Source organism: Chinchilla lanigera, unplaced genomic scaffold (genome assembly GCF_000276665.1).
Source record: "Chinchilla lanigera isolate Chin_1 unplaced genomic scaffold, ChiLan1.0 scaffold00102, whole genome shotgun sequence".
NCBI classification, from domain to species: Eukaryota; Metazoa; Chordata; class Mammalia; order Rodentia; family Chinchillidae; genus Chinchilla; species Chinchilla lanigera.
In genome coordinates this window covers 6,905,946-7,047,146 of record NW_004955503.1, presented here as the reverse complement: position 1 = coordinate 7,047,146, position 141,201 = coordinate 6,905,946, and the positions used below count along the sequence as shown (strand labels likewise).

Here is a 141,201-nt window from a genome sequence, read left to right as displayed (position 1 = left end):
ATATATATATACAAGATAGCTAAAATAATTGTACTACTAATTTCTATTGGTTTATTGAAAGGAGTAGTTAATGTTTAATTGTTTGATTAGTTTTACATGCCTATATCTGGTTATCTGAGTAACCAATCTGAAGATAAGAATATGTGATACAACAACCATTGTTAATTTCCTATCACCTTCTTTGAAATTCTGTATCGCTTTTATTGTTTTGTGTTGTTTTATTTATGTCTTTGTGTTTGTTGATTTGTTTTTGCTCTTTTCTCTTTAAAATAAAAAAAGAAAAATTGCCTAATATCAAAACACAGCAAAAAAAAGATTTAAAAATAGGAAAAAGCCCAACCCCCAGAATAACCAATGTAGGGGGAGAAAAAAAGGAAATGAGACCAAATGAAAATTCCTGTGTATTTTTGTATGATGGATTTCTTTCTAGCATCTATGTTTTGGAATCCAATAAGTCAAGTTTTCTCCACCTAGCTTTATGACCTGTGGGTTTGTGAGGTGCTCATCCTGTTCCAGAGGCCCTTCAGTCTGTACACCTTAGGCTGTAATAAGCTGAGGCATATCCTCGATCTTATTGGTAGATGGGGAAAGCAATCAGACCACTGATCTCTATGATGGATGCAGACAGCAGGCCAGTGGTTCAAGCAGACCATTGGATTTAAAGCCAGCATTTTCATCCCCAGTTGCCACTTAAAGCCATACACACTTGGCTTGTCTTCTTCTTCTTCTTTTTTTTTTTTTTGGTACCGGGAACCAAACTTATGACCTCAGGCTTGCCAGGCAAGCACTTATGCCACTGAGCTACATCCCCAGCCCTGGGCTTGTCTTCTGACCTAGGGGATTGGGACCTTATGTCCTTTCCAGCCTGAGCTTAAACATCTCTATGTAATTATTTAGTTTGAAATTATTTAATATTTAATAATTATATGATAATATTTAATAATTATATGATTTATTATATAATAATAATTATTTAATATTTAATAATATGTAATTATTTAGTTTGAAATAAACTACCTAAATTATTTAGGGGTCTATGTAATTCACACCCTCTCTGTAATGGTCTTTTGTGCCTTTCTCCTACCCAGTCACTGTGGTAGGCTAACACTGGAAACCTAGAAGTGAAGTTGTTCTTTGGCTTAGTCTTGAACAATTAGCCCCTTCCCAAAATGGATCCAGATTAAACCTTCCCAAATATGGTTGGTGCTGCACTGATTCTGTTTTCCAACTCTAGCCTGCTGCGAGGAAGGAATTACTTTTTAAATAAAACCCTATGCACTTTTTATATCTAACAGTAATTGTGGGCTTTTCTTGGGGCTAGCACTGTTGGCCTGGTTGATTGGTTCTTCTTGAAGCTGCGAGGAAGGAATCACTTTTTAAATAAAACCCTATGCACTTTTTATATCTAACAGTAATTGTGGGCTTTTCTTGGGGCTAGCGCTGTTGGCCTGGTTGATTGGTTCTTCTTGGGCTTTTCTTGGGGCTAGTGCTGTTGGCCTGGTTGATTGGTTCTTCTTGACTGTCTGAGCTTACCTTGTATCAATGGAAACAGGTCCCCCGCCCCAGGAGCTGCAGTGAACTTTCCAGAGTGCTTTGTTTTTCCCTTTGCTGAGATGACTGCTGATGGAGTCAGGCCTTGTCCAAGATCTGAGCTTCTCTGTGATATTGAAGGAAGTACAAAGCAGTTACTGCCTTAATTTCCCACTTGTAAAAGACAAATCCTGAGATGAGTAAGATTTCCAGCAGTGGTTGAAATGTGAGTCAGTGTTTTCAAAGTCAAGATGAAAGTGATTTTAATGAGGGTTAACAGCCTGAAATGTACTTAATTTGCTTGGGCAGAAGCTGTTATGAATGTGAATACAGCTTTTGACCATTTCCTTATTACTGGGTGGTGACCCTTTTTGGAAAGTCCCATCCTAAATAAATGCATGTAGGAAATTTGTCTTCTTTTCTCTTTTTTGTCCACTAAGAATTGTTCACGGAGTGTAAATAGTCTTGCACTTTTTCACATACATGGAATTGATGGTAGTTTGAGGAGCAAATTTCTGGAAATGATGATCCTTTTGTTCCTGAAAAATTGGAGGGTCATTAAATCACCTAATTAAACATGCATACGTAAACTGGTTGACCTACCCATAATTGTATATGCAAAAAAAATTCAGGAAAGCTTTGAAATAAACTACCTTTGGGGAGTGGTATTGAGAAATCAGTAAACTATTACTTTAAATCTTTCTATATAGTTTAAAATTTTTATCATGATCATATGCTACTATTTTTAATCATTATTTTTAATTACAAAACTCAGAGATGAATATGAAATATAATTTCACACTGCAAAGGTAGTCTCTATAACCATTCTGTGTGCATCTTTCTAGACTTACTTTTTCTTTCTGTTTTACCTCTTTATAATTCACATATTACACAATTCAGCCATGTAAAGTACATAATTCAGTATGTTTGTAGTGTAGTTACAGAGGTATGGGAGCATCACCACAATGTTAGAACATTTTTATCACCTCAAAATAAGAGCCATATGTATTGGCAGTCACTACTCAACTCCCATCAGTCACCTGCCAGTACCTGGCAACCGCTCACCAATCTTCTTTTGTTTTTCATTTTTTTTTTTGAATTTTAAAATTTTATTAGTATATGTTTGCACACATTATTACACTCATTGTAGGGAATTGGTATATGTACGCAACATGTCACAAGTCCCTTTTTCCCTTTTCCCTCTACAGCCTCCCTTTTTTGTCCATATCAGATTCATTTATTCATCTAATAAGTCCTTATAAGGTTAAGTATCTTATGTATAGATTAACAGCAATACTAAAGGCCAAAAAACCTATAGAACACATAAAATGATTATGCTAAATCGAAGTATACTTTTAGATGCATTATCTATGCTGGATTACATCAACTTTTTTGTTTCTCTTTACTTATGCATGCTTTATTGGCTAGTATGTGGTCTATTTTAAAGAAAGTCCTGTGTGCTGCTGAGAAGAATGTGTATTGTTATTGGTTGGAACACCATTAAGTCCATTTGTTTGATGGTTTGGTTCAACTCTGATTTTTTAAAAATTTTTTGTCTAGTTGATCTTCCATTTGTGACTGTGGGGTATTGATGTTCTCCATTGCTATTATATTGGTTTTTATCTGACTTTTCATGTCCATTAATGTTTGTTGAACATTAATGAAGTTGGGTGCACCACTATTTGGAGCATATAGATTTACAGTTGTTAACTCTTCCTGTTGAATTGTTCCCTTAACCAATATGTAGTGACTTTCTTTGTCTCTTCTGATCTTGAAATCTACTTTCTCTGAAATTAGGGTAGCAACTCTTGCGTTTTTCTGGGTTCCTGTTATGTGGAATATTGTTTTTTATTCTTTACTTTTTAATCTGTGAGTATTTTTAAATTAAATGTATTTCTTGTGTGCTGCATATTGTTGGGGTTTCTTTTTTGATACATTTTGCCAATCTATGTCTTTCAAATGAGGAATTGAGACCACTCACATTGAGAGTTATTACTGAGAGATACTGACTTGTCCCTGTCATCTCATTATTTTTCAGTTGATGATTTTCTCATTTCCCCCTTTTTTATTAGCTACTTGTCTCACCAGGTACCCTCATTCTTTTTGACTTATTGACATTGTTGGCTTCATTGTCTTTTTCTAGGACATCATTGAGAATTTTTTGTAATGCTGATTTGGTGGCAATGAATATCTTGAAGTGCTCCTTTTCAGGGAAAGACCTTATTTCTCCATCAGTTTTAAAGGAATGTCTTGCAGGATATATAAGTCAGGATTGGAAATTGTTTTCTCTTAGAGCATGAGACTTCTTTTAACTATGTTACTATAAATATATATAATATATGTATATGGTTTGCCCAAAAACAGACTGCATGAAACATTCTGTTTAGGAACATTTTTTAAAAAGTAAATAAATATATAGTATTTATATATATGTATATAAAAGATATTTATCTTATATGAATTAGATCATTCTTTTTCCTTTCCTTAATTTTCTAATTGTTAGGATTAAAGTTTCTAATTTTTTACAAAAAAAGGAATTGTTCTCTAAATTCAAGCTATGCTATAGTTAGTATCTTTGTAAATGTCTGGGTAACAGATATTATATGATAAATATGTAGCAGCAGTGAAAAGAAATATTTAGAATATTATTGATACTACAGTAACCCCCCAAAAAAGTTGTATGAATTTATATTTCTACTCATAGTTCATGAATGAACCTATTATTTCACAAATCAAATTTAGTATTTATTTGTATAATTATAAAGTAACTGACTTTTAACATAATTTGCTTTATTTGTGATTGAAACTTAGTATTTTTTCATGTTTCATTAGTGTATATGTTCTGTAAATTGCCCATGTATATTTTTTACTTGTATTTCTACTAGGTTATTTATCTTTCATAATGATTTGTAGTAATTATTTGTTTATTCTATTAATCTTTTGTCTGTTGTGCAAGAGGAGCATGTATTTATACATTTGTATAATTTTTCATCTTTATGTGCACATTTTAAGTGTGCATATATATGAAATACATGTGCAACACACTTTTGTTGAATATATACAACAAACTTCATAGTATCTTCTGGCATTTTGAGATATGAAATTTTTATGTATTAAAATTCTATATTGATTTCAGATTTTGTGTCTTTTTTACAAAGGTCTTTCACAGCTCTTTATATGGTAGAGCAATTTATTCTGTTCTTCCAAATTAATTTCCGAGACAATTTGCCAATTCCTCTGCAAAAAAAAAAAAAAAAGGAAAGAGAAAATTTTCATTGAAATTCTGACTAGAATTGAATTAAGTTATTTTTTATGGGGGTATAAGATTAATCTATTTCATCTTAAAAGATGGATATACTTCCATTCCATTAAGGTTTTTGTTTTGTTCTGTTTTGTTTGCAGATTAGGGTTTGAACACAGGGTCTTTGTACTGAGCTACATCCCCAGCACATTTTTAATACTTGTTTTGAGATGAGATCTTGCTAAGTTGCCCAGGCTGGATTCAAAATCATAATCCTCCTATTTTCGCCTCCTAGAATCCTGGAAACACAGGCATGCATCACCTTCATTAAGTATTTTTAAATTTATATTAACAAAATTACATAGTTTTCTTGCTAAGGGTCTTGCTCCTTTTTGTAAGGCTTATTTCTAAGTGTTCTATCAGTTTTTAAGTAATTTGATCTTGTAAGTTCCAGAATATCCAGGTAAAATAAATGTACCTACTAAACTTTTTGAAATAGGAGGAAGTGGAGGATGAGGATCATGATGAGGAGGAAGAGGAAGCAGCTAGCATTTACTAGGTTCCAAGCATTTCTCTAAGCTCTTTACACATAATTATTTAATTTAATTTATAATAATGCTATGAGGTTATTATCTTTTTTTCCTGAGAAGGAAACAGGCACTGAGAAGTTAAGTAAATTCCACAAAGTCTCCTAATTAATAGATGCAAAGATTGAATACGAATTCAAAGTGTCTGCCTCCAGAGCCCATGATTTTAACCAGAGCAGCATTTTGACCTCTTATGACATGAGTCTATTTGTATGGAGATAGATAGGAAATGTTTTTACATTTATTAGAACCAGCAGGTTTTCTTCCTCCTATTACACTACACTACATCAACAAATGAGTTCTAATTTAAGGGGTAATTTCACTCACTTGGCTGGATACATGCTCTGATGTTTTAAGCTCCACAAAGAGCATCAACTCTTCAGGATAGGACTCAGCAGTTTAGAAAGTCAAGAATAGTCACTTTTGAGATTCTAGTCTTTGAAAGTCCTACACTCTACTTACAGCTGAAGAAGATCTTAGAAACAGAGCTATACTTCCTTTTTTAATTTTCATGGGGAAAGTTCCACTTTTTTGCAGATTAAATTAACATACATCTCTATGGCTCTGGTTTCTTTGGATTCAGTGTTTTTATAGGAACAGAGAGCTCCAGCTTTTCTTTTGGGTGAGTACTCCTTAAACTTTCCACTTTCTTTAAGAGCACTGAGAGCCAGGTGTGTTGGTACATGCCTGTAATCCTAGCACTTGGGAGGCTGAGCCAGGAGAATTTCTGCGAGTTCAAGGCCAGCCTAGGTTACATAGCATGTTCGAGGCCAGTCTGAACTCCATAATGAGACCCTGTGTATATAAAAAAAAAAGCTCTGAAATCTTTGTTAGTAATCACTATCATTTGACATATGTATCACTATAATTTGGAAGAAAATGGAAGGGTCACATGTGTAGTCTGTGGTTAAGGATGAGGTAAAGTAGGTTATGGAGCATTCTAGTCCTTCTGGGCTTCTACTCTAACATATAGTGTTATAGAGGCTATGAGATGACAGGGATTTAAAATTTTTGAACTACTCTGTTGGAAATTTGGAGAATCCTAAAGTATAGTAATGAATGGGGGTGATAATTTGGCATTGCTAATGGCAAATATAATCAAGCAACTCTAGACTATCTCAGTGAAGTAAGAAACTGAAGCACATAGATATTCAGTAACTTCCACAAGCTCCTACACAGCTCAGTGAAGGATTTTTTTTTTTAGATAGGGTCTTGCTATATTGTTCAGGCTGGCCTAAACTCACTCTGTAGTCCAGGCTGACCTCAAATTAGAAGCGATGCTCCTATCTCAGCCTCCTGAGGGCTAGGATTACCGGTGTATACCGCCACACCCAGCATGAACTAAGGGTTTCTAATCCTAGGTATTTTATGATGCTCTTGTAAAGTCAATTTTTCATTAGTTCTACATTTATTGAGCACCCACTCTGTTTTAGGAAGTGTGTAAAACTTTCAGGATACAGCAATAAACAATCCTTCATGGGATTTCTAGTATACTTTTTGACACATACTGCTAGAGTTAAATGTTCTGGAATCACAAACAGGATTAGTTCCTTGAAGAAGGTAAACATCAAAGAAAGGACTTCAATTAGAAAGGGCATTTTTTTCTGAGTCTCAAAGACTGGATATTTTAGGTAGTGTTTTTTTCTGGCTCATTCAGTGTTTTCTCAGAATCTTGCTTTATCAGGTAGGTCTGCACTATACCTTTATATGTGCTCTTTCCATGTTAGTGATTTTTCAATTTTTAAAAAAGTTTATTGTATATTTATACTATTATTAAAGTAGAAAATAGAGAAACATATCAATATATTTTTATTTATTTGGTAGTGCTGGAGATTGAACCTGAGGTCTCACATATCCTGGGCAATTACTGTACCACTGGTCTATATCTCTCCCCCAAAAGACTTTAAAAACTGATTTAAAACCTTGTAACATCAAATATTTGTATGTCTTTCTTTGCATTTTATTTCTGTACATGCTGTTTTGTTTTGTTGTATATCTTTTAGGTCTAGATTGGGGTGTTTTGATATATGTATACATTATGAAATGATTACCACAACCAAGCTAATTGGAATATTCATAACCTCACATAAATACCATTTGTATATTTCCTATAAAGACACTTAAGATCTACTCTTTTAGAAAATTACAGTTATTCAATATTTTGTCATCAGTACATTATTATCTTTATAGTCACTGTGCTGTATGTTAGATCTCTCAAACGTATTCATCTTATAACTAAAAGTTTGTACTCTTTGACCAAAAATCTCCCATTTTCTCCAACCCCCAGCCCCAGGAAACTATTGTTTTACTGTTTCTGTCTTTAAGATGTCACATATGAATAAGATAATACAGCATTTATCTCTCTGAGTCTGCCTCACTTCACTTAGTGTATGTCTCTAAATTCATCGATGTTATTACAAATGACAAAATTTATTTCATTTTGTGACTGAATAACTTTCAATTGCATGAGAGAGTGAGAGAGTGAGAGAGTGAGAGCAAGAGTGAGAGGGAGAGAGAGAGAGAGAGAGAGAGAGAGAGAGAGAGAGAGAGAGAATATATATCCCATGTTTTCTTTATCCATTCATCCATCAGCAGGTTGTTTCCATATATTGGCTGTTGTGAATAGTACTATAACGAACATGACAGTACAGATATCTCTTTGACATACTGATTTCATTTCCTTTGGATGTAACTCCAGAAGTGGATTGCTAGATCATGTGGTAGTTCTATTTTTAGTTTTTTGAGGAATCTCCGTACTATCTTCTATAATGACTGTATCAGTTTGCATTCCTAACAACAGTATACCAAAGATCCCTTTTCTCCACATCTTTTTCAAACTTATCTTTAAAAACAACTTATTATGGCCATCTTAACAGGTGTGAGGCAATATATTAAGTCCCTGACTTATGAACATTTGAGTTGCAGACCTTCACAAGTATGAAGGGACCTCTCATTAAAAATATTCATAGACATGAAGAAATCATGGAAGTGGCTCATGTGTCTGCCAGACATTATCACAGTTGTGCTGCTGTGTGCTTACTGTACAATGCGATAGTGTACAGTAGCACAGTGCTTAATCAGAGCACAGGATGTCTGAAAGCAAGAGGAAAAACAGTGGCAATACGGAAGGGACTGCTAGGACGTGCAAAGCAATATACTCCTGGAATAGAACTCATTTGCAAGTTAGAGACTTACTGTATCTCATTGTGATTATTTTTGGTAGTGCTAGGTATCAAACTTAGGGCCTCCCACATGGTAGGCAACACTCTACCACTGAGCTACATCTTTACCCCTCACTGTGATTTTGCTTTACATTTTCTTAATGATAATGATGTTGAATACACTTTTATATATCTGTTAGCCATTTATATGCTATATTTGGGGAAATGTCTATTCAAGTGCATTCTATTTGCTTATATAGCCATGATAATACATGAATTTACTCTTAAATGAAGCTCTCAAGTCCTACCTATCACCACTCTGGACCTCTGGGTCTGAATACAGGGTTCAGCACTCACATTGACTGATTGCCTGTTTTTTTCCTGTTCCTTGTTTTATTTTTCCAGGTGTGCTAATGATCTTTTCCTTGATATCTGTCACATATGGCGCTACCCTCTGCAATATGTTGGCTATCCAGATCAAGTATGATGACTACAAGATTCGCCTTGGTCCGCTAGAAGTCCTCTGCATCACCATCTGGAGGACATTGGAGATTACTTCTCGCCTTATGATTCTGGTGCTCTTCTCAGCCACCTTGAAGTTGAAAGCTGTGCCCTTCTTGGTACTCAACTTCTTGATCATCTTCTTTGAGCCCTGGGTTAACTTCTGGAGAAGTGGTGCCCAGATGCCCAATAATATTGAGAAAAACATCAGCCGGGTTGGCACTTTGGTGGTGCTAATCTCAGTCACCATCCTCTATGCTGGCATCAACTTCTCTTGCTGGTCAGCATTGCAGTTGAGGTTGGCAGACAGAGACCTTGTTGACAAAGGTCAGAACTGGGGACATATGGGCCTACACTACAGTGTGAGGTTGGTAGAAAATGTGATAATGGTCTTGGTTTTCAAGTTCTTTGGAGTTAAAGTATTACTGAATTACTGTCATTCCCTCATTGCCTTGCAACTCATTATTGCATATCTGATTTCCATTGTCTTCATGCTCCTTTTCTTCCAGTATTTGCATCCATTGCGCTCACTTTTTACTCGTAATGTAGTGGACTACCTGCACTGTGTCTGCTGCCACCAGCACCGTCAGAGAAGGGCTGGGAACTCAGAGCCACCCTTTGAAGCCGAAACAAGACAAAGCATTGTCTGATTCTGTCTTTTGGGTATCATGGGATGGGTTGCGGGTTGCCAAGAGGAGCTATGAAATTGAAGGCGAGGATGAGACTCATGGGTGAAAAATCAGCGTAACATTTTCTTGCCAGCCTATCAGAAGAAACAGTGACCCCCAAATAAGGTTTTATTTCTTTAAGATTTGTTGCTAGTCAGGCCTAGTGTTGCACACCTCTTATCCTAGCTACTCGGAGAGGCTGAGGCAAGAGGATCACAAGGTTGAGACCAGACTGGGCAATGTAATGAAACAATAAATAAATAAGTAAGTAAGTAAGTAAATAAAATAAGTTGTGATGTTGCTGTGTGGTATAGTGATTTCCCATCATGCACAATGCCCTGGGTTCAATAACTAATACCACACAAATGGAAAAAAAAGATTTACTGTTATGTTTAGATACCAGGTGTCTTGGTTACTCTTTTCATTGCTGAGACAAAATACCCAACACCCAAAGTTAAAGGCGGAAGGGTTTATTTGGCTCACAGTTTGTGGGGGTTTCAGTCCATAATTTGCTGGTTCCAAGGCAGAGTGACACACAGCAGAGGGGCAACAGTTCATGGCAGCAGAAGACAGCAAAATCAGTAAGACAGAAAGCAAGACAAGCCTCTTTCTGTCGCCTATATTGTGTCCACTTTACTGGGATTAGGGCAGTGCCAATCCAATCAGTGGACTGATGTGGAAACCACTCACCCTTAATCCCAGCACACTTAATCTCAGTGTTGCACTATGAATCAATCACATGCTTTTGATTCAGCTACCTCCAAAAAAACCCTGTAACTGCATGAGGCTCTGAGGGGACATCTAGAAACAAACCATAACACCTATGATATCCACTATATAGTTGAAAGGGTCTGAAATTCTGTTCATATCACTGTTACCCAAGTCAGCTGGGATTAATTACCTGCAAGCACATTAATCTCTGTGATTTTTCTCATCTGCCCATTTGCTTAAGGTATTACTGAGCTTTTCCTTGCTAAACTGGAGGCAGAGAATCTCCTGACTGATAAGTAGAGGCAACAGCTTGCTAACTATGGATACCTCCCAGGAAACAATCTGACTATTATGGAATCTGTGTGCCTGGGATATTAATTTGAATGAGAAGCTCTGCCTCAAAAGAAAACCCTCACTGTTGAAAGAGCTGTCCCCCAAATGAGTTAGCTCTCCATTCGAATTTTACTAATAGTCATTAAGCAAGGAGGGTGTACAGAGTAGAATTTCTTCAGCGTATAAGCCAGAATGACTCGTCTTAGGAACTTACATGAGCCACCAGCTTGTCAAGCGGAATTATTGAGTGGAATCTCTCACTGCTTCATTTATATGGATTCCCTTCGACCCAGCTTTTCTGTGCTCTTACTGTTTGACATTCACCTCTGGGAAGCTGAAATCTAATTGAAAATATTTCGGGTGTGTGAATGAAATGCAGACTGTTTTGTGTCTGCTAATGTCCTGAGTATTAACATTGCTTTTTTTAGGGAGGAGAGAAAATAATAATGGCTGGGATGTCACCTTCATGTTGCTGGGGGTTGGAATTGTTGGCTAACACTTCCGAGGTAGAGTGAAAGCGGTGAGAACCTAGACTGCATTAAATATCATCAGTACTGATTTCTGCCTGCAAGGTTTTACTTTCTAATATGTAGTATAGGTTCGTCAACTCTTTGATCATTCCCACAGCACCAGTGGATGAAAGCATGTCTCCCTTTCTCATGTATCTCTATGTTTATACCTTATGTCAGCTGGATATTTTGATGGACATGTTGGCTGAATGCCTCTAAAGTAATCCAGCAATTGAGGTTACTATGACTGCTGCTGATTGGGACCAAGTATCCCATCATTTACCTAATTAATGCTTATCCCTCACAGATCAAGAAAGTGAGGAGAACACCTAGTAGTGTGTGCCAGTTGTGGCACCACAGTGCTTCATGAAATTGTAAATAATATGACCTTGGGTTCTCCAGCCCCATCCAATTTTACTCGTGATCATGCTAGAGGTTTATGTTTAGTCATTCCCCGCTTCTTTCATACAGTATCAGGGCATTATATCAGAGGGAGCTTTTCCTTCTAAAGCAGCAGGGCTGCTAACCAGAATTATCTCATTTCTTGGCATGGCTAACGCGGTTTCCCCAACTTCCACTGAGGGTTTGGAGCTAAAAGGATTAGTTAATGAATTTAGGGGAGAATGTAGTGTCTTACTTTGTGCTGTGGTTTAGATCTAAAATACCCGTCCCCCAATCTCATGCATGGCGGTAGGGTCTGACTGGAAGGGTCAGGTCACGAGGGGTGTGCTGTGGGAGGGTATGTTCTCAGCCCTGGCTCCTCCCTTCTGTCTCTGCTTCCTGGCCAACATGAAGTGAACAGCTTTCCTCTGCCGTGTCCCTCCTTCATGCCATTTTTGCCTTAAAGCCTATAGGCTGTACACTGGAACTTCTCAAACTGTGAGGCAAAATCACAAAAGCTCTAAGGTCTTAAGTGTGTGACTGATTGGGCCATGTTGTTAGGACAGGCCCTCTGAGTTTTATACATTTTAAAGAATCTCCTTCTTTAAAATGTCGGTGTCAGGAATTTTTTTCTAGTGGTAGGAAAGTGACTAGTACATTTTAGAACAGTGGAGACTTTTTTCTCACAATCAAAATTTTCTTATTCCATTTTTCATAATGAAAAAATGATTTAGGTTTTGCTATATAAAGCTCACACCAACTCTGTTACTCAAGGTGAACTTGAAAGAAATAATCTATCAGACCTCAAAAAAAAATATTATCTCTGTGGAATTAAAGGAAAGAATTTCTTCCCAATGAAAAGCATGCCCTCGATTAAGAACAGGAGCACCACAGAACAGTAATTTGGTCTATAAAAGTCACATGAATCAGCTACTTAGGAGGATACCATAGAAACATGTACACACACATACACACTGAGTCAGGCAGGCTAATTAACCTAGAATGGAGATGTACGTGGAGGAAAGGTGTGATTCAGTACTGGACCAGGCAAAAATTACCCCTCATGTGTCTTCCCAGCCTTGATGACTTAATATTCTAGGAATGCGTAGAGTTTAGGACGAAGGGTGTGAGGTACGTTTCAACCTGAAAAACCTGCTTCCCCCACCCAAGGAGAGGAGATTCTACTGATACATTATGCAAATGAACTCCCAGAACCTCCTTTAGGTGGTTGTCTTTCTATTCCACAGAAATTTTGCTGATACACAGAAGGAATTGTGCAATCTGGGGTGATGGGTGACATAGGTACCTTCCATTGGTAAACACTAATTGATCATTCTCTTTTTACCTTTTCAAATCTTAAAGCAATACAGGGCACATGTGAGAGATAAGTCTTGTTGAGTGGAAAGGAGGTAAAGATGGGGCCAGTGGATGGTTTCTGGAAAAGGAAGGCAGAATCATCAATTTTGGGGAAAAGACGTTGGCTATTGTGACAGTAGCAATTCTCCTATTATTGGGAATTTGGTAGGCTAAGTACAGGCACATTAGCATATTGCAGAAATGGAATCACAGTAAATAAACTAATAGTTGTCAATTTCATTTACTTCTCAAATATTTTAGAGACTATAGGGTCATAACTGTGAGGCTCTGTGGGAGAATTAAATAATAGCTTATATTTACAAGCACTTACTCTATGCCTGCCATAGTGCTATGTGCTTCATGTATTTATTTCATTCCATTCTCACAGTCACTCTGATCAGGTAGATATTTTTATTTTTTTGTTTTCCTTTTTTTTTTGTTTTTCTTCCGGTACCAGGAATCAAACTCACGACCTTGTGCTTGCCAGGCAGGCGCTGTGCCGCTGATCTAAATCCCCAGCCCCCAGGTAGACATTTTTTTTATCCCCTACTCACATGTTTTAAGGTACAGAAAGGTTAAGTGACCTGCCCAAGGTTACAGTATCAGAGCCAGCATTAGGTCTTAGCCACACAGATCCTGCAGTTTATAGACACTTAATCATTACCCAAGCCTATAGATCCTCTTCGGTCTTTGTGAAATTATTTTACTGGTAGTAGTTTTAGAAATATTTTGTGAAATAGAGTTTGTGCTAAACATTATTTCCCATAAACACTTCTTTTTGGTACCGAACATTGAACCCAGGGCTGTAGTTAGCACTGAGCTACATCTCCAGTCCTTTAAAGTTTTTTTTTAAATTTTGAGACAGATTTTTTTTTGAGACATAGTCTCGCTATGCAGTTCAGGAGCTGGGCTTGAACTCACTATGTAGCCCACGCTGGCCTCAGACTAGTGGCTGTCTTCCTGCCTCAGCCTCCCAAGTACTGGAATTACAGGCCTACGCTAAGACAGGGTTTTACTCACTAAGTTACCCAGGCTGGATCTGAGCTTGCAATCATTCTGTCTCGGCCTTCCAGAGTGCTGGAATTACAGGTATGCTTCACCATTGCCAGTTTTACAACCACTTCTTACTAGAGGACACCACTCAATTCCCTCTAAAGAGGGAAGAGTCAAGTTCTTAAAAAAACTGGGATGAAAACCAAGTGAGTGTTTGCATACACTTGTAGATTAGTATTGAGGGAGTGAGAGGAAGGATGGCAAAAGGGTCCATTTTCCAGTTTCAGGACTATTCACATGTATGTTCTTAAATGTATACCTTCCAAACCCTGGTTGTGGGAAGAAAACTGGGGGAACAATAACCACTCAGGCTTGTATGAGCCCTCACCCCAGAGACAACCACCCAAGGAAGTTCTGAAGCCCATTCTTTTATACTTCCTTTGTCTGCAGTACCCTGACTGCTACTGAGAAGTTAACTCCTAATTCTAGCAGAAATGGATGGTGGAGATTAATGCCCATCCGTCTGCTGCCACAGTCCTGAGAGCCTAGGCAAGCTTTTAGTGCCCTTTTTGCTAGTACCTTCATACTTGTACCTTATAAGGTTTTGGTTCTTGGTATTACACAGTTTATTGCCACTTCTTGGGGTTGGGCAGGTACCTAGGGTTGGATGTTCACCAGGATGGTTCATGTGAGACCTTGGATCTACGTCTTTTAAAAATCTTTGAGTACAAAATCGGTTGACTCTGAACTCTCCAAAATATCTATCCAATAGTGAGAATCCCCATTCTCTGAAGCTTTTGCTATTGTGTTTTCCTACTGTCTTTAGAGAACACATATGTTCATAATCTGACTCCTTACGTACTGAAGGACTGACCCAATCAGTCACACACTTGAGACCTTAGAGCCTCTGTGATACACAGTGAAAATATGTTGTGGGCCTTGGGAACAAGCACAGGCCATGTGAAACAGAACTAGTGAGTCCAATCTGTGTGAGGTATGAAAACTAAGTATGAAAAGAACATATTCCATGCATGAAAATAAAATCTTAATCAGATTTTGTAATATACAGACACATTTACCTACAGTATGTGTTACGAATGCCATGTTAATAGGACAGGCCCTCTGAGTTTTATACATGGATTTGCATTGCTTTATCTTCAGTTACCTAAATATCATTAATCTCTTATTTTGTGCCAGGAAAACCTGTATGGATATTTCAAAGTGCTATGTAGATGTTGAAAGACTCAAGAATAAGTCCTAAATATCTGGTGTAATGCTGTGGACAAATGGTCACTCTGTTACTATGAGTATAAAATATTGTCATACATTTTTGGATGGTGATTTGTGATATTCTTTAAAATTAAATGGGCATACATTTTTTCTCGGAATTTTAACCACTAGGAATTTGTCCTGTGAAAGCAGAGGAAGCTGGGTATGATAGTGTATGCCTGTGATTCCAATGCTCTGAGAGGGTGAGGCAAGAGGATTGCAAGTTGGAGCCCGTTATGGGCAATTAATCAACTTAGTGAGACCCTGGTTAAAAATAAAAAGGAGCTGGGGGTGCAGCTCAGGGTGAAGGTTCTGTGTTTAATCCCTAGTACTGTAAAACAGAACAAAACATAGGCACAATTGTACAAAGGGATTTTTACAAGGAATGTTCTTTGTACCACTTTATAATGATGAAAAAGTAATTACAAATTTTCATCCATGGGGAAGTGATTGAACTCTAGAAATTCCATCATTGTGTTAAAATTCTGAGACAAAATGTGTGCTTATTTAATTTTGAAAAATATTGACAAATAACCTTCCAAAAATGTGATTCAAAATTTGGAAATAGGAGCATGATAGAATAATGACTCCTAACACATGCACACACCCCTAAAGACACCCACATTCTACTCCATGGAATCTGTGAATATGTTATATTACATGGCTGAAAGAATCGAGGTTGCTAAACAGCTGACCTTGAAATGGATTGCCCAGATAGACTTGATGCAGTCACAATGGTCCTTAGAAGAGAGGTAATATGCAGATGAAGGCAAAAAGATTTGAAGATGTTCTGCTGTTGGATTTAACCATGGAGGCAGAAGCTACAGGCCAAGAAATGCACAAATGCTTCTGTAGAAGCTGCAAAAAACAAGGACACATTTTTCTCATAGAACATCCGAAAGGAGTGTGATCCCACTGACACTTCAATTTAAGCCCACTGAAACAAACTTCTAACTTCTGACATCCAAAACTGTAAGAGAATAAATACATGTTGTTTGAAACTACTCAGTTTGTGGTAATTTGTTATAGCAGCACGAGAAGCTAATACACAAAGAAAGATGATAACTTGATACTTTAATCTCACATTAAAAACATATTCTAACAGGCCTGAGAGTGATCTGACTTTCTAAGTGTAGAGAATCATACTGCAGTGTAATTGTCTAGGGTTCTAGTCATTTTCCAATCCTGTAAAATTGATAAGATGCAGTGATATTGCTTTCTATCCTCCTAAAGAAGGTACCACAAGGGGTGGGGATGGGAGAGTAAATAATGAATAGGTGCATTGCAGAGGATTTTTTTTAGGACAGTGAATATACTCTATATGATATTTTTTTTTTTTTGGTTTTTCTCCGGTACCGGGAACCGAACTCACGACCTTGCGCTTGCCAGGCAGGCGCTTTTGCTGCTGAGCTAAATCCCCAGCCCTACTCTATATGATATTAGATACATGGATACATATTATGTATTTGTCCTCACCCATAGAATGTACAAGAGTGAATCCTAACGTAAACTATCGACTTTAGATGATAATGATGTGTTAATGTCGTTTCACTCCTAAGTTGTAAAAAATGCACCACTCTAGTGGGCCATCTTGCTAATAGGGGAGGCTGTGCATATGTGGGGCAAAAGCTACTGTATACTGGAAATCTTTGTGACCTCATCTCAATTTTTCTGTGAATCTAAAATTTATCTTAAAGGTACTCTTGTTTAAAAACTTGTACCCTTCTGAATATCTTCCCAAAAGAGTTAAAGACATCATACCACAGAGATGTAAGCATACTCATATTTATACCAGCACAATTCGTAATAGCTAAATCTTGGAAGCAGCCTATATGTCCATCAACTGATGAGTGGATAAAGAAAATGTGCTAATAATACACAAGGAAGAACTAGTGTGCCATAAAGAAGGTCAAACTTGAGATATTCATAAGAAAGTGGATGCACCTTGACATCATAATGTTAAGTGAGAGAAATCAGACACACAAGTTTAAATATCACATGGTTTCTGTCATGTGAAGAGCTCAGAACATAAGTAAAGTACAAAATAAAAAACAGATAATCAGAAAAAAGAAAGAAAAGTTATTGTAATCCATCATGGACACTGAATCTAAAAGTGTATTTTGATTTAGTGCAATTGTCTTATGTGTTTTATGTTTTATTAGCCTCTTAGTCTGGCTGTTAATTTGTATCTCTAATAATTATATGGGCTTATAAGATCAATACATGAATCTGATGCTGGCAAAAAAAGTGATGGAGAGTGTTTGGTGTGATCGTCATACTCCCCCTCCAGTCCCAGCTTCTCGAGTTCCTAGAATGGCTGATTCCCAGCTGCCTGAGCCCAGGGAACAATGTCTACTTTTCTAGGACATGGCACTCCCACCCAACCTGCTGGGTGACAGCACCAGTTGCTATAGCCACATACTCAGGCATTCTCGGTCCTCCAATCTCATGTTCCCCTTCATGTCACGCCACCTAAACCTGTCCTACTAACCCTGTACTATATGCATAAGATTCAGTTCAATAAATTGGACTGGACTCTCCTTTGCAGTTACTCCGAGAGGTCCTACCCAGAACCCCCAAATTCAGGCTGGCTGTGTTCTTTTACAGGGTCATCACTGTTTACCTAACATAAGGGTTGGGGGAAAAAAAAATTGAGATGTATTATGTGTATATATATATATATATATATATATATATCCCCACAATGAATGCAATCAGTATGTACTGCAAACATATACTTAATTAGTAATAATAAAATAAAAACCTGGAACATAACATTACTCAATGAAATAATTAATTGTGGTAGTATTGACAACTAACAATAGGGCTAACCAATTAATAGGACTGTCTCAGTTCTAAAAGTACAGTTTTAAATGTGTATTTATAGAAATAAAACCATATATTCAGGTATATGTGAAATAGTACCCCCACAAAGTACCAAGATTTGGTTCTTATTGCACTGTAGAACATTCACCAACTTTGGTTAAAATTTAACAATCTTATTTTAGAATTTTTTTGATTGACTATGTAAAATATCAGTGTACATATCCTCTTTGGAGTTGCATTTGCCATCTTGCTGGTTTCCTCCTCATAGAGTTAAATAAAACTTACACACATGCTCACTTCTTTGTTTGAAACTCTTTCTTCCTTAATCTCTCTCTCTCTCTTTTACATTTTGAGAATCATACTTTAACAATGGTTCCATTTTTGTATGAAACAAAATAATACCAAAAATGTGGTTGAGAGGAGCTGGAGAAATGTTCTAAATTTTTGCCAGCAGTTCTTGATTTGTGAAGATGAGAAAGATTATTGATTTCTTCTGTATTATTTTGCAATACTTAGATTTTGTGTAGTTTTGTATGACATTCATAATCATTAAAAATATTACTTTTTTGTGGTGCTAGGAATAAAATTTAGGGCCTTGTGCATGCTAGGCTTGTGATCTACCACTGAGCTATATCTTAAGCTTCAAATGCATTTCTTTGAAAAGTAAAAATACATGAAAGTAATTTATACATAGTGTATGTCCCCAAGAGGTTGAAGATCTAGCTATAGAGCAAGACATATATGCTCCATATAACTAACTAGAAATACAAGGCAAGTTATGATAGGTACTCTTAAAGGAAGATGTTTATCACCTTTTGAATTCCTACTAAATACTCAGGTCCATGTTGGATCATTCATAGAGTATCATTTTGTCATCACAATGACCTTGTGAGGTACATGCTGTCTATCTGTCTTTTAGATGAAGAAACTGAGGCTTAGAGTGATTTGCCCAACGTCACAAAACTACTAAGACAAAGTACCAGAGTTTAAACCCTGACCTTTCTGATCTTCCAAAGCTCATTTTCCCTTCCTACCCTACTCTCTCCCATAAATATTAGGTCTCATGGTCTAGACTGGCTAGAACCAAAGTCAGCATTTTATATTCATCTTTGACACTGTAAACAGGGGCAGGTCCATTCAGACATTACCTAGATGGGAAAGGCCCAAAAGTTTCATTTTTAGTATTTACCTGTAGATATCCTGATTCAGCTTGATATGACAATAGCCATTTTGGTTCTAACTGCCATCTTGCTCACCGGGGAATGCTAACATGAGTTCCAAATTCCATAGAATAAAAAAGTCATTAAAATAACTGAATGTTTCCAGTCTAGCACTGATTCCTGAACTGTTTCTTACTGATGCTTGACATGTTAAAAAATTCTGAGAAAGCTATCGCATATTCCAGTTGAATATAGCTCACTTTTGTATAGCTTAGTACATAAGCCCTTTCCTCCTATAAGGAAATGTAGAGAGCCTTCTGATTTGCTGCTTCTGTCTGCAAGTCCCTAATAAGTTGCATTTAGTGCATTTCTGGCTTTTTCTATCTCTTTTTTCAGTCTTTTGCATCTCTACCTTGCATAGCCAGTTTGTACACTAGGTTTTCCCAAAATATTACTTAAACAAGCCAATAGTTTGATGCGTTCTAGAGTTTCCCTGTCCTCCATGTGCGCATACTTAGTTTGGGCTCCAGTCATTCTGGCTTTCCTGACCTAATTATCCTCTGCTTTACCAACCTCGGCCGATCTCATACCTCAACTGGATCTTCCCCATTGGATTGCCTCACTCACTGATGAGACACTCCTCCCACCAGCTGCAACCCGAAAGTACCCGTACCTACTGGATGAGCTTCTCTGTTTTTCAAACAGAGGAGTTGATCGCATAGGCATAATCTGCCAGAAAAGTAAAACTTCCCTGGGAGTGGCAAGGAAAATTATGTGCTTAGGGGTTCAAGCCTGGAATTTAGCACCAAAGTAGAAAAGTTGGAATTTATTTCATTAAAAATGAAGTTGAAAGCTGAGGTTGGAAGGATGCAAAGGTGAATAGCAATGCATATCTAAAATCTATGGGTGTAGCATGACCTAGAAACCCAGTAAAGCATGGGGTACTAAGACAGGGATGGAAGGAATGCAAATGCTTAGCTGTAGTGGATACTACTGGGCAGGGTTTGCTGTTTTATTGCATAATCTCTAAAGCAGTGTCAGGAAATGAGAAATAAACAGAGTGTTGGCAGAGCACTGGGGAAAAGAGAGATTCAATTGTAACTGAGGAGATGAGGAGAGGTGCACAGGGGATATGAAATTTGAACTAAACCTTGGGGGAGAAGTAGGATTTCCACTGGTGGTAGTGAGCAGGGGGGTATTTGAGCAGAGAGAAAATTCAGGCAAAACACACAAGTGTAAAAGTTCATGATATATATATATATATATATATTCACTGAACAGCAAGTTGTGGCAGCATAACTGCATTATAGTATTTTAGGAATGAGGCCCAGTCAGAGATGAGATAGGAAAGATAGACTGGGAGTTGGGGAAAATGAAAAGGCCCTTATATGTATTGGCTAAGCATCCTAATTTTGAGTCTGTAGGAAATAGAAAATCTATTAGAGGCTTTTAAAAGTTATCATAAAGAAAAACTGTCATTTTGAGATAATGTACAGTTCTAGGAATTTTAACACACATATAGATTTATGCTATCTTCACTATATTCAAGTCATAGAATAATTCCAACACCCTGTAGAATTGCTTGTGCTAACTACTTAGAGTCAGATCCTCCCTATACCTCTAACGCCCAGCAGCCGCTGCTGCATTCTCCGTTTCTATAGTTTTGTTATTCTTAGAATGTCATATAAAGGGATCATACAATACATAACCTCTTTCTCCGAAGGTTTTTGGGAAGATGAATGACTTGGTTAGGAGTATTCACGAATATCACTTTGGTGTTTGTGTGAAGGGTGGGTGAGAGGAGGATAAAATGGGAAACCACACTACTTGCAAGAGTTCAAACCAGAGATGACTATTGCTTTGGCACATGTGGTACATATTCATTCCAAGGTTGGCTGTAGTTAATGAGACATCTGAAAGTGACACTAAAGTAGGTAATGTTGACATCTTTAATGCTTTTATATACTCGATATGATTACTCATGGAGTATAATAGTACACACAGATACACAATGGACTATGAAAGAATACATACAGATATAGTCTGAATTTTAATTTTAAAAGACATATACAGTATATATTATATCCGCAGAAAAATTTCTGGAAAGTGTGTAAATGTACAGCAACATCTTAATTTATTATTGCTGCAGAGGGGTGTTAAAGGTGATAATTTTCTTCTTCTATAATATTCTAAATTTCCAAAAGCCCTATTTTCTTTTGCTGCTTCTCCTATCTGCACCTTGATGCTCCAAGAATAGGTAGGAGCCTAGGTAAGATATGTATAGTTCTTTTATTTGTTTTGGACTATTTTGTATGATTCTGAGCATAGGGTAAATGCAATCAATTTCCACTGGTTGTTATTTCTGTGTTACCGAAGATAAAGTTGAGATACTGTAATGAAGTGACTTGGCCAGTTTATACCACTCATTAAGGATAAATGCCATACTGGAATCCAGGGCTCATATTCCTCATCCAAATTTCTTTTTCCAAGTTTTTATTATTAAAATGTTCAAACAATATGAGATAGTATAATGAACCCCCACATGCTGTCACCCAAATTCAACAATCATCACCTTGCCACGCTCATTTCATTCAGCTTCTAATCATTTGTTCTTTCCCCCAACTAGAGGATTTCAAAGGAAATTTTACAGAATTTACTTTGATGTAAGACATAACCATTATGCCATCATCAGGTCAACCAAATTAAAAATAATTTGTTAGTTCTCAGTCCATATTTCAACTTCCAAAATTGTTCTCAAGATGTCTTTTTACTGTTAGTTTATTCAAGTCAAGATCCAAAAAGGTCCACCTATTGCACTTAGTTGATACATTCTCTTAATTCTCTTTTATTTTCTAATAGTTCATCTTTCCTTCCTATTCAGTATTTGTTGAAGAAACTGCCTTTTTTTTTCTGCAGATGGACACTCTGGATTTGGCCAATTGCTTCCTTGTGGTATTTAACTTATGCTTTGTCTCCTGTATTTCCTAAGGGCCAATGGTTAGATGTAGAGGTTTGATTAGAGTCAGTGTCAAGTTTAGGGCAAGCACACCAGAGAGGTGACACTGTATATGACCTACTGCACCACATGATGAAGTGCACTATATTTATCGATCTCATTTTGATGGATGGTAAGATTCCTCAGTGGGCTCAGGTGATACCAGCTTATCCCCTCGTAATTATAAAGATCTCCATTAACTTTATACCAAATAATCATTGCCTAGATCCTTTATTTCATTAAAGAACTGCAAAATGGTGAATTTTCTAATGTAGACATTTCTTTTCATGTATTAACTAGAATTCTTCTACAAATAGGTACCTTTTCTCATCAGCTGTTTGATTACTCTGAGTCACAGTATATATAGGAAAGCCAGGATAAATGCTTCATTTTTTTCTCTTTGTCAGTTTTGTGAGTAATAAGTATATATTGCTTTTCTTTTTTTGGTTGGGGCTTAGTCCTCAAGTGCTTAGCAACCCATTTGCCTCAGGCTTCATTTTCTGCCTGTGCAAAGTCTGAAAGTAAGCCAGCAATGAAAGTTTAAGGTCTTTTCAGGCTTTTACACAGAATGTGTTCAGCCCAAAGTATGTGGATGGCCTTTTCATTTCCTTGGTTATATGGGGGCTTTTTTTCCTCTATCTTTTTTTTTCTTTTGTAGTGTTAAATAAGACCATATAAATCAGACTGTATCAGATAGAAGACACATAGCACCGAGGAATTTTGGGAGGCATTGAGCTTTATTTACACTAGTGGGCTGATGGGAACCAGTTCCAAATCATCAGCTCTGTCTTGGGGTTAAACAGTCACTCATACAGGTTGTCAGAAGGAAGCACAAAAGGCAGATAACAAGATATTCTACAATTGGTTATATATTGTTTTGTCATATTTTGCTAGGCAGAATTATTCTAAGGAAGTTAATTAGGGGTTACTATCATATAACTGGGAGGTCAGGGCTAGGGTGAACAGGGAGAATCAATCATTGTCTGAGCTTGGGTCTGACTCTAGGTGATAAGTCTTCAAAACAATCTAACAAGCTACATGTCCTGATGAGTTACATTTACCCTACAAGCTGCAGCTTGTGCTGATAACTGCAAGGCTAGCTGAGGTTTGTTACTTTCTAATTATGGGAACTGGCTCTTTTGTTTTGGTCCATCCTTGAATCCAATGTCTAGTTACAAGTTTTAAAACTGCCCTTACAGTAGTACTGGGGATTGAACCCAGGATGTTCACACTGAGCTCTATCCCCACTCCCTGTTGTATTTCTTTCTTTCTTTCTTCTTTTCTTTTCTTTCTTTTTTTGAGACTGGATATTGCCAAGTTTTCCAGGCTGGGCTTGAACTTGGGATCCTCCTATTTCAGCCTCCCAGATTGCTGGGACTCTATCTATTTCCTTTCCCGACTCCTTGCATCCCATGCTTCTCAGTCTTTCTTTTGCTTATACAAACTGCTACCTCTTGTCACAGGCTGCTGTAACCAATACCTTTGCCTTGAAAAGCTTTTGAAAAATGCCTCACAATGAGCTGCCCTTGGAACATTCAAAGTCAGTTGAAAAGAAGGCAAGTCCTTGTACTTTTCCATTTATACCTTTAGAGAACCATCAGAATGGTCAAAATGTACACACACACACACACATACATGCACACACACACAGTTCTTTGAGAATAGCATCTATATTGTTTCCTCCAGTACAAGCAGTCTTCACCAAGAGTGTAAGCTGCTGTTTTCACAGCTGCCACTGCTCTGATGGGGAGGGAGAATATGGTAAGCAGGCAATTTAATCTGTCACAGGACCTTGCTGTGATGCAACAACTTTTTTCTTCATTAAGTTCTCCTTTTCTTGCTGAAAAATTTTTACTAGATTCCAGAGTTCTGTGAAAGCTGCTTCTGACACTTTGCTAGCTTACTAGATGCCTTTGTGGAAGGATAGAATGCTGGAATTTCCTCTTCCATCATTTTTAGCAATTTCCAGCTTTCTATTTTTTTGTAAGGATGGCAATGCCATTCTTAACATTTGTGAGCTAAAACTGGATGTTCATTATTTTATATACAAATTATCACATCAGTGGCCAGGGGAATCCTCTTTTAAGTGGTTCCTTTTTGTCCTTTTGACAGAATCCCAGTTATCTTTGATAGCTTCTTGCTTTCTACTGCAAGATTTCCCTGGCTTATCCTGCATGCTTATTGCCCATATTTGCATAGCTGTTTTTCGAAAGCACTCTAGTTCCTTTCAGTGGGAAAAGGTATTTAAAGACCAAAGTCTGCATGCCAAAGACAGTTTGTTGCTGTTTGGGTTGGCACTGATTCTACGCTTTTTAATGGAAAGTACTAGGAAGAACATAATTTTGAAAAATAAAAACAGTTTTTCCTTCTGTAGCACTGCTAGGCCTGCAGGTCTGTCAAGCCACAAGGTCTCCATTCTGTAGGATGAGCTTTGTTGAAATTTTCAAGCATGAAGCCTACTTTAAGAGATACCAAGTCAAATTGAGAAGAAGAAAAGGATAAAACTGATTACTACACTTAGAATCCCTTTGTGATACAGGATAGAAATATTACAGCATACACAAATATACAATGATAGTTCGTGTGCGTTCTAACAATGGAAATATCATTTGTCAGGTTGTTTATGTCAACAGAGAGGGAAATGTGGTAGTCTGTGCCACTTATGTACACCAACTACTAAAATATGGTGTGAATTTTGGCTTGAAAGATTATACTGCAGCATTTTGTACTGGTATGATTCTGGCTCACAGGCTTTACAGTATGTTGGCATGGAGATCAGTGAAGGCGAGCTGGCAGTGACAGGCTATGAATACAATGTGGAAAGCGTTAATAGTCCACCTGATGCCTTCACTGCTATTTAGATGTAGGCCTTGCCGGATGTACCACTAGCAATAAAGTTTTTGGGCCCTTGAATGGAGCTGACGAGGGAGACTTATTTATCTCTCACAGTACCAGATGATTCCTTGGTTATGATTTTGAGAGCAAGGAGTTTAATTCAGAAGTACCTCAGAAACACATCATGGGCCAGAATATTGTAGGTTATGTTACCTAGTGGAAGAAGATGAAGATGTTTGTAAGGAACAATTCTCTCAATGATAAGGAACAACATAATGCTAGACATAATGGAGGAAATGATTACAAAACCTCATGCTGCTGTATGAAAGAATCCAGTCTAAGAGAAGAAGCCCAAGAATGAAGTCCAAAAGAAAAGGCTGAATCATACCCAGATGTTTCTCTCCCAGAAGAAAGATGGGATAGCTCAGAAGAAGGCAATCTTCCTTAGAGCTCAAGTGGGCTCCTGAGAGCTAAACTAAACAAAAACTTTATGAAGACTTTTCAGATAAAGACAATAAACTTTGTGAGAGAGAGAGAGAGAGAGAGAGAGAGAGAGAAGACAGAAAAGAAGAAGAAGAAGAATAAGAAGAAGAAAAGGAAGAAGGAGGAGGAGGAGGAGGAGGAAAAGGATAAGGGGAAAAAGAATAAAACTATCATGAGTTCATAAAGATGCTTCCAATTCAAATTTAATAGTATGGGATTTTAGCTAACTTTTTATTTCAAATTTATCTTTTTTCTCAACCTGACAATCTTAGTTTCTAACTATATTGACTTCACACTTATTTGGTTAATGCTAAGTAATCAATAAAACTTTCTAATAGTTATTCAATAATAATATCAATGTCAATATTATTATTAACATTAAGACTACAGAAAGAAATTTAGGATTTCTTTGTGATTCCTTTCCTCTTTAGACCATACATCATTAGGGAGATGCAGGAAAAATGCTGTTTCAGTTATTTGACAATATTCTCTTCTTTGTATGATTATGCCACCAATTTTATATATATTAAGGTTCATTTGTTTCAGTTTGTTTTCAGTTTTTAGAGATTATTTTTTCTTTTGATTTAATTTTATTTTTAATTGTACTTTTGAAGTAAAATCTAGACAACAAAATACATTCAGAGGGGCTGGGGATATAGCTCAGGGGTATAAGCGCCTGTCTGGCAAGCACAAGATCCTGAGTTGGATCCCCAGTACTGCAAAAAAAATGTATTCAGAGAAGTTTAGCATCCATTCCTGTCACTGCATCCCATTTGCTCTTTCCTTCAGTTTTGATAGATTTTGGTTTATAGTCTGATGTTTCTTATTTAAAAAAATATATGTGTGTGTGTGTTCATACATACCCATACATATATGTATATTTCTCCCATTTTCTACACAAAAGATGTATAAAAACATTTCTCTAACTTGCTTTTTTGCACTTAATGTGGTCTGGAAATTATTCCCATCAGTATACGAAGATTATCTTCGTTCTTTTTTATGATCTCATATTACTGCGTTATGTGGGTGTACTGAGTTTCTTTTCATCTACTAACCTTGTTGATAATGTCAACAAATAGTATTGCGCATATACCAGTTTGCACTTTCTCCAGTATGTCTTTGGAATAACTTTTGGGAAGTGAAGTGCGTGCATGTAATTTTACTAGATATTGACAAATCCCCCTTCATAGAAGGCTATACCATTTTGCATTCTGAGCAACAATATGAGAGTCCAGCCCTTTCAATATCTCTCGGCACACCCCGTGTGTATAATGTTGGTAATGCTGGCCTTTATGGCATGAGAGAGACATCATCTTCCTCACTACTCATCCGGCAGAAATGCACCAGAGTTTATGTCTTATTATTTTCCCTATTCCATACTTTGAAATAAAACCCTGGTGGGTTGCCCAGTAGTAATGAGGCGATATGTGGCAAGTCTCGCCTAATTATGAGCCACTTGTCAAACTGCATACCTGCCTGGGGCTGAGGAAAGATCTGAATGAAACATGCAAAACAGCCTTGATTGCCAGTGAGTCCACACTTTTGGCTTATTACGCCAACCGTGTGAGTCCACCTATGCATCTTGTCTGAAAGACAGAGCACAGTACACACAAGGCAGAATGAAACATTAAACGTGCACTTTCATACTCTGCTAAAGTAGTTGTTTCCTTTCATTATTATCAACTTTGAAGAAAACGCATTGGAGGATCCCAAAAGACAAACTCAGTTTTATTTTTGTGGTTGATCTTTCACCTGGATGCTTGCCTTTTACTTCTAGTCGCTGGTTCTCCCTGTGTTTCCTTGGAGCTCTCGCCATCTTGTGGCAGGTCAGCAGACTTGACAACTGAATTTATGATATCTTAAGTGAAGAAAAAGATTTATACTCCTTACCATGCTCTATTGCAATATGTGCAATGTTTTATATTGTCTATAACTTACTTCAAAGCACTTCAGTATCAGCTGTGTGATAGACCTTATCTTTTCTGAGACACATTTCTAAAACATTTTTATTTCCTCTGAAACTGGGGTGAATTTTACCAGTAATGATATGTTATAGTTTAATTGAGAGAAATTCTTTTTCGGAGTTTTGAATTATGGATTGTACAACCAATGACATTTTGTACTCAAACATCAATTATTTAATGAAATATTGTATCTGTCTACAGGAGATCTAAGTGAGGGTGGGGTTGTGTAGATAGGAAGAAGGGAGTTCTTTGCTAAACATTTATATTCAAAGGGATGAGAAGCCAGTTTTATTTATGTTAATAGACAATTGTTTTGATAGATTGTAAATTAGTTTTAATCCACACACTGGAGGTTGTTAGTTAGTATTTGAATTACCCTAATAAGAAAAAATACACAGGAGTCACTAGTAAGCGTTTGAAAATCCTACCCAGGTGTTCACACCCAAAGGCAGCTAGTCTCCTAAGAAGTTCACCTTTTCCTACTTGAACCTGAATTAAATCAGGAGTTTTGGATGGGTGTGGTGGTGCACCCCTGTAATCCCAGCACTTGGGAGGCTGAGGAAGGAGGATTACCGCAAATTTGAGGCCAGCCTGGGCGACATGGCAAGACCTTGTCTCAAAAAACAATATAATCAGGAGTTCGTAAACTTTATTCATGTCATAGTCACCTTTGGGCAACTAATGATATCTTTTCAGAGCTGCTGCATTTTTAATGCACAGAAAAAAGACAAATGTGATTACAATTAAAGTCAGTTATGTTGACATAGTCATCAAAACATTAAATATACAATTAATGACATATTAATGTACGTGCTTCTTTCCTCTCCACAACTTTATTAAGGTATACTTGACATAAAAATCACATATATATTTATATGTAGAATGTAATGGTTTGATATATGGATACATCGTAAAATGATTAAGGCAAGATAAATAACATATAAATTACCTTACTTTTCTCTGGTGAGAACATTTAAAATCGTTATTTTCTTAGCAATTTCAAGCATATAATACATTAACTATAGTCATCATACTGTTCAATAGGCCTCCAGACTTTATTCATCCTGTCAAACTAAAACTTTGTACATGTTCAAGAACAGCTTTCACAGCACCATATATTAAAGACTGTCTTTTGGGTGTTCTTGTCACCTATGTCAAAAATTAATCTGTTCCATTGGTCTATATGTTTGTTTTTATGTCAATGTCTTACTGTTTTAATTAATATACCTTGTACTAATTTACTCTTTTCTATAAAGGAGAATGTATAGAAGTCCTCTTAACATCCACATCAGCAGTTTGCATCTCTTGTCTTTTTTTGTAAGAGCCGTTCTAATTGGAGTAAATGATATCTCAGTGTGGTTCTGGTTTATTTTGGTCTGATGACTAACGTTGTTGAGCATTTCTCATATTCTTATTGGCCATTTGTATGTGTTGTTTTGAGAAATGTCTATTCAAGCCCATGTGCATTTTTTAGTTTGGTTTGTTTCTTATTATCTAGTTGAGTTCCTTATGTATTTTGCTTATTAACGCTTATCAGATGTACACTTTGGGGCTGGGGATTTAGCTCAGCGGCAAAAGCGCTTGCCTGGCAATCACGAGGTCGTGAGTTCGGTTCCCGGCACCGGAGAAAAACCAAAACCAAAAAAAAAAAAAAAAAAAGAAGGTAACAGATGTACACTTTGCACATATTTTCTTTCATTATGTAGGCTGTCCCTGCTCTGTTGTTTCCTTTGCCTTACAGAAGGTTTTTAGTTTGATATTATCCTATTTGTTGAGGTCACTTCCAAATATTCTTTTTCCAGACCAATATCAGAGAACTTTTGCTCTATGCTTTCTTCTCATGGTCATGCAGTTTCAGGTCTTACATTTAAGTCCTCAATCTGAGTTGATTTATTTATGTGGTTAAATGATAAGAGTCTAATTTTATTCTTCTGCTTAGGAATGTTCAGTTTTCCCAGTACCATTTATTAAAGACTGTCTTTTCCCTATTTGGTGTTCTTGGCACCTATGTCAAACACTGATCTGTTCCATTGGTCTATATGTCTGTTTTTATACAATGTCTTACTGTTTTAATTAATATATCTTTAAAGTATATTTTAAAAGCAGATAGTGTGATGCCATTAACTTTGTGCATATTGGTGAAGATTGATCTGTTTATTAAGTGTCTTTTGCAGTTCCATATGAATTCTAGGATTTTTTTATTTCTGTAAAACGTGTCATTGGAATTTTGATAGGGATTGCATTGAATCTGTAAACCTTGAGGGCAGTTTGAACAATTTTTTGGTGATGCTGAGAATTGAATCCAGGTCCTCACACATGCTGTGCAAGTGCTGTACCACTGAGCCTCACTCCAGCCCGTTATAGTCATTTTAAAAATATTATGGGCACTTCTTTACTTGCCCAGCAAATAACAACAGATAGATGCAGCTCTAATAATCACCACAATTTTGAAGTAGAGATGAGTGTAGTGATCTTTTTAGATATTGACAATAGTTATATTGTGATGTGAAAATATATTAGATATATGCTAGTGAGAAAGTCACAGATACTGCTAATAAGACAGACTTGCTGGCTATATTCAGTTAGAAACTGATACAGATAAAAAGGTAATTTTTCCCATCAAAGTCCATAGAACCTCTACAAATAGTATCCACTGAACCCAAGGTTAGGAAATGTTATACCAGAGTTCATAATTAATATAAGGAATGTACAAAATAATATTTTATTGGTGAAAAAATTGTGTTCCATGTATGTAGAATGAAGGATTGTAGCTCAATTATAGACCATGTGCTTATCATGCATGATCCTGGGTTCCATCCTGTTGTAGTCAGGGTTTACAAGAGAAAAATATAGGACACATAATTTATAGGATTAATTTATAATAGTCACCCAAAGAGTCATATACAAAAAGAGTGCAGAAAATCTGTCCACACATTAGAGACCAAAGAATCTAACTGAGGGCCTGGATCCCATGGCAATGTCCTGCATGAGTCCAGCTAAAGACCTAGAGCCCATAACAATACCCCCAACAAGTCTAACTGTAGGCCAAGAGCCCACGACAATGTCTCACGCAGTCCTGTTTCATGGATTTGCCCTGGGAAGGCCCAAAGGTCAGTGGTGGAATCTAGGAAGTTTTTGCCAGTGGGATGAAGGATCTGTGCTAGCAAGCTGAAGGATCTGCCCTGGATCCAGGAAGCAATGCTCAAAGTAAGGATCAGAGCTCCCCCCAAATGAACCATAACTATTCTCAGCAACAACAAGGTCCAGAGCTCCTTTGACAATAAGAACAGCTGCATTCATATCAGGAAAGTCAGCATGACAAGCTCCTCACGAGAACCAACAGCACCCAGTAAAACCAACAGCTCCCAACAGTTTTGAAACTTCTCCCTCTCCAGTTTTCATTTTTATGTTGTTGGGAACAATCCTCAGGTGGGTCCCCATTCCCAGCACCACATGGATTCAGTTCAGCTGGGTATTACAAGTTGACTAACAGTTAGTTGTCAATCCACCACACATCCCCAGTACCAAAAAAAAAAGTACAATGACTAAAAGTATTGTCCAGGTACCTGCACCTTTGCATAAGTAGAATATGAAAATCTGGTACACTAACCCCCCAGCTCAGCACCACTTGGAGTGGCACCAAGGCCTTAAACTCTGTGCAGTCCTATATCTCACCATTTGGTAGTTAGTCTGTCAGATAGGGCCTGGTGATAATAAATGTTTGTATTTTTTCTGTTAGCCAGAATGATTTGGGGTAATTTGCTTGTAACACAGCAAAATTGAAAAGTTTATAGATTTTTCTTGACCCAAGCAGAAGATAGGCTGATGTCTTAGTTACTTTTCTCTTGTTGCTGAGATGAAATACCAAATACATAAAATTAAAGGAAAGGATTATTTAGCTCACAGTTTTTAGAGGTTTCAGTTCATAATTGGCTGGCTCCAAGGCAGGGTGGCATGGCTGAGAGGTATCGCAAAGGAGAAATAGTTCTTGGAAGGTAAAAGGCAGCAAGCAAGTGATGAGTGAATGACAAGCCTCTTTCTATCCCTGTCTAGGGTACCCATCTTTAATGAGGGTAACACTCACACCTTTAATCCTGGCATCACATCCTTGATTCTGTCTTCATACACCCTAGATGCAACCACCTTTGTAAAGCACCACCTATGACTGCATGAGGCTTTGGGGGGACATCTAGATACAAGCTATAACATTTTGCCTCTGCCTCTCCCAAAGACTCATGTACATCCTTTCATGCAAAATGCATTTAGTTCATCTCTAAGATTTGCCAAAGTCCTAGCAGTTTCAGCATTGCTAAAAAGTCCAAGTACAAAGTGTCCTTTGAGATTTAAGGCAAACTCTTAGCTGTGAGACCCTGCACAAATGAAAAGAAAGTTAAGTACTTCTAAAATACAATGGTACAAGAGAAACATTACCATTCCAAAAGGTACAAATACAGGGATAGAAAGGAATAGGACCAAAGCAAGTCCAAAATCCAGCAGGGCAATCATTAAGTCCTGTATTTCCATATCCAGGGTCTAAGGCAAACTGTAGCAAGATGTAAACTTAAAATGGCTTGGGTGCCTGTGCCCCTATTGCTTTTCCAGCTGTTGTAGCTTCCATGGCTTTTCTGTTGGGTCTCCTTTGCTCATTCCTTACAACTTTCCTCAGAAGATACACATTCCTGGTTTCTATAAACTTCTGGGGTCTCTACTGCACCTCCAGCATCACACTCACAGCTTCACACACTGCCCTCTTAGGGGCACACTGCCTGGTCTATCAGGACTTCTTCTGAAGTCTGGGTGGAAGCCTTCCTGACCCCCACAACTCTTGCATCTGCATGCACCTAAAACCAGCTTCATGTGGATGATGCCAAGGCATGCTGCCAGCTGGAGTTGGAGCTGCGCTTTCCTTCTCTCTTGGCTGTAGGGTGTCTAGTGCCTATGAACCAAATCCCAAGGAACAACTTTCCCAGGCTGCTGCCATTCTGCAACATGATGCTCTGGGGCTCTTCACAAAGCAAAGTCTTTCACTTTTGCAATTTTGAAGTTGCAAAGGGTAGAGTCCTGCTGATTCTTGTGATGTTCTCAGCCCATTTTTTTGTTTGTTTTCTTCTGAAATATTTGACTTTTTCTTGCTAGTGTTTTCAGTGACCAATTTTGCCTCCATCTTTTCAGGCTTCAACTTTTCTGGAGCTTCCTTTCTGACCAAACTCAAAAGATTTTTAAATCATTCTGCTGAAATTAATTCTCATCATAAATCTGCCTAAAAGCCCCCAACAGTGGCCATGCCACTGCCTTGATATTAGATTGTCCTGAAATTTCTGCAAGATTAATTAGTTCCACCACCCTTAATCTCACCCTCAGACAAAGTCTCTGGACACAAGCAAAATGCAGTCAAACTTTCTACCAAGTCATAACACACATCATCTTGAGTTTAATAGCTAATGCAGTCCTTTTTTCCAGCAGAACCCTCCTGAGCCTGGTCTTTACTCATAGCATTTCTATCACCATTCTGGTCTTCTGAGCTCTAAACAAACTGTCCCATCAAGTACAGTCTCTGGCATATCAGGGCTGCTTTTTTCAGCCGGCATCTCCAAACCTTTCCAAACTCTTCCCACAAGCCAGTTCCAAAGGCTCCTGAACCACATGCTCAGGTATAGTCACAGCAAGACCCCACACCTATTCTCAAGGGTACATCACTTGGCCTCACAAGCCTTCCTTTGAAATCTGGGTGGATCCATCCATAATTCCACAGCTCCATCATTTTGCATGCCAGTAAAGCCTGCATCATATGGATGACACTAACATCTGTCACCAGAATAAGCAGTATACAGGCCTCCTTGGACCATTGATATAGCTGCCTATGAGTACCTAGACATCTGAGAATAGTGAAGTGAATACTGAAAAACAAATTCTCTAGGTGGCCCTTCTCCAGCAAAGAGCCTAGGTACTTTCTTCTCAAATTAAAGCTTTACACTTTTGTTTTTATACTTTTGCACCCTTAAGCCTCAAGTCTTGCTGATCCCTGAGATGCCCTCCAGACATTGTTATTCTTGTTCCCAGTTCAAAGTTATTATTTTCTTTTTAATGGAGCTAATTTATTCAGTAAAAACACCTCCTCTGGTTCCAACTCTACACATGGTTCTTTTTGGGTCAAATAGAGGTTTTTCAAATACTTCTGCTCTGCTTTTCACTCCTAATTCTCACTAGATATCTGTCTAAAAGTAGGCAGCAGCATCCAGGCCACAACATGAATGTTGGGCTGCCTTGTAATTTCCTTTGACTGACCAATTCGTCCCCAATCTTTAAATTCAGCCTCCTCAGTGTCTCAAAGCATGGGCAATATGTAGACATTTTTTGTGATGTTATAATACACATGACCACTACTCCAAATTCCAGTAAAGTTCTTGTGCCCAACTGAATCTTCATGACAATTGCTGTGGTGGATTGACAACTGGTGGTCAATTTGTAACACCTGGCTGAACCGAATCAGTGTGGTGCTGGGTGTGGAGGGCCCACCTGAGGATTGTTGCCAACAACATAAAAAGGAGAACTGGAGAGGAAGAAGGAGCTGTTTGTCCTCCTGTAGGTGCTGTTGATTCTCCTGGAGGAGCTTTTCATGCTGGCTTTCCTGATATGAATTCAGCTGTTCTCATCATCAGAGGAGCTTGGGACCTTTTTGTTGCTGACAACGGCTATGGTTCACTTTGGAGGCACTCTGGTTCTTATTTTGAGTGTTGCTTTCTGGCTTCAGTGCAAATCACTCAGCCTACTGGCACAGATCCTTCATCCTGCTAGCACAGACTTTCCAGCTGCCATCACTGACCTTTGGGCCTTCCCAGCACAGATTGGTGAAATAGACTTGTATGAGACATTGTTGTGGGCTCTAGGCCTCCAATTGGACTTGTCAGGGGCACTGTCATGGGCTCTAGGTCTTTAGCTGGACTCATGCAGGACATTGCCACAGGATCCAGGCACAATGATGAATTCTTTGGGTCTTTAGTGTGTGGACAGATTTCCTGCACTCTTTTGTACTTGACTCTTTGGGTGACTACAAAATAATTCTATAAATTATATGTCTTGTATTAAATTGTTCCCTTTGCAAACCCTGACTACAACTCTTGCCTTTACTTTCCACATTTTTATTGGCATTCTGGTCTTCTGAGCTCTGACCAGAATTATCCATCAAGCTCTACTTATAAACATCTAGGCTTTCTCCAGCCCAATTTTCTAAACTCCTCTCAAAAACCAGACCCAAAAAGTTATGAACCACATGATCAGATATAGCCACAGAAATGATCTCACTTCTGTGGTTCCAATTTTCTCTTTTACCAAATTTTCCCAATACTGAAACAAGCTACTTGACACCCACAACTGAAACGAAGAGAAGTTTACTTTGGTTCACAGATTCAAAGGTTTTAGTTCATGGTTTGGCTGGCTCCAAGGCAGAAACATCATGTTGAAAGCATGTGGTAAAAGAAAAAGCTACTTAGTACCTGGTGGCAGAGAAGAACAGCAGGAAAACAGTGCCAGAGAACAATGAGGCCAAGGCGCAGATGTAGTACTCAAGGTCTTGCCTTTATGACCCAGCTAGTCACACCCAGAAGTGTGCTTTACTAATCCTCTAGGTCGGCTGGGGATTCAGCTCAGTGGCACAGCGCTTGACTGGCAAGCGCAAGGTTGTGAGTTCGATTCCTGGTACAAGAAAAAAAAAAAACAAAAAACAAAAAAAAAAAACCCTAATCCTCTAGGTTAGTGATGGCAAACCTTTTAGAGCTTTCAATGATACAAACAGTCTGCTGCAGCATGCATGCCATAGTTTTGCCACTACTGCCCTAGGTGTCTCTGAAACTAATCAAGTTGAAAATCCTGCTTAACTGTCACACACTTCAACTTAAGTAATTACATCTACAATGTCCTTATTTTGAAATAAGATTACATTCTAGGATACTGGTGTTATGGTTTCAATCTGTGAATTTTAGGGTAAAATCAAACACGTAATGCTTTCTTTTTTTTGATGTTCCTGTGGCGTACAACATTGAGTTCTATTTCAGGTCCTTTACAAATACTAATCCTTCCATCTAGAACTGTAAAAAAAAGTATGTCAATTCCTTCCTTAGCATACAAATGTCATCTCATATGTCATCTCTTCAAAGAGGCCTTCCCTGATCACCCTATCTAAAATAGCCTTTCTTAAATACACATCACTCTATACCCCCTTTCCTATTTTAATTTTCTTCATAGTACTTATGACCCAAAATATATTTCTTTTTGTTTTATCTGTTCCTCTCAGAATAGAAATTCTATGATGACAGGAAGCATTCCCATTTTACATACTTCTATATCAATTCCTAACACAGTGCCTGTTTGAGGGTAAATATTTCATGTTTATTGTGTGTACAATTATATGTCAATGAAAAATAGACATAAATTAGATCATAGAAGCTTTATAAATGTTTTCATAACATACATGTGAGGTTTTCACACATAGATGATATATATGAATTTATTGATTATATAATATAACAAATGACTTCAAAAATATGTACTCTATTGAAGAAATCTTTTTAATGTTCATTGAATGAACACTGAATGAGTAAATGTACTTTCTGGAAAGTACAGCAGAATCAAGTTTTTCTCAAAAAGAATGAGCTGATCTCAAACTCCTGTGGATACTGATTTTCCCCCTTTAAAATAAACTGATCTTATCTAAGGGATTGATTATAAAACAATAAACTAATTTTACTCCTGTTTCCAAACATGTTTTTCTCTACTTGTACTATGAGAAAACCACCTGATGGCGGCAGAAATCAGAGTCCGCTGAGGAGAGTTCAGTTCCAAGATAGAGGCACATTTTCAAGTTGTCAGAGACTGGTGTCTCTCCAGCCTTATTAGTTCTTTTCAGTCCCATAGGCATATGTCAGTGGGCCTGACTGGACAACCTATAGGAAAAAAGATCCCTTCCATTATATCAACTGGCTCAGAAAAGACCAAGGATTTAAGCAGACTTCCAACTGAGATTTCTAAATGTAAGACTTTAAGTCAGAGAAATGGTTATGTTTTATCCCTTAGATGATTTTTAAAAAAGAATTGTCCACTTCAAATTCTGTTCTGCCTGAAAGTAGTGGTAAACCTCATGACCTCCCAGCTCTGGGCTGTAGGTCCTATGGCTGGTGCTAAGATAAACCGGTATCTTTACAAAGTCTCCCATGGGTTTCTGATTATTGCTTGTTTTCATATCTCTTTAACCATCAGAAGAGGAAACTAACTAGCTTCTTGGATGTTTATCTAACTGAAATTGGGCTTTTCTTGTAATAAAAAAGGGATTCTCTGTGGTTTATTACGGTTCAAGTCAGGCAAGGAGGAAAGTTGATTTTTAAAAACTATTTCTTAAAAGACTAATGTTTAAGTAAAGAGAGAAATGAATTTAAGCTATTTTGTGAGATCAATGCCCAATATTTTTTTCTATTTAATCTTTTCTCTGGCCTGTTTCAGGGAGTAGTTTTTAAATTTCTCTGCATTGCGGGTCCAGCAATGCATGTCAAACTTAATTGCGCAGATGAATCACTTGGGGATCCTGTTAAACTGAAAATTCTGTTTCAGTAGGTCTGAGGAAGGCATTGGGTCTTTAAGCCTCCCCATTTGGACACTAACTGTGGATTCAGCCAACTTTCAAATGCTTAAAACACTCCTGTTTTTATTTAATTTTTTATTAATTAAGTTTATTGGTACATCTTAGGGTATATGTAATGATCATATTCATCGTCGGGAGTTTGTACCTATATATGATATAACATGATTATTTTTTTCCCATTCCCCTCCCCTCCCTTCAACTTGTCTTTCCCTCCTTATTTACAAATCTTTGTTTCCATTTTTTCTTTCTTTTCTCATTTTTTTCTTTTCCCTTCCATCCTTTCCCTCTCCCCGCTCCCTAGTTCTCCTTTTGATTTGAATATTTTCATCCTATTTCACAACAGCTATTATATATCTTGGCCCTTATTTACACTTTTAGCTTCTCACACCAGAGAAACAATGTGGTATTTACACATATGTGTCTAATTTATTTCACTTAAGAGTGTGTTCTCAAGAGCACTCCTGTTTTTAAAATTCCTCTATTGCAGTACTCCATCTAACTTCTTTCCAGATGCCTCTGTTACTGATCTTTCCAATTTTACCTGACCTTCAAATTTGCTTTTTTAGGTCCTTTTCTCTCTGGACTTGCTCTGTGTGAAAATATAATAAATAACAGGTGATGTGAGTTGATGAGTTTCTTTTTCCCTTCCACAGATGAGTAATCCCTCAGTCCTGTACTACCACAATGTAACAATGAAATTTAACTACAGTCACTGGAGGCAAAAATTTTCCTCAAATGAGTAACTCAGACAGTAAGAATTTCCAGATTAATGAAAGGGCTATTTTAGTGGGGAGTGTACAAAACAAGGTCTTTTCTATCAAATGATAAACATTTATATCATTTTAAACTTCCTTTTAAACTTTAGTCTACCCCGGGTGGCCCCTCCCAAATTTCATTATGAGAAATGCCTAAATTCTGGGAACATAGCTGCAGACCAAAGATAGCTTATCAATAACTAAGGACTTTCCTGCACCCTCTCCCCTCCTGCTTCTCCATCTCAATAATCCTTCAGATCCTCCCCTTGCACTACTTAAACTGACCAATCTGGATAGATTGTGAACCTTCAACCCAGCCAATGGGGAAAATGCTTTCCCCATGGATCAGTTGCTGCTCCTGCATTAAAGATAAAAGGTCCAGCTCTCCTTTGTCCCATGTGCCTGCTACCTTGTGCTTGCACCCTTCTGCAGAAGCAAAATGGTTTGTTGAGATTTCTTGGTGTCTGTTTGCTTTATTATCGGCACCACCAAATTCAATCTGGGGGCTTTCCCAACAATATGGAAGAGAAATACTTGAACTCTTTAAAAAAAAAACATACAATTTAAGGGACAGCTAAACTGACCTTTGTTATACACTTTGCTGAACTTTTTATCTGCTCTGGGCTTACTGAAGTCAACATTGTTTTATTTTAGAAGTTGCACAATGGAACTGTCAAAACAGTTATTATATGGTTGTGTCCAAAGAAGCTACAATTCCAAAGTAATGGAAACAAAAGTGATCTGAATGGTTTTCTTCTAGAAAATAGTATTACACGGTATTCACAGACGCTTTAGGTATCCTGATACTACTTGACTAAGGATTCAGCTAATAATTTTCATATAATTTGTCCATGGTAGAAGAACAGAAAATAATTATCTAAAACTATTCATTTAGGCCTGAAATTCATACCACAAAATAGTTTACCATAAAATGGGCTCAAAAAATGAATTTGCCATTCTAAAGACATAAATGATTGCCTACTCTATGTTAATTCTATTCTCTAAAATCTTCATAACCTCTTCCTTCCTGAATGGCCAACTCCTGCACTAATAATCACACTCACTAATTGACCCAAGGAATGCAACTCTATCCAGTCAAGTCTATCCAAAGCCAGTAACCACATCTGGCTTACAGCATAAGAAAAGTTAAACCAATTAAACTCTATAGTCAGGAACAGGAATTGAAAAAACAGAAACAGAGCTAGTTAACATTAGAACTTAAAGTGAAAGAATGTCATGAAGTTTAGAAGGGGTCAGGTCAAAAAAAAATTGTCAAGAGAATTGAAAAGGTATAGAGATAAGAGGGAAGGTATTCCATAGAAAGGGTAGTGAAAATATGCCACCTTTTTTCTTGTAGTACATTGAGCTGGTTTCTGTTCTTTGAATCACACAGGTGAGAAAATAAACAATAATGAAAGAAAAAACATTAGTGCCTGGAGGGATAAATGAACAGTGGACATAAAATCAGTGCCATCTGTATAAATAGAACATTAAAGATTCACCTTTCATGCCTCCTGCTATTCTGGAAGCTCTTTGAAGGAAAAGACTATGCCTTATTTATCTTTGACTTCCTCACATCTTGCATAGAACAGGCAGGCATCCAATAAATATTGAATATAAAATTCAATTCTCTATGAAAAATGTAAGTTGTCAAAAGATAAGATAGCATAATTTGATAGATCTCAAACTTTTTATAACCTGGGACTTCTTACACTTTTACCCATAGACTATATATTTTGAAAAATATTGTCTAATGCCTATTAATAATGTTTCTAATACTACAACTATGAACTTTAACCTCCAAATTGTAGCATTTGAATGAATGTCCATACAAGTTATTAGAATTAAGAATTGAGATAGGTTCCTGGATACACAAATAAATGTAATCAACCAACTTTATATAGATGACAGATTAAAAGTAAAATTAAAGTATTATTCAAAATATCAAGCAATAATTAATGTGAACTATTAGGGGAAAATCTACTGAAAATAGACTATAGTTAGACTGTTAATAAAAAGATGTCTTGAAACACCAAATTGCTGTGTCCCAAACCTGAGATTTAAGCTTGCTCAGTTCACAAACCCTTCCAGAACAGAAGTAGAAGCTCATCACCACTATCCTGATGGATGTCTAGGGCTTTATATGTATCAAGATTTTGCCCTACTCATAAGCTAGTAAGTGAAACTACCTGTGTTATGGTTGCTTGCAAAGACGTGAGATTCTTGGGTCAAAGATGAAGAACTTTACTAACCACAGCAACATGAGTTTCAAGTTGGTTTGTACTGGTTCTTCAGACATTCCAAGTCCCATAGGAGACATGTAAGTGTGATAGCGGAGGGTAAGGTAGATTCTGTGCATAGAATGTGTTTGCTTGATGGCACAGAGACACATGGCTTGAAGTATTCACTTATTTATAGTAAGCAGAAGCAAGCCCACTCTTGGTTTACGGGGAGATATTACCTCATTTCAGAAGACTGCTTGCCTTAGAGAATTTGAGAAATGACTTGAAGAAAGAATGAGTCAGAACCTTGTATTCTTAGCATACCTGGTAAGATTTTTTGTAGCACAAGAGACCTGTAAAAGAGTGTTATCTCCAACAGTAAGTGTTTAGGATTTTGTATGGAGACATCTGTATTGGATACATTGTTGGTGACCAAGTAAAATCTTAAAAGTAAAATGATATAGTCACTGCAGAAAACCATTTCTCAGTTTCTCAAAAAATAAACAGAATTACCACATGACCTATCAATTTTACTCTAAGATACACACGTAAAAGAATTGAAAACAGAACCTCAAACAGAAACTTAAATATAAATGTTCATAGCAGTATTGTTCATAATAGGTAAAAGATGGAAGCAACCCAGATGTGTTATCAATAGATGAATAAACAAAATTTCATATATTCATATAGTGGGATATTATTTAGCAAAGCAAAGGAAGCAAGTCCTGATACACGTTATGACACAGACGAACAATGAAAATCTTATGCTAAGGGGAAGAAACCAGATACAAATGTCATATATCATCATATATTGTACTATTCCACTTATATTAAATGTTCAGAGTAGACAAATCCATGGAGGCCAAAAACAGACATCAGAGAGCCAAAAACAGTTGCTAGGAACTGGAGGAGGTGAGAATGTGGAGTAATGCTCAATGGATACAGGGTTTCTTTTCATAGTGATGAAAATGTCTTGGAATCAGATATAGGACAGTGGTTGCACAACAATTTGAATGTATTAAATGCCATGGAAATGTGTTCTCTTAAAGCATTAAAATGGCAAATTTTATATTATAGGTATTTTACAATACAGAATTTCATTGAAGTCGGACATTGCTCCCTCCTTGTGGTTTTTAAAGTATTGAGGCAGGATAGTTATGTTCTTGCCATGGGTACAGGTTCTGGCTACAGTGCTGCCTTTCCTCAGGGCTCTTTTCCTACTCCAGTTGGCTAGCTACAGGTGTGAGGACATTCTAGGCTTGCATCTGTGAGCACCCTGATCATCTCACCTAATCCATCCAGTATCCTCTTCTTTGCCCTAGCTCCAAATTTTCCTTGGGTTTCAGAATACAACCTCTTTATTCTAAGCCCAATTCAGTTTTTTTTTTTGTTTTGTTTTGTTTTGTTTTTTGTTGTTGTTTTTTTAAACTGAGAGATGTTAATGGCCTCTGGTTAAAAATTTCAAACCAGAGTCCAAATGCTAAACAACCTAAAGTTTTTTCTTGACAGGTAGGAGAACTCAGTCTTCAAAATTCAGGTAGCCTCATCTTATACTCTCTGGAAGGATAAATATTTGCTTTCTGTTCTGAAACAGAAGAGGTGCCTTCTCTTAAGGATGAGCAGAAGTATTCTAATACAACAGAGGGAATTATTTTTAAGCAGTTGCATTTACTTATTTAAAAGGCCCATCATTTACGTCCTGCTTTACATGCACAATAGTTCTAAATTATTTACCTCAGATCTCAAGTTATGTTAATGGTAGAGGCTGTGGATTGTTAACCTTTAGCTCTAAAAACTTGTGCCTTTACCTTCTGTTCCAGGTGGAGTGGGAAGTTTGAAGCTTGTAAATATGGTTGTAAGAAAGCCTTTTCTTACCACTTGTATTAGTTTCCTACTGCCGCTGTAACAAATCACTACAATGTTGATGGCTTAAAACAATATACATTTTTTACCTTAGACTTCTGGATGTCAGAGTCTGCAGTGAATCTCACGGGGCTTCAGTCAAGGTGTTGGCAGGCTACATTCCTTCTGGAGACTCCAGGGAAGAATTGGTTTCTTTGCCTGTTCCAGTCTTTAAAGGATGCCCACATTCCTTGGCCACTGGCTTCCTTTTTCTATCTTCACAGCAGGTTGTGTTCTCACATGTCCTCACTCTGACGTTCCCTGCCTCCCTCTTTCATTGTTCTGACTACATTACATCTATCCATTTAGTCCATAAGAATCTCCCTACTACTTTGATGTCAGTTGATAGCCACCTTAATTCTACCTGCAACCTTCATTCACTTTTGCCACATAAGGTCACATATTCACAAGATACAGTGCTTAAGATGTGGACATAGCTCTGTCTACTACACCGCTACTTGACAAATGCTTATTTAATGACTACTATGAATAGATAGCTTTGTGTCTTAATAAGCAATCTGAATAAAATCAGGCTTGTTCAGAAAAGAAATATTTACTTGTTCAGTAAATAATATTAGAAGGTTTTACAGGTTGCAGGAGAGATAAGATAATAGGAACTTTTGCTATGAAAATTAGAAGATGGTATGGTATAGTAACTAAGGTGGTCAGAGAAGGCTTCTTGGAACAGGTAGAACTTGCTTAGTCTTAAAAAGAGAACAAGGGGCTGGGGATTTAGCTCAGCGGCAAAAGCACCTGCCTGGCATGCGCAAGGTCGTGAGTCCGTTCCCGGTACCGGAGAAAAGCCAAAAAAAAAAAAAAGAGAACAAGACTTGAGTACTGTTTCTGAGCTGAGTAAGTCTTACATGCATACATTTCAGTGCAGGTTTCCAGTGTATCAGTTGGGACAAAGTACTCAGTAGTATTCAAGTGACGTGCCTATAATACTTAGCAATTGAAAAAGCACTGCTATATCAGCTCATTGGATGCTCACCACAGCCTTGCAAGTGAAGTGGGGTTGACAGCGAAACACATGAACCTTTCCAGATCTAGGACTCTTCCCCAGGTTCTTTATTTCTTGCAGCCACAGGGACACAATCTTTTTTCTCTCCTTTTCGTGAGTTTCTCTTCAACCCAGCTGCAGACTAAAACACAGTCTTTCTATCTACCCACTTTCTTGCTGCCTATGAAGCGAAGCACGGAGGCTCATTTAATTTTGAGGTTTATGTGCTAAACTCTGGAGAAAACAGGTTATAAAACTGACAGACGTAAGAGAATGACAAAGGTTTCATAATCTTACAAAGTTTATATAATAGTGGTGTCTGCTCCATAGACGCTGTTCCTTTTTTCAGTGATAAAACCATTGGGTTCAGGTACTCTGCTATATTTTCTTAGGGATTATAGTCATCACCATCAGCGTCAGAGCAAGCAATTATGGAATACTTCTTGTACATTGGTACTTCTCTGACTGTTACACATTAACTCACCTAGTAACCACAGAGACTCATTTTGTGAATAAGTGCAAAGAGGCAGGGAGAGTAGCTCTGGATTCTAAGTTTTTAACCTTCATTCTCCTTTGTCGTGTTTAAAAAAGGAAAAAAAGTAGTACTTTTTGTACTTATTGCACTTTAATGATTTAAATTTTAATCCACACAAACTAGATACGATCGCGATACTGTACCTCTGCTACTTCCTTACCACTCTACTTTTTTGCCTGCCAGAGAGGCTGCTGTTCCTACACTTTCTCCAGGAGGACTCGGTACACTAAGTTACACATGAAGGAACTGAGGCTTAGAAAAGTTAGACTTTTCCAAGGCAGCCTTAGAAGCGACTGGGGTGCTGGAGGCCAAACCAGTCCACCACGTGAATTGTCTTTAAGAGAGGCTACTTGGATGAGGTCTGGTTCTGTTCAATTTAGAGAAAAGAATTGATTGCAAACGACCTCACATTCATTAATTACTCTTATCATTATGCAATGTTTCATTTTTAGACACTATGATCAGGACCATATTACTTAAGGGTTACCAGATACTTAAAGATTCTAAGATCTAAAAAGAAAAGTGCCCACCTAACACCATCTTCTATGGATTTAAATTAAAGATAATTATAAATAATAATGCAAGTATGAAAAATCACCACTTTTTCTGATCATGACTACCTAAATTTTTAACTAAAGATACCACCATTGAATTATTTTTAAAATTATTAAAAGAATTATTATTAGTGTCCTAAGTACATGTTTAAGTTGGAAGCTATTCAACATTGTCTTTTACATATTAATTCCTGGAAGAGGTGTGCAGGAACTACAAACTGTAACTCCAAAGGTAAGTTTAGGACAAATAATGACCAAGAGGGCTCATCAGGAAGAAGACAGACCAGGTAAATAGGGAAAAGACTGCGTTTACAAAAGAACCATCTGGGCGTGGTGGTGCACACCTGTAATGCCAGCACTCAACAGGCTGAAGCAGGAGGATCATTGCAAGTTCGAGGCCAGCCTGGGCTACAAAGTGAGCTCAAGGCCAGACTGAACTGCATAGTGAGAGCCTGTCTCAAAAAGACAAAAACAAAACAAAACAAAAAACCAATTTACAAAAACCCACCCACCATGGGTAGGATCAACTATCTACAGGAAATCTTCTAGCCTATGTTATGACTGTGAATAATTTACTGATAATATTTAAGTACTCCCTAGAAATCTCCAGGAAGCAGTCAACCTCAAATTTAATCAATGTCAAATAATCTATAAACTTGGGAAATGCAAACATTAAGATAGGTGAGACAACACAGGGTGGAGGGAGATTATGATAAATGTCTGGAGTTGGCAGAAGGAGAGTAATTCTTAAAGAATTTATGGAAAAGGGAGATTGGTGATAAAATGTTTTTGATGTCCAGCATTACCCAAGGAGAGTGTTCCCAGATTTGAGGCATGAATATTTTAGTTAAATTAGCTGGTATGATCTTTTCAAAAGATACTGCAACTGATTTTGTTGCTGCATTTTAGTAATCATTTCCCATTAAGATCATCTGACTGTCTTACTTCAGATTCTGTGCTCATAGAATTATCAATTAACTTCCTAGTCCTCTAGGATTGGGAATGGAGACCCCCTACCACAGATACAAGGATTCATTCAGAGCATAGCATTTATAATCCTTTAGATAATACACAAAGCCACATCTGGACTGTAGATCATTATTATGAATCACAGAACCCAAAGAGTAGAAGATACCTAAAAGATATCTAATCTGTTATGTACCTTTACTAATTCTCCATGGTGAATGTAATCATTATGTACTGCAAACACGTACTAATAAAAATAAAAATTAAAAAAAATCTGTCAACCTTCTACCTGGTGCTGATATTTCTAGTATAAAATAGCTAGCAACAGGCTATGTTTCCTTGAATATGTCAAGAGGAAATTCATTATCTCTTTACTTCTTTGAACACCTGTGTTAGAAAATCTGCTTTATATTGAACAGAAATGATTCACTTTATATTCTCCTTATCTAGGTTGACTCCTTAGGCCACAATTAAAACAAACAATCTGAAAAATTATATATAGATTCGAGAAACCTTATTTCCAGGCCAAATACCCTAAATACTTTAACTCTTCCCAATATAAGATGTTTGTTCAAATAATTACATAATTCTGGTCAGCCTTCCACAGACAGGATTTTCTCTTTCTTTTCTGAGGTGTGCTTTGGACATGTCAAGTGTTTATGTACAATTTGCAAAAGTAAGATATTGTCATGGCTGTTGGCTAAAATTTCTTTCCTTTCCACTGCAACTTCCCTTTGTCACGCTTCCTTTCACATCAAGTGATCTTAAAGTGACCATGAGCATTTCTGAAGTATAGGTAAAGGGAAGTTGTGTTAGTGGTGTATTTAATTTGGGTGTAGGAGAATATAGATGCTGTTGTTCTCTGACACTTCCGTGTATAGTTAACTCATTTCTAGGTGCCTCAGTGTAGGAATAGTTTCCAGAAATACTCCTACCACCTGCTGCACCAATTTTGAACCATATTGAATGACATTAACTTGCAGGTATGTTAGGTACCTAAAAAAATATTATTTCTATAGGTTTTATGATTTATCAGCTTTTTTATTAGTACATGTTTCTAACACATAATGATGACATTCCTTGTGGGGGACTTATACATGTACATAGCACGTCTTAATCCTGTTTTCATCCCATTTCCCTGCCCTCCTTCCTTGTTCCTACCAACTCTTCCCCTCCCGATTTGCAAAAGCTAATACAGCTCAATGCAAAACACATTATATATATACATATATATAATAAATGTAAATAATATATTTTAAAAAGAATATATATAAATATAAAATATGCTTTGCATTGAGCTATATTCTTACAATGGAAACATTTTATGGTATTTAAATCATACCTTAATAAAATGGTTAAGATGTGCTGTGATTTCTTCTCAAATAAATATTCTCCTTTGTGCCTAACACAAAGTAAAATAAGAATATGTAGTTTGGTATCTTCAAAAACCTACACCAAATATTCTACTTAAGAGTGAAATGAAAAAATTCCCTTTGGGACTGGGAATTAGTGGTTCACTGTCATTATCTTTTTTCAACATTCTGCAGGAAGTGAATGGCAGTAAGGCAAGAAAAAGAAATAAGAGATATAAGAATCAGGAAGAACCTGGGCATGTTAGCGCATGCCTGTAATTGTAGCACTTTTAAAGCAGGATTATCGCAAATTTGAGTTTAGCCTGTACAACATAGCAACGTAGTGAGAACTTGTCTCAAAATAAAAAAAATAAATAAAAAGAGCTGGGGGTGTAGGTCAGTGACAGCATGCTTGCCTAGAATGCACGAGGCTCTGAGTTCAGTACCACCTCCACACACACACACAATCAGGAAGGAGGAAAAGTATGATTAGAGCAAAAATATAACTGTATTTACAGAAAATCTAGAAGGCTAAATGCAGACATATTATTAGAATTGATAAATTAACTTCACTGGAAACAAAAATCAATATGTAGAAACCAGTTGTACCTTTGCATAACTGCCATAATTAAAATAAACATATAATTTACAATCCTATAAAAATATATAAAGTACCTAGCAATAAAATTTACATTGGAGTTCAAAAGATCAAGAATGGCTAAAGCATTGTGATAAAGAAGGTGGAAAAACTATCAGATGACAAGAATTACTATAAAACCGTAGTAGTTAAGGCAGTGGTGTGCAAGCACTGAGGAGAGAGGTCACGCCTAAGCTCACACTTATGCAGGATTTGATGTAGGCACATTTGACGTCAGTGAAGAAAGTGCACTTTGCAAAAATGATGCTCATATGATCAATTTTCATATGGAAAGTACACTAATACCCTACCCCACACCATACATAAGAAACAACTCCAGACAGATTCAAAGCATAAATATGAAATGCAGAAATATAAAATTTTTAGAAGAAAATAGGAGACTATCTTAACATTTTTTTTTTTTTTTTTTTTGGTTTTTCTCCGCCACCGGGAACCGAACTCACGACCTTGCGCTTGCCAGGCAGGCGCTCTTGCCGCTGAGCTAAATCCCCAGCCCCTATCTTAACACTTGATTAGTAATTGATTTCTAAAACAAGCTGCAAAAATGCATAAATCACAAAGGAAAAGACTGATAATCAGAGTACATTAAAACTAAGAACTCCATTTCTCAGAAACAATATTGAAAGATAACTTCAGTATCTTACTATAATATTAAAAGATAATGAAAGGATAGTTGCATGTGGTGGCTCACACCTATAATCCCAGCACTCTGAGAAGCTGAGGCAAGAGGACTGCAAATTAGTCCTTCCTGGGCAACTTAGTGAAACCCTATCTCAAAATTTTAAAAGCCTGGGTACATACCTCAGTGTGAAGACCCAAGTTTAAAAAAAGTGAAGGACAAGTCATAAACATAACCAGATCATCGGTTTATCAGATAATAGGAACTCTAAAAATCTATAAGCAAAAGAAAAACAAATATAAACGTAGATCAGAAACTAAATATTTATCAAAAGAGAGAAATTAATTGGCCAGTAGTTGAATCAAAAGATGCTCAACCTCATTAGTAAGCAGAGAAATGCAAATTAAATTAAATCATAATTGCTAGAATCACAAAAACCAGCTGGCATTGTTGTAGGCATGTGGAGGAAATAAAACTCTCATCCAAAGCTCATTGGATTGTACACTTTTTTGTGAGCATATTGGAGCAGAGTTCAGCATTCTGTAATAAAGTTGAACGTGAGCAAATCTTAGGAATAAAATCCCTGGGTATATACCTTAAAGAAATAGCACATGTATGTTATTCTGTCAAAATTATTCCATCATCAAGACTGGCATGGTGGTGCATGCTTGTAATCCCAGCACTTGGGAGGCTGAGACAGGAAGATTGTTGCAATTTGAGACCAGCCTGGGCTACAAAGTGAGCTGAAGGCCAGCCTAAACTACATAGCAAGACCCTGTCTCAAAAAGACAAAAAAAATTTATTCCATCATCATATTTATTTATCATATAGTAATTAGTTTTCATATGGAAAGTACACTAATACCCTACACTACACCATAAATAGATAACAACTCCAGACAGATTCAAAGCATAAATATGAAATGCAGAAATATAAAATTTTTAGAAGAAAATATGAGACTATCTTAATACTTGGCTAGTAATCGATTTCTTTAGTGAAATCATTTTATTATTAGTACTATGAATAGTAATATAATGTAGTATAATGAATAAATTAAGGTATGTTCATGCAATGGCATACTATATAACAATGTAAATGAACTGCAACTACATATACCAAGATTTATGAATCTCAAAAAAAAAAAAAAACCAGTGTTGAAAGAAGCAAATCACAGAAGCATATATACATTCAGTTAGGCCCCATTTACAAAAAGATCAAAACAGGAAAAATGAAACAATATTGTTTAGAGATATATTTATAGCTAGTAAAAGTATAAAGAAAAAGAAGGAAATGATTACCCCAAATTTGAGATTGCATCTGGTTTGGGTTCTTTGGGAAAAAGAGGAATGTGACAGGGGAGGATGCACTGGGGACTTTAAGATACTGGAAATAAATGTTCTATGATTTGACCTGGGTAGTGAGAGGCAATGAGGATAGAGCTCCAGATTAATTATTTTTCTCATGAGAAAACTTAGCAAATGTTTTATCAAGGAAAACCATGCTTTGCATTAGGTCATGGTGATAAGAGAATGAGAGAGAATTTCTCACTAAAGAAGCTTACTATTTCCTGAAGGGGTAAAAATCCCAACAGGGAAAACCCCTGTGGTTCTTATAGGTAGGGCTGGCCTACTTAAACTGATAACACGGTTCTGTCCAAAAGAGGAAGGCAGAATACACTTATTCTTTCCTGGAACCTGGGCAGGTGTGCATTTTCACAGTTTAGACTCACAGATCCTGAACAGGACACATACCAACCTGAAGAATCTCTCCAGAATCCAGATTGCTGAATCTGCCCTGCTGCTTCCAGAGACTTCAAAACCATCTCTTGACAATGGGAAACTGGCTGGTTAACCACTGGGTCTCAGTATTAGTCCTGGTAAGTGTTGTTTCATTTCTTATTAATTAGTAATCTCCACAGAGTAAGAAGACATCATGTTTGTTAATATTTGTAAAGTTCTTCAAGAGAAAAAGAGTCAATGGTAATTATTTGGCTCATTATTACCAGTTCTCATTTAAAAAATACCACCTTAGGCCAGGTGAGAGAACAGACACAAATGATATGCAGCTGTTCATGTTGCCATATCACAAGTCTTTGGAATTTTGATCTGTCTCCATTTCTCACCACTTCTCTTCCACCTCAACTCTAGCAATTGCATTGCTTTCTCGCTATCTTTCCTACACTGCAGTCATCAAGATTTTATAAAACAATTGAGTGTTTGATATGAAAGTGAACTTACAGATCATCTTAACCCAGTATAGCCAACTGGAAATATATTGCAACCTACTCGCCTAATTTTTTTATTTTTTATTTGAAAAAGAGAAAAAAACAGAATTTCAAAACAAGATGATAGGAAATTAGCAATGGCTATTATATTGTATATTGTTATAAAATAGTTGTTCAGATTACAAGAGATAGGCATGCAAAATTGATTAAACAATATAAGCATTAGCTGTTCCTTTCAATGAACTAATAAAAATTAGTAGTATCTTAGCTATCTTGCATGTGTGTATGTGTGTATATATATATGTGTGTATATATGTATATACATGTATGTGTATACATATATATGTATATATATATTCCCTTCATTCTTTTTTCCTTTCTTCCATCTCAGTTGTTCTTTCCTTTTGAGCAGTTTCTTTACCCTTCACAATATTTATTGTACCTTTTAGATCTTATTTACTATTTCAGTTTCTTACACTAGGGAGACAATACGATGTTTACACAAGTGAGTTTGATTTATTTCACTTATGAGTGTGGTCTCTAGTTGCATCCATTTACCTATACAAGCCTCGAGTTTATCTTTCTTTATAGTTGACAGATGCATTGTATAAAAATATCGCATGTTTTTTATCCATTCCTCAGTTGATGTTGCCTAAATTCTAGATATTCTAACACCTACACTGAAAAGCGTCAAAAGAAACAGGTGAAATTAATTGGCAACAACATAATTTGTTTAATTCAATATATTAAAATTATCTTTTCAACATACAATCAACATTGGAAATATTGATGAGATAATGTATGTTTTTATTTTTCTAAGTCACTGATATACATACTCACGGCACATCTCAATTAGAACTAGCCACATTTCAAGTGCTCAGTATCCATACATGGGTAGTGGCCACAGCACTGCATAGTGTATATGTAAACCAAGTCCTGGATTTTACAAAAAAAGAAAGTGACTCAGATGTCACACAATGAATTGATTGATGGGCTAACACTCAAACCTAGCTCCTTGATGTTCATGCCAGAACTTTTGCACTATCCCACCTATGCACAATCTCTTCCTCATAACACACACACACACACACACACACACACACACACACGTTTCTACACTCTCATTCTTCTGCTTCTGAGCCACACCTAAATGTGGGGCTCCCTGTGTCCTTTATTGCTTTCCCAGAACTTTATTCGTTACTTCTAGGGCTCTTTGTCTTTCTTATAGAGGACTGCCCAGGTGTGCCAAATGTGGGGTTCCTAGAGGGCTGTTTGTTTTGCATTTAATCTGCTTGTTTTGTCAGCGTATTCCATGATTTGGAGATAGAGATGGATAGATAGATAGATAGATAGATAGATAGATAGATAGATAGATAATAGATAGATAATTTATTCTGGAGATTGAAACAGGTCTTCGTGCTAGGCAAGTGTCATGACTCATATTTTTAATAACTCAATGCCCTATATTTAGTTTCTTTTGCAGTATAACAGGAAGAGCGTTAGTTTAGGAGACAGGGAACCTGGCCAGGAGTTTAAATTCTGCTACTGAGTGACATTGATTAAATTATTTGTTCTTTTTTATTTTAAAGAGTAAAGAACAAAGGGGCTGGGGATTTAGCTCAGCGGCACAGCACCTGCCTGGCAAGCGCAAGGTCGTGAGTTCGATTGCCGGTACCGGAAAAAAAAACCAAAAAAATAAAAACATTTAAAAAAAATTTAAAAAGAGTAAAGAACAAAAACAAAATAACAAAAACAAAGACATAAACAAAACAACATAGAAACAATAAAAACCATGCAGAATTTCAAAACAAGGTTATAGGAAATTAACAATGGCGTTGTATCACATACTGTTATCTTCAAAGTGGTTACTCAGGTAATCAGATTGAGGTTGTAAGATTGATCAAACAATTAAATATTAACTGTTCCTTTCAATAAACCAATAGAAATTAGTAGTATAATTACCTTAGCTACCTTGTGTATGTATATACATTTTTCTCCTTCTTTCTTTTCCCTCATCCCAGTTCTTCTTTCCTCTTCAGTAGTTTTTTTCCCTTTCACAATATCTATTTTACCTTTCATATTTTGTTTTCTCTTTCAAATTCTTACACTAAGGAGGCAATATGATGTTTACACATGCAAGTCTGATTTATTTCACTTATGAGTATGGTCTCCAGTTGCACCCATTTACCTATTATTTATTTTTTTTTCTAGATTTAAATTCCCATGTGGTGGGAGAAGTGGTAGGCATGTTGGTGGGGAATAAGGGATTAATGAAGTGACTACCTACAGATATAAAGGTGTTTCTAGCTTTCAAATCCATTGTTTTTGTACCCCTCTCGTTGTATTTATTTTCTTGCTAGAGGAATTGATCACCTGTGGGGTTGCCTCACCTTTAACTCTCTAGATATGAAATAGTTCTGCTGACAGGCTCAAACTTTTTGCTATCTCTGACAAATAGCTCTGTGAACTATTTATGAAATAAGGGAAAAAATGGTTCAAAAATAGTTATAATCTACCTTTCTCCCAGGTCTTGTACTTCACCTTCTTTTCTACTTATAGTGGAGCAAATGACAGCTAAGGAAGGAAATGGAATCCCTTATTTGTAGATGTCACTGCGTGTCATCATTTCCCTTGCTTACAGTTGGTGACAGACTGATACAGAATGCTATAATCCTGTACCCCTTTTGGTTCTTGAAATATTCATGTTCCCCTTAAACGAGCTCTTGTCCTCTGTCTTCAAAAGTATTGAAGCATCTGTGGCTTTCAAGTCTCTTTTTTCATTGGTGTCAAAGGAATCTCTAGAGGACAACTCTGAAAAAAAGATTCTGAGCAGAAGAGGCAGGAAAAAATTGGTAAGGTCAGTTTGGTAAAGATGGACCTCAGTAGGCAGCACTTACTGAGCTCTTACTATGCACTAAGCATTGCATTAATCACTTACGTGCATTATTTCATGTAGGAATCGCAACGTTGTGGTGGGGTAGATCTTGTTATTACCTTTGGTTTTTAGCATTTTTAAGTAGTACATGTTTGCAATACACAATGAATACATTCATCACAGGGAGCTGGTACATGTACACATCTCAACTTCGTCGTTTCTATTTTCTCTTCCCCATCCTTTCCCCGCCATCCATAAATCCCCTTCCCATCTGCAAAAAGTCTACCTCCCTGTTTCCTATAATCTATGTTTTATATTGCTCTTCAAATTATTCATAATTTGGGTTTCTCATATGAGAGAAGCCATGTGATATTTAACCTTTGGTATCTGACTTATTTCACTTAGCATAATGATCTCAAGGTGCATTCATTTTTCTACAAGTGACTCAAATTTACCCTTCTTTCTGGCTGACTAGTACTTCATTGTGTTTATATACCACATTTTCTTCATCCATAAATCTGTTGATGGACATATATGCTCTTCTCGAGATTTAGCTACTGAGTTCTGCTGCTATAAACATAAGTATTTGTGCATCAATCTAATATGATGTCTTCAACTCTTTTGGGAAGATACTTGGAAGAGGTACAGCTGGTTCAAGTGGAATTTTATTTTTAGTTTTTTGAGGAAGCTCCATACTGATTTCCACAGTACTTGTACTAGTTCACATTCCCAGAAACAGTGTAGAAGGGTTTCTTTTCCCCCATGACCTCACCAACCTTTCTTGTTTTTTGAGTTCTTGGTGATAGCCATTCTTTTTGGAGTAAGATGGAATCTCAGTGCTGTTTTAATTTGCATTTCTCCAATGCACACAGATGCTGAACATTTTTTTCAGGTACTTATTGGTCACCATACTTCTTTTAAGAAGTGTTTATTCATTTTAATGGCCCATTTTTTGATTGGGACTTTTATTGGCGGGAACCTTATATTTTGCATCCTTTATGTACACATTAGTCTTTGATTCAAAGAATAGCTGGAAAAAATTTTTTGCCCTTCTGTAGGTTCTTACTTCACTCTGTTGGTTGGTCCTTTGCTGTGTAGAAGAGTTTTAATTTGAAATAATCCTATCTGTTGATTCTTGTGTTATTTCTTGTGCTCTTAGTGTTTTGCTTAGAAAATCTTTGCCTATCCCTATGTCTTCAAGTGTTTTAAATATTTTATCTTCCAGCAGATTTAGTGTTTCTGTTTTCCTATTTAGGTCTTTCATCCATTTTTATTTTATTTTAGTGCAGGGTGAGAGCTGTAGATCTAGATTAATTCTTCTGTGTTGGATAACCAATTTTCCCTGAATGATTTTTTAAAGAGACTGTCTTTTCTCCAGCATACATTCTTGAACTTTTGCCAAAGATTGAATGGCTAAATGTTCCTGGGGTTGTTTCTGCATCCTCTATTATGTTCCATTAGTCTACTTGTCTGTTTTTGTGTGAGTACTATGCTGTTTTTGTCACTGTAGCTTTTATAACAATTTGAAATCTAGGCTTGTGATTCTTTCTAATTTGCTATTGTTGCTAAAGATTGCTTTTGCTGTTCTGAGTCTCTTTTCTTTCATATAAATATTTGGATTGTTTCTTCTAGTCCTGTAAAGAATGCTGTTGGTATTTTGATTGGAATTTCATTAAATGTATGTATCAGTTTTGGTAATATGGGCATTTTGACTCTATGGACTATATCAGGAACAGTGGATGTCTTCTCAATTCTGATGTTCTCTTCAATCTCTTTTCTCAGGATGCTATTGTTTTTATTACAGAGGTCTTTCACTTCCTTGATTAGTTTGATTTTGAGGTACTTAATTTTTTGCAGCTGTTGTGACTGGGATTGTTTTTCTAATTTCTTTCTCAATGTGTTCTTTATTGGTTTACAGGAACTACACTGATTTTTGTACATTTATGCTCTATCCTCCTACATTACTGAATTTGGTTCTTACTTCTATGGTAGGAGCTTCTTGGTGGAGTTTTTTTGGGGTGTTTCTATGTAAAAGATCATGTCATTTGCAAATAAGAAAAGTTTGACTTCTTGTTTTCCTATTTGTTTCTCTTATTTCCTTCTCTTGCCTGATTGCTCTGGCTAATGATTCTAGTATTAGTAATGAATAAGGGTGGTGATAAAGAATACCTTTGTCTTGTTTCTGATTTTTAGAGGAAAAGCATTGAGTTTTTTTTATCATTTAGTGTGATATTAGCCGTGGGTTTTCACAAATGGCTTTTAGCAGATTGAAATAAGATTCTTTTATACTTATTTTCTTCGGGGTACCTTTTTTTGTCTTTTTTGAGACAGGGTCTCGCTATGCAGTTCAGGCTGACCTTGAGCTCACTTTGTAGCCCAGGCTGCCCTCGGACTCACAGCGATCTTCCTTCCTGCCTCAGCGTTCCGAGTGCTGGGATTACAGGAATGTACCACCCGCTCGGCCTCTTCAGGGTGTTTATCATGAATGGATATTGGATTTTGTCAAAGACTTTTCCATGTCAATTGAGATGATTATGTGATCCTCATTCTTGCTTCTCATTCTCAATAACACCCTGAAAATGACTAAAAGTTATGCAGGCTGCATCTAATAGCTGATGATGACTAAAAGAATCCCGTTATCAGAATTATAAGAAGAAAGGAATAAACAGAAGATGACTGAAAGGGTATAAAAATTTATTCACTGAAATCATAGCAGAAAACTTTCCAAATCTAGGGAAAGAATTCAAGTACAAGAGATAAAGCAAACCTCAAATAGCCACAATCAGAAAAGAACCTCTCTACAACACGTAATAATAAAAATTCCAGAAACTAAACAAAAGAGAATACTAAAAGCTGTTAGAGAAAAGCAGCAAGTTACTTATCAAGGCAAGCTTATTAGAATTATGATAGATTTCTCAGCACAAGCCTCAAAGGGCAGGAGATCTTGGAGTGAAGTTTGTCAAGCTCTGAAAAAAAAAAATCTTCAACCCAGATGTTTATATCCTGCAAAATTAGCCTTCAAAATTGTTGGAGAAGTAGGTTTTCAGTAACAAAGAAATCCAAAAAAAAATACATGATCACTAAATCAGCATTGCATAAAATATTCAAGGGAATATTATCATTATTTTATGGGTGAAAAAATTTACATACAGAGAATTTAAATCACATACATGTCAAAGATGACAGAACTAGTAAGTAGTGATGCTACAACTGGAGCCTAAGGAGTTTGACTCCAATTTTTTTTTTTTTTTGTCTTTTTGAGACAGGGTCTCGCTATGCAGTTCAGGCTGGCCCTGAGCTCACTTTGTAGTCCAGGCTGGTCTCGAACTTGCAAGGATCCTCCTGCCTCAGCCTCCCGAGTGCTGGGATTACAGGCGTGCGCCACCTTGCTTGGAATCACTATGCTGTTTTGCTAGAGGTCTGTGAGTGGTTCAGATCTGGGGAATCTGAATGAACTATGTCCCAGGCTAAAGACATTTTACCTATGGTCTGAGATAGTTCTTATCCACTCTGGCAGTAGGGATATATCCTAGAGACTTCCTAGTGCCACATAGACCCACTGAATTACAAATTAGCACCTCCAAACTTGGGCTAGAGCACAGCTGACTGGTCTCTCAGACGATGAGCAGGGAGTTCCAAATTTACCCCTTAGCCAATACAGCAACACAGCTTTGGACAGGCAAATGCAGTCTTAAGAGCTCAAGCTAGTCCAAAGTAACAACAGGGTAATTTGAAAGATGACTCACGAACTGAAACAGGAAATGTGTCTCAAGGTGTATTTAAAGAGGCAGGCACATTTGGGAGTGGTTTAGCTAGTCCTTTTCAGGTAGGTATTATTATACATGCCAAATTTATTCTTTGTTTATTCAGGAGTCCACTTATTCACTTATTGGCACCTTTCCGGTGCAATACTTCAAGAGCTGTGGACCAGGAATTACAAATGTTTCTATAAGAAGCTAGATAGTACACATTTTAGGCTTTTGAGAGCCACTGTTCCATCTACTTAACTATGCCACTGTATCAGGAAAACAGCCATAAACAATACAGAAATGAGTGGTTGTGGCTAAGTTCCAATATCATTTCATACATGGTCACTGAAATGTGGATTTCATATAATTTTATGTCATGAAATATTATTTTTCTTTTGCTGTTTTAACCATTTAAAAATGCGAAAACAAAATGTTCTGAGTTTATAGGGTGTGCAAAACCAGTGAGGATCCAGGCTTGGCCCAGGGACCCTAGATATCTGACCCTGTCCGTTAGTATCCAGTGCATATCTCAGAGTGCTAACTCTCTCTGAAAGCAGCTTGCATACTGGCAGAATTGTATTCATTGAAAATGAAAACAGATAAGAACAAAATAGTGCAAATGGTGACAGTATTTCCTATCACTTAGCTACTCCTTCCCAATTTCACTGTTCTTTGTTTTCTTCTGCTAGGTTGTTTGGATGGGGCTGAATGTTTTTCTATTTGTGCAAACCTTCCTGAAATATGAGAAGTCTGACAAGTTCCACTACACAAGAGAAATTCTTGGGGTGAGTATTGCAATTATGATATGGAGAATCAATCTCTCTCTCTCCACCCCCCCACCTCAGACAGGATCTCGCTAAACTGCCTGGGCTAGCCTTGAAATTACGGTCCTCTTGCCCTAACTTCTTGAGTAGCCAGACTTAGAAATGTGTGTCACTGCTCTTGACTTCTTCTTTTACTTTTCTTAATTTCTGATTCTAGCTCCCTTGTAATGCATCACTCTGATTTCCTCTGTGGATAATATTGCCAGAAAAATATAAGATTCTCACTTACATTTGAATTTTTGATCAAGAATCAAATCATTTTTGATATAAGTATGTTCCAAATATTGCATGGAACATAGGGATAGAAACAAGTTATTTTTTAAAATCTGAAGTCCAAATTTAGCTGTCCATCTTGTATTTTTAGTTAGTAAATCTGGCAACTCTATTGAGGGACCATTCCCCTGGCTGCCTAAGAAAAACACGCAATAAAGAAAACTATTAGGCAGTGATTTTCAAACTGGTTTCCAAAAATGCAGGTGCTTCAACAGGATGTGATAAGAAGGCAGTGTTCCTGCCTCTGCCCCTACTTCAGCCAGAACAGCCTTTTGCTGGTTTATAGACTTCCGCTTACAATTTTAAGAGTTTGAGGGGGAAGAAGGAAGAAAGAAAAACCCAAGACAATGTGAAAACCCCTGCTGTGGACTAATGTCACCTCTCTATCAAATAGAAAAAAAATACTTAATGGAGTCTGGGGTGTGGGTGTTGCTGAGAACTGAAGGCCTACAGAAAAAGGCCAGGCATGGTAGCACACACTGGTAACCCTAGCATTTGGGGAGGTTGAGGAGGAGGATTGCAAGTTTAAACCTGCCTGGGCAAATTAACAAGACCCTGTCTCAAAATAAAAATAAAAAAGAGCTGGGGATGTAACTCAATAAGAAATCCCTGAGTTCAATCCCCAGTACCCCCCTCCCCATACACACACACAGAGGAGCAGCAACCCTGTAGAAATATGAGGTCAGGTCAAGGTAACAGAATGAAAGATGGGGTAGTTGTGGATCAAATACAGAAACAGAAGCCAAGAGAGAGGTGGGTTGAGCACATGGGTGTGGAGGCAAACGTGGAGGTGAGGCTGGTTTTATCCGAGGCTGATACACCTGGGGCCTCCGTGGTTAGAAGAGAAAACCTGACTTCCATCTCTAGTATTATCCAGTAACAAGGAAGGGGTTTGTTTAACTCACTTTGAATTTAACAATGCTTTTTTTTCCTTGAATATCTTTCCACGAAGATCCCCTCAATGTACCTATTTAAAGACAGCTTGTTCTTTAAAATATCTTTCTTTTCTCTACATAATCAAAGGTTCCGTGTTGAGATCACAACAAATTTAAATGTTCTGTTCCTGGCTTATTTCACCCTGCTGTTTTCCATTTTAAATATTCGTCACTGGTCTTACTTCAGAAACTGAAACTCAGAAGGAAGTGCTAATTTGTTTTAAAAATAGATTTATAATTAAGGGAATGATGCAATAATTATGACTAGTTATTAAGAACTTGATTACTTCATGACCGAAAAATCAGTAGCAGAACAATGAATCATACTGATATCCTGCAAATGTTTCCTTTTTAAAGCTCTATTTTTTGGAAAAGAAATTAATTGTAAATAAGCTCTCTTCAAAGAGATTAAGTCATAAAGAAGTGTAGGAGCAGTTATACAATCAAAATAGGTAAATTCTGGAAATTGGGAATCCCCCTCCCCACAACAAAGTTCATAGTTAAAACATTTACCATTGCACCACCGCATACTGAGCAGAATAAGTAAGGTAATGGATATGTTATTTATCTTGCCTTGATCATTTTACAATGTATCCATATATCAAACCATTACATTCTACATATAAATATATATGTGATTTTTATGTCAAGTATACCTTAATAAAGCTGAGGAGAGGAGAGAAGCACACATGTTAATATGTCATAAATTGTATATTTAATGTGCCATAGTTGATTTAACCATTCCATAAGGTATTTCTTAAGTTTATGGTCTCTCTGGGAGAATACAGAAAGCAATTTGATTCACCTTGAACCAAGACAAGGAAGTAGCAGAGGAAGGAGTTTAAATCCATAGTCAATGAAACATTGACAGCAGCATTTTAATTATAACATTAGTGAGAGCTGATATATAGAAATGGATATTCAGTGGGATATTGTAAATGTGCTACAGTGGGGAAAAAGGATTTTCTTTAAAAACAAGTTATTCCATACAGATAGCTACCACAGAATATGGAACTGTGAAATCATACTTCTGTATTTTCAACGCACTTGCCAATTTTAGCTTTAAGAAACCTCTGTGACTCAGAGAAGCAAGCTGTGAGGACCAATGAGGAAACGTAGGATTTCAGAGATGAACAGAGAAAATTTATTCTGAAATGGAACAGGCTGTCTCTACCAAAAACAGTCAGAGTGTGACTCAGCAGAGGAAGAAAACATGGGTCATGTGGAAAAGCTAGAAATGGAAAACAGGAGGGCAGCTCTTGTACGCTACCTGGCCTTCATTTTAAGCCACTATGGATATTAAGCAGATCTTGACCTGACATATCAAACTGATGGCACGCTGTTCTAGGTTTAGGTGTTACGAAAAAAGCTTTTGTGCCTTAAAGACTATTGGAAAAAGACTGAAAAATTATTAACTCTCACCCATACTCCTCTTTTTAGCAAATCTTTGTGAGACACATATGTAAGGCTGGCCAGTCAGATGAAGTGGAACAAAAATTGCCTGGCTGCCGCCATCACCCCCAGTATAACTACAAAATTGTCATATTCTGTCACATACAGTCCCAAGTACATGAGCAGACTCAGAGGCCGCTTGTGCAGAACTGAGAAGTCAGGTGCACTTGTGATGGAGTTGAACATATTTTGTCTAACCTCTACCTAGTCAAGCCAGTTTCTGGGCTGACTATTTCTGTAAAGCCCCTATCTCTTATCTCCTTTTCTAACCATTTCTACTGATATAGATCAGGCTGTTCTTGATTTATGCCGCTGGTCACCCAAGAAAATCAGCCTGAAAATCTCTTAGTTTCTTCCTCCTCAAGTTTAGCGGGTAGCTCAGAGATAAAATGCTAGTGCAGCATTTGGGAGGCTCTCAGTTCAATCCTCAGCACTGTACAAAAGAAAAATAAAAAACAGTTCTCCTAGTTCTTGCCTAAGCCTCACCCAATTTTTAAAGATATTTTAAAGACATTTCAGTAATTAAACTTCTTATTTTTGTTATGCAATTGTTTCATGCTTATCATTTCAACATGAGAACATGCAGGAACGAGGACAACATTGTTACCACCTGAAATTATAAATTTAAATATGAAGTTTATTTAAAATTTATATAAAAGTATATATGATCCTCAAGGTTGCTTTAAGAATAATAACATCAAATAATAACATCAAATAATAATTAATATCAAATAATATCATTATTAAGTGTATTAAATAAAAAAGCTCATTGCAATATATTACACCCATATAGTGTATTTGCTAGCATGAAGTAATTAAATCACCTTATTTCATATTAATAAATACATAGTTAAACATTACCAAGCCATTGTCATAGGAATTTCATGGTTCAGTATCAAAATCAGCACATTTGCTGCCTGCTTGCAAACAAGGAGACTGGCCTAATGGTACTAACTACTGAGAGAGGGACGGGGGAAGAAGCTATAACTCTGTCCATACGCGAGCCTCAGACAAGCGGACTGGGCCAGCGCTTAACTGCTAGATGGTAAGATGAGTCTCTTCTCTGCTGTAGATGACATTAGCCGTGGCCCGAGCCTCTGCTCGCTGCTTGAACTTTAACAGCATGTTGATCCTGATTCCTGTGTGTCGAAATCTGCTGTCCTTCCTCAGAGGCACCTGCTCAGTGAGTCCCAGCTACTCCTTTGCCACTTTTCATATTAATCACGATAGCCTCAGTAGGACTGCTCAAGTCCCTAAGCATGGAAACCAGAGATTTCCATTGGTGATTAAGGGGGTGAGAAAGGATTGCTGGATATTGGCATGTATCTAAGACTTGTTGGTTATGTGTTAGTGAATTTCACGAGGCTGATTGGTGACACCTGACATTGATCACTTTATATTTGTAGTTTTGCAGTCGCACACTGAGGAAGCCATTGGATCACAATCTCACCTTCCATAAGCTGGTGGCATACGCAATCTGCATATTCACAGGTAACTTAGGCAAACCATGAAATTGTGTACCGCAGGGCATTCACAATTTCATTTCATCCACCCATGTATATAAACATTCAAAGCATATTGAGCACCTGACACTACTTGTCAAGCGCTGCTGTAGTCCCTTATTCATGGTGCTTACATTTTATTCCTTCGGGAACTGAGTGGGTATAAAAAAAGACCTTGGATTGTTCTGCATTATTGGGACCTTGCTACGGATTCAGCATTCTCCTAGACACTAATGTCCTATTTTGGTGGGGCATGCCGGCCATAATGTTCCTGAGACAGCTGGGTGTTTTTTCTTTCTTTCTGTTTAGCCGTTCACATCATTGCACACTTGTTTAACTTTGAACGCTACAGCAGAAGCCAACAAGAGACAGATGTATCCCTTTCCTCCACTCTCTCCAATCTACCTCATCATGAGAAACATGGAGGGTCTTGGCTAAATCCCATCCGGTCCCCAGACACGGTGAGTTGGCTCAGTGGCAAAGTATCTGGGATTTGGTCCTGAGCAAGAAAATCGTGGTATCCTTCTTGCACATTGTCTCAGGTTGGCATTTCTCCTTTTACAGACAGTGATGTATGTAACATTCACCAGCATTGCTGGTCTCACTGGAGTGCTTGGCACACTAGCCTTGATTCTCATGGTAACTTCAGCTATGGAGTTTATTCGAAGGCATTATTTTGAGCTCTTCTGGTTTACCCACCACCTTTTTGTCATCTATATGCTCTGCTTGGCACTTCATGGCATTGGGTAAGGTCTTCAAACCCTCATTCTCATGCGCCCGCAGCAGACATTGCAGGATCCTTTACCCGCAAACTGCCCTTCCTTCTGTTTCAGTGGAATTGTCCGTGGTCAAACGGAGGACAGCATGGCTGAGAGTCATCCACACAACTGTGCACAATCTTTTGAGAAGTGGGAAGATCCTGACTCTGACTGCAGGTACCCTCAATTTGAGGGGAATCCCCCTGAGGTAAAAACCCTATGGACAAGGATATGGTCTTGTTAGAGTTGGTTACTGTTATTATTGTTACTCGTGCACTCTTATCGTTAGCTTAGCCCTGTGCTGGATACTGTGAAGGATAAACACAAGGTTCTGAACTTCATGGAACATCCAACATCACCACCAACAGGAGATTTTGAAAAGAGACCAATGGTTGCGTTAGTAGCCCCTTGGGTCTACATGCTCAGGTTCATTTACTCACTGCTAACCAAATCAAAGGAGGCCATAGATTTTTGGTGAAAAGGAAAAAGGGACTTATTCAAAGCTAGCTCTGAGGAGATGAACAGACCTCATTTGCTTCAAATTATCATCTCCTCATGTCCAGGTGTACAAGGGTCTTTTATATTAAGCAACAGATAGGGGCTGGGGATTTAGCTCAGTGGCAAAAGCGCCTGCCTGGCAAGTGCAAGGTCGTGAGTTCGGTTCCCGGTACCGGAGAAAAACCAAAAAAAAAATATATATATATATATTAAGCAACAGAGGAAGGGGAAGTGCAGTGAGACAGTACCCATCTCCAGGCTTGCTACCAGGCCCCCAGCCTCCTGGGACCAGCATCAGCATGTGCTTTTTTGTTTTTACTTTCTTAAATCTGGGCAGAGGAGAGGGTATTGGTTATGTGCTGGGAAGGAAGAGGTTTGGAGAAACCACTTGTATCTGAAAGATAAAAAGAATCTAACTTCTAAAGTTCCATTTGGTTGTGCTGGTTATGATAACAACTACTTGTTATGTGATGTTCTGAAAAGGTGATAGTGATAACTCACATTATGAGAGCTGTGTAATATGGATTATCTCATTAATGTATAGCAATAACTTCTGAGATGCATACTACTTTTGCTTCCCTTTTGGGGCAAAGGAAGTAGGATTCTAAGAGATTAAGTAAACTCATAGTAAGTGAGTACTGGGCTTTGAATTCAAGCCCAGGCCTTTCAGAGTCCTACTTTTGACCATAGTTCAGTTGTGAAAGCCCAAGCAAATTTTCTTGGCCAAAAAACGAAAGCACTCTTAAAGTGGGGTTTCTGTGGTGTATAACATGCTTATTGAAAACTATTATTAGATAGTGGAAGGTTAAGAAATGGAGTTCTAGGGAATTTACAACACTCCAGGGTATTATGTTTTACCTTTGATTGCTCATAAAATAGGTGATATTGAGGAATAAATGAAAGGGAAATTTGGCTTCTATTGCCTCAAGAATGATTAAATTCTTTAATCAGGTGTAGGAGTAAGAATAATAGTTGAGCTTTCATCTAGAAAAAGAAAAAAAAAATCTAAAACAAAAAATTCCCAGGTTGGCCATGGTAGTGCATGCCTGTAATCCCAGTACTCAGGAGGCTGAGGCAGGAGGATTGCTGTGAGTTCAAGGCCAGCCTGTGCTACACAGTGAGATCTAGCCAGCTTGAACTGAGCAAGAAAACCCCATCTCCAAAACAAAACAAAACAAAACGAACGACAAATTGTTAAGTAGAAAAAATTTTACAACTCACAGACAATGGACTAATTTCCTAATAATAGAAACCAATAAGAAAAGCCTAATGACCTAATAGAAAAAGATGAAGAAGACATGAACAAAATAATAACAAAATAGTCATATCTTAGTCTTAAATATATGAAATACTAAGTAATCTTATTCATGAACTCATAAGACATGCAAAATAAAACTGCAAGACTTTTAATACACTTAATAGATTAGTAACCATCAAAAAGTCAGCTAAGTGCCCTCGTGCATTTCCGATGAGAACATAAACCTTTGCAGCTGTCTGTAGAAGGTGGTTTGGCAGCTTCTATCAAACTCTAGAACTCTACTTCCAAGAGTTTATTTTACAAATATACTTGTGTGTATGTTAACTATATGTGTTAGATTTTTCATTGCATATTGCTCGATAAAACAACAAAATAAAAGAAACAAGTCCAGTAGTTGGAGACTAGTTAAATTATGGGACTTTCATATAATGGAACATTTAGCAGCCAGTAAAAAGAAAGAGACAGCTCTCTAAGTACTAATAAGGTCATTCAGTTTCCAAGATGTTAAATGTGAAAGGGCAAGGTAGTGTGTATTGTCTACCTTCAGTTGGCTGAAAAAGATCACTTAAATGGATATTCTCCAGAAAATTCACACAATAATAATGCTGACTGCTTGTAGGGAATTGGAGAGGAGGAGTGTAAGGGAGTTTTACGTTTCACCGTATACTGCTTTGTACTTTGGAATTTTGTATCATGTACAGTCAGTCACATGTGATTAACAACAAGGTTATGTTCTGAGAAATGCGTGATTTCATCATTAGATGACCATCAGACAGTGTCATTACACAAACTAAGGTGGCTATGACATCATTAGGTGGCATATTCTTATGGTACCATTGTCACACATTTAGTCTGTTGTTGACAGAAAAATATCATTATCCAGTGCATGACTGAACACTTACCTATTTAAAAAGTAATTTGTAGCTCAATGGCAGAGTAAATGCTTAGCACGACCAAGGCCCTGGGTTAGATCCTTAGAGCCAATAGTAGATACTACTACTACTACTACTATGATTACTACTATTAATAATAATAGTGTAACTTTGAAAGAGCATAGCTGGCATATGTTAATGGAATATTTTATTTCTAAAATCAGAGGAAATCATAAGATTGCAGCTAAGACCTTTTGTATTGTCTAACTAGTATAGAGAACTTTAAACTGGGTGTGGTGGTGCAAACCTGTAATCCGAGCAGTCTGAGAGGGTAAAACAGGAGAATTACAAAACCAAGCAAAGCCTGGGCAATTTAGGGCCTGAGTGAGGTCCTACTGCAAAATAAAAATACAAAAGTGCTGGGAATGTAGCTCTGTGTGAAGGCCCTGGTTTTCATCCCCAGTACTACAAAACAAAATAAAGAAACAAAACCCTCAACAACAGTAACAAAGACTTTAAAGACCCATCTAAGTCGCATTAAGTTTCCTAGCTAGGATGGTGAATACTCTGTCTTATCTTGCACACCAGCTTCCATTTTTCTCCCCATCTATTACTCGAGGTAAATTAGACTTGGCCTATTTACGGCTAAAAACTCAACGGTTGCTTTGATTGATCACATAATATTTTAAGGAAGTGAATACTTCAGTGTTTCCATCTGAGCATACTGCTTTATTTTTTCCATACACATTTAAAAAATAGTCTCTCCACATTCCCCTAGTTTAAAAAAATAGAAAATAATGCACATTTACTGCAGAAAGTTTAGAATGTACAGAAAAATACTTAGAAATAAATTAAAACTGTAGAGATCTACCACCTAGAGATGGTGGATCTCTAGGTGGATGCTTTGTGTGCTGACAAATGCTTTTCTGGGACATTTGTTTGAAAACAGTTGTATATATCTTATTTTAGGATTTGAGATTTATTAGTAAGTTTGCAATACATAATGATTATATTCCTCTTGGGGTGCTGGTACACGTACATAACACATCTTAATTCTTTTTTCATCCTTTGCTCCCCCTCCCTTTGCCCTCCATCTCTTTTTTTTTTTTTTTTTTTTTTTTGAGGCAGGGTCTCACTACGCAGTTCAGTCTGGCCTTGAGCTCACTTTGTAGCCCAGGCTGGTCTTGAACTTACAACGATCCTCCTGCCTCAGCCTCCCGAGTGCTGCTGGGATTATAGGTGTGAGCCACCATGCCCAGCTGTCCCCTCTATCTCTTGGTCCTGTTCCCTTTTGCAGAAGATCTGTCTCTCTATTTCCCATTACCTACCTTTTATTTCTCTCTTTATTTTGATATATAATTTTTTGTCATTGCTTTTCTTAGTAAATATTGTGACCATTGCTACAGTCATGTGCTGTGTGCACAACTTAGCAATTTTTCATTTCTTACAAGTGAAATTTCAGGGCCAAAGAGAGAGAGCACTTTTGAGACTGTTCAGGGACATTGCCAAATTATCCTCTAGAAATATGCTGCAAGTTTGTACATTCATCACATGTCCATTTCCACGAATCCCAGTTATTTCTGGCCCTCTAGTTATACCTTGGTACTAGACTGTTTTGAAATTCGTGCAATTTGGTGCTCAGTACATTCTGATATGAAAGTTTTGTCCCAGTGCTCATTGTTTGTTTGGTACTTGATGCACAAGCTACAGCCTGTGAGTGCCCATTGCCTGGAGACTCACTGTCCTTCCCAGTCGCAACACTTTGTTTGGTACTTGGTGTTTGGTACTCTCAGTGCCTCTTGGAGCCAGTTAATGATGAGTGCCTAGGTACCACTGTATTGCTTAAAGTTCTTTTTGAATTTGAGAAATGAAAATGCTTTCCTGTTTTAATATTCATTTCTCTATTTCTGAGGCCAATATTTTCCACATTGTTATTAGTCATTTAAGTATTTTTTCTTAATGTATTATGATCCAATTGGGAACTTTATCCCAAATAAGATATAGCGTCAAATTGTATAATGCCCACTCTCAGTTCCTCTAGCCCTATCTCTGCTCTTTCCTCCCCTAGAGATACCCCAGGGAGTTTTTTGCCTGAAAGAGAAGAAGAGACTTCATACAGTTCTAGTGTCTATCACACTTGAGCAGCTATACAAGAAAGGACATGACTTACTAAAAGTATATTTTATAGATTCTCTGCATATAGACCACTGAAAGGCATTGAGGGGTAGTAAAAAATGCAGACAAGACAAAAACATATTACTGTGCTAAGTGATTTGAGCACCTAAGAAAAAAGGTGTTGGGTCAAGTATGAAGTTTTATATAGTTATTCCTAAGTGCCATCAGCCACATACTTCTTTGTGTTAGTTTGTTTTGTCTTTGATCATCTGATTTTATTTACCTTCTCTGTTGGTTTCTCAGATTGAACAACTTGTCCTGAAAGGTAGCCTTAGATTTTTAAAATTAAATTTTATATATAATTTTAAATATATGTGTGTGCATATATTACAATGTATTTTATTTCTGTCCTTTGCTTTTGCTTCTTGGTCAGATTTATAAATTTTCAGGGAATGATCTGTTTATGAGTAACACGTGAGCAAACAAAACAATTGTAGTATATTCATTTCCATTTCTGTCCTCAAGATTTGATGAACTCAGTGGCTTAATAATGATACACATCAGAGAACTTCATAGATATTTATTAAATGAACGAATGAACTGCTACATAAACAAGTCATAAATAAGAGATTCATGGGTAACCTTGTTCTTTACTTCATCTCTGTGCAGTCTTGGCAGTGGATCCTTGCACCAGTGATTCTCTATATGTTTGAAAGGACCCTCCGGTTTCTTCGCGCCCAGCAGAGGGTTCTGATTACCAAGGTAAAGAAATATGAATTTTCCTCTTTCTGTGATAAAAATTTTGTTCTACCTGAGTACAGAACCACATTGTCATGATGTTACCCTGAAAGAAATAAAAAGGAACTTGTGGGGGAGCATACTTTAGTTTCTTTGGTGCTGAACAGAACTCTGCGAGAGAGGCATTTGCAGAAATTGCCTGGATGGTTCTATGTTGGGGAATGCAAACAGGTGCACCAGGCCAGGTTTAACCCATGGATATTGATATCTCCTATCTACCTGTCTGTCTGTCTATGTATCTATCTATATCTTTTCATGGCACCTTGGACGGATATATTTTGTTTAGCCTGCACAATGTTTATTAAAAAGTTGATCTGGGATTGGGGGTATAGCTCAGTGTTAAAGCACTTGTGCCTAGCATGTACTAGCTCTTGGGTTCAATATCTAAAGCAGAAAAATAAAGTTGAACTGGTTGCAAACATTTTAAAATATGAATGGAAATTTTCACATTTTTTTAAAAAAGAAGAAGAAATGCCTTGCTTTTCTTGAAGAATCATGAAACCTGGTAACAGAGTCACAGTTCCATATGGCAAACACTGTCTAGAGCTAAGTGCTGCTGGGCCCTTTAGAAAGAACTTGGCCTCACTGTTTACCACTGTCACTAGCCCTCCAGGTTTACTCATTTACTTTAAATGCCTGTTCTTGTTATCAAGTGAGTTTGGTCTATGTGTTTCATTCACAGGTCATCATGCACCCATCCAGAGTTTTGGAATTACAGATGAACAAGCAGGGCTTTAGCATGGAAGTAGGACAGTATATCTTTGTTAAGTGCCCCTCAATCTCTCTCCTGGAGTGGCACCCCTTTACTCTGACCTCTGCTCCGGAGGAAGATTTCTTCTCTATTCATGTCCGAGCAGCAGGGGACTGGACAGAAAGTCTCATAGAAGCATTTGAACAGCAGCATTCACCAGTTCCCAGGTAGGTCCTTAAGGCCAGCAGAGATTCAGACCAGGATGAAAAATGATAGGAAAGAGAAAATAATTCCTTGTTGAAGCTCAAGTCTGGTAAAGTAGACTATAATTAAAATAAATAGATATAAGTCAGCTATGGGAATAATTATGAAGTCAGCTATGGAAATCATTATGTTTCTGGGAGAATGTTGGGGGTTGGGGGTAGAGGCGAGATTTCAGTTGTGTGTTCTCTTTTGTCTTCTGCTAGGATTGTGGTGGATGGTCCTTTTGGCACAGTTAGTGAGGATGTTTTCCAGTATGAAGTGGCTGTGCTGGTTGGGGCAGGAATTGGGGTCACCCCCTTTGCTTCCATCTTGAAATCTATCTGGTATAAATTCCAGCATGCAGACCACAACCTCAAAATACAGAAGGTACATTATCACATTTTGCTATTCATCTGGCCTGGGCCTGACAGGTCTAGTTCCTTCATAGGCAAAGGTCTTCACAGTTCATAAAAGGATGAACTCTCTTTGGGGTTATGAATGAGTGATTTCTTTTCTTTACCAGAAAAATCTTCTACATATTCATGATAAGAGCAAGGTCTTCTTTTTAATTTGGAGTTTAAAATGATACTGAACTAAAGATGACCTTGGAGGGTTCTTTCTATAACAGAAATTGTCAGAACCCTGGGTATTTATGCTGCCTAACACCTCTCACTCTAGGCTTGATCAACAAATAGAGAAAAAAAATTATATAACTATATCTATCTATCTATCTATCTATCTATCTATCTATATATTTCTATCATCACAGGAAGTGAACATTTCTAAGTGTACTTAATAAGGATATGGTCTCTTTTTCTTGATTCCAGATTTATTTCTACTGGATCTGCAGGGAGACAGGTGCCTTTGCCTGGTTCAATGACCTACTGATTTCCCTGGAACAGGAGATGGAGGAATTAGGCAAAGTGGGTTTTCTAAACTACCGGCTCTTCCTCACTGGATGGGACAACAACATTGTGAGTACAAACAACACTCTAATTCCCATGTTAAATATAGAATGAATGTCAGATAAAAGTGCATGATGATTAGAAACACTTGTTTCTTATGATTTCTACCTTCCCTCACCCTCATACCCAGTTGAAAATTGGCTGAAGGAAGTAGCAGCTACAAAGACTTGCTTTTCCTAACTTCGTATTTTTCTGACTTCAGGCTGGTCATGCAGCATTAAACTTTGACAAGGCTACTGACATTCTGACAGGTCTGAAACAGAAAACCTCCTTTGGGAGACCAAAGTGGAAGAATGAATTTTCTACCATAGCTACTGCCCACCCCAAGTAAGTTACCCTCCTCCAGTTAGTTGAGTTTGCAGAGTTAGAGTTAGGAAAAGTATTACAGCATTTGAACATTCTTAGGAGAAGATCTCTGAGGCAGAAACTGTTTGTGCCATTCTTAGATTCTTGCTACAAAACAGGAAATCTCATCTGAGTTTTAGCAAATAAGAACTGAGATTGGAATTGGTGAGATGACATTTGCTGCTCCAGTGAGCCTCAATTCAAACAGTGAGGCAAAGGCTCATTTCTGATCTACAGCACCAAACAAAACAGAGAACTGGAACAAGTCAAGTGTACTTTTGGGGAGGTCTTGGTGACCTCCACATAAATTAATGAGGATTGGAGTGTATTATCTAGTTCACTGATTAACTGCCCTCAGTTTTACTGGAGGATTTTTGAGGCACTTTTTAGAGCACAGAGGAAAACCTGGAGCTATGAGTCCAGCCATGTCAAGATTAAGCAGGCAAAATTGATCATGGTAGATAAAGTCCTTCAGCAATTTGGCAGGTAAAGATCAATTCAATTCCACAAACTTTATTGGTTACATTCTTTAAGCTCAGCACTCAGCATTGGAGGTTGAAAGAGAAATAGGCCATGCTTCTCGCCCTAAAGAAGCATATATTTGAATAAGAGGCGCACACAATCAGTTCAGAGTAGAATGATGTGCTCCATGAAACAGGTGCCTGGACATTAAAGCCTTTTTGAAGGCAGTGGTAAGAGCCGTTAACGACTGGGATTTGCATGATCCTGGGTTCTAATGCTGGTATTCAAACTTTCCCATTCCAGGACCTCTAGCCAGAAAACCTTTTGATATTCAGATTCCTCATTTATAAAGTGGAGGTTACATTAGTAAATAAATGCTTGGCTTACTCACTTGCAGGGTTGTTGTCAAGATTAAGTGAGGCAATATAGGAAAAATGCCCTGTAAATAGTAAAGCAGTATATAAGCAAAGAGATTCTGCTAATTATCATGTTGAATTGAACATAGTAAAAATTCAGAGTACATGAAATTACCTAGGAGAGAGAAGAGGGGAGAGGAGAGAGGAGAGAGAATGAAAAATAGGGAGAGATGAAGAGGGTGGGAGAGAGAGAGAGAGACAGAGAGAGATTGATTAAGAGAATGCCTAAGGAATGCCTAGAGTATACAGGAAAGGAGAAAGGTAAACCAGGGAAGAAAGTAGCAGAAAAGTAATATACTGTCATAGAAGCCAAGAAACAGTACAGAAATATAGCCAATGGCTTTGGAGAAGTGGCAAGGTTAGGAAATGCCCATTTAGTTTAAGGACAATCTGAGCATTTTTATAGATAGAACAAGAGCCAGTAGATGGGAATAAATATACAAAAGAGGGGTGAAGATTAAGATGGCCATAGTAAGATAGTACCATGTGTTGGTGAGGAAATAGAGAATTTAGACTCCTACCATATTGTTTGTGGGAATGTGAAACAATGCATTTGAGAATTCTTTGGCAGTTCCTCAAAGTGTTAAACATAGTTTCCATATGACTCAGTAATTCCACTCCTTGGTATATACCAATGAAAACATATACACACAGAAATTTACACATGAATGCATATAGCAGCATTATTCATAATAGCCCCAAAGTGAAAAAAGAGTCCATTGACAGATATGGTATATCTACTAATGGAATATTATTCACCTATAAAAAGTACGGACATGTACTACAACATGGATGAAACTTGAAGACATTATGCTGAGTGAAAGACACCAGACACAGAAGGCCATTTAGTGTACGGTTGCATTTATTGGAAATGTTCAGAATTAGGTAAATCTATATGGAGAGAAAGCAGATCAGTGATTATCTACAGTAGTGGGTATGGCTGGGAGGAAATGGAGAGTGACCACTAATGTGCATGGGGTTTATTTTTGGGATGAAAATGTTTTGGAAACAACTATGATGGTTGCATAACTTTGTGGCTCTAATAAGCACTAAATGTACACTTCCAAAGGGTGAATTTTATGGTTGTGAATTGTATCATAATTAAAAAAAGAGTAGAGGAGGAAAGAGAGGGGCAACAGTCAGAGCATAATTGGAAAGATTAGCTTTGGGGCTGAGGATTTAGCTCAACGGCACAGCGCCTGCCTGGAAAGCTCGAGGTCGTGAGTTCGATTCCTGGTACCAGAAAAAAAAAAAAAGAAAAAGAAAAAGATTAGCTTTGGCAAGAATGTCATCTCTTCTGCGTGAGAAACTTTGGGGTGGAGTTAAATTCACAGTGGAGGACTTTAATGACAGCTAATACTTGCTATGTGCCAGGCATTTTTCTAATTGTTTTATGTATTTTAATTCTCAAAAACCCTATGAGGTAGGTACTATTATCATGCCTTTTACAGACGGGAGAGCTGACACACAGAGAGAACGTGCTTAAAGGCACGAAGGTTGTATAAAAGTCAGAGCTCAGATGTGAACCCAGATTGGCTCCAATGCCTAACATTTATCACTGTATTGCATGGGATTTCTGTGTATACTTCCTCAATAAAATGGGTAAGGCTGAGTGCTGAGAGTGACAAGCGCTGAGAGCATATGCAGGACTTATAAACAGAAAAGGTTAAAAAAACAAAAACACTACCATGAAGAGCATGAGTGGGAGTCAACGAGTGGAATTTTGTCCAGTGTTGGGAGTAGCAGAGGCCTAGCAGAAGCCATTTCTCCATTCTTACCAACATCAACAGCTTTTCCTGCTTTCTCCCCCTATTGTTCTCTTGCCACAGGTCTGGGGTGGGGGTTTTCTTATGTGGACCTCAGAGTTTGGCAAAGGACCTGCGCAAATGCTGTCACCGATATTCCAGTCTGGATCCTAGGAAGGTTCAATTCTACTTCAACAAAGAAAACTTCTGAACTACAGGAAAAAATACAGCAGTGTGTTTTGTTTCTGCTTTGTATCTTCACCAGCTTCCTTGTCTCATCAGGTTTGGGCAGTGGACTCTCCAACATTATTTTTAAAACTTGGCGTTCAACTTCATTATACTTGAGCTTCACCAACCTAGGAACTGAGGAGGTCATTATAATTACAAAGTCCATGGATCCTTTCTTGGGAAAATAATCCAAAATTCATGTGGAAAGCTATGACTGCAGCAAAACTTGACAGCAGAGCTTCAGAGGTTGACAGTTACACAAATGAACCATAGTCAACTTTGTTGACTCCAATTTCTAGAATCTGCTTCATAATCTTCCCTCCCTCCTTCCCTCACAGAAGATGTCTAAGTAGCATGACTTTTAAAATAAAAATTTATTGAGTTGGTGACAAAACATAACCATAAATAATAAACAGTGAACATAAAATTACCAAGAACCCTCTTCTCCATACAATACGAACGGGGTACATTCTGTAACTTTAACCAATTTATGCTTTACTTTAGTCAAAAAATGAGATTTTCTTTGCTTAAGGAATAAATCTTTTGTCCCTTTTCCCTGGGCTTTCCATTGAGAAAGGAAATATTAAAATATGCCCATTGTAATTAAAATTGTATTATAATAAAAAGCTAGTCATGTATTATTCTGTTGGAAATAACTGGAAAACTTGATCTCCAAATGGGATAACTTACTGAGCCAGCAGCAGCTCTTTACCACCGTTTTCATTAAGGGGTTTTATTAATGTCGTGTGAAAAATAATTAACAATTTTGATAGATGTTTTTGGTTTCTACCTACCTATTCTTTTTTAATTTTTTTTTTCCAGTACCAGGAATCGAACTCATGACCATGCACTTGCCAGGCAGGTGCTGTGCGACTGAGCTAAATCCCCAGCCCCCTACCTATCCTCTAAGGAGTCATCCATCTAATTACATAAGGAAAATGCCTTTCTTTGTTCTATCCATGTTTATTTCTCCCATCTATCCAACTTCGTATATTATGTCCGCCCTAGCTCTAGGATGCCAGTAATCACAGTGAACCACTTGGAGAAAAGAAGCCCCCGGCTCTCAAAAGAGGAGAAAACCCCCCCACACTCCATTGTGCTCAAAGACAGTTCAATTCATTATCTATTCATAAGGATGCTTGTCCTGGATTAGCATGACAGCACCTATATTTCTACCATTAAGTGATCAAGAATGAGCAAGTTGTTCTAATTATCTAGGGACCTTCACAGCTTGAAGGATTAATTACATTGTATTTTTTCAGTCACTGAAACACAATCCATGTAGGATATGAACACGTGGCAGCTGTGTCAGTACACCAGTAAAAAAATACTGGTGAGTGTTTTGGGGTGCCACTGCTATTGCCATTTTGTTCACCCACATTTCAGCTACCTAAATTAAGCTTAATAAGGCTTTGGGAAAATACACAATGGAAGCTTGAAGATATAGTTGGTTCCTATTAGATAACTGATTACTAAATAATTTCATCTTCATTGATCTAGTTTTGTAACCTGAGGTCTTTGAGACCTATGACATTTTAACAAGAAATGCTTCCTTCTTTATCTCAATGTTGAAATATATTGACACTTTATGATGGCTGCCAAAATCAAGAGATGAAGGACTGAATAGTAGGCAGAAAAACATAATAAAAAGAAACCCTATGCATAATTAAAATCCAAGGTGAATTAGGGATGAAGATACCCAGAACACTCCTTAGCTAACTTGACCTTTTCTCGCTAGGTTGTCGTATGCAATATCCAACAAATTTTCATTGTAATGTTCACACAGATTAGAAAATCCTCAATTTTAGTAATTCTCATGAAGTTGATTATCTATGCACTATTTTGCCTGACATGTAAGCAATACGCTATTACATTCTTTAAGCCTATGTCAGGCTTTTAAGTCACCTGACCATAATCTGAACCCACAGGATGAGATTCTGAGAATATAAATAGGCTCAAAAGTAGTTCTAGTAGAATTTTACTAATTATTAAGGCAACTCTTAACCTCTAGAGGTCCGCCTGATGGACAGAAAACATGTTCCTCCTTAATGCCACCATGAGAGAATACTAGGCCAGGAGACCCACAGGTATGAATGAGTTAGTGGCACTAATTATGTTTAAAACTACCTCCAAGTAAGCGGGCGGGGCAGACCTACAGGGCAGCCTGACTGCTTGTGATCTACATTTGATCCTCTTATAATAACTGAGAAGAATGTAAAGAGTTTTAGGGTTTTCTATGTTTTAAGTTCCAAGAATAAATTTGCTTATAGGGTAGAGAGCTATGTAGAGCTATAGGTTAGTGACTTTTTGGAGGATAGGATGAAATGTATTTTGTTCCTTTGATTTCTGTTCAGTTTTTCATTCGACTTCAACGTGAAAAACTAGTGGCTTTTGAAAGTTGACCTCTTAGACTGAGGAGTTTTAGAACAGACAAGTAAAATGTCAATTTTCGCTTGTGTTGCTGACACACACTCAAATCAGTGCCAACAATCTGTCTTAACTCTGAACTATATGTGGTCAGACCTGATATTGACCAAAAAAAATGCAATTTGCTATTTGGATTTTTCTAAATTAAACACAATGCTGTGGTAGGTGCTTTGTTTTGTTGGCTTTTTGACCATTTTATAGCTCCAAGCACATCCTAATCTCTCCCACAAGACTCAGCTGTTCTAGAAAGTTTCCAAAGGATAAAGCCTTATAATTCTTGCTGAAAGCAAACTAAACAAAGACCAAGTTCCAGCAAACATTGCTACGGAGAAGTTCTCCAATTATCATGAAGAGCCATAAGTGGTTAAGCTACAGTAAACACAGTGCAACGGCAATATAACATTAAAGTCCAATGCTGCAGCAAGGGTAGAAAATACACTGAAGGTTTCATTCTTGGAGCTCAGCTTTTTAAAAGCAAAAAGGTCATGTAGATTAATTTGCAGTGTACTAAAATTGTGTTCAAAGTTTATTTGAAGTCACAGAAAATATACAAACTAAAACAATAAGAGGAGCTGATTTTGTTCTGAGGGAAGGTGATGGGAGTCCTCCACCTGGCACCAATCTGAGTCATTCAAGGGTTAGGCTGCAGAATTCACCTACTTTCAACATTTCAACAATGTTATGGAATTAACTTCCAGAATTGTTGCCAGGTATTTTTGAAAACCTGTAAGAAAAAGTGGGGAAAAAGCTATTAGAAGTAGAGACAAATTCTCTTCCCCAAACATCAGGAAAAAGACAAAAAGGCCAGGCAAGGAGGATATGCATAAGATCAAACTGCTGGGACAGACTTTCTAGATGTTTGTCTCCTGCCTGCCCAAAGCAATCATCCTTTGTAACAGAGTTTCTCAAGCACAGCTACACTGACATTTTGAGTTGGAGCACTCCGTGATATGGGTGGGGAGGTGAATATCCTGCACCTTCTACATGTTCAGGAAGATCGCTGATCTGTGCGCACTGAAGTTCAGTGCCATACTATATTCCTAGAGCTCTGACAGCCAAACATGTCTCTAGACAGGGCCAAATGTCCCTTATGGAGCAAAACTGATCCTGGCTGAGAAACACTTATTTCTAACGGTAATCATAAAGAATCCTGTCAGTGATGGCAGAGAGGGACCAGCCACAGTAAGTACAAATACCAGCAGACATAGTAAAATCTTGCCCACATAAAATTGCAGTTGTAGTCTCACACACAGGCATAAATTAGTGTAGGTTTTAAAAAGTGGTCAAAACTGAGTAAGGTTTATCGTCTAGTTCACAGTAACGTACCAATGTCAATTTCTTGGTTTTATACTACATAGCAAAAAGATGTTCTTGTTGGGGGAAGCTGGTTGAAGGGGACATGAGGCTCTGTACTATTTTTCAACTTCCTGTGAATCTATGATTATTTTAAAAGGTAAAAAACAGACAAAACCCTGCCCTCTGGTTAATGTGCACGGCTTTAAATCAATTATCCCATCAGCAAGAAGAATGAAACAATTTTCAGAAATATTTCTGCCTGCACTATTTAAAAACAGTAATTTTCTCACATTACAGAGAATGCCTGCTCTGGCATAAGGAAATTCCTTTGAATATAATACACAGTCCATGTTTTTACTGATGAAATAGAGTATTGGGGGAATCTGGACAAAAAGTCAAAGTGCTGGTCATATCAAAAGTTTAGATCACAGCCATCCATCTATGATATCTTCCGATCACAGTTCGGTCAATTAAAGTCTAAAAACAGATATGATACATATTTGCAGTTCGGATGTTTTAAAGACATTACAAATATGGGTTAAATATGATATACTTAATAAAACTGCTAATTACTGGGAGTTCAGTATTATATGATACTATGTGGATGGAAATTGTAACACGGATAGAGTAAAAAGGATATTCAAAAGGAGATATTCCAATAGATATTGGGTCAATGTGAATTTTAAACTTTTTTGGAAAACAGAATTGTTTATGACATACAATGTTGAGGGAGTGAATACTTTGAAAGAAATAACAATATGTGTCAAGTTAAGTCACATGATTATTTATGAGGCAGTTTACCTGAATCTTTTTCACCTGACTGACGAGCAAGAAAAATAAGGGTGGCGGTGTACCGTAGTCCCCAAAATGTATAGAAACCGAGGGTGATGGTGGATATTTACTACTTTAAATGTGCTGTAATAGTTTCACATCCAAATAGTCATTAGAAAACAAGTACTAGCAACTGATGTATCTACACATTTTACTGAAATCTTTTGTACTTTTCCATTTTGATGAGGCAGTTTGGAATAAAACAATACAACTGATTCTGGAAGGATACAGGCTAAACTATGGGCTCTATTTGGGGAATGAGATCAAGGAAGCAGGGCTTTGTGTGTTTAATTTTCTACAGTGCAGTATCTGATTCATTTTGTTAAACTGATAGTGTATTATCTAGTCACTTGGAAAGGGTAAAAAAGAATATAAGCAATTCAACAACTGAACAAATGTTCTACTGCCTTACCCTACCATCAAGGTGCTGACTACCCAGGGTAAACAGCATCCAGTGCAGAAGACTGAGCGCTTCAGAGAGAACACTGTTTTTGGTTGAAAGTGCATACACCAATACACAAGGGGTTAGTCCTGCTCAGGTGGGACTAAGTCTGCTCACCTTTCAAGGTGCTCCAGTGGATTTCTGTATTTGTTCCTTTAAGATTAGGATACTCTGCCTTTGCTCAGGAGGCAGCATGGCAATCTGATCCGCAGTCAGTTGAAGGACCTGCATAATCAAAGCGGCCTGTGCAGAGGAAAAGAAGGTAGTAAGTTGATGGTAGCTAAAAAACAAAACAAAAAAAACAGTTCCAGCTTCTGTTCAAAAAGCTACTGTTCTGGGATATAAAGCAAAATGGAAAAGGAATGATACTTCACACAAAGAAAACAAAGAGCAGGCCAAAAAGGAAAAAAAAAAAAGTTCTGGTGAGAAAAAGGCATAATAAAAAGAATAAGTACAAATTAAAGTATCTAAGATTAGGCAATTCAAAACAGACACCTTTATCAAATCAAACTTCCTGCAGGCTAAGCTGTTATCTGTGAGCCCTGGGAATTCTTCAGTTTTTAGTACGGTTTTGACTCTTTCCTTTTCACAGGTGTTAGCCTTTCCATCAGACATGAGCTTCCCACAACGGCCACATATAAAAAAGATATGGGGAATCTACTATTGTTTCTAGGGATAAGGTAGAAAGGGGAGGAAGTAAGGGCGTTATATTTTCAGGTCAATCGGGTCTGCACAAAACAATCTGCTATTGCTAAATCAGTCTGAAATGTAAGATAAGCTGCCAGGTACAGCCACTTAAGAACTTTATAACCAGGTCCACAAATTTTCAGGCAATAAGATCATAAAAGAGTTCTAAGAGTAAACATCACCTCCAAAGGGACTTTGAAGACCCAGGATCGCCATATGGTAACTGTGAAAAGAGGAATCAAAAGGGCTGGACTTGTGAATGTGGAGGCAGTTTGTCAGTGTTGCTCACCTTCTCATGATCCTGTGGTGTGACTTGGTTTTGCCCAGGACTAAAACCACCAGGCTGGCTCCCCCCCTGCATGCCTGCTCCCTGCATGCCTGCTCCCTGCATGACTGGGACCTACGTACACAAAAAGAGAAAAGAGATTTTTCAGAGCTCCTGACATGTAGGTAACCTGAATACAGTAACAATGTGAAAAATTATGATCTCTATATGAATCTGAGCAAAAAAGCAAATCAATGAATCTGAAGATTTGTTTGTACTGTTAGTAATGACAAAAGGCAGGGTTTAGCCAGAGATCAAGCAGCAAATTAGACACAGCTGTTTTCAACAGCTTCAACATTTTCCACAAAAATCACATGGCGCAACTGGATACCATCAAACTAAACAACATGCAGCCAAATAAGCACAGGAAAAACTGAGAGCACCCTGCAATTAAGTGCTATGTGGAAACACAAATGAAAACCAACAGATTCTATAATATATGCTGGTCCGCTGGGGAAGCTACGTTCACAGAGCTGCTATCACTAGTACAATCAGGAACAGGTGGTTCATCCCTAAAGGCCTTCCCCCACAAATAAGGTAGAGATGATCATAATGTCAGGGTCAGAAAGGAAATGGGAAGGCCTTGCATGACAAAACTATTTACCCTATATTTGCGTTGTATAGTTTATCTTGGAAAATATAAAGCAGATGCTTTCTGCTCAATACAAAAAATATGACTGACCCGAGTAAAAGAATAAAGTGCAATATCATTCTTATGGAAATTTAGATATTAAACTGATAAGAACAGATACTACACTTGATCTTTGCCAAAAGGTCGAGAAGCTCTTATGGAAATTTAGGCTCTTCAGTGAGTACAACCCTTTGGAAGACAAGTTGTGTTTAATAAGAAAAGACCTTGAGAACCTAGCATAACAGTTAGATGCACCCTTACACCAGACTTATGTTTGCAGTCGGGTATTCACGCAGAGACTAGGTACTCTTGTTAAACACAACTTGTTAACAAACTGGATATGTGCTTCCCCAGAAGATCAGAAGAAGCAAAACTAAAATACAGATAAACAGTTAGGAGCAGATATTATGGCAGTAATGTAAAAAGCCTGGTGTCAGCCTGACAGTAAAGGACACCAGAAATCATGCCAGAGGCAACTATGCTCCTATATTGCAGCATATACAATAATGGATCTACTTAATGAAGACCTTGAGTAATCAAAAATGATTACCCTGTTTATATCCTGTTTAAGAATGGAAGCATAAAATATATCTTCTAAATAATTTTTTGTTAAAAGTTTTAAAATCTGGTAAATAGTTCTGTTATCTGAAAGATTTCACTTATATGCATTAACTCATTTCCTAAACAATGGGTAGATGAAGCATTAGAACAGCTTTGTGCAGACTGCAGATTATCACCATTTTGTTCTTTATCAATACTAAATCTGGAGACCTGTCTGAACCTTAATGATCTGTTATGGATCTGAAACATCTCTGAACTTAATCTATTTGAAACTTACTTATTAATTCTAACTTTACGTACTGTCATGTGAAATAACCACTCACTAATGGCTATTCTAAGTTTCCAGGAACATCTGTTCCAGGCAGGTAAGTACAATCAAGAGTGACTACACATTTTGGTTTGTCTAAGACAATCCCAGTTTACGCTTTTGCCTCAGAGTAAATTACTAACACCATTCTATTTCACTTTCTTTTTTTTGAGACAAGGTCTCACTATGCAGTTCAGGCTGGCCTTGAACTTGCAACGATCCTCCTGCCTCAGCCTCCCGAGTGCTGGGATTACAGGTGTGCACCACCATGCCTGGCTTCACTTTCAAATATGTCCTTCTAGCCAGGTGTGGTGGCACATGCCTATAACCTTAGCACTTGGGAGGCTGAGGCAGGAGAACTGCCATGAGTTCCAGGCCAGCTTGGGCTACACAGTGAGTCTAAAGCCAGCCTGAATTAAGAGACCCTGCTACAAACAATAAAAGCCCTCCTGTGGATAACAAATTACATAATCACTCTAGTAGTAATAAATGTTATTCATAAGTTTCTAACTGGATGGACTGTAAATTTTCAAAATCTTATTTCAAATGATGAAATATGGACACATTGTTATGTAAAAAGACTAAGTGTAGAACAGTGAAAGAGGGAAAAATAAAAATATATCACAAGTGAGAGAGGTATAGGAGAGGAGCTGAGGTTTTTCACATATACTTTTTATAGATTAGTGTGTATTATATGTATTTCTAAGTGAACATACTAAATTTAAAATATTTAAAAAGGTCTGAAGATGAAATTGTTATTTTCCTTAGAGCTAATTGGCTTAATAGATTATTAATAAAAACTACGTTGGGTAGATGTAGCCCAGTGGTAGAGTGCTTGCCTAGTATGTATGAGACCCGAGGTTCAATCCTCGGAGCTCCAAAAAACCAAAAACAAAACCAAAATCCCTACTCTTACAGAGTAACGAGTTAAGGTACTACTCAGAAATGGTCTTCTAAGTATTATTTTCAATGTCTTTCTCTACAGAATTCTGTAAGTACATTATGGAGTTATTTGTTGTGTCTCTCTCCAGCTAATATGTAAACTCCACAGGGGCAGGGACTTTGTTGTTCCCAATGCTATATCCGCAATATCTAGATCTATATCTGGCACATAGTGGGCACTCAGTAGATAATTCCTAATGGATGCATAAAAAAATTATTTTGAGGTTATTGAACATAGAGGGCATAATAAAAATGAAGGCCCACAAGCACATTGTTTTTTAATACCAGAACTTGACAAACAGCCTGCACATTCCAGGAAAAAAATATATGTTAATTTCAAAGTAAGAGGGAACAGGTAGACACCCACACATATCCACGCACACAAATGTGCAGATATTAGGACAGTGTAGCATGGCGGAAAAAACACTGGGCTCTGTTCCTTGCTCTGCCACTTTTTAGTTATGTCAATTTGGTCAAGTCACCTGAGTTTCTAGGCCTCAGCTTCCAAACCTATAAAATTAGGGGACTAGTTGACTGAGATGTGATCAACATGTTCCATTTCAGCTCTAACATTCTCTCTCTTCCTCTCTCTCTCCTGTTGCACACACACAAAAGGAAGAAGACACACAAACACATCGAAGAAGGAAGAGAGAAGTATGCAGAGGAAGGAGGAAAAAGGAAGGTGGCGGTACTAGAGGGAAACGAAAGTATCACATATAAAAACTGAAGGAAGATACCACCTCCTCACAATCAAATGCGATAAAGGAAGAGATGGCAACCACAGAGTAGATATACACAACAGAGGGAAATGAAGAGAGAAGAGACAGACCAGTTGTATATATTTCATTGTTTACAACTTCAGTTGTTCATTATTTTAGTATTTACTCAGGTTTTGTGATGACAACAGATTAACACCCGTTTATGCAAAGCTAAGATTACCTAAGTGACCACCGCTCGTCAGATATTCTAAGCCAGTGGTTCTTTGAGTTGCACATACAAAACGGTTTGAGAGAAGTTTTTCAAATCACCCATGCCTGGATCTTGACGGAGCTGCTGAGAGTTAGGCTGAGATCCTGGCAAGTATATTTTGGAAGACATCTTGTAGGTGATGTTGGTTTGTACTCCCAGTGAAGAGTACCTCTGGCCTCTAAATTTTCAAGGGTCCTACTCTGGATGAAATAGTTATTGAAACTGTAGAGTAAGGTTGTTCTTTTGGATTACAATCCTGGTGGGCAGAAAAATCACCTCCCAAGGGACAGAAAAAGGGAGAACCTAGTGTGAGAAATAGTTCTAGTCAGAAGGCAGTAGTAATCAGGCTCAATAAGCATCCTAAATAGACCAAGACTTTACACACCTGTCTAGATCCCTGTGGGCCAACTGCCCCAATGTTAATTGGACTGGGGCCCTGGATTCCACTAGGTATAGGTCCTCTAGGGCCTGGCACTGGGCCCCTGGTATCCATGCCTCTGGCCTCCATCCCTCGGACTTCCATGGCACGGGCCTCCATGGCACGGGCCTCCATGGCGCGGGCCTCCATGGCACGAGCCTCCATGGCACGGGCATCCATTCCTCTGGCATCTAAACCTCTTGCCTCCATGGCTCGGGCCTCCATCCCTCGTGCATCTATTCCCCGTGGATCTCTTCCACCTGTAAAGTTGTAAGAAAACCCCATGAAGCTACTCACCTGTATTATAAGAGCTAACAATTCAAGAAAGACGGACATCTATTCTTCTAATCAGATCTCCGTTCAATTACGCATGACTCCTCCTTAGTTTCTCAGACTTGCAGGTAAACCTTGATGCTTACCAACCATATTTCCCTAGCAGTTCTTATTCCACACTAGAGATAAAGATAGCTGAAGTTTTTATTAACCCACAACTACAAATTAGCTTCATGACATGGTCTTCCCTTACCTCTACCATCCAAAGGTGGACCCCTTTGATCTAGCATGGGTCCTCTCGGCTCTGCCATTAGAGGTCTGGGTTCAGCTATTGGCGCTCCCCTCATCTCATGTGGGGGCGGTCCACGGCCTTCATGGCCAGGAACATGGTGCATGGGTGGACCCTGATGAGGTGGTCCCAGGTAACCTCTACAGGTGGAGAAAAATGTTATATTTAAAACGGAACCAACAACAACAATAAAGTATCAACTAGAAGATCAGTAAGTAAACATCTGACCAAGAAGTGACATAAACATTAGTCAATAAATGGACAGAAGTGAAGCTATAGTGGCATAAATCCACATAGTCTAGAATTTCCAATTGGGAGCACTCATAATTAGGGAGGAATTAACAGATAGTCACTAAATGTATAATGGGCACACAAACTTGTACTTACAGGTTCTAGATTCAAACGGAATGGGTCAAATCTAGGCTCTCTCAGTTATTACAGGATGCATGATTTGGGGCACATTACCATTCTTCTCCATGACTTGGCTTCTCCATTTGTCAAATGAGACTAATAATATCCACCTTCTAGGGCTGTGTGGATTTATTAATTGCTTGAAGGGCTGGGGATAGAACACAGGGCCTTGTGCGTGGCAGGCAAAACACTCTGCCACTGAGCTACATGCCCAATCTAGGTTGTATAGATCCAAATATGATGATCTAGGTAAAGTACTTGGAGCTAAGTCAGAGATACAATTTCCATTAATGTCAACTACTGTCAGTATTGCTATTACTAATATTACCACTACCATTAAGTTTCCTTTGTCCAGATATGTGTATTTCTCAAAATGTAGAAGTCCAGATTAGCTTAAAGTGATGAACTAAACTATATAGTTCTGCTTTATGAGAAGTGCTTAGTCTTGGACAGTGACCTTGAATATTTACCTTTGAAATAGGCAAACAGGTACAAGTGATGCAGAAAGACTTTGTTCTCAAAGCAAGGAAAAATCTTGATTTCTCAGTTTCATCTGTCAGTGCTTACCTAGGCTCTACCTCTCCAGTTACAGAGAGTAAAGTGCCTCCCCGTGGGTCATTCGGAGCATCTCCTAACAGACCTCGAGGAGTTGGGACATTGGCAGGCAAGGATCCCCGCTGCATAGCGGCTCTAGGGTCTTGCATCGGCACTGACAGGAAAACAAACAGGGAGTTACTGCTGTGAAGGACACATAAGGAAACAAGAAATGACTCTATATACCACTGACAACATAATTCAGACACCTTAGAGTGGGTGAAACCTCACCACAGCAGAATCCTCTTGCAGCTCAAGAACAGAAGCAGGGTGTAGGCAGAATCTGTGCCATGTCAGAGGTATGGATGGAATTTATAAAGAGCAAACTGGGGAGCAACCTGCCAAGGACTAGCACTGCGACCTGAAGAAACTTATGCTCCTGGTTTTCCATCTACTCAATCTTAGTTCAAGGACCAGAGGCACAAAAGAGGTAGGGTCTTGGCATATGTGAACACTGCCATGGCTCTGCAAGAACCCGCTGTCTCCTTACAGACTGCTATTCCATCCAAGCCTCCTGACACCAGTAGGGAGGGAGTACAGCCTCGGACAGATGCCCATATCATCCATGTTCTCTGCCCTGTGTGAAGAGGTCAATCTTAGGCTTGTGGCCTCAACAGGTAAAAACAAAAACAAAAAAAACCCAAAAAACCCCCAAAAGCACTACCCTTTTGGGTTCTGAACGTGAGGATGACTGCCAAGCAGCTCTCTTCCTCTCAACGTCCCACCCTGAACACCACAAGCAAAAGGAAACCCGCAGATACAATGGGTACCTTGAACTCGCTCAATTGATGCAGGCCCGGCGGGTCCCACTGGCGAGTGTTGTAGGGTTCCTAGGTGAGCATTAAGTTTAAAAGGAGAAAGAGTAGACACTTAAAATAGCTCTCTCTCTCTCTCTCTCTCTCTCACACACACACACACACACACACACACACACACAGAAACATATATGTATGGAGATTGGAGATTTATACGTTTAAGTTAAAATGCCAAGAGTTCATTAGCTTGTCTCTGGCTACAAAATCTTCCTAAGCTATAAAAGCTCCTCTGGGTATGTGAAATGGTGCCGCTTTGACCAGATAGCCTCCTAAAGGGAAACTGTGGGCCACTGGTTTATCTGGGCAGGAATAACCAGTGATTCTGAATCTTTCTCTCTGTTACTGATACATTTTCCCCTAAATCTCCCTAAAATACCATTATGAAAGAGAAGAAACAAAATACTGAAGAGTTGGCGTTGAACATAAAACATTCTCAGAAGCAAAACATGAAAGAAATTGCACTGAGTCTAGAATGGGAGATTTATTCTGAAGAGGCCATGAGACATGGGGCAGTACTATTTTTGTCATATTTTAAAGCACAAACCTTTCTGCTATTAAAAAAGTATTCAGAGGGTAAAGGCAGCAAATGAACTTTAGATGAACAAAGACAGTATCATTCTACACAAAAGCATCTTCCACAGCAAGTTACTGGTAATAAACAAACATGACAGCAGCAAAAAGTAACGAGATGACAAAGGCATCAACACTAAACAAAGGTGGTAGGAAAGCAAGAAGTATCTTCTTAAACTGTCTCCTTTCACCATTACGAATGCGCTAAAGACACAAGGATTCCAGAAAAAGTAAGAGAACCTGGGTACAAATAAAAAGATTCTTGCTTCTTATGTTGAGTACTGAAGGGAACCATAAAAGAATGCTCATCTCTTTTTGTCTCAAGAAGACAGCCTTGAAAATACTTTCAAAAAATGAGTCATTGCCCTTTAATTTTTTTTTAACCACACAAGTGAAGATAACTACAAATGGTAGGAAGCCGAGCTGTGGAAGTATGTATTAAATAACTAATGCTTGACTGACGGGCTGGTTAAAGTCCTAGTCCCTTCTCACCTCTGCAAAAACACACCTGGGGTCCGTACTACCTCCTGACCGAGGCGGGGTGGAAGCACACAACAGCACAGCATGGCGTGCTTAGAGAAAAGATGAGGTGTTTGGTCAGGAGTTTGTCCTGCTATCATCATCTAATGAGAAAGAAATTATTCTATCATTTCAACCACCAATCCCAGTGTACAAATCATTGGCCAGTATATATTTACTTAGCTTTTTAAATGAGTTTCACTCACAGGTCATATGCTAATAAGAAAAAACTTAAATTTCTCTACGCTTGTCCAAAGTAATCTTTTCCCATCACAAGGACCCAATATTTGAATAAGGGTAAAATACATTCAAGAATATTTTTTGGAAGTTAACATGTTTACAATAGGGCCATAACTCATGTATTGCTGCCAGGCGGCTTGAACCACTGGCGGTACATGCATGACTGCCCCATCGGGCAGTTTTTATCAACTTTATTAGTAAAAAGACTGATAAAAGTGATTAGATCCATTTATACCAGTAGTGGTGCAAGCCAGTGGGAACATGTTAATAGAGGCAATGTAGAGAAAAAAAGGGATATATTTTGCAGTTAGGCTTCTCAATCTTAGCTCTGCCATGTTCTTGTTGGAAAACAGTTACCAAGTCCAGTTCTTAATACTTAGATGTCAGTGTTTACTTACCTTATCCCTCTGAGTAACTTAAAATTCTGAACTTCCAACTCTTTCGCATGCAACTGAGGTGCTACCACCTACCTCACAAAGTTGTTTATGAACATTAGTGTTCTCCCTGTCTCCTCCTCAATTTTCAACTATTGCATTCCAGGAACACAGAGAAATAACCGAGACTTCACAGTGGCTGCTGCATTATATACAGCATTTGTCACAATACAACAGACATTTCTCAAGTAGGCTTATCAGATCTATGACTCCCCTCCCAGTGCGCTCTGGGGTTTAAATCTAGTCTTCTAACACCTATGCACATATTATATGCTCACTATTAAAATCCCTTACTAAGGCAACAGATAAATCCACAGAGGGAGACAGAACAGGTCAACAAGTCATTAGACTATTAAGAAACAAAGGGTCCATTTGTTTCATCAATTCTTGTAAAGCTTGGCTCTGAATCACTAGGGGAAAATTCACACTAGCACTGTACAACAGAAATTTCTGTGATGACAGAAATGCTCTATATCCGCCATGTCCAGTGTCCGCTAGCCACACATAGCTACCGAGCACTTATAGTGCTATGTGATGAAAGAACTGAGTTATAAATTTTACTTAATTCAATTCAACTTCAATTAACATTTAAATAGCCATTGATTGTTAGTGGCTGTCATATTAGGGAATGCAGGGATGGAAGATTTCCAAGTCCAGTACACATTAATCAGACATTAATATTTCTCTACCTTGTCCTCGTTCTATGGACACTGGTCCACTTCCTGGCATCCCAAGTTGAGACTGCATTCCTCCTGGAAGATAAAGGGCAGGAAAGAAAGACAAAAATCAGTACAGTGGAAAAGAAGATAGAATAGTGGCCAAGCTTACTTTATTCTGCCTTCACAGGAGAAAATCTACAAAAGCAGATGGTACCTATCACTCAACAATGCAGTTAAAACTAAGAGGGGGTCTCTTAGTATACTTCATCCTTCAGTGACGGAAGTCAGTTCGGGAGGAGTACTTCCTCTCAGTGACTATCAAAGCCATGGCAGAAAGCTGTTCTGAAATACAAGAAAACAATGCCACTTACCCACAGACCTCCTCTAACGAAAGGCAGTATATTTTATTCCCTGGGTGTTCTGTATATGTGTAGGTACTATTTCAGCTGTGACAGAGATTTGTGAGGGCAGAGCTAGCATTGAGAGAGAAGTTGCCAGGGACATGAAATGTCCTGAAATGTGTGAGACAGTCCTACAAAATCAAGAATTACCTCATGTCTTGCAAAACTTTCAAATGTCTTACTAAACATTCAATTGAAAACCTGCTTATAGTCACCTGAAATTAGAAACTCAGTCTATTTTACTTGTAAACACAATGGTTCTTTGCACTTTTTGTATTTTTCTTTTTGTAGTACTGGGGACTGAACTCTGGACCTTTGTACTGAGCTATATCCCCAACCCTTTTCAAAAATATTTATTTTATTTTGAGACAGGGTCTTGCGAGGTTCAACTGCCCAGGCTAGGCTTGAACTTGTAAACCTCCTGCCTTAGCCTTCTAGAGCTCTGGGATTACAGCAGATGATCATGATGACACCCAGCTGTTTGCACTGTGTGTGTGTGGGGGGGGGGGCAGAAAGAGAGAGAGAGCGAGCAAGTGCAAATATATTATGTATTTACCGAGTACTTGCCAGAAATGCAATTACAGGGTAAATTATGGTGTGCAATTTGTTTCAACAATTTTATTGTAAGTTTTCTCTATTTCAAAAAATCAAGTCTTTGGAATATCTGAGTTGCCGAAAGAATGCCTCTGCCCCATTTTTAGTTTTTACTTTGGTGGTATCAGTACAAACACGTGACACATGCTAACTGACAAACAGGAGAAACAGTATGAACACCTGACACATGCTGTTTTTTAATGCAACTGTGCCCAAACATTTACATATTAATGGTATATTATAAATGCATGTCCTTTTACCTCTCATTATATAGTTAGGGCATTATACTGACTTTTTGAAATGGTACATAGGTTATGTCATCTATGCATTTCCTTTTAGGATAGTAAAGTCATTGCAAAATATCTATTATGAAAAGGGACTAGGTTAAACAGGGTTTAGAACCACTTGTCTACCTTCGCCAGCTGGGGTATGATGACCTCTATACAAAGAGTACTTAGGCACCACAAGTCCATGTATGGTCCCTTCCACATAGCCATAGTTTTCTTCCCTCAAAGGAGAAATATAGACAGTGAGTGGGGAAAAAGAGAGGCTCACCTGTTTGCAGTTCATTAACATTTCCCTAAAATGGCAAATATATATCACATTCTGTTTCAAATAATAAGCCAAGAACCAAAGAGCTCTAGATTAAGAACCTAAAGAAATGTTTTAAGAATTTTATTATACGTTTTCTGAATTTCAAAAAAATCAAGTCCTTGGGGAAAGTGAGTTGCCAAAAGAATCCCGTGACCTGCCCTTAAAATAACTGACTCTGAACAAATGATTTGATAAAATGAATACATTCCTAGGCTTTCTCATCAGTAAAATAAATTGGTCTAAACGGTGGTTCTCAGAACGTGGTTCCCATACCAGCAATATCAGTAGCACCATGAAATCTGTTAGAACTGCCAATTCCCAAGTCCTCACTGCAGCAACCCGTGTTGTATAAGTCCCTTACATAAGCCTCTAACATAAAGGTTGAAAACCACTAGTATAAATAATTTCAAAGTTCCCTTCTAGCCATCTTTTTATTCTATTCATTTGATCCAAGCCAATCATTAAGACAATACAAAACTCAGGATATGAGTAAAAGGATAGCAGAAAACATTATGAGCGTAATTTCTTGTATCATGCATCATTATGTAACAGCATTTTTACTTGTATATGTTAGTCTCCCAGAAGTGGAATTTGTGGGACATCATGTATGTTCATTTTCAATGTTAGATCCCTTTCTTGAAAGGCTGAAGAACTTCACATTTCTATCAGCAATGTACAAGTACCACTTTCTCTATCAAGGTCATCTCTCTCTTTGATACTTACTAGCCTGATGGGTTTTCATGCATTCTCATTGTTAACTTGTAATCCCCCACCTGTAAATAAATGTGTTTATATTGGCCATTTGGTTCTGTTCTTCTATGACATTCTTGCGAATTTTCTTTGTCCACTTTTTTACTAGGTTGTTCTCCCTGTTCTCAGCAATTGTCAAAGAGCTTTGTACAGGGTAACCTAAAAAACTTCATAAAGTTTTAAATTTTAATAAATTCAGAGCCAGGTGTGGCTGCACACTCCTGTAACCCTAGCACTTATGTGAGGCTGAGGCAGGAGGATCACCTTGAGTTCAAGGCCAGTCTGGGATACATAACTGAGTTCAAGGACAGCTTGCATCACATAGTGAGACCCTGACTCAAAAAACCCAAAAATAATAATAATAAATTCAGAAGTATAAATGCTACAAACTCAAAAAATATCACTTAAAAGTATATTTAAATCTTACACTTTCATTCAACTTTTACCATGTTAATTTCCTCTTCTTGGTGTTTCTAGTTTGACTTTTCTAATTCCTTAAAACTAGTTTTTCTAATACAGGTATTTGAGAACATTCATTTTTCTTTAAGCACTGCCTTCCCTGTTTCCTACACTTTTTTTTGTGAAGTACATACACACTTTTTGTTTTCCTTTACATAATTTATAAATTTTTTATTTCCTTTTTAATTCAAAGATTAATTACAGTATGGCCCTCAATATTCCAAGTAAAGATTTTTCTCAGCTGACTTTTAATTATGTTTCTAATCTTACTGACTTATAATTTAAGAATGTGGTCTATAAAACCTCCACTTTTCTAATTTGTTAAAGTTTTATTTTATGGCTAAGTACGTGGTCTGTTTTGTTTTTCTAAACTGTTCTGTGGTCATCTGGAGTGAGGAGTACATTCTGCAGCCAAGATACAAAGGATCCTCTATATATTAAGTGGAACTTGTTGATTTTATTATTTAATCCTTCAATATGCATATTATTTTCTGTTCACTAGCACAATGCTACTCAAAGTGTGATCCATAGCTGGTGCTTATCTAGAACCCATGTTAACAGTTTATGACATAGTAAATACAGAAATGCAGTGCAGATATTTAGGAATTTCTGTAGCAATTGATGTTGGTTGGACAGAAGTATATGGTCAAGGCACTCAGCTCAGTAAACAGGCTACAGATCATTCTGAGTGTTAAGTCATGTAATGAGCCTCATAACATATTTGTCATGCACACTTGCATACTTGTCATGTGCAGTAGGACCACAGTAGAACTTGTGGTGGTATTTTAAGGTAAGCAAGGCACATGCAACTCAGAAATATATAAAATATAGAACCCATTTCTTTCACTGAAAGATAATAAAACTATAGCTGTACTAAGATAAAGTGAATAAATGAAAATTATGCATTTGCTAAAATTTCATTGAAAGTCTTCTATTCTTTTGTCAACAGCTCTGTAGACTGGTTTCTCTACAAAAGAGAAGAATTTAGATTTTAATTATCTTCTATGAGTAGTGGTGGTGTCAATCTAACCCAGGTTAAAAAAATTAACAAGTTTGCATAAAAAATATAAAGACTGATACTCCACCATGTGTTAATACAGGTATCTCATATGAGGAATTTATGACAATTGTTGAACAATGAAAACTTACAAGTGTAATAGCAACACTCTATTAACTGCCTACCTACATGCTTTCAATGAATGTGCAGCTATTAAATTTTCTTTTTGTTGGTTGGCTTGATTGTATTTATAGAAATGCAACTTTATCCATGTGTTTTGTGCCTGTAAGTTTAAACTTAATAATCTCTGCTTTTAACGGGAGAATTCAGTTCATGCACATTTAACAGAATAAAGACTATATTAGTTTTTATTCCTTCCACATTAGTCTATATTTATCACTTATTTTATATTGTCTTTTCTATTTTTCCTGGTTTGATTAGTTTCCATTCTTTCTATCACTTCCCTCTTTAATCTGAAGATTTACTGTATTTTGTGCTTACTACTTTCCTACCATCACAAGACATATAGAATTTGTATATAAGGGATAATCTATTTCCTCCACGTAGGATATACACTTTCTAGCTATATACTAATTTTACATCAAGATCCTATTATCACATAATTTGGTCGCACTGCAGTAGTTGCTAAGACAATACTTTATCAAAGTAACAAAATGGTGAAGTCTCTAAAAGAAACTTACCTCCAGGAGCTAAGGAACCAGGGCCAGGTCCTGTTACAGCAGCTGGTATCTGCCCTGGTGCTGGAACCGCACCTTGCATAGAAGCTTGCATCAGAGGAGGTGCGCCATTGACGTGCATTCCACCCTGACCAAGAGAAAAACTACAGTATAGACATGCCTCTGTGCAGACTCAGTATTGAGTCTAGGACCCAATGGTTGTCTTAAAATTGGCAGTCCCAAATAGTCTACCAAGCACCCTTTTTATACAGCATGTCTCGTGACATCAGATTTATCACATACTTTGAATTCCACAGGAGCAATTTGCAAAATATGCCACCTGTTTGGTTATGTGCATACAGTTAAGATGGAGCACATCCTAGTGTAGAGACTGAGAAATCTTATCTGTGGAGATTTTTTTTTTTTTTTTTTTGTTTTTTTCCGTTACCAGGAACCGAACTCATGACCTTGCGCTTGCCAGGCAGGCGCTTTTGCCGGTGAGCTAAATCCCCAGCCCCAAGAAATCTTATCTGTGACAGGTAGGATTCAGCACACATTCTTGACTTCACAACTGGGGCTTAGCAATAAGAGTTAAAGACAAAAAAGTGCCTTGAACTCAAGAAGACAAAGAGGAAAGCAGCTAGTAGCAAAATGTAGCAATAAAACATTTCTGAACACCACTAAAGATTATTAAGTTATTTGCCTTTTGTCTATCATATGTGTGGCAAACACTTTTTTTCCATTTTGTCATTTGTCTTTGGTATTTATTTTGCCTTCCCTCTGCCATATAGAAAATTTTCAGTTTTTAAATATACTAGCTGGGCATGGTTGCACATGCCTGCAATCCCAGCACTGAGGAGGCTGAGGCAGGAGGATCACTGAGAGTTTGACACCAGCCTGGGCCATACAGTGAGTTCAAGACCAGCCTGAACTACACAGCAAGATCCTGTCTCAAAAAAAAAAACCCTGTACAGGTATTAATATTTTTGGCTTTAGCATTCTGTGTCATAATTGGGCAGTGAGCTTTACTTTTCTCATTGGTGACAATGGAGCTAGTAAGAATGTTGACCTCACACATCTTTTGTGAGGATTAAATGAGATAATGCTATGGAATAATGGAGTGCCATGCATAAACAAAGTTAACTTATAGGAAAAGGGAATGCAGGAAGTTTTTCTTTGATTTAAAAACTTGGAATGGAATCTGTATTCATTCAGATGCCATGTGCTCTACAACCCAGAAATTGCTCTTATGCCTCAAAATGAAAATTATCATCTCTGGCTTCTGATCATTCTTCTTTCAATATAATTTCCTAAAAAGAAAATGACATGCTAAGACAGGTAAAAGAAAAGTTAAGGGATAAATCCCTACCAAAGGCTGGCCCTGAGGGGCTTGAGGATTCTGTTGGTTCACTGACACATTGGCTCCTGAGCCCGGCCCAGCACCGTGGACTGCTTGAGGATTACCTGTAATCAGCGTTGGGATATTTGTCTGGCGATGCAGTATTTTCTAAAAAGTAAAAACACAAACCAATGAGCAATCTGTTCAACAAGACAATCAGGTAGTTCCTATCCTGCTCGAAGTTTAGCCTACCATTTCCATAAAAGAAAGGGAAGCACTCACCAGGGCAATCTCTGGATCCACAATTCTCATCACTACCTGTGCTTGCAGCAAAGCATAAGCCAGCTGTGGGTTCTGAAGCAGCATGTTCCGTGCTTCCTGGGGACTATTCTGGACACAGAGCTGAGAAGAAAAGCAGATTTATCATCAGGTGCAATACTTACTACCTAAAAATTATGATTTAAAGACATTCTCATCTTAGAGATGTAATATTTCACAGGCTTTTAATCTCAGCTAAATTATTTAGGCTAAGTCTGTTTGTGTAGAAAAATATACTGTGCATACATAGAATACTGAAGGTACAATGAATGCTTATCTATAGACACGACTTCTTTTTGCATTCAAGGAACTAGATCCATTAATTCATAACTTATCAATAACTCCTTGAAAATCTGATGTGAACTGCTTTATTTATAAGCTAGAGCCTACTCTCACCTTCATTTGTTTCATCAGCTCAAACATCTGCTCTGGTGGAAGACTGGCAACTGCTTTGCTAATGGACTCGGGGGCATCCTCAGGACTGATGGTCTCTCCATAAGGTGACTCAATGACAGGGGCACCAGTGCCAAGGCCTGATCAGGAAGACAGTACAAGAAAGTTAGGCAGGCAAAATAAAAAGCTAAATCATTTCAAGTATTTCTTTTCTTTTTTTTTTGGTTTTTCTCCGGTACCGGGAACCGAACTCACGACCTTGCGCTTGCCAGGCAGGCACTTTTGCCGCTGAGCTAAATCCCCAGCCCCCAAGTATCTATTTTCTAAGGCTGCTTTTAAACACCAATTGATAATTTAAAATTCTCTGAATCTGAGAAATAAATCATCTGAAAATCTTGTTTCTGAGAAAAAAGATGAGAATGTATTTTCTGTCCTTTTTGTTTGTTTTTTTGAGACAGGGTCTCACTCTGCAGTCCAGGCTGGCCTTGAGCTCACTCTGCAGCCCAGGCTGGTCCGGAACTCGCAATGATCCCCCGTCTCAGCCTCCCAAGTGCTGGGATTACAGGCGTGCGCCACCACGCCCAGCCCACATTTTCTGTTCTTAGAGGAAAGCTGGCACTGTGGTCACACAGATGGACAATATTAACCTAAGTTAGAGAATCAAGCTGTTGACTTCTTTTGACAAGTCATTTCACAAGAAAACGGTTTACATAGACAAAGCTGTTAACTTTAAGACAGAACTGCTGGATCTACTGCCTCATGAAAAAAGCCATAAAAATGCCTTAGTACCCACACCAGCTACAGATCTGGCAATATGGTCACAGGACTGATTAATGACATAGCACTACTAATGGCTTGGTAGAACTGAATTCATCTAAGTGGAAATCAACTCCTCAGCACCCAAAAGATTTCTACTAAAGTCAATATTACCTTGTTCCTCAAAGATACTACTTCCCCAACTCAGGCGCCTCAGGCTGGCCAAGTGAAGAAGCTGTGTGTTATATTCTAAAACATATCATGAAATTTTTCATTGTTACATCTCTACTAACTCATAATGCATACAACTTGGGTGTATACTCACTCTTCAGCTCTTCTTTGTTCTTTTCACTGGCAGCATTGTCAACTCGAAGTGCTCTCCCACTGAATTCACGCCCATTCAGGTTCCGCATGGCACTAAGAGCTGTCTCTTGGTCTTGGTATTCACAGAAGCCATAACCCTTTGGTTTTCCTGTCTCTCTATCATATACCAATCTGGAGAGCAAAACCAACTATCAGGCACAAATACTATATACACGTACTATACAAAGTTTCTGCTAACACTGCCAGGCTCTAATTTGGCTCACTGTAATATAACTAACTTTATAACTCAGATGCCTCACTGAACTATTTTAAAAACATTTTTAATGAAAAAAAATCTTTTAGGTAAGAATGAATGTGAACTGCATATGTACATTATATCAATAAAGCAGTTAACAAAAATAAAATGCATGTGAGAAGTTATCATAAAAAAAACCCTTGCCATTATTGCTACAGGCCAAATTTGCAGCGATTTTTAAGAATCTCCCACCAAAAAGTAGAAGATCTCACCTGAAACTAACAACAGGTCCAACCTCAGAAAAGATGTCCTTCAACTGCTCTTCAGTAGCTTCATAAGGAATGTTACCCACTAAGGAATAGATAACATGTTACAATTCTGAGTTTGTAACCTAGAGCCTTAGTGAGAATGTATCTACTTACACACAGATCACATAGTATCTACTTATGTTACTGAATATGTAACAACTGGCTCAAAATGGTGTTCTCCAAAACCCACTTGGATTCTATGTGTCCAGATCTCTCAATAAGGGAAACAAACCACTGAGACAAAATCCCAAAGGGATTCATACTACTCTCAGAGTTCTGTTGGATCTGACAAGTATTAGCTTGTCCTTAATTTTGACTAACAGAAGTATGTAAGCATTGGTATTTACCTGGAGGCCTCCAAGTTTTATCAGTGACTACTAAAACTATTACAATTTTAAAAACAGGTCGTATATCCACATTTCTACACATACATACACTTATGGGAGAAAACGATGGGCATTGTGGAGGATGTTTAAAATTTATTGTTTTGTCATGTCTCTTTTGGAAGGATGCTTTTAAAACCACATTTTAAAAAACAATGTATTGTAGCCAAGAAAATTACTTAGAATAGTTTAAATCCTCTCTAAAATTCCTCTAAAGGGGTTTTGATCATTCTTTCTTTCATTCATTTATTTGCAATTCACCTAGACGTCAGGTATCCGCTATGACTATGGATAAACTAAAACGTTACAGGTAAAAAGCAAAGGATGTAAATCCTTATGAGAGGGCAGAAACTGGATACAGGGACCTAGACACTCAGGATATAATCTGCATTCTGGATGGGAGTAAGACGTACTGTACTACCGAACAGTAAGGCGCTGTTACCGTGCGCCCTTTCTTCCACAAAAATAATCGGAGATCGTGAAGGAGTAATGCATAGAAGATGAACACTCGTTTAACTCTCTTGGTACCGAGGAAAACCTCAGAGGCCTCAGGAAGAGAAGCATTTCTTTGCCCACGAGGTCGGCCGCCCCACAGGACAGGCAGGGAAAACGGCAAGCCCGACCCATCGCCAGCTTTCGTGGCGACTGCAGAGGTGGGAGGTGCAAGAGGGCGTTCCTCGACGCTCCCCTGCCTCTTTCTGTCCCTCCCTGTTGCTTGGTTCCACAGAATGCCTCTCACCGAATACAGAACGTAGGGAACGATCCACGGCAGGGTCTCTCACAGTCAATCCCGCCATTGCTCTCTCCAGCGGCTTCCGGCGGCCCGCGGCACACGGCCTCACTGCGCGCGATCGCGGCTCCGACCGCGCTTCCGCAGCGCGCGGCACCCGGAAGCGCGCCCCGTCCCGCCCCGCCGCGCGTCGTCGCGGCGGTCGCGCGTTTTGTGACTTGAAGGACTCACTCTTACCCCGAGGGCTTAACTCCGTTCTGCGTGGGATTCGGACGGGGCCAGGCTAACTTGAAGGCTACCTGCCTGCACAATTCCTTACTAATTTTCCTTTTAGGCTGACGCAAGTATTAGTTGGCCACAATAAAGATGGCGGCGACGGCTTTACCGTGGTAATAAAGAAGTCATTTGGTAACAGCTTGGGCACTTTCATTTTAGTCCCGCCCTATTGGGGGCGGGATGCGTGTGCCCGCCCCAGCAGCGTGTGCGCGCCCCAGGAGCGTGTGCGCGCCTCAGGAGCGTGTGCGCGCCCCAGCAGCGTGTGCCCGCCCCAGCAGCGTGTGCCGTATTTTGCTGAAGTTGCGGGTGTGCGAATTGAGATGAGCCAACTGTAACGGCAGACCGAAGAAGGTGAAGATACACTGCGTTTAATGTCAAGGCTGTAACGTTAGTGAGGGGGTGGAGATTCAGAGAACAGACCCCACTTGGAGTCCATGGGCTTCGAGTACTTAGTAGTGGAGCAGTGCAGTAGAGCACATTTGCAGGCAAAATTTGGAAACTGAACAAAATATCATTGACTGGTTGTTGCCATACTTTGGTGCCCATGCTCCTGGGCGGTGGCATGCAGGTCTACAGTAGTTGCCAGTCCTTCTAAAGACAGATCCTCCTGGGGTTGAAAGAAATCAGTACCAGAGCACCTGAAAACAGGGTTAGGGAAGAAAAAGAAGAGGGCTGTGTTCGAGCAAACTGCTGTCTGAAAAAGGAAATCGTAGATAATACCGTAGGCACAGAATTTAAGGCACGGACATTTTTTATTCCATACACATTAGAAGAGAGTGTGCATAAGTCTTAGGTAGAAATCTAAGAAATATTTTAGAAAAGAGAAACAAGTGCTACTTTACACTTGTAAAGTCTGTATCATTTCAAGGAGTAATTCTGGGGAAAAAGTTTTGGAAGAATATTCCTACTTCCATGACTGGAGTCCATTTGCGATCATTGTGTGACTTATAGAACGTCTTGTGTAGTAGACTAACCCAAAGGAGTATTTACAGCTCTACGAAAGGCACAGTTTCAAAGTTTTGGGGTTACTCACTGTTTCACTGTGGTGAACTTTTGCTAAATGCATGTATGGGCAAGTATATTTTTAACCTAATGTTTTCCAAACTTAGATGGACAAAAGATTCAACTAGGGTGGTAGGAGTAGAGATGCTTGGGGTTTCATCCCAAGTCTGTAAAATGGGATTCCCAGCAAGAAATTTGAAAGACATTATTTTTAAACAAATGCTCCTGGTAGTTTTCATGGTCAAGCAATTTAGATAGCACTGTAGTTACTGAGATAGCTTTATGACAATATTTAGGATAACCAGACTTTCTTATCAAATTTCTGTTATAGTACTCAATTTCTTAGGCCAAAGCTACCCTTTGTGTGTGTGTGTGTTTAGGGGGGTTGGAAATGTACAGGAGCATTTTTGTTGTTGCAGTGACTAGGGGAGGACTATTACTGGAGAAAGAGCAACCAGATTTGATAAGTGGACTGCCATGTCCAGTATAGACCAGTGAGTCCCTCACCCTATCACATCCCAATAATATCTCCCCTTGAGAAACACTGTTAACATTAGTTGTACTGGATCAAAGGGACCCTGGATCTGAAGGCCATAATGTATTACTACCTTTGCATGCATAACTTATACGTTGGTACAGCTGTGCAGCTGATCCCAATAAAAGCTAACATTTATTGAGCACTTGTTGTGTCCTTTTTTTGTGTTAGTTTTCTATGGACGTGTTATACATTTCCACAAGCTTAGTGGCTTAAAACATTATTCTTTTTTTTGGCTCACAGTTCTTCAGGTCAGAAGTCCAGGCAGACTTGGCCCGGCTCTTGTGCTTAGAATTTTACAAGGCTGAAATCAGCCTTGGGCTCTCTGGGGGCATAATTATTGGCAGAATTTGTTTCTTTGTGGTTTTAGGATTGGGATTGTTGTTTCCGCACTATTTTCTGGGAAATTGTTACTTACAGCTCCGAGAGACATGGCTGGTCTTTGCATGTGGGTTACTACATCTCAGAGCCAGCAATGGCAGAGTAAACCTTTTTGTTTTGAATTGTTGACTACTTCTGTGACCAGCTGGGAAATATTCTGCTTTAACTTTTTACTTTTACTTCATGGGGCCGGGGATCAAATCCATGGCTTTGTGCATGAAGTGCTTTATCCCCCACCCCATACTCTACTTTTAAAGGGCTTTTGTGTTTAAGCCATGCCCATTTAGGTAATATTCATAAAGTAAGGTCAGCTGTGTTATGTAACATAACCAAATCATGAGGGTAAAATCCATTATGATCCTATGAGGCCCTGGGAATTATGCAGACAAATACATAGGGGTTCATAAAATCTTGAATGCCATCTTGAACTGCCTACCACTCCTATTGATAAACATGTTTAAAGAAGTTTAGGTAACTTGCTTTAGGCCCTACAACAAGTAACAAAGGCAAGGTTTGAACTCAGGTTGCTTTGGTGCCAGAGACTTTTTCTTTGGTGTTTTTTGTTGTTGTTGTTGTTTTTTTCTGGTAACAGGAATCAAACTCACGACCTTGCGCTTGCCAAGCAGGTGCTGTGCCACTGAGCTAAATCTCCAGCCCCTCGAGACTTCTTAATGCTATATCCGCTGCCTCCCAGCATAAGTGAAAAAATGTGGATGGTTCAGTATATTTTATTATCATTTTTGGAAAAGAGTGTAGAGCATATGACCTGATTATGATGGGTCAATTGTTTATAATAATGAACCACCTAAGTTAGAAGTCCACAACCAGAGCTTGTGCTGCTATCATCAACGATCTGTGGAAAGTGTACCACAGCAACTAAACCCTCTCTACTAGTTATAAAAGAGGGGATGTGTGCAAGGGATATATCCTAAGTGGTTTTTATTTAATCTTTGGGTTTCCCTTAAAGGCTCTGTGCAAATGAGTCCCCCAGGCCTCAGTGACTGACAATCTTTTCCCATCATTGAGACATTCTTCTGCGACAGTAATTCTTTTCGCTCTGGTTTATAGCAAAATGAAGACAGAAGATGGTGCATTTGAACCTGTTGTAGGTAGTATGCCTGAAGCATCAGTTCACAGTGATATAGGTGTAATATTAAGAGATAGGGAGAACATTAGAAAAGAAGCATTTCTGCTTAAATGGTACTAAAAGATATAAATGTTTCTTGGGGATGTGAACAGAAGAGGAAAGAACACATAATGGACAAAGAATTTGGGAAACTATAGTTAAAATTTGTGGGGCAGAAAGTTTGTGGAAAATTCCTGAATTCTTAACCAATCATGTTGATGAGACTATAAATCTTGAGTGAGATACTATACATGTAAGTGAAGGAAGAAAAGATATTCAAAGTTGTAAGGGCACACAGACTTGGGTTCTTTGTCCTGGTGATAGAAGGCCAAATTTCCAAGGCTAAGGTAAGTACTACATTTTGATCCATATTTAAAGCTCCTCAAAGAGTCATGAAATGAAATCCCTCATTGGCCCTACAGGGAAAATCTGAAAAGGTAGCATAGTTATCATTGCATAGATGTCATATAAGAGTGGTAGTATTATCTGTGTTGGGAGAAAGACTTAGTGAACAGCACCTAGAAGAACTAAAGAAACTTGAAGTCCCCAGGAAGTACTTCAATACTGATACAGATTCTAAGCAATATGTGGATGAAGGTATCAATTGCTTTGCTTTCTGGGAACATTATTCCTAGGTTCTGTAAAGTTCTATTATTAAGACAGGTCACACGGCATTATCTATACTTTCTGGGAATATTTGAAGGTTCAGCCTGAACTGCAATGACGGTGAAACTTCTAGAGCTTTCACTGACAACAAACAGTTGGCTACAGCACATGTGCCATTGGTTCACCACTGTTATGATTTGTGTCTAGATGTCCCCCCAAAGCCTCATGCAGTCATGGGGTGGGCTTCTAGAGTATATAATTGATCCTTGACCCAATGCTAGGATTATGGGTGTGAATGTTATACCTGCTCTGGGGCGGGTAGTTTACATATAATATAAAGGAGGGAAAGAGGCTTGCTCTTCCCTCTGCCTCTCCTCCATTTTCCTCTAATTGCTTTGCTATCTTCTGCCACCATGAACTGTTGCCCTCTGCCATGTGCCTTGGAACCAGCCAAGTATGGATGGAAACCTCCACAAACTGAGCTAAATAAACCTTTCCTTCCTTAATTTTGGGCATTGGGCATTTTGTCTCAGTAATGACAGAAAAGTAACCAAGACAACCACATATAGCCTAAAAACTAGAGTTCTTAAGTTCATCCAAGTGGGTCATTTTGGTGTTTTCTTTTTTGATTATTTTTTAAAATTAATTTTATTGGTACATTTTAGATCTACATAGTGATCATGATCATCATAGGGAATTTGTGCCTGTACATAATGTATCTTAATGATGCTTTTCCTCCCGGTCCTCTCCCCTCCGTTCAACCCCTCTTGCTCTCCTTATGTACAAAAACTTTGTTTCCATTTTTTCCTTCTATTCTCTTTTTCCTTTCTCTTCCTTCCTTCCTTCCTTCCTTTCCTCTCCCTTCTTCCTTTTCCCATTTGAACATTTTCTTCCTGTTTCACAATATCTATTATATATTTTGGTCTTTATTTACCCTTTTGGTTTCTCACACCAGAGAAACAATGTGGTATTTAAACATGTGTGTCCAATTTATTTCACTTAAGAGTATGGTCTCAAGGTGCATTCATTTACCAAGAAATGTCTCAAGCTTATCCTTCTTTATGGCAGAGTAGTGCTCTGTTGTATCAAAAAAACCCGTATCATCTTTATTCATTCATTGGTTGATGGGCATTTGTGTTGTTACCAAGATTTAGCTATTACAAACTGTGCTAATGTAAAATGGTTGTGGATAAATGGTATGGTGGTATGATGATTTAATTCTTTTGGAATAATACCAAGAAGGGCAATGGCTGGGTCAAATGGAACCTCTAGTTTTAGACTTCTTAAGAAACTCCTGATTTTCACCGTGGTTGCACCAGTCCAAACTCCCACGAACAGTGGAGAAGGGTTCCTTTTTCCTTACAACCCTGCCAGCATTTGTTATTGGTTGATTTCTTGATAATAACGTTTCTGGGATGAAATGGAATCTCAGTGTTGTTTCAATTTACATCTCTTGAATGACCAGTGATGTTGAACAGTTTTATTTTCCATTTCTACTTCTTCATCTGAGAAGTGTCTATTCCTTTCAGATGCCCATTTTTCAAATAAGTTTATAAATCGAGGGGCCTAATTTTTGGGAGCTCTTTATATTCTAAATATTAGTCCTTTGTCTGAGGAACAGATGGAAAAATTTTTTCACACTCTGTGGGTTGTCTCTTCACTCTGTTGGTGGTTTGTTTTGCTGTGCAAAAGGGTTGTAATAAGATTCCAGTTGTTTATTTTTTTGAATATTTCCTGTCCAATTGGGGTTTTGTTCATAAAGTTTTTACCTGCACCTATGTCTTCAAGACTTGTACCTCTTCTATTCTTCCAGCAGATATAGTATTTCTGTTTTAATATTTAGATCCTTGATCCATTTTAGTTTTAATTTAGTGCATGATGAGAGATAGGGATTTACTTTTAATCTTTACCATGTGTTTCTCCAGCACCATTTATTAAAGAGGCTTTCTTCCAGTGAGGGTATTTGGCTGCTTTATCAAATATAAGGTGGCTGAGTATCTATAGAGTTGATTCTGCATCTTCTAATCTGTTCCATTGATCCCTTGGTTTGTTTTGCCAGCACCATCCTGTTGTTACCACAGTAACTTTTTAGCGTAATTTCAACTCAGGGATTATGATGCCTCCTGCCTGGCCTTTGTTGCCCAGAATTACCTTTGCTATTGTAGGTCTCTTCTGGTTTCAAATGAAATTCAAGATTGGTTTTTCTAATTCTATGAGGTATGCTATCAGTATATTGTTCAGGATTGCATTAAATTTGTATAAAAATTTTGGAAGTATTATAATTTTCTCTATATTCATTCTTCCTACCCAAGAACAAGGGATATCTTTCTATTTTCTGATATCACCTTTGATCTCCTTTTTCAGAGTACTGTACTTTTCATCGTAAAGGTCTTTTACTTCATTATGTTGACTCCTATTTCTTTTTTGATACTATTGTGAAAGGTGTTGTTTTCCTAATTTTTCTCTCAGTGAGTTTATTATTTGTGTACAGGAATGCTATTGATTTTTGAGTGTGGTCTTTGTATCCAGCTATACCACTGTCTTGGTTACTTTTTTTCTCATTGCTGAGACAAAATACCCAATGCCAGAATTAAGGAAAGAAAGGTTTATTTAGCTCACAGTTTGTGGAGGTTTCAGTCCACACTTGGCTGGCTCCAAGGCAGGGTGGCACATGGCAGAGGGCAACAGTTCATGGCAGCAGAAGACAGCAAAAACAACAAGGGCAAAAGGGAGGAGCAGCAGAGAACAAGCCTCTTTCCTTCCCTTATATTGTATGCAGGCTACTAGCCTCAGGGCAGGTGTAGCACTCACACCCATAGTCCCAGCATTGGGCCATGAGTGAATCAAAAACCCTAGAAGCCTACCCCATGACTGTATGAGGCTTTAGGGGAACATCTAGACACAAACCATAATGCAATATCATTCAGAGTCACCTCAAGAAAAATTAGTTAGGAATTAACCTAACAAAGCAAGTGAAAGTCCTCTGTAATGAAAACTACCTTACTCTGAAAAATATTTGAAAAGACACTAGAAACTGGACAAACATTCCTTGTTCCTTGATATGCAGGACAAATATTATCAAAATGAGCATACTGCAAAATTATATTTAGATTTAATTTAACTTCAATCATAATGCCAATAGCATTCCCCATAGAACTATAAATAACAATTCTAAAGTTTATATGAAAGTGTAGGTGACCCAAAATAGCAAAAACAATTCTACACAACAACAGCAAAGAAGGAGATATTACAGTCGTGGATTTCAAGTAATTTTACAAAGCTACCAGGATTTAAAAAATTGCACTGTGCTGCCTCAAAAAGATATGTGGATAAATGGAGCAATATAGAGGATGCGGATACTGCAGCCACATTCAGTCATTTGATATTTGACAAAGCAAGCCAAAAATATATGCTGGAAGAAAGATAGCCTTTTTAGCAAATGCTACTGGGAAACTGGTTATGCACATGCAGAGATTGAATGTAGACCCTATCTCTCCACAAGTACTAAAATAAAATAAAAATGGATAACAGAAAACTTAATCTGCTGGAAAATAAAATAGGTACAACTCTTGAAGAAATAGGCACAGGCAAGGACTTTCTGAACAGAACCCCAATTGCACAAGAAATAACATCAAGACTCAAGAAATGGATTATATAAAAATAACTAACACTTCTGCACAACAGAGGAAATGATAAATAGAATAAAGAGAAAAGTTAGTGAGTTGGAAATATTTTAACCAAGTTTCCCTCAGAAAGAGTACTAATATGTAGAATACGTAAATAAATAAAAAGTTAGATCCCCCAAATAAAGGATCCCATCAAAGATGGGCAACTACAGTGAATAGGCATTTCTCAGAAGTACACATCTAACTATGTTCAATACTTCTTGCCATTAGCAAAATGCAAGTTATAACAACACTGAGATTCCATTTTCAGGAAGGATGACTATCGTTCAGAAATCAACTAATAACAAATGATGTTGAGATTATGGGGAAAAAGGAACCCTTCTAAGATGTATGAGGGGGAATGCAACCCATATATCTACTATGGAAAATCACTATAGAGATTATTTAAAAAACTAAAAATAGAAGTTCCATTTGACTCAGCTATTCACCTTTAGGCATCCTTCTGAAGAAATTAAAGACACCTTATGGCAATGATGCATGCATAGCCATGCTTATGGCAGCACAACTCGTAATAGCTAAATCTTAGAAGCATCCTATGTTTATCAACAGAGGAACAGATAAAGAAAATGTGATATGTATACATAGTTGAGTACAGTAGTTCTCTGCCACGAAGATGATAAATTTGAGTCACTCATAGGAAAATGAATGCACTCTTGAGATCATAATGCTATGTGAAATAAACCAGACACAGAAGCCTAAGTATCACATGGTTTCTCCTGTAGAAGAAACCCCAAAGTATCAATAGTTTTCAGAGCGAAATAAAAGAGGTAAAATAGGAAACAACAGGTCTTGTACAAATGGGAAAGAACTGACATACAGAAGGAGGTGTTAGGTAGAGGGGAGAAAGGGGAAACCATAAGAAATAATATGTGTTATGTACATGTACAACTCCCTATAATGAATGTTGTCATTATGTAATGCAGACATGTGCTAATAAAAACACACAAACAAGTAAAGAAATAACTAAAATGGCTCAGGATGGAGATCAGTGTAAAGAACTTGGGAGGGAGGGAGGGAGACAGAGAGAGGGATTTGACAAGCATATACCTTTCCAGTTCATGGCCTGAGCAGCTTCCCTCCTCTGACCAGTCCTATTGTCAACAGCACATTCACCTATGAACTTGCTCACTAAGGAGTACAGTGCCTTCTGATCCAATCAGCTTCCAAACACAAGAGCTTCTTGGAGGATATTTTAGATCTAAACTGTAACAAATATTTAACACAATAGAGCACATATGTGCATACAGAGATAATGTTAGCTTTTCCTCTGCAATTTGAATTCCTTTCATTTGCCTAATTGTTTTTACTTGCTTAATTGTTTTGGCTACAACTTCTGTGCACAATTCAATATTGTTATCTGGTGATATCTTAATTCCTTTCTTATCTCTGAAAGTTATTTTTGCCAGGGCAGAATTCTCTGTTGACTTTTAAAATTCCTTTGAATATAGCACTGCACTTTTTCTGGGCTTGAAGGTCTCTGCTGAAAAATCCACTCATAATCTTACTTAGGTTCTCTTGTATGTAATGAATTACTTTTTCTTGCTGATTTCAAGATTCTCACTTTGCCTTTGGTTTTTGAAAGATTATAATGTGTCTTAGTATGTAACTCTTTGGATTTATCATTGGAGATCTTGGAGATCACAGACACTCTTGGATTTTTTTTTTTTTTTTTTTTTGGTTTTTTTCCAGTACCGGGAATTGAACTCATGACCTTGTACTTGCCAGGCAGACGCTGTGCCGCTGAGCTAAATCCCCAGCCCCTAATACTCTTGGATTTGTAAAGCCAGTCTTTCCTTGAATTTGGGGAATTTTCAGCCACTATTTCGTCAAATAATATTTCTTTTTTTTCTGTCTTTTTGATACAGGGTCTCACTATGCAGTGCAGCCTGGCCTTGAGCTCACTTTATAGCCCAGGCTTGTCTCAAACCTGCAATGATTCTTCTGCCTCAGCCTCTCTAATTCTGGGCTCACAGGCATAATCAATAATATTTCAAATAATATTTCTACCCCTTTCTTTTTCTCTGTACCTTCCAAGATTTCCCTGATGTATATTTAAAGCAAGTTGACGGTGTCCCATAGATTTCCTATTCTCTGTGCTCTCAATTTTTTCTGCTTTTGCACTTCAGAGATACTTTCAAAGGACCTATATTCAAGTTCATTGATCTTTGTTCTTCTGGTTTGAGTCTACTATTAAACCCTTCTAGTGAATTTTTCTACCTGTTATTTTTATTTTTGTCTCTAGAGTTTCTGTGTTGTTCATTTGTATAATTCCTCTTTGTTGGCATTATCTTCTTATTTGCATTATTTTCCTGATTTCCTTTAGTTACTTGTGTTTTCCTTTAGTTCACTGAGCAGACTTAAAGAAATTGTTTTCTCTTTTTCTGGTACTTCTGATGCCTATGCTTCCTCAGGCATAGTTTTTATTACTTCATTTTCTTCCAGTGGACCATATAATCTTGCATGATCTGGGTTTTTTCATGAACTTTCTGCCTACATCTGTCTTCAAGATTTCTAGTTACTTTATCTTCCAGTAGATTTAGTGTTTCTTTTTTAACATTGAGATCTTCGATCCATTTTGATTTTAGCTTAGTGCATGGTGACAGACATGGGTCTAGTTTTAGTAGGCATGTGGAGAGCCAGTTTTTCTAGCATATTTATCAAAGAGGCTATCTTCCTTCCAGTGAACATATTTGGCCTCTTTGTCAAAGGTCAGGTGGCTGAGTGTGTTTCAAGTTGTTTCTGCATTTTCTAATATATTCCACTGATCTTCAGGTCTGTTTATTTTTGCCAGTACCATGCTTTTATCACAGTAGCTTTGTAGCATAATTTCAAGTCAGGAATTGTGGTGCCTTCTGCTTTGCCTTTGTTGCCCAGAATTGCGTTTGCTACTCTAGGTCTCTTCTACTTCCAAACGAATTTTAGTAATGTTTTCTCTAGTTCTGTGAGGTATGCTAATGGTATTTTGATTGGCATTGCGTTAAATCTGCAGAACAACTTTCAGTGTGTATGGCCATTTTCATAATGTTGGTTCTTCCTATCCATGAGCAAGGAATATCTTTTCATTTTTTGAAATCCTTCTCCACTGTTGGTGGGAGTATAGATTGGTGAAACCACTGTGGAAATCAGTGTGGAGATTCTCAAGAAACTAGGACTAGAGGTCCCATTTGACCCAGCTATTCCTCTTCTGGGTATTTTTCCAGAAGAATTGAAAGCATCATAGCACAACAGTATATGTGCACCCATGTTTATAGCAGCACAATTTGTAATAGCTAAATCCTGGAAACAACCCAAATGCCCATCAACAGAGGAATGGATAAAAAAAATGTTGTATTTTTATACAATGGCATAGTACTCAGATATAAAGAATGATAAATTCGAGGCTTTTGTAGGTAAATGGATGCAACTAGAGACCATACTCATAAGTGAAATAAATCAGACCCACATGTGTAAACATCATATTGTCTCCCTAGTGTAAGAACCTTAAAGAGTAAATAAGATCCAAAAGGTAAAATAGATATTGTGAAAGGGAAAGAAACTGCTCAAAAGGAAAGAACAGCTGGGATGAGGGAAAGGAAAAAAAAAAGGAAGGGGAAAAAAATACACACATACACACACACAAGATAGCTAAGATAATTGTACTACTAATTTCTTTTTTTTGTCTTTTTCATTTTACAAAATAAAAGAAGGAAAACATATTAACAGACAGACATCCATTTACAAAATAGCATAAGAACAATACAAATAAAACAGTTACAGACAAAGTTGGAGGAAATTAACCATGGTTGTTGTATTACTTATTGATATCTTCAAAGTGATTTCCCAGGAAAACAAATAGAGACATTCAAGATTGATCAAACAAGTAATCATTAACTGTTCCTTTCTGTAGACCAATAGAAGAGAGTAGTACAACTATGTTAGTTATCCTGTATATACACACTTACATACTTTCCCCTTCTTTCCCTTCTCTTTTCCCACATCCCAGTTGCCCTTTACTTTTGAGCATTTTCCTTTCGTTTCACAATGTCTATCATACCTTCTAGTTTTTATTCACTCTTTCAGGTCTTACACTAGTGAGACAATGTGATGCTTACACATGCAGGTCTGATTTATTTCACTTATGAGTATGGTGTCTGGTTGTGACCATTTACCTAAAAAAGCCTCGAGTTTATCTTTCTTTATAGCTGAGTAATATTCCATTATGTAAAAGTACCACAATTTTTTTATTCAATCCTCCGTGGATGGACATTTGGGTTGTTTACACAATTTAGCAATTACAAATTGCGCTGCTGTGAACATGGGTGCACATATATCACTGTGATACCCAGAAGGGGAATAGCTGAGTTGAAGGGGACCTCTAAACCTAGTTTGCTGAGGAATCTCCAAACTGATTTCCACAGTGGTTTCACCAGTCTGCATTCCCACCTGTACTACTAATTTCTATTAGTTCATTGAAAGGAACAGTTAGTGCTTACATTGTTTGATCAATTTTGCATGCCTATATCTCATACTCTGAGCAACTACTTTGAAGATAACAATTGCAGTATAATAACCATTGTTAATTTCCTATCATCTTGTTTTGAATTTTTGTATTGTTTTTATTCTTTTTAAAATGAAAAAGAAAACAGAAATAACTATAAAAAACCAAAGAATACAAATCTAAACTAAACAAAAAAGACCCCAACCAGGCAGAAAAATGAAAACCAGTCAAGTAAACACAGAAATATAAACATAGTAAAATTCTTCTGGTGTCCACAGTTCTGAAGTAGGTCCAACTCAGATCCCACAAATGTGTTGTGTACTCCAGCCAGGTTTTCAGGGGTATTGTGCTGAGTATAGGGCTGATCTTGGCCTCCAGATGTGGGAACTGGGGCTGGTGTGCTGTTGCTGGAGTCTCCCCAAACCCCTTTGATTCAAAAAAAGAATGGCGACCCCACCTTCCCACTTCTATTCTACCTGTCAGTGCGTGGAAGCGCAATGCTGGTTCACCTAACTCACTAACCGCTAGTGTGTGGGCCACTGCTGGGGTGTTGGTGGGTCACTGAGGGTTCCTGCCTGGCTGGTCTGTCCATGTGTGTGCCCCTACTGCCCAAAATTTATTTTGTTTCACATGAATATCCAAATGTCCCAGCACAATTTGTTGAAAAGACTTTTCTTCTCCAATGAATAGCCTTACCAATCTTATAGATAATCAGGTGACCATGGATATATAAATTTATTTCTGGATTTTCAGCTCTAATCTATTGATGTATATATCTGTATTTATGCCAAGACCACAGTATTTTGATTCTTGTATCTTTGTCTAAATTTTTTGAAATCTAGAAGTGTCAGTCCTCATACTTTCTTCCTCTTTTTCATGATAGTTTTGGCTATTCAGAGACCCTTGTCTTCTCATATTAGTTTTAGAATTAACTTACCTGATTCTGAAAAAAAAAATGGAATTTTGAATGGGAGTGCAATGAATTTGTAGATGGATATGGAAAATGTTGCCTTGTTAATCAGTTTTTCAATCCCTGAACACAGGTTTATTTAGCTATTTCATTTTTTAGCAGTGTCTTATGGTTTTCAGTATCCAAGTGTTTGCCTCCTTGATTAAATTTATTTCTAAGTATTTTATTCTTTTATAATGATGTCATTCTTGGAATCGTTCTCTTTTCAGAGTATTTATTGTTAGTATACTGAAATGCTGCTGAATTTTGGATGTTGATCTTTAGTCCTGCAAATTTGCTGAACTGGTTTATTAGCTATGGTAATGTTTTTTGTTTGTTGGATTTTTTGGTAGTTTTCTTCATGCAAGATCATGTCTGTACAAATATAGTTAAAAAATCAACATCAGTGATTCTCTCCCTTTTCTTTTCTTAATGGTTCTGGATGGAATGTCCAATGCAAAGTTGGCTAGAAGGTGCATGAGCCAACATTATTGTCTTGATTCTGATCTTAAACGTGTTTTATTTGGAAAGTTCTTGCCTATACCTATGTGTTCAAGAGTTGTACATAATTTGTTTTACATTAGAAACACTATATATATAGTGAGAGAGAGAGGGAGAGAGAGAGAGAGAGAGAGAGAGAGAGAGAGAGAGAGAGAGAGAGAGTACCAAAAATGTATGCATACTTCAGGGAAAAAAGAGTAGGATGTTTTTTTAACAGTGTTACCTTGTTACTTCGGATTGGGGATCCTAGAGGATGTCCTATATATTGTAGAAAACTCTCTACACTGCTGGTTTTTAGAGGAGAAATTGCAAAATGCATGTGCATCTATCTCAATGACCAAGGTTACACAAACCACAGTTCACCATACTAATAAATGTCTGCAAGCTAATGGCCACAACTTTGAGAGCCTTTTGCAATTGTAGATGCCAAAGGTAACTTGTATTAATCTCATGGTGTCTTAATAAATTTAGTAGTAAAATATTTATACAAGCTTTTCTTTTCCTAAAGTATGTATACATCTTTTGGGCGGACTCATAAAGAAAAAAATAGAAGATAGATAAATAGGAGGTAGAAAGAAGTTTAAATAATTCTCCAATTACATATTCTGTTGTTTCAAAACCATTTCAATATATGCTAATCTGTTTCATTTATACTACTAGTTTATTTCAGTTCATTGACAAGAAAGTTTTTATGTTACTACGTTTTGTTTCTTTTTTTTGGTAAGAATCTTTTTGGTCTTGTACCCTGTTATGTCTTGTCTTTAGATATCCTGCCAAAGCCTCTTAGGGTCATAAGTGGGGCTTTTTCAGAAGTGGCTGGTTCTAGAGTATGTGATGCTAGAATTGATTCATGGTGCAATGCTAAGATCAAGGGCGCTAGTATTAAGAGTGTGAGTGCTACCTGACCTAAATAGTCTGGGTAAGATACAAGGGGCAGGAAGACACTGTTAAAGTCCAGGGCTTATTTTGCTATCTTCTGCCCACCATGAACTGTTTCTCCTCTGTGATACCTATCTCTCTACCGTCCTACTTTGGAGCCAATTGATTATGGACTGAAACCTCTACAAACTGAGCCGGATAAACTTTTCCTCCTTTAAATGTGTGTGTTGGTTTTTTTATGTCAGCAATGAGAGAAAACTAACTAAGACACACTCTGAGTAACTACTTTGAAGATAATGATGCACAGTGTATTAATAACTACTATTCTCATTACTTTCTTATGAAATTTATTCTATTTTTTTCATTAAAAATGACAAAAAAGAGTAACTTTTTACTCTTTCACTCCACATAAGAGATTTTGGCTTGTCACTTTTTTCTTGAAATGTCTTTGAAAGATTTTGGTATCTGGATAAAAATGTTATAGAATGAATTGGGGATGGTTTTCTACATTTCTTTTTTTGACAGAGTTTGAGAAAGATTGGAATTCATTAAATATTTGGAAGAATTCAACAATGAATCTATATGCGCCAGGCTTTTCCTGTTTGAACAGTTTTTGATTACTGATTCAATCTCTTTATATCTTATAAGTCTATTGCTTCTTGAGTCACTTTTAGTAGTTTAGATATGTCTAGAAATTTGTTTCTAGGTTATTTAATTCATTTGACACCGTTTTCCTTAGTGTTACCTCATAATTATTTTTATTTCTGTAAAGTTGAAAGTAATAAGCTCTTTCATTTGCTGTTGTTGTTGTTGTTGCAGTGCAGGGGACCCTTTCTTGAATTTATTGAGTTTTATGTCCTTTGTGCTTCTCCAATCCAGTATACATTTGTTAATTTTATTTATCTTTTTATATTACTAACTTTCAAGTTTGCAAATTCTCTCCATTGGTTTTTATTTTCCTATCATCTTGTTTTGAAATTCTGTATCTCCATTGGTTTTTTACAGCTTGTTTTGTGTATTTTTGGTCAAATCCTTATTGTTTCTTTCCTTCTGCTTGCTTCCATTAAATTTGCTGTTATTTTTGCAGATTCTTGTGATGGAAGGTTGGTTATTGGTTTGTGTTCTTTCCTTTTTCAATATTATAGCTCACAGCTATACATTTTCCTTCACTGCTTTGACTGTGTCTGAGACATTTTAATATATGTTTATTTTCATTTTCATGACAGAAAGAAAGAGAGGAATGGAGAGAGAGAGTGAGTGAGAGAGAGAGAGACAGGGTGAGGGAATGAAGGAGGGAGAAAGAGAGAAGAAAGGAAAGATGGAGTGGAGTTCAATACCTTGACATTAGAATGAAAGGGGATATTTCCACTGAACTTACAGTATGAAAACTTATAAGGGAATACTATGAACACGTATAAGCCACAAATATTAGATAGCCTAGATGAAATGGACAAATTCCTAGAAAAGCACACATTGCTAAAACCTACTTAGGAAAAAATTGGAATCTGAATAGATTTATAAATAGTAAAGAGATTGTATTAATGACCAAGAAGCTTTTCACAAAGAAGAACATAGGCTCATATGGTTTCTCTAATGAATTCTATTAATGTTTAAAGAACTAGCACTAATCTTGAACCCTTCCAAATATTAGAAGAGGAAGGGGCATGTGTCAACTTTTTCTATGAGGCAGTATGTCACTAATATCAAAACAACTATGAACAATAAAATACAAACTACAGAACCACTATGAACAGAGACACAAAAATTTCTCAGCAAAATAGTAGTAAATGAAATTTAGCAATACATGACAAAGATTATATGTGTAAATATGTGGGATTAATCCAAGGAATGCAAGGTTGGTTAAACATAATGAATGTAATACAGTGTATTAATAAAATGAAGGAGATAACATGATAATTTTAGTAGATGCAGAAAAACCATTGAAAAGCTCTAATTTATGGTAAAACAATAAATTAGGAGAAGAAAGATATTTCCTCAATCTGATTAGGAACATATGAAAACGTCATATTCAGTAATTTCATTCTCAGCGGCGAGTAACTGAAATATTTCTTAAGATCAGGAAGAAATAAGATTGTCTGTTTTTGCCATCTTTATTTGACATTTTACTAGAGGTTCAAGCCAGTGCAATTAGGCTAGACAAGAAATTAAAACATTGGAAGGTCAGAGGCAAGAAGTAACTCTATATTTGATTGCAGATTATATGACCTTGTATATAAAAAATCCTAAAGAACCCACAAAAATATTTTAGAACTAGTAAACGAGTTCTGCAATATTGTAGGGTAAAAAGCAAATATACAAAATCAATACTATTTCTATAAACTAGCAAATAAAAATTTAAAGATGAATTATGAAAATAGCTTAATTTGCAGTGGCATCTAGAATAATAAAATACTTAGGAATAAATTTATCCAAAGAAAAGCAAGCCTTGTAAACTGAAAACTATATAATATCAAAGAAATTAACTAAATGGAAAGATATTGGATGTTCGTAGATTGAGATTGGTGGGTTTAATATCATTAAGATAATACTGTCAAAGTGATTTATAGATTCAGTACAATCCATATTAAAATTTCATACCCTCCCCAATTTTGGCAATATAATCAGAAAATTCATATGGAAATTCAAGGAACCCAGAAGAGCCAAAACACTCCTGAAAAGGAGAAACGAAGTTGTTTATTTCATAACTTACTAGAAACATAGAGTAATCAAGGCAGTATGGTACTGGTATAACGATATGTCTAAAGATTGGTGGAACAGAATTCAGAGTCCAGAAATAAACTCATGCATTTTCAGCCACTTGATTTTCAACCAAGTTGCCAAGACTATTTAATGGGGGAGGAATAATTTGTCAAATCTTATTGGAAAGACTGGACCCCTGCCTGACACTATACTGAAAACAGGTCAAAGACCTAAATGTAAGAACCAGAAGTATAAAAAGACCTGCAGAAAACAGAGATGTACATCTTTCTCTACACAGGTTTTTAAATATCAGATACCTAAACCAAAGGCAATGACAGACCATCTAAATCTTTCATTAAAATATTTTTAAAAATCTTGTGCTTCAAATGACATTATCAGTAACGTGAACAGGCAAAGTACAGAAGGGGAAAAATATTTGCATTGTGTATGCGATGTGTCTAATATCCAGAATGCATGACGAGCTCCTGCAATTTAAAGAGAGATGTCTCAATGTAAAAATAAAGGATTTAAATAACTGTTTCTTCAAAGAAGATGTACAAATGGCCACTGAGCACTTGAAAAGATGTTGAAATCATCAGTCACTGGAAGAATACAAATAAAAGACAGAGATACTATTTTACACATTGTAGGATGGCTTTTTTTTTTTTTTTTTTCTGGTACCGGGAACCAAACTCACTACCTTGCGCCTGCCAGGCAGGCACTGTGAGGCTGAGCTAAATCCCCAGTCCCAGGATGGGTATAATTTAAAAAAGATGGACAACAAAAAGTGTTGCTGAGGATGCAGAAAAATTTGAACCCTTCTGGATTGCTGCTGAGAATGGAAAATTATGCAGCCTCTGTGTAAAACCAAACCTTAAAATATTAAACATAGGGTTGACAGAGCAATTTTACTCATGGGACTATAGTCACAAGAATTGAAAACTCATTCATACAACAGTTTGTGCATGAATGTTTATAGCAGCATTCTATGGTATCTTAAAAGTGTAAAGGAGCTAATTGTCTACCAAAAGAAGAATTGATAAAATGCGTCATACCTACAAAAAGAAATGTTATTTAGACATTAAAATTAGTGGTGTGTTAATGCATTACATATCATGGATGAATCTTAACATGCTGCATGAAAGAACCAGCCACAAATGACCACCGAGGTTATATTTCCATTCATATGAAGTAACCATAGTAGGCAAATGCAGTAATTACTTGTTGCTTAGGACTGGGGTAAAGGTAGCATGGGCAGCAGAATATCAATTGGTATGGATCTTCTTTCAGGTGGTGAATATGTTCTACAAAGAGTTGTGTTGCTTGCACATTTCTAATAATATACTAATTAAGAATTGTGCTTTTTACATAGCTGGATTTTATCATATGTGAATTACATCTCACCAAGATATGCTCCATGTTGAAAAGCTCAGGACCAGATGGTTTCACAGATGAATCTTACGAATTGCTTAAGGAATTAATATTAACTTTATACAAACTGTTCTGGAAAGGAGAAGAGGAGGGAACAGTTCTATCTTTACTTTATGAGATCAGTATTACCTTTATAGTAAAAGTCACCAAAAATAAAACTACAGACCAATATTCTTATGAGTATAAATGCAAAAATTCTCAACAATAGTTCCCTTCTATTTCTAGCTTGCTCTGGCTTTTAAAACCATTTACTGAAATCCATAAGAGTACTGTCAAGTGTTTTTCAGCATTAATTGACATTATGTTTTTTTCTGTAACTTACTAACATAATAGATTACATTTACTGGTTTTCAAATATTGGGTCAACCCTACATACTTCGTGGATATTGGTCTTGGTGTATAGTTTTTTTATATGGTCATTGCTTCAATTTGTTAATATTTTTTGCATATATTATTACATCTGAATATATAAAAGGTATTTGTATATTTCCTTTGCACATATGTGGTATAATCATACAAGGCAGTATTATTTGGCCACAAAAATAAGCATTGATACATATTACAACATGAATGAACCTTCAAAAGATTAGGCTAAGTTAAATAAGCCAGTTAAAAACAGAAAATATTTTATATAATTTCATCCATACAAAATGTTCTGCCTACAGAAATCTATAGAAACGGGAGGTAGCTTAGTGTTCATTTGGGGATCGGGAGGATGGGAGTGTGAAAAGTGAGGCCAAGCTAAATAGTACAGGTATTTTTGGTGCAAAGAGAATGTTCTAAAATTGACTCGTGGTGGTTTCACACATCCATGAATATATTAAAAAGCATTGAATTGTACCCTTTAAAGGAAAAATTGTATGATATTTGAATTATAACTCAGTAAATCTGTTAAAAAAAAAAGGGGGGGAAATTTAGATATATCGGAGCGACATTAGCAAGATGGCAGAATAGGCAGCCCCAGACTTTATGGGCACCAGTGATTTAATAATGCACTGATTTAATAATACACTGATCTAACAATACACGAGTCAGTTGCCTTTTAGGAAATCAAAGAAACAGTTAAAAGGGGAATTGTGTGGAGCCAAATAGGAAGTCTTTTCTAGAACGAAGGTGTAATCTGGAGAAGATGCCCAACTCCCTAGTTTTCTCTAAGGAAAGAATGGCACATACATCCAACATTCTGACTTGGGGGCTGTCTGAGAGACAGGTTTCTGTTTTTCCTAAAGTTAATGCTGATAAGAATGGGGGTGCCCACTTGAGGGCTAAAAACAAAAGATCAAGGTGCACTGAGGATGCAATACCACAGATAGACACTAGGAGGAGCCCTAATACTGCAACTTGCTAGACCAACAGCGAGGTTACAGTAATAGAGATGAGCAGGTCGTGGTGGCACGCCTGTAATCCAAGCACTTGGCAGGCTGAGGCAGGAGAATCGTTTCAAATTCGAGGTCAGCCTGGGCTACATACTGAGCTCAATGCCAGCCTGAACTGCATAGTGAGACCCTGTCTCAAAAAGACACACACACACACACACACACACACACACACGAGATGAAAAACACAGGCAGCTTGTGAATATAAACCAGCAAAGGTCTTTAATCAAGAGGATTACTTGCAGCAGACCGAAGAGAAGGCATACTTAGGAAAAGCTTGAGAGATCTCCGGAACCTCTAGCCAGACAGATTGGAGAAAATTCTTCCTGCGTGAAACCACACTTCAAAGACTGGTAAATACTAACTTGATTTTTGAACACGGAAATCTCAGCAGATGATAATAAGACATAAAAAGAAACAGGAAAATGTGACCTATCAGAAAAACAAATTAAGTGTCTGAAAAATGACCCTAAAGAAATGGAGATATATAGACTACAAAACAAAGACTTCAAAATGATGATCATAGGGATGCTTAATGTGAATTAAAACAGAATACAGACAACAAAACAAAATGAAGGTAGTAATCCATGAATGAAATGAGAGTGATAACAAAGATAGAAACCATTGAAAAGAGCCAAGAAGTTCTGGAACTGAACAGCATAATAACTACATGGGAAAACTCAGTAAAGGAGTATAACAACAATCTTGACCAGGTAGTGGAGTAAAAAGAAAAAGAAAAGTAATAAAACTGAGGAAAGCCTGAGATTGAAGTGATATCATCAAGTGTAACAGCATATGCAGTATGGAAGTCTTAGAAAGAGAACAGGAAGGAGCAGAGAGGCTATTTGAAGAGGTAATAGCTAAAACCTTCTGAAGTCTGTGGAGAGTAATACAGTACATATAACAAATCCAACTAGGATAAATCTAAAGATATGTGCACTGGGACACATAGTAATCACACTGTCAAAAGTCACAGAGACAGAATCTTGGAAAGAGAAAGAGAAAAATGACTCATTACATACACTTGCACTCCTATTAAATTTTAAGCACTTTTATCAGCAGAACTATTGAATGACATATTCAAAATGCTAAAAGAAGTGCTAACTATACTAAATCTGCCAGAACTTCCCTTTAAGAATAAAGAAGAAACTTAAGACTTTCTCAGATAAACAAAAGCTGAAGTAATTAATCAGACTAGTCCTTCCCTACAAGAAATGTTAAAAGAAGTCTAGCGAGTTGAAATAGGGAGACAATGACAAAAGAAACATAAAACCATGGAAGAATATAAAAGTCCACGGAAAATGTTATTGTATCGACAAATATAGAATTGCTTCTTCTTCGAGGGAGGTTTCTTGAGACAGAGTCTTGCTCTGCAGTCCAGGCTGGCCTTGAACTCACTTTGTAGCCCAGGCTGGTCTTGAACTCACAAAGATCCTCTTGCCTCAGCCTCCTGAGCGTTGGGATTATAGGTGTGTACCACCATGCCCAGCCTGACAAATGTAGAATTCTGAAGTACTACTGTATACTTGTGAAAGTCATTTTTGAAAAAATATGGTTTAGAAAGTTTAAAGCAAAAGTAACTATAAATCTATGCTAATGATATTTAATATGAAAAGAAATTTTAAAAATTTCATTTTTATTAGTTCATGTTTGCAGTATGTAACGATTACATTCCACTATTGGAAGTTGGTACAAGTATATAAGATATCTTAATTACCACTTTTAATAAAAAATTCTATTTACTTAGGAGCACTGAGACTGTCGACAAAACAGCTGCAACTGTTTTTGCAATTACAGGGTGGTATTCAGTTAACAGAACAACAATCATTTCGTATAAGCTGCATCAGAGACAACTGAAGTTGAAAAACTACCATCCCCATATATAACTGATTTGTGCTGTGCACCAACAGCAACATGCTTTAAATTTCCATGCCAATTTACAACCCCATACTGTACCAGGCAAGGTTAGTGGATGTTGAAAATACCACCAGGACAAGTCTATTTAAAGACGCAGTGGGTAGTGTGTTAATGATACAAAAAAAGAGACACTGTACAGTTTAAAAACAAATCTTACACATGCTTACATTTTGATTTTGTGTTGAGGTGTGTGTTGTAACTCTAATGGGATTACCTTTATAAATGATTCATTGTTTTTCTCTCACAGCTTTTAAGATTCTTTATTTGTGTTGTACTTCTGAGATTTTGACTGTGATGTGTCATGGAGAAGTTCTTTTATGATTGTGGCTATTTGGGCTTCTATATGCACATTTATCTGTATGCTTAATTCTTTTCCTGTCTTTGGAACATTGTCTGCTATTATTTCTGCAAACATTTTTATTCTATTTGAGCTGTCTTTTGACTTGTCATTAACTCCAACTGATTTTAGGTTAGTCATCTTTGAATCATCTAGCAGCTATTGGGTCCTTTTTTCATGTTCTCTTGTTTTTTCAAAGTATGTTTGAATAATTGGTCTCCAACAACAGGTCCATCCCCTAGTTCTTTTTTTTCCTGTACTGGGAATCCAACTCACAACCTCGCACTGGGCCGCTGAGCTAAATCTCCAGCCCCCCATCCTCTAGTTCTGACATTGTGTCCTCACATTGATCCTTTGTGCTTCCCATAGTTTGGATTTCTGTTTGACAACTTTGCATGGACTCTGTTTGTTTGCTAACTTGTCATTCATGTTTTATGACATTTTGCCTACCAGATAGATTTTTTTAGTGCCTTCTGTAAACTCCCTGATCATGCTGTTTATTATATGTATTATTTGTTTAATTTTATCCTTTTTTGAGCTCACCAAGCATCTTATTGTTCTGTTTTTAATCTCTTGTATTATTCTTTTGAATATTTTGGCCGAGTGGGTTTTGATTTCCTCCCCATTGATGCCGCATGGGTTGTCTTTGGAGGAATTTGGAGATTTTAGTGTCATTTTATTGCCTTGTCTTCTCATGTTTCCATTTTTTTCTTTTAATTTTATGCTGAGATTTGTGGGCACTTGTAGTGTATCCATTTTGCTGCTACTATGGAGAACTACTTAGTTAGCATCTACTTTTCAGTGATGCACTCTGCATGGTTAGCTGTAAATCCTCTGTCCCAATCTTTGACCACATCCATTAATTTGGAAGAGGAAGGTGCAGTGTAATTGGCTTAGCATCCAGTTCTCTAGGAACGGACCAGTCTTGTTCCAGTACTGTTAATGACAGAAATACAACCCATATATTGGCATATAAAATAAATGTATTAATGTCAATAGCTTTGTCACCCTGGCAATAGCAAGTACATGAGCAATATCATCATCACAGTGCCCGGGTGAGGGACAACCCCAGGAGACATCCAGGGTCAGGGAGCCATGGTGAGGGCAACAAGAGATACCCAGGGTAGCGCAGGCTTGAACAACTCAGATTTCAACATCAGGACCAGAGGCCAGGATCAGCCTGAACTTCTGTGGATTTGAAAGTACCAGAATTTGCACCCTGCCCTAGTCCTGGTACAGGCTTGCTGAGATTATTCAGCACCCCAGCCTAATTCTACTGCAGACTTGCTGGGATTATCCAGCGTGGTTCTGGGCTCTGACTGCCTCCTTTGTCTACCAGAAGCATCAGAGTCATGTCCTTAACTGGACATTACTATAAAACCATAGACTCTAGAAGGTAAACACAGGGTTGGAATCACAGACAAATTTCTCTTTTTTCTTTGCTTTATTTTTGTTGCTGTTCTTTCTTTGATTGCGTTTCTTCATGAGCATGAATATTGTTTTTAATTTTTTGTTTTGTTCTTGTTCTTGTTTTTTCCTTCTTTCTTTCTCTTCTGTCTTCCTCACCAGTTTTCTAAGGCTTGGATAATCTTCCTTTGTCAATGAGCCTTGCTTCTAATCCCATTCTGTTCTTTATTTCTTTGTTTTTCCTCTTGTCCCTTTTAAATTTTCTCCCTGTAGAGTAAAAATCACTTTATTGAAGGGATACTTATTGTATGTATTTTTCTGATTTGTCTTACAATTTGTATTACAACTATAAATCTTGTACCTATGGTTAAAGGTGGCAAATTATTAGTTATTAAAGTCTGTCATTTTCTAGTCTGCACTTGATGCTATTCTTATTACTTATTGTAGTACTTTAGCCAAGGTGACAAAGTCGTAATCAATCAATCTTCTTTGTATGCTGATACCTAGATTGTCAGGGGTTATGAATAATATTATAATCCAGTACCAAAAAACTGGGTAGTAGGCCAAATAAGCAGCAAAATTTCATCCCTAATAAATTGAAAAGAAAGGCTAGATAGACTGACAGGCTAAAAGACAGCTACATCTAGAAGGCATCTCTGAAAAGTAGTCATTTCCTAAGAAATTCTTCATACTAGTAATAAAGCTACCAACCATAAGAAAATTTACAAGCTGCACTGCAGAAAACAAATAAACAAAAAATTAGAAAATTAGAAAACATGGAAGCAAGATGCAACCCATGATCCCCAGCTCATTCAAGGCAAATCAAGTGGGAATTGAGAGGGAAGAAATTAAAAGCCACCCATCTGAGTTTTGGGAAATAGTAGCAGTGGAAGTAACAAAAACCTTGAGTAAGTCTTTTGACAAAACCAAAGTAGAGATAAAGAGATGATGACCATTATGAAGGAAATGATTAGTGAAACTAGACCAGACAGAGATTAAAGAAATAGAGGAGTTTAGGAAAGCTATGGAAACCATGAATGCCCAACATTGAAAGAACTGGATTCCACAAAACAGACTCAAAGAGAAATGCAGGAGATTAAAATTCTATAGAAAGTATACAAAGCAGAGTCAATCAATATGAAGATAAAATATAATATGTATAAGACAGGGTTGTGGTTGGAGATCATCACATGAAAAACCTCTTAAAAATAGGAAGGGGCCGTAAAAAGTCTATCCAATAGTTGCTAGACAATGCAAAGAAGACAATTATAAGATTAATTGGAATTAATGAGGAATCAGAAGATAGCACAAAGGCCATAAAACCCCTGTTTACAGAAGTAATAGCGGAAAACTTTCCAAGCATGGAAAAAGAACTTAAAATACAGATAAACGCGGCACACAGAACTTCAAATAGTGATGGTTTGTAAAAACTGCAGCAAGGCATATAATAGTTAAGATTCCTGAAATTCAACACAAGAACACAATATTAGTTTTTCTCTTTTCAGCCCTAGTAATACCTTTGTTTCATTCTAAGATGCCATCATAGTAAACAATCTTAACTTTCATGCTACATAATTATATTCAAAGCTTTAAGTACTTTTGTTGATAATTACACAGTAATTATAAATGTTTAGTCCAAAACTGATGACAAACGCTATTTTGTTGAAAAGGTCTTGCATTTAAAAGAAAAATCTGTAAAACCCAAGTCACTAGGCCACAGCCAAAATCAGATTTTCATGAACACATTTTATATTGGGGGAAAAATAGTATCTCATTTCAAAACACAACATACTTGAAATAATGTGAAAATAGCATTGTAACTCAAAATCTTTAAGACAAGAAATGGAAGTACATATATTTGTATCTTTTAAAATTTTTTCATAATTGAAATTCCTCTATATTTACAAAAATGAAATTAAGAAACACTGAAAACAGCAAGATTCTTCCCCTTTTTTCTTTTTCTTTGACTAATTCTAATAACCTGAATAGAAATTTTCAAATTTCTTTTGGTAAAATTAAACTCTTGAATTAAAAGTTATGACTGGAATGTTAATAAAATATCTCATCAATTTCAAAATTATGTTAATGGAAAGCAATTTTAATAAGTCATTGTTTCTTGAAATCACTTCTGCATCTGCATAAAATGTCCTGCTATTCTGAAGTACATTCTTCTATTAATATCAGTACTAGGCCATAGACCTTGCCTGGATATACCAAGCAAAATCTGCTCCTAGTCAAGACCATCGTCATCCAAAACTTGAAGTTCAACATTTTTTAACCTGCCTTACAGAAATGTTTAAGAAAGCAATGAACCCTTCCTTAACATGACAGTAAGTAAACAAAAAGGAGCAATTTAGGCAGGAAAGCTGTTCATGGGTCTCATAACCAAAAAAAGGAGAGGGGGTTGTACACAAAGTAGCATTTTGTTTTGATGTGAAAACGGAGCTAACATGAGTGAAACAAAAACAGTAAAGAGACTAAATAATTTACAAACCTAGAAGCCAGATTGGTATTTTTCATCAAGTGTATGCTTGCTGGAAAATCTCTGCTCCTGAAGTAAATATTTGGCAACCACAGTGATTAGCAGTTAAAGCAATTTCAACAAAATAAGTCATCAAAAATGGACTACTTGTCTGAAGGAGCATTACCTATTTATACAGATTGAACTTCATGGCTCATCATCACAACCATTTCCAAAATTTAATTCATACTATCCTTGTATAAATTAAGAGAGTTTCATTTGTGACAAACACAATATTAAAAGCTGTTAGAGAAAACAAACAAATCACCAATAAAGGAAAATCCATCAGAATCACAGCAGACTTTTCAACACAAACCCTTAAATCAAGGAGAACATGGGATGAGGTATTTATTTCAAGTCCTAAAAGAAAACAACCTCGAACTCAGATTGATGTACTCCACACAATTATCTTTCAAAATTGATTGAGAAATAAGATATTTTCATTACAAAGAACATGTGAATAAATACATGACCACCAACCTGGTACTCCAAAGAGTTCTAAAGGATATTGTAGAAAAACATAATGAAGAGAACAATTCCAAGAGTCCCAACAGAATGAATCCATTGAGGAATGCAAGCAATTAAACAGAATGGAAAGATATGAAAACAACAGTAGGAAAACAATATGACAAGGGTAATTGAATACATATCAATTATAACCATCAATGTAAATGGTCTTAATTCATCAATCCAAAGAAACATACTGGTAGAATAGATCAAGGAACAAAATCCAACAATATGCTATATACAGGAAACACATTTAACTCCAAAAGAAATTCAGACTGAAAGCCAAAGGATGGAAACAATACTTCATGAAACAAGAATCTGGAAGATAGCAGGAGGTACTACTTTATTTGCTGATACATTGGATTTCAAGCCAAGATTCATCAAGAGAGACAAAGAATGTCACTCCATACATGTTAAGGGAACAATCTAAGAGAAAGAGACAACAATCATAAATAGACATGCAGCAAATGCCCATGCACACAACTATATAAAATAAACACTAATGAATATGAGAAATCAAATAATTACTAATACAATAGTAACAGGGGAAATCAATACTCTACTGTCATGAATAGATAAACTACACAAAATAATCAACAGAAAATATCAGAGCTAAACCAACCTTTGATCAAATGGACTTCAGAGATATCTCCAGAAGGTTCCACCCAATAAAAACAGAATACATATCCTTCTCAGGAGCACATGGGACTCTCTTCAAAACAGATTACATACTAGTTCATAGGACATGCTTATGTAGATGCAAAGGAATGTAAATTATCCCATGCATATTTTCAGATCATAGTGCGATGAAATTGTAAATCAGTTGCAAAAGAAACTACAAAAACTTCATAAACACCTGGAAAATAAATAACACCCTCCTTAACAACCGATGGGCTGCAGGTGCAATTAAAGAAGTAATTAGACTATTTCTACAACTAATAATGCCAGTAAGACATATTAGAACTTATGGGATGCAATGAAAGCAGACTGATGAGGGAAAATTATAGTGGCAAATTCCCACATCAGAAAAATAGAGTAAACTCAAACAATGTATTGTCAAACCTCAAGCTTATAGAGAAAGAAAAGCAAGTTAAATACAAAGAATGTACAAGGGAATAAATTATAAAGATCAGAGCAGAAATTAATGCATTTGAGACTAAGAAAAAACCCAAAGAATCAATAAATCAGAGTTGGCTCTTTGAAAGATTAAATAAAATAGACAAACTCTTAGCTAACCTTTTCAAAAAAGGAAAGAAAAGACCCAAATCCATGCGATTAGAAATGAAAAGTGAGAAATCGCAGCCGGTCCTGCATAAATTCAGAAGGTCATTGTTATGGTTTGTGTCTAGCTGTCCCCCCAGTGTCTCATGTGGTCATAAGACTTTTTTAGAGGACTTTTTCAGAGAGTGATTCTGGATTGTGTGATTGATTCTTAGTGCAATGTTGGGATTAAGAGTGCTGGGATTAAGGTGAGTGATTGCGGATCAATCCACTGATTGGATTGGCATCGCCTTAATCCTGGTAGACTGCATATAATGTGATGGACAGAAAGAGGCTTGTCTCCTTCTTGCTTGTTGCTTTTGCTGTCTTCTGCTGCCATGAACTGTTGTCCCTCTGCCATGTGCCACCATGCTTTGGAGTCAGCTGATTAGGGACTGAAGCATCTACAAAATGTGAGCTAAATAAACCTTTCTTCCTTTAATTTTCGATGTTGGGTATTTTGTCTCAGCAATGAGAAGTGTAACTAAGACAGTCATCAGTACTTACTTTGACAAACTGTACTCCAATAAGATGGAAAACTCAGAAGAATGAACAGATTCCTTGATTTATATGACTTACCAAAGCTGAATCAAGAACATATAAAATCCTAAACAACCCAATATTAGTTAATGAAATTGAAGATGTAATAAAGTAAGCTACTAACCAAGAATCCCAGATCCTGACAGATTTACTACTGAGTTTTATAAGAACTTCAGAGAAGATCTAATGCCACTACTCCTCAGACTCTTTAATGAAATTGAAAGGGAAGTAATACTCCCAAACTTATTCCTGAAAGTGACCATTACCGTGATGTGAAAACCAGAAGAGGATCCAACCAAAACAAAGAGAACTACCGGCCAATCTCCTTAATGGACATAGATGCAGAAATTCTCAATAAGATACTGGCAAACAGAATACAGCTAATCATAAAGAAGATTATACATCATGAAAAAGGATGCAGGGATATTTATACATATGGAAATCAATAACTTTGACAGACTACATTAACAGAACCAAGGACAAAAACCACTTGGTCATCTTAACAGGTGCAGAAAATATATTCAACAAAGTTAAATACCCATTCTCAACAAAAATCCTAGAGAAAATTGGAATAGAAAGACTTTATCTCAATCTGATAAAAGCCATCTTTGAGAAACAAGCAACTAACATCACATTAAATGGTCAAAAAGTGAAAAGTTTCACTCTAAAATAAAAAACAAGACAAGGATGCCCACTGTTATGATGTGTGCCTAGATATCCCCCCAAAATCCTCATGCAGTCATATGTGGGGCTTCTCCAGAGCTGGCTGGATCTAGAGTGTGTGACACTGGAATTGATTCATGGTGCAATGCTAGGCTCAAGGGAAGTAGGATTAAGAGTGTGAGCACTTCCTGCCCTAAGTAGTCTGGATAAGATAAAAGGGCAGAAAAGCTGTTAAAATCCATTGTTGCTTTTGCTATGTTGTGTGCACCATGGAAACTGTCCTCTGTGATGGCACTCTGCCAAGGTGCTCTGCCTTGCAGGCAGCCGAATATGGACTGAAACCTCTACAAACTGTGAGCCAAATGAAACTTTCTTCCTTCAACTTTGGGTGTCAAGTATTTTGTCTCAGCAATGAGAAAAAAGGAACTGAGACCTCCACAATCACCACTTCTGCTCAGTATAGTTCTGGAAATATTTGCCAGACTTATCTGATAAGAGAAAGAAATAAAAAGAACATGAATAGGAAAGGAAAAGAAGACATTAAACTATCATTCTTCATGGATGACATGATACTCTACATAGAAGATCACAAAAGCTCCATGAAAAGACTCCCAGAATTCATTACCAAATTCTAGAGTGTAGCAGGATACAAAGCCAACACTGAACAATCAATAGCATTCCTGTACAGAAATAACAAACTCACTGAGAGAGAAATTAGGGAAACAAAATCTTTCACAATAGCATCAAGTAAAATGAAAACCTTGGGAATCAGTCTAACAGAGGAAGTAAAAGACCACTACAATGAAAACTACAGTGCTCTGAACAGGGAGGAAAAAAAGAGGCTATCACAACATGGAAAAAGTATCCCCTGTTCTTGTATATGCAGAGTCAACATAGTGAAAATGGTCTTACTTCAAAAACTGTTGTACAGATTTAATGAGATCACAATAAAAATGCCAATAGTCTACGTCATAGAACTAGAGAAAACAGTTCTAAGATTTACAGTATATGGAAAAAGTAGAAACATAGAATGGTAAAATCAATTCTGGGCAACAGAGGCAAGGCAGGGGCATCACAATTCCTGACTTGAAGTTCTACTACAATGCTGCCATGGTAAAAGCAGCATGGTACTGGCAAAAAAATAAAACAGACCCGAGGCTCAGTGGACTAGAACAGAAGATGCAGAAACAACTCCAAGTACACTCAGCTCCTTATGTTGGACATGCGGGCCAAGCACCTTCACTGGAAGAAAGACAGACTCTTTAATAAATTGTGCTGGAAAAACTGGTTTTCCACATGCTGATAAATGAACCTAGATCCACCTCTCTCACCATGTACTAAACTAAAATTGAAATAGATCAAAGATCTAAATATAAAAACAGAAACAATCTTTTGGAAGATAGAACAGGTAAAACTCTAGAAGACTCAGGCGTAGGCAAAAATTTTATGATTGAAATCCTGATTGAACAGGAAATACCACAAAGAATCAACAACTGGGTTGTCATTGTATAAAAAATGTTTTTCACAGAAGATAAAGCCCACAGCATGGGAAAATATTTTTATGAGTTATTCCTCAAACAGATGACTAATGTCTAGAATATATAACTAACTAAAAATATCAGAGCCCCTATCTATATTTCTTTCTTTTTTCTTTCTTTCTTTCTTTCTATATTTATTAAAAAAACAAAATTTCATAACAAAATAATAAAATAACAATAGTTAATACTTTGCATATTGTTATCTTCAAAGTAGTTACTCAGAGTACAAAATATGGGCATAAAAATTCTCCAGATGTTATTAACACAAACATTTATTTTCAGTAAACTAAGAGAAACTAGTAGTATAACTATCTTGTAAATTTTTTTCCTTTTGCCTTTCTTTCTCTCAAATGAGTTTCAATTTGCATTTCTTGAATGAGCAATAATGTTGAACATTTTTTCATATATTTACTTGCTGCTTGTATTTCTTCATCTGAGAAGTGTGTATTCATCTCAGATGCCCAATTTTGGATCGGGCCTTTGAATTTGGGAAAATGCTCACATATTTAAAGATCCAATGGACATCTGAAATGAATAGACACTTCTGAGAAGAAGATGTAGAAACAGCAAATAAATATATGAAGAAGTGCTCAACATCACTGATCATTTGAGAGCTACAAATTTAAACAACACTGAGATTCCATGTCACTCCAGAAAGAGTGGATATCATCAAGAAATGAACCAGTAAGAAATTCTGGCAAAGTTGTGGGGAAAAAGGAACACATCTCCATTGATATTGGTACTGTAATCTGGTACAACCACTGTGAAAATTAGTATAGAGATTTCTCGAAAGAGATGAAAAAATACAAATGGCAAATAAATATATGAAAAAATGTTCAACATTATTGGTCATTCAAGAAATGCATATTAAAACAACACAGATTCCACCTCACTCCAGAAAGAATGGCTATCATCAAAAATTCAACCAATAACAAATGCTGGAAGGAGTGTGGGGAAAAAGGAACACTTCCACTGTTGGTAGGAGTGTAGACTGGTGCAACCACTGTGCAAATCAGTGTGGAGATTCCTCAGAAATCTAGGATTAGAAGGTCCATTCAACCCAGGTGTTCCCCTTCTGGGTATTTTCCCTGAAGAATTGAAAACATCATATCACAGTGATATATGTGCACCCATGTTTATAGTGGCACAATTTGTAATAGCTAAATCTTGGAAACAACCCAAGTGCCCAACAACTGAGAAATGGATAGAAAAGATGTGATATTTTTATACAGTGAAATATTACTCAGCTATAAAAAAGGATAAACTTGAGGCTTTCATAGGTAAATGGGTGCAACTAGAGACCATACTCATAAGTGAAGTAAATCAGACTCACCTGCGCAAACATTGTATTGTCTCCCTAGTGTGAAAAACTGAACGAGTAGATAAGATGAAAAGGGTACAGTAGATATTGTGAAATGGAAAGAAACTGATCAGAAGGAAAGAACAACTGGAATGGGGGAAAGGAGAAAAGAAGGAAGGGGGAAAAAGATAGCTAAGATAACTGTACTACTAATTTCTATTAGTTCATTAAAAGGAATGGTCAGTGCTTATATTGTTTGATTAATTTTACATGCTTATATCTGATAATCTGAGCAACTACTTTGAAGATAACAATATGCAATATAGTAACCATTGTTAATTTCTTGTTATTTTGTTTTGAAATTCTGCATCATTTTATTGTTTTTTATTCTCTTTAAAATAAAATTAAAAAGAAGAAAAATATTTACTGATAACGCTATGTTACATTAAAAAATGAGTAAAACTAGAGGTTCTATTTGACACAGCTGTTCTTCTGGGTATCTTCCTGAAATACTTAAAAGCATCATACCACAGTGATAATATGCATACCTATATTTATAGCATTAAAATTTATAATAGTTAAATCTTGGAAACAGCCCATATTTGCTTCAAAATATAAATAGATAAAGAAAATGTGGTAATTACATGCCTTGAAATACTACTCTGCCATAAAGAAGGACAAACTTGAGTCATCTGTAGGAAAACGGATGCACCTCAAGACTATAATCTTAAATGAAATAAATTACATACATACATTGTTTCTCTTGTGTGAGAATCCAAAGGGGAAGTAAGGACCAAAATGGAGAATATATATTGGGAAATAGGAAGAACATGTTGAAATGAGAAAGTGTACAAGGGAGCGTGAAGGGAAAGAATGGAAAAGAAAAAAAGAGAGTGGAAAGGAAAAATGGAAACAATGCTCTTGTAAATGAGGAGGGAAAGAAGGGTTAAAGTGTTGAGAGGAATGGGAAAAGAAAAAGAATTAGGATATATTATACACAGGTACAAATTCTTTGTGATGAATGCCATTAATATGAATGACAAATGTGTACTAATAAAAAACTTAAAAATAATACCTAAAAATTAAAAAAAAGAAGATAAAATGGTCAAAAAAGACAAAAAACTGGAGAATAAACAATTTTAAAGAAAAAAGCAACAAAAAGAGAAACAGAAAAAGAAAGAAGGAAAATTCCCCCAAAACTCCAAAATCAGTGGAGAAGAAAGAAAAAAGAACAAAAGAGAAATAAATCCAAAAAAAAGAAAAAAATTTTCTCTGTATTTTTGGATGAATATTTTTTCCCAGGATCCACAGTTTTGACATCCAGGAAGTTATGACTTTCTCTACCTAGCTTTATGGGCTCTGGGTTTGTGAGATGCCCCACTGTGTCAGTGGCCCCCTGTGTCCATTTAGCTAAGGCTGTGGCAACTGTTGAAGACAAGGTATGGCTTTGCTCACACTGACAGATCAGGAAAGCAATAAAACCTCTGATCTATGCTGGACATAGGCACAGGGAGAGGGTTCAAGTAGCCTGCTGTATTCCTCACCCAGCTGTTCCTGAGCACGACATAATCTGACCTTGCTTCTCACCATGGATGTTGGGGCCTGTGTTCTTCCCAGCCTGAGCTTAAACTTCTCAGGGGATCTACGTCTAGCCCACTCCCTTTCTGTGACTGTCTCGCAATGCTGTCTGTCACACAGTCACGGTAGAGGATAACACTGGGAACCCTGAAACAGAGTAGTTTTGTAGTTGTTCTAAGTCTCCATATTAGATAATTAACCCCTTCCCAATGGTGCCTTGATTAAACACTCTCTGGCAATATGCTGAGTGTTGCTCTGGATTTCTTCTTCAGCTGTTGCCAGCCACCTGGAAAAGACTGTAAAGAGTCACCTTAGAGTAAAACCTCACATTACATATACAATTGACAACAGGCACAAGCTCCTCCTGGGGCCAGTGGCACTGTAGTGGTGTGCCATTTTTTCTTGGAGCTCCTGTCCCTGGGGGCTTACCTTGACAGACAGATCTTTCCTGGGAGCCAGGATAAGTTTTCTCCTTCTCCTTCTCCTTCTCCTTCTCCTTCTCCTTCTCCTTCTCCTTCTCCTTCTCCTTCTCCTTCTCCTTCTCCTACTCCTTCTCCTTCTCCTTCTCCTTCTTTTACTCCTTCTCCTTCTCCTTTTCCTCCTCCTCCTTCTCCTCCTCCTCTGCTCCTTCTCCTTCTCCTTCCCCCTTCCTCCTTCCCTTTCCCCTCCTCCTCTTCCTTTCCCTCCTCCTCCTCCTCCTTTTTCTTTTCCCTTCACCAAGTTATTATTTCCCAGATGTCTATATTCTGAAGAGGCTGAATTTTTCTACTGATTGTTGAAGAGGCTGAATTTTGAAGAGGCTGAATTTTTCTACTGATTGTTACTCCACCGTTTTGGCTCTCCTAGAATCCATTTTAGTCAAGGCTCCTCAGGGGGCTGATGATATTGAATCACAATATGAGATATTTCCTCCACACTGCACCCATTAGTTTTAGAAGTTTCTTGGTTTTGGCCTTCTCCCACATTAATTGCCTTCTTGGTTTCCAGAGGTTGAAAAGAGGTACTTTCTGTTTCCCTGACACAATGTTTTTCCTTGGTGGTGGTATTGAGTCCAGTGGCATGAGCTCAGAAAGATTGACATCTGAGTTTGTTCCAGAGTGGAATCCTGACCCAGAACACTGTTTTACTTTCACTTTATCTATTTCAGATAGTAATAACCAAAAGATTGTATATTTAACATGCTTGTTATTTTATGTGTCCTAGTATATCTAGTAAGTCAGCTACTTAGAAGTTGGGTCTAACACCATTTCTAAATTCCATAGATAATAAGTCTCTAACTTTAGTAACTGAATACAGAGCAGCTGCAGCTTCATGCTGTGGTTGTCTAGAAGGCCATCCATAGAGCAAAGTTTCCTTATCCTATCCCTTTCACCATTTTTCTTTCCAAAGTACCTATTTCTATGAGCCAGGACCATTCCAGCAAATCATGACATTAAATGAATAGAAAAACCAAACTCAAACACAGTTCATTCTAAACTTTCACTTAACACACTTCTGATATCAGTTGTATGTTGGAGAGTTTCCTCCATCCACCAAACAAACAATGTTGTATTAGCACACACCGGTTGGGTGTTTGCTAATCCAATTAGCTCTGATTTCATCTACCTAGAGGTAGCAGCAGATTCCACAGGTTGAGGGCTCAGTTCCCCAAACTGCCCCCATTTTAGATGCCAATGTCCTTTCAGGTTATTTTACCTCTGCTTCTGACTGACTAGCTAAAAGTCAGGATTCTGAAAACTCCCTCCCTGGCCTTATTGTATAACACAGTAGTAGCGCACTTTCCTAAAATGAATGAAGCCTCGGATTCAATCTCTACCATCAAGCAAATAAGCAAACACACTCTCAAAAGCCCCTTCCTTAATTTACTAGAGTGGCTCTCAGAAGTCAGGAAACTCTTAATGTTTACTAATTCATTTTAAAGTATGTCGCACAAAATATGGGTGAACAGACAGATGGAAGAGATGAATAGGGTGAGGTATGAGAGAAAGGACATGGATCTTTCATGCCTTGTCTGGATATTCCATCACTGAGGAACCCTCAAGTATTCAGCTCATCAGAAGTTCCTGGATATGCTTATGTCATAGACTCTGGTGATGCTTTCATGGGTGTACACTTATCTCTAAACTCATCCAGTAGTATACATTAAGCACATAGATTTTTGTAGGTGAATCATAACTCAATAATTTTTTAAATAAAAGGGAAATGTTGTGCCAGCTATTCATTATCTTCTCTTTCCAACCATATTTTACTCTTCCCAATTTTTCTCTATGTTCTAGTAAATTTGCACCTGTGGCCTGCAAATTTTTGACTCCCTTTCCAGTTGGCTTGTAGTTGGTAAGGGAGTAGAAATAATAGCAAATCACATAGTGGAAGGAGAAAATGGTTAGGGTATTTCTTTACAACTCTCACTGTGTTGTGGCACTGCCTTCCTGGAAGTAGTTGCATTCCTACACAAGAGCCCATTCTGGGCCACTCTTTCTCCGTAGTGCTGGCACTCGCTGGGCTCTAGTTACTCTATTTCTTCCCTTGACCTTTTTAACTCTTGGGGTGATAACAGTTTCCCACTCAAACCTAATTACTCCTCGTTTGTTGCTCTAATCCTGACCATTTACTGCGAATAGTGATTTTACAAATTTTCAGCATCTCAGCCACCTGGAATGAATTATTTTCCTGCTGAGGCCCACTTCACCTCTTCATCCTTTGCTTCATCTTCATGATTTTTAAAGAACAATAAAGCTGGAAATGGAAATATCCTTATTTGGGTATTTGTATTTTTCTACAGTGCTTAGAGATAGAGCACTCAGGAAATAAAAGTGTCTCATCTAGGAAGATAATCTTCCCTAAAAGAAGTTTAAAAATCTATGCCAGCAATTCCTATCATGACAGAAATTTAGGGAAGTACAAAGAGGAAAATAAAACATCTCCAGCGATCCCACTTAACAAAAATGACCACTACTAGCGTTTTGAATGAACTTTTAGCTGCACATGTCTAAACTGTATAATTCTTTTAAAATCCACAATTCAAGGCAGTGCCTGTTGAAATTCTTGGGCTGTTGGTATCTTCATACCTGCTCCTATTGGTGGCACTGAGGACAAAACAGGAGCAACTGAAGGAAAGAGTAACACAGCAGAGCTGGAAGTAGACCTGTGGTGGTTTCATAGTTCAGCCCCTTCTAGCTTGCCATAATTGACACACTGGGCGGTCCCACCCACGCGAAGTCCGGGTGACTTGGGCTGGGCTTGTGTGCTCTCTGGGAGGGGCTGCCTTCTCTAGTTCTCACACTCAGAGTAACAAATGTGAGAATCATAGTCAAATGTCACATATAAACAGCTGGCTTCCCTGGAGAAGTAAAATGGGGAAACTCCTAGAGCCTAAGGCAGCCCTGAAAGAGAAGTTAAGAAATGATTGTCCAGTAACCCTGAAAAGGTTAATCCCAAATTGACTGCAATGAACAGAAATGTATTCCCACAGGGAAGAATCTAATGTTATTGGCGGTAATAACTTCAGTCTTTGGAACTGGAGTGTATTTGGTAGACAGCAAAGTCATTTAGTTTTCCCTCAGAATCTGAAGAGCAAAAATATCGCTGACATTTAATTTTTGTTTCCTCTAAACTAATGTCACCATTATGTATGTGTAGAATATCTTCACTTTTCCACTGCCCAGTGATACGCTGACCCCAAATAATCAATCTTTTTGTTGTCAAATTTATAAATTAGGCTGATAAATGGCTCCAAAGAGAGGGAATCTACACAGACAAATCTACACAGGGTGCTCTTGGCTAGCTGAATGGTGCTAATGCAGCCTTTTATCTGTGGGAGTAGGGGTGAGGCTCCCATGTGATTATTTGCATCACTACTTCATAGCAACAGAAATTTAAACTTTCTACAAGTTTTCTCTTCTGGACAGTTAGCAGTAGCAAGACATGGAAGGAATTGGGACATCATCCTTCTTGCTTATCCTTTCTTGTTCTAGTATCTTTAAAGGCCCTCATTTCATTCTAAAAAGATCCTGCTTGTGAGTTTGCTTTTTTGAAAACTTAAAGAAAGTGATATCAATGTCACAAATTTACCTCAGGCCAGCAATATGGCTTAGAACACAGATGAACTCAATCTTCTTATTTTTGAAAAAGAGACTAATTTTCACCTAAACTCTGCTAGCCAAATATCTTTCTGTTGGAAATCCTGTTACACCTTTTCAGTTCATGGTGAGGTGAGATGTAAGTTTATTGAACTTTGCATAGAAAGGATCCGGGCATAGTGGACTTTTGATAACCTTGTTTTTTTTGCTCAAAATGAGTGGCAGGGCTCAACAAATTTAGTGAAGCTTTCTGGTAGCTGCCTGCACATCTAATTGCAGTTTATTTTTGTCAAGCTTCATTCTCACAAACCTTTGGCTATACAACAAGAAAATCATTAAGATTGGCTAGTAGGAATACCAGAAGAACCATAAAAAGAATTTTAGGAGAAAGAATTTGGATCACATCCAAATAATGAGATTTGCAAATAGCCCTTTCTGTTAAGAACAAAGAGAGAAAATTTGAGCCGCCTTATCAGAAACTGAATGACAACAGTGAGGTAGCTAGAGAGTGTAATCTCAAGATCCTTCATCCTTTAAGATGAAGTGTGTGATATTAAAATAGATCTAAGTACAGTCAAAGAATGTGCTACTTAGGTTGTACTGTGAAATTGTCAGAACATAAGTTACAGCATCAGTATAAACCTTTCTGTTGGGGAAACTATTGATTAATTGAGGCATTATAAGACATGTACACTTTATTACAATAAGCACGTAGTGCTAGAGCAGTCTTTCATGGTGTTCTGAATAACGACACAAAAGTCCCACAGTTCTTGTTTCCTTCTGATTCTGGCTCACACAATTAGTGACTCCCAGTAAGGGAAAGGTAGTTTGGTAGTACTACAACACGCTACATGAAAAGAACAACTGTGACTGTCTTCTGGAGTACTGAGACTGCGTCCTACTCCAAAGAAAGAGTATGAGAGAGTTTTGAGAACTCTAAGCATATGAGGGGGGCAACACTTTTGGAAAGATAGAAAGAAAGCCTTCATCCTAGGGACTTTTTAGTTGGGGAGCAAATCTGGACCGGAAAGGGGATCCTGAAGTTGCATATTAGAAAGGTTTATATGTAGAATCTATTACCTCTATCAGAGCTTATGATTGCCATAATCAGATCTCATCATTTTATAGACAAGAGACTGAAGAATAGTGAAATAATCGCTACAATAACATTGGAAGTACACATTATTAATTCAATCACTTCATATCTTTTGAGTTCCAGAACAGGTATGATACTACTGGATTAGAGTGTCCTCAAACAGAAATATATAAAAGAAAAATGGGTCCTATTCAAGCACGAAGAATCAAAATGTTAACTAATTTGGACATGGATGTCACTCCCTTCCCCGGGCCTCAAACATGCTAAATAGATGCTGATATACACCACTAGGCCCTACTTTCTATTTTTAAGTTTGACAGAAACAACAAAATGTTGAAAGTGTGAAATGTCTTTTGTTTTGAGAACATAATTTTGATACTCCTTGAGCACTGAATTATCCTAGCATGTGTAACAGACATTGAATTTAAACTCTAATATTTTCACTTAGCAGTAATGTGTTCTGCACTTATCTCAGCCACAGTTTCCTCATCTGTAAAATGGAGATAATAACAGAACCTAATTTATAGCATTATTATGGGATTAAAACAGATAATACACATAGAACACTTTACACAGTGTTTGGATAAGAGATAGTTCAACAAATGATCATTTACCATTCCTTTTCCAGTTATATAGAAGTTTGATTGGTGTACTTAGCTTGAGTCAAAAATAGTGGCTCTGCAGAGTTCTCTGAACCTAGTTTAAGTGTTTCGACCATAAAATGGTTCATTTCTCTGTAAGTGAGTGTATTCCCAAATAAGGATTTTACGTATACATCCAAACGGGTTTTGCTCACCCAGCAAGCCTAAACAAAACGCTAGCCCACAAGAACTTTATCTTTATGACTTTTTTTTCCTCCTCTTCACTATCTTAGTCTCCAGAAGACAAGACTGAATTTCACAGGCAGCTTTGTAATTCAGCATAAAAAGGGCCCACAAGTACACAGCCTCTACAGGGCTTTCCTTGTTCTAGGGTAGGTTTTTCTTTTTTGTCTCAGTACTATTGATGTTTTGGGCTTGATATTTCTTTTTTGTCAGGAGATGTCCTGTGCAGCATAAAAGCATCCCTGACCTCTACCCATTAGATGCCAGTAGCATCTCTCTTTTGATGGTGACAACTAAAAATGATTGCAGAAATCAACACTTGTGCTTGGTTGGGAACCAGCCCCCAGAGAAGCAAAGCAGGTAGCCTTTTTGGCACACATATATTTTGTAGGAGTAGACTAAATCAAATCTTTGTGAGAGTGATTGGAAATTCAAAGGGAAGGGTGAGTGGTATGGAAATAAAAGGGTATAGGGAGAGGTGCAGTTCGGAATTTGAAGGTGAGCCTATTTCGTATGCCAGGCCCTATAATAGAGCTTAATAAGACACAGGTTTTCCAGAAGCTCACACTTCAGTGTTAGAGGCAACCACTTGAAAATATAACGAGAATTCCACATAGTGAGTGCCACATCAGAAATGGGTGCTGTGAACTCATGGAAACCAACAGGAAAGGCATTCACTCTGGAAGTGTACAGGGAAGGCTTTCTCCACAGGTGGTCACATCTGAGCTGAAGGTAAGGATTATCCTAGAAAAGATAAAAGGAGAATGGAAGATACATGAGAGAATTAGATGTGTGGATGGAAATAAAAATCACTGAGTTTGGTTGGGAGCAGAATTAGCAAGAATAAAGAACAGCAGAAGAGAAGACCTGCAAGACAGATAGGAAACATTTCACAAAAGCCCTTCTAAACCATGTAAAATATTACATTCTGAGAGCCACTGAGAACCATTGAGATTTGAATGAGCCAATTTGGATTTAAGGAATATTACTTTGATGGCAGTGTGGAAAACAGGTCAGAAGTGGGGTGGCTAGTTAGGAGGCTACTGTAGTCTAGCTGAGAAATGATTATGGCCTGAGTTAACCACTTAGCAGTCTACCCCAAGCATCACTAAGGCAGTACATTTGTTTACGTACTGACTGTCCTGAGCATTACTCAGGCAGTTGTCATTTCAAGCAGTCGACTATTGTTTTTAAGAGATACACACACATATGTCTGTTTATTTCTTTTATATTGGCATATTAGAAAGGCTTATATGTAGAATATATCACATATATGCTTTTTATTTAGATATATCACACAAGTATAAATAAAAAGTATTCATTTTTGCACACTTTTAATTTAGAACATTGTATTTGCCTTTGATTCTTGTTTCTAGTGAAATCTAATAAAAAGTTGTGATTATTTTCTTTTACTAATTTGTGTTTATTTCATTTATGAAAAATAACCTATAATTTTGTGCTACAGTCTATCAAAACTCTTATCATAAATACATTTGATATAATTTTTATACTTCTCCAGAACTCAGTGATATCCTTTTACAATACAAAATGGACCCATCTGGAACATTGAAACTGAATAGGAAGGAAATGCCAAAAGATCTGCAAAAGAAAAAACCGAAAAAGGGAGAAACAGCATATCAGAGAGGAAAAGTCTGTGTTATGAAATGGAAAGACAAAAAGATGTCTCCTTATTGTCAACTACTCATACTACAGAAATGATAGAATGTGAAAAAAGAAACAAAACTAAAAAATTCCAATAGTGGTCAACAATTATAATAATTCTATGGGTGATATTGACAGAGGTGACCAATATCTAACAAGGTATTCTGTATTCTATAATCAAAAAATGAGGAAAATATTATTATAAAATATTTATGCATCTTCTGGACCAAGAAATATAAAAGTGGGAAATGATTCATGACCTATGTAGGGGATGAGAACAATAGGACTTGGGGGTTAGTTACATGTGGAGATAATTTCTGACTTATGGTACTGGGTATATGATAGTGTTATTTACTGAGAGGGTAAGCATTGGGAAAAGAGGGGCTTTGGAAGGAAAATGAAGTTTAGTTAAATTTGACATGGTTGAGGTCAGTGAGGAGGGGATAGTAGGTGTTAAATATATGAGCCTGAAGATCAGGAGTAAATTTAGGGTAGCTATACAAGACTGACAGTAATCAAGGGAAATTAAAATCATAGGAATGGATGAGATCACGCAAGGAGAATGTGTATAACAAAAAGAGATGAGGGCTAAGGATAGTTTCATGGCTTACTTTTTCACTTAGTTTGTTTTACCTTCTCTGAGAGACTTTCCTTGACTAACTGATATGGTTTAGATATGGTTTTGAGGGCCGGGGGTATAGCTCAGGAGCTTAAGCGCTTGCCTGGCAAGCCTGAGGTCATGAGTTTGATTTCCAGTTCCCCCCCCAAAAAACAATAGATATGGTTTTGAGTGTATCCTCCAAGCATTCATGTGTTGGAAGCTTGGTCCTTGGTGTAGCAATGTTAATGGGTGGGGCTTTGAGGAAGGTCATTAGATAATAGGGACCCTTAGCAGGAATTAAGGACCTTCTACTGAGACACTGACTTAGTTCTCAGGAAAAAGTTTTATAAAAAGAATAAGCCTAGCTCCTTCCTTAACTCTGGCTTACTGTCTTGCTATATGATTTCTCTCTCTTGCACACACTTCTGTCATTGTGATACCATCCTCCATGAAACCTTCATCGGAGCTGAGATTCTAGCACTGTGTCCTTGACTCTCCAGAACTGTGAGTTAAATAAACTTCTTTTGCTTATAAAGTACCCAGCCTCAGATACTTCACTGTAACAATGGAACAGCCCATACACTAGCATGTATAAAATATTGCCCCATTGATCTCTATTCCTTTACCATGATTTTCTTGCAGAACATCACTATCCATATTGTATTATATATGTAACCCAATAAGTTTTGGTTACTGTCAGATATTTACAACACTTTGATTTGCAGACATTAAAAAATTCAACCACTCAAAATGAAAACTTTCATTTCTTATCTATCTTGAAATTTCTCTTCTAGCCCACAACCTCCACTGCAGTCTTCTTGAAGGTCTCACAGATTCCACAGAAGAAAAATGACTTGTTCTGTTCTTTCATTCCCCTTACTTCACCACCTTCCTATTTGCTTTGCTGCTTCTGACTCCTCTCCATTGAGAGTGGTAAAGTGCAGTCTGAAAGAGATAATGAGAAAGTTAATTGACTGGTGTGGGTATAATCTGGCTTTCAATAAGCTTTGTGAGGTAGATGTTCAAATATTGTCTTTTCGTGTGATATACTTTTGTGATTTGTTCGGGGATCCCCCTCAATCCTTGTCCCCTTACTGAGGATGTCTTCCCTATACAATTCCCTGATACCACAGTGACTGGGCAGAAGACAGCCAAAAGAGACAGAAAGAAGGCCAAGGTTATACATAGAAGCTCAGTTCAGAAAGCACACAAGGGTGTCATATGCCCTCCATTGAGAGGTTAGGCTGATCATGTGTCACTTGTGGAGGGAGCTAGTTTAAAAGTGCTGGCATTAAGTCCAGTGGACTACTTGCCTCTTTAACCCACTCATTTTATCCAACACAGTGCTCAGTGGTCTGCTTTCTCCATCTGCCAATGAAATCAGGGGTCCACCTCAGCATGGAAGGTTTCCACAGTCTGGGGGATACAGACACAGGGGCTTCTGGGGTAGGGAGGCACCTTACAGATCCAGAGGTCTTAAAGCTAGGTGGAGAAAGCTGTGACTCTGGTTGCACAGAGAGACATGGAAACAGAAAGCATCTAGAGTGAATATAGCACTAAGGCAGGTCATTGACTACACCTAGCAGGAAGGCAGGGCAGAATTCAGCATTCACACACAAAAACATGAATGTGGAAACGAGATAGATCTTAGTAGTGACTCAGTATCTCTTCCCCACATCTGGTGGATTTTAATAGTGCAGACCCTAGAAAGGAACCACTTACTCAAAAACACAGAGGAACTTTTTTGGAGTCATACTCATTTTTGGTTTAATATTGGGTTTTGGGTTTTACTTTTTTTCCCTTTGTTCTGTTTTTTTTTTTTCTTTACTCTTTTCTGTTACTTTTCTCTAAATATACTAATTTTTATTACTCCTTAATAAGATTATTTATCTCAATTTCTCTCCTTATTTTAATATTCCTTTTCCTTATTTTTCAAATTTTATTTCTTTCATTTTCCACTTCCCCATTCCCACCATTTCTACTAGTATAACAAGCTTTACTAATATTTAGATACTTAGTTGGTTCTGCTATCATTATTGAATTGTTTCTATTGTTAATAGTAGTATACTTATTGCATTTAGTACATATTAACTGTAAGTCAATATTTGGTTTTTCTTTGTTTCTATACTTTAGTACAGCTCTCTTTCCTATTGTTAAGGGTGGTTCAGTGATAGCTTTTATTGCTTCTTATGGAAAGTCAATATCCACTTTGTCTTTGACCTATTATTATTGCTAATTGTGTTACTATTGCCAAGGTGGCATAGTTGTTGGTATTAATTGGTTTTTACTCTATGCCAATATCTGGTTGTCTTTGTGTCATCAACAATACCATGGTTCTCTTCTGTAGTACTGGATACCGGGCCAATTACACTACACTCTCTCTTCCTCGAATTAACATGGGTGCTCAGATCTTGGAACAGAGGAAAAGGCCTACAGTTAACCAATGCCAGAATATGTCACTGGAAAGCAGCAGACACTAATTAAAGAAGTGCTCACTAGAGAAACAGATTCAATATAAGATATATAGATAGATAAGGATTTACGAGGTATGCTTACAATGGATATCTCCATACCAGTCATAAAGTTTTCCTTCTCTAATTGACTTGAAACCATTAGTAAGTGC

The 141,201-nt window shown here is 37.4% G+C and overlaps 3 protein-coding genes and 1 pseudogene across 5 annotated transcripts in view; 3 read left to right on the top strand and 1 right to left on the bottom strand.

Annotated features, from left to right (window-relative positions):
- The window catches only part of Xkrx (XK, Kell blood group complex subunit-related, X-linked), a 28,871-nt gene extending 18,924 nt beyond the window's left edge, over positions 1 to 9,947 (top strand). The window contains exon 3 of the mRNA XM_005406943.1: positions 8,925 to 9,947. Coding sequence (XP_005407000.1) covers positions 8,925 to 9,670 — 746 coding nt within the window. The 3' untranslated portion in view covers positions 9,671 to 9,947. The remainder of the gene's footprint in view (positions 1 to 8,924) is intronic.
- Positions 9,948 to 24,645: 14,698 nt separating this feature from the next.
- LOC102012982 lies at positions 24,646 to 25,523 on the top strand (annotated as a pseudogene).
- Positions 25,524 to 26,964: 1,441 nt separating this feature from the next.
- Positions 26,965 to 73,182, top strand: Nox1 (NADPH oxidase 1). The gene is made up of 13 exons (XM_013505850.1): positions 26,965 to 27,102; positions 57,235 to 57,330; positions 61,102 to 61,212; positions 61,436 to 61,520; positions 61,841 to 61,992; positions 62,096 to 62,277; positions 62,365 to 62,497; positions 67,702 to 67,794; positions 68,513 to 68,748; positions 68,989 to 69,151; positions 69,592 to 69,738; positions 69,932 to 70,056; positions 72,782 to 73,182. Exons 1-13 carry the CDS (start codon positions 26,965 to 26,967, stop codon positions 72,906 to 72,908), a joined length of 1,788 nt encoding a protein of 595 aa, XP_013361304.1. The 3' UTR covers positions 72,909 to 73,182.
- A 2,683-nt stretch (positions 73,183 to 75,865) lies between these two features.
- Cstf2 (cleavage stimulation factor, 3' pre-RNA, subunit 2, 64kDa) lies at positions 75,866 to 97,246 on the bottom strand. Of its 3 annotated transcripts, XM_005406940.2 has the most exons (15): positions 96,833 to 97,246; positions 95,675 to 95,753; positions 95,169 to 95,338; positions 94,091 to 94,227; positions 93,659 to 93,778; positions 93,407 to 93,544; positions 92,062 to 92,185; positions 87,596 to 87,658; positions 85,099 to 85,158; positions 84,302 to 84,443; positions 83,288 to 83,463; positions 82,729 to 83,021; positions 78,898 to 79,008; positions 78,039 to 78,164; positions 75,866 to 76,076 (listed from the first exon to the last, which is right to left on the bottom strand). In XM_005406940.2, exons 1-14 carry the CDS (start codon positions 96,888 to 96,890, stop codon positions 78,042 to 78,044), a joined length of 1,794 nt encoding a protein of 597 aa, XP_005406997.1. In that variant the 5' UTR covers positions 96,891 to 97,246; the 3' UTR covers positions 75,866 to 76,076; positions 78,039 to 78,041. The 3 variants fall into 3 exon arrangements, with proteins under 3 accessions (XP_005406997.1, XP_005406998.1, XP_005406999.1); XM_005406941.2 differs by lacking the exon at positions 85,099 to 85,158 and having other exon boundaries at positions 96,833 to 97,245; XM_005406942.2 differs by lacking the exon at positions 95,675 to 95,753 and having other exon boundaries at positions 96,833 to 97,245.
- Between the last annotated feature and the right edge of the window lie 43,955 nt (positions 97,247 to 141,201).

Bases quoted from the DNA above. Each gene is read 5' to 3' on its own strand.
- Nox1 (XM_013505850.1), top strand. From the start codon at position 26,965: ATGTGGCAAGTCTCGCCTAATTATGAGCCACTTGTCAAACTGCATACC. The intron at 27,103-57,234 runs GTGAGTCCACCT...TTCTTCTGCTAG, and splicing joins TGGCTTATTACGCCAACCGT to GTTGTTTGGATGGGGCTGAA. The intron at 67,795-68,512 runs GTAAAGAAATAT...TTTCATTCACAG, and splicing joins AGAGGGTTCTGATTACCAAG to GTCATCATGCACCCATCCAG.
- Cstf2 (XM_005406940.2), bottom strand. From the start codon at position 96,890: ATGGCGGGATTGACTGTGAGAGACCCTGCCGTGGATCGTTCCCTACGT. The intron at 93,545-93,658 runs GTGAGTGCTTCC...TTTACTTTTTAG, and splicing joins TGGATCCAGAGATTGCCCTG to AAAATACTGCATCGCCAGAC. The intron at 83,464-84,301 runs GTAAGCACTGAC...CTCCACCTGTAG, and splicing joins ACTGGAGAGGTAGAGCCTAG to AGGTTACCTGGGACCACCTC.